Raw genomic sequence first — 144,179 nt, forward strand, 5'->3', positions numbered from 1 at the left:
ATGCTACATCCGAACCATGATGGTCATCAACCATCCATGGTCCTCTAGAGTCTCAATCACTGTGTGAGTGTAACCCTAAGTAATAAACTAAGTTCAACACGTTGAACCACATTCTCAAACTTGTATTTCACTCGTTCTCTCATGAGTGAGATCATGACCTAATCACAATAATCTCACTCTTTAATCTCATGATGATATTAGGACTCACATTATCTCTCACTAAGCACACAATGATATAGTGTCTCTACATCGTTAAATCACCGACGATCCACTCTTCGTGGTGGCTACACTCTGACCGTGAACCAGGTAGCCCTTGCCACAGGTCGCCACTTTCAGGATTTAAGGGGTTATGCATGTTGATCTCAATATATCCATTCACACACTCTGAATAAAATAAATGAGACTTGAATCTATTTAGTCTCATCACAATGCATGATAATCACATAGCCATGCTATCACAATCTAATCTCTTGCTAACATGCATGACATGCCATAAATAACAACCATATCATAATTAAACAAGTATATGAAATTAACGCAATTCAAGCATAGAAAACTTTATGCATGTCATGGTCTCACTTGAAAACAAATCATATTCATTTACAACATTACAATATCAAGCGACATAAAAATGTTTATTCATATCTAAAATTACTCATAATATCCCTTACCTCAAGTGTGAACACTGTGCTCTGGTCGCAATCAAGTCTCAAGATGCTCTAACAGTATGATCTGGTCATTACACAAATATGCTTGCATTAATGCACAAAACATCTTATAGAATTACCAAAATACCCCTCTTAAATTGACTCATGAAACCTCAATTTTTGTGTCACTGGTTTGACTGAAGCCAATATACTAGTAGATTCCTCTCTATGATATGAGTTCAATGCACCAAATCTTACTTAATTCTGAGTTTGGGGTGCAAAGTTATGATCATTTTACCAAAATAGATCTTGGGTATCCAAAAGGGTATTTTGGTTATTTTGGATTTATGTACAATTCGCTAGTAACTCACCACCTGTTCCAGATTCATTTATGATCTAGATCCAATACTGTCTAACTTGATGCAAATCCATTACTCATCTGAATCCAAAACAGTCTGACTAGATCCATACAGTCTAACTGGATCTAGACCCAGATCTGATATGGATTCAAGACTGATCCAATCAGATCCAATTTTGATTTGGATCCAGAACTGATCTAAACCAGATCCAGTTTTTTTCTGGATTCAGAGCAGTTGATCTAGATCTAGACTCAGTTCTCTTTGGATCCAGTTCAATTTGGATCTATTCAGTATGACTGGATATATCCAGTGTGACTGGATCAGACTAGATCCTGATTTGGTATGATCCAGATTCAATCAAAATGGATCTGAGACTTTGTAAAACCGAACCTGTTCGGTCTGACCTGGTTCGATCCAAATCGGTTCGGTCTGAACCGACTCAACCTGAACTGGTTCGGCCAAAACCGGTTTGGGTCTGAACCAGTTTGACCAATTTTTTTTCCTAACTTAATCTGACTCGCCCTCGGGTTTAGTCTGGGCGCGACCCAGGCCGGCTCGGTCCGATCTGGGTTGCACCCAGACCGACTCAATCTCACTACATTTTTTTGTTGGCTAGGTCTGGGTGCGACCCAGACCGACCCTGTTTGGTCTGGGTCACGCCCAGATCGTCAGACCGACTGGGTCTTAAAAACCCAGCAACAGAAACGGAAAGGGGCAAAGCCCCTTCCGTTTGCAGAGGGGTTCGGCCTTTGAGCCAACCCTCTCCCTCGGTTCTCTACGGTAGAGGGGTCGGTCGTCGGCGTCGGCCGACCGACCCCCTCTCTCTCTCTCTCGCTCTCTCTCTGTGTTTTTTTTTCCTCTGTAAATCGCCGGCAGCCATGGTTGTCGGCCCTCAACCCATCGAAAATAAGAAAGAAGAAGAAGAGGAATAAGGAGTACCTCATCGCTGGCGCTGGTAAGTCTCCGATCTCACCTCTTTTTTTTTTCCTCACTCTTTCTCTCCTTAGCTCTTTCTCTCTCTGTCGTTTGCTCATTGCGTGGTGGAGGGTGAGGGACTGTGTGAGGGCTTTTATAGCCCTCACACAGGGTGAGGGATGAAGATAACCCTCACCCCCTCCCTCAAATTTGGGGAGTGAGGTTTATCCTCACCCCTTTTGGGGAAACACGGTTTTGCTTTTGGGGAAATCGTTGTTTCCGTTTTTTGTGATTATCTCTTTCGATGGTTTCGTCGAAGGGGGGTTTACAAAACTAGTAAGTCTTCGTTTGGTAAAGAGCATGCATCTCCTCTGTCATAGTTTCAAACCAGCAAGTGTGATTGAGTGTGGCCTTGACGAACTTGGGTTCTAGAGGAACGATAAGAGTGGCCAGCATAAGATATTTGGGGTTGGGTTTGAACACACCTGCCTGTCAACGGGTGGTCATGGCATATGAGTAGCACATACAACTACAACTTGCGGGGTGACAATGATATGATCATGGCCAAGTTCAGGTTGCTGCTAGTTGGTTAGTCCATGTTTTGGTGTAAGGGTTTCAACCTCGACATTGGGGAGCCCGTCCATGCTATGAGGCTGATCTTGTTCGACAACGTCATATAATGGTTGTCGCAGGACAACGCATTGTGGCACGCTAATGGATGGTGGATCAGGATTGCCTAGAAACCAAGATGAAAGTTCTGTCAATTTATGCAGTGGTAAAGTTCTGTCAAACCAAGATGTACAGAACAGAACACGAAAGATAGCAAGAAAATTGTTGTTGTTCAAACCTAAAAGAGAAGCATCTTTTACTTTCTATTTTTTGTTATCCTTCTCTGCCTTAGTATCCAGTTTCGGATTTGTTTAATTATTTCTATCATGTTATAATAGCAGACACATTTTAAGGCTGAATTAGCACTATGGTGTCTGTTCTTGCTGACCAAGTGCACACCTCACTTTTTTAAATTGCTTTTCATTAGGATTCTTTCTCACACAATCAGCCAAGCTGTGAATGAACCTTGAATAGGGAGGCCATTGACCCAAAGTGCTTTCGGTGGCAACCATAGAACTGAGAGAAGGCAGAGTGATTTGTAGCATGAGGTCCAGCCACATAGAAATATAATCATGTCTGGCTTGTCCGAAAGCACACATAGAAATATTTTGTATAAGGTCCAACCACCAATTAAACACCTCTTGAGATGGGTTTCTGCATGTTGGGTGTTCGGCCAAGAAATGAGAAGAATTGATTGGAGCCAAGATTAATACTTGATTCATTCATCTCAAACTAAATTATAGTTGAGTACAACATTCTAGGTTCATTGAAATACACAAAGATAATTCTAGACTAGTCACAATATTCTAGGTTCATTGGAATACGCAAAGATAATTCTAGACTAGTCACAACATTTTAGGTTCATTGGAATACTCAAAGATAATTCTAGACTAGTCACAACATTCTAGGTTCATTGGAATACTTAAAGATAATTCTAGACTAGTCACTTGCCAACTAACTCATTAACATCACTTTCCAACTACCTAAGTTAGCACATTACTCAACATATTCCCCCCTTAATGTGCTGCTCTTGAACTCCAAGCATCTCACGAAAATAGTTGAACTTGTCTTTTGAAAGTGCCTTGGTAAAGATGTCTGCAACTTGATCTTCACTCCTGCAAAATTTCAGCTCAACTTCACCTTCTTCAATTGCATCTCGAATGAAATGGTGCTTGATGGCAATGTGGCGAGTTCTACTATGATAAACTGGATTTTTAGCAATGTCAATGTCAATGGCTGATTTGTTGTCACATAACATCACCGTAACTTGCTTTTGCTTCTCACCAATATCTTCAAGAATTCTCCTAAGCCAAATGACTTGAGATGTTGCCAAACTTGCTGAGACATATTCAGCTTCAGCGGATGATTGTGCCACACTTTGTTGCTTCTTTGATGCCCAAGAAAACACTCCTAAACCAAGTGAAAAACAATAGCCTGAGGTGCTCTTCATATCATCATGACATCCACCCCAATCACTATCACAATAACCATGCAAGTTTATAGGAACTCCTTTGCTGAATTTGATGCCATAGTTGAGTGTCCCTTTGATGTATCTTAACACTCTCTTGGCGGCTCCAAGATGCATTTGACTGGGATTGTGCATAAATCTTGATAATAAGCTTGAAGCAAACATAATATCCGGCCTTGTAGCTGTGAGATAAAGCAAATTTTCCACCAAACTTCTATACAAAGTAGAATCAACTTTCTTTTCTCCATCTTCTTTAACAAGTTTTTCACTTACAACAAGTGGTGTAGCCATAGGCTTGCAATCAGCCATGCCAAACTTTACAACAATATTTCTAGCATATTTCTTTTGACAAATAAAGACTTCATCATCATATTGATAAATCTCCATGCCAAGAAAATGATGTAACGGTCCCATGTCATTCATTTCATATATTTTGATCATGTCTTTCTTAAAATCAGCAATCAACTTCTCATTGTTACCGATATAAAGTAAATCATCAACATATAAAGCAACAATGAGAATGTTTGAGTTACCTTGAGTCTTCACATACAAGGTTGGTTCACTCTTGCTCTTCTTGAATCCTTGCTTCATAAAGTAAGAATCAATTTGGCTATACCAAGCCCTTGGAGCTTGCTTCAACCCATATAATGCCTTTCTTAACTTGTACACTTTGCCTTCTTCTCCTTCTTTGACAAAGCATTGAGGTTGTTGAACATACACCTCCTCCTTCAATTCTTCATTCAAAAATGAAGATTTGACATCAAGTTGGTAGAGATTCCAACCTTTTTTGGGCTGCCATGGCAATAAAGGCTCTAATTGTGTCAAATCTTGCAACTAGTGCAAAAGTTTCATTGTAGTCAATTTCGGGTTGTTGTGAATAACCCTTAGCAACAAGTCTTGCCTTCTTCTTTTGAATTGAGCCATCAGGATTCAGCTTGACTTTGTAAATCCACTTGACACCAATGATTTCCTTGTCTTGAGGCTTCTCAACTAGCTTCCAAGTTTTGTTCTTCTCAATTACGTTTATCTCTTCTTCCATTGCTTTTCTCCAATCCTTTTCTTTGTATGCTTCTTCAAAATTTCCTGGTTCAAGAATGCAAAAGTTTCATCTTGCATAGACATCACTCAAACTCCTCATTTTCTTTGAAGTTGAGCTTGAGGAATTGAGATTGAACTTGGAGATGAAGTTGGGCTGGTTGTTGGAGTTGAATGATCATCACTTCCTTCTTCATTTGCTGAATTTTCTTCTTCATCATGATGCCAAACATCCTACTTTTCAATCTTTTTTTCATCCCAATTCCAAGCAGCATTTTCATCAAATAAAACATCTCAACTAATAATGATTTTGTTAGTTTTCAAATTAAACAATCTATAACCTTTAGACTTGGAACTATAACCAACAAAAATACATTTTTCACTTACTTCATCAAGCTTGTACCTCTTTTCTTTTGGAATTTGAGCATAGCAAATGCTTCCAAAAACTTTCAAGTGTTTCACCGAAGGCTTCCTTCCACTCCATGCTTCAATTGGAGTTTGATTCCACACGGTCTTTATGGGACTTTGGTTGAGCAAATATAGAGCTGCATAAACAGCTTTGGCCCAAAATTCTTTTGGCAAACCTTTATCATGCAACATAGATTTTGCCATCTCCATCACCGTTTGATTCTTTTTTTTGGAAACTCTGTTTTGTTGTGGTGTGTAGCCAATGGTCAACTGCCTTTCCATGCCTTCATCTTCACAAAATTCTTGGAATTTGTTTGAAGTATACTTCTTGCCACGATCACTTCTTAACGTCTTAATGTAGTGGCCACTTTGCTTTTCAACAAGGCTTTTAAACTTCTTGAAAATTGAAAACACTTCGGATTTTTTTTCATGAAATAAACCTAAGTCATTCTTGAAAAATCATCAACGAAAAGGATGAAATACTTGTTACCTCCATGAGAAGTGGTTCTCATAGGTCCACAAACATCCGTGTGCACTAGCCCCAAAATTTCCTTGGCTCTCTATGCAACTCCTTTAGGAAATGGTTGCCGATGTTGTTTTCCAAGTGCACAACCTTCACACACTTCATATTTCTCATCAATCCTTGGTAAGCCATACATCATCTCATTTTGTTGAAGTACTTTGAGGCTGTGAAAATTCAAATGGCCATACCTCTTGTGCCACAACCATGAATCTTCAATGACATGTGCTTTCAATGCTTGAGTTTCACTATATTTGAAGTTGATTGGAAAACTTCGATTGGTTTGCATTTTGATTTTCATTACAAGTTGTCTACCATCCTTTTTGTCATAGATACAACACTCATAATCATCAAAGTTAAGTGCATATTTATGCTCAAGAAGCTGTCCAAGACTCAATAAATTTTGGTCTAAATCAGGAACAAATAAAACATCATGAATGAACTTCATACCTTTCTTGGATTGGACTCCAATGGTTCCCAATCTTTGTGCTTGAGCTATGACTCCATTTCCCATCTTCACTTCTGTTTTTATAGATTCATCCAAGTCCACAAAAATGGTTTTATCTCTTGTCATGTGATTGCTACAACTGCTATCAAGGTACCACACATCATTGTTGATTTCGGTGGCCATGTGACAGGCATAGAACAAGCTTTCTTCTCCTTATTTTTCTTCTGAAAATTGTGCTTGTTGGTTGGTCTTGAACCTGCAATCTTTCTCCAAATGGTCAAGTCTCTTGCAATAATAGCACTTTGGTTTGCCTTTGTGCCAACAATCTTTCTCAAGATGATTGCTCTTGCCACAATGGTTGCAATGCTGCAAATTTTCTGCATTAGAGGTTCTTTGAAAGTTGTTTCTTCCTCTTCCGCTTAAATTTCTACCTGTACCTCTTCCACGGCCATATCTTTCACCTTTTTGTGAGTCTCTTCTTCTTTGATAGCAAGTAGAGGTCTCTCTTTCATTGGTCTTGGGATTAAAATTCAGATTTGATTGAAAAGCACTTTCAATAGATTTTTCAACAAGTCTAGCCATCCTTCTCTCATGAGCCTTCAAGGATCCCAACAACTCTTGAACACTCATTGAGGAGATATCTTTTGTCTCTTCAATTATGGACACCATTGAATCAAATTTTGGGGGTAAACTAACAAGAATCTTCTCTACAATTTTGCTTTCATTAATTTCTTCACCAAAGGTTTTCATTTCATTTACAATTTTGGTGATCTTTGTGTAGTAATTTTGAATATTTTCAACATCACTCATCTTTAAATTTTCAAGCTCTCTTCTAAGAGTTTGAAGGGTGACATTCTTTACCTTGATGTTCCCTTGGAACTCCTTTTGTAGAATCTCCCATGTTTCCTTGGCTTTTTCGGCTTCCATGATTCTTGAGAAGATATCCGGAGTCACACCTTGCTGGATATATGAAAGAGCTTTTGCATCCTTCTTTCTATTCTCCTTAAGAGCTTTTTGCTCTTGATTGGTGAGACCTTCTTCACCTTTTGGTTCTTTATAGCCATTCTCTACATATTTTCACAAGTCTTGTGATCTAAAAATTATTCTCATTTTTACAAACCAATGGTCATAATGCTCACTAGAGAATATGAGAATTGGAGGACCATCACTAGTATGATTGGCCATATTGTATAGAGGAAAAATTACTCAAATTTTTTGGTTTTAGGGGATGAACAAGGCTATGGAACCGGGCTCTGATACCAATTTTGTTGGGTGTTCGGCCAAGAAATGAGAAGAATTGATTGGAGCCAAGATTAATACTTGATTCATTCATCTTAAACTAATTTATAGCTTAGTACAACATTCTAGGTTCATTGGAATATGCAGAGATAATTCTAGACTAGTTACAACATTCTAGGTTCATTGGAATACTCAAAGATAATTCTAGACTAGTCACAACATTCTAGGTTCATTGGAATACTTAGAGATAATTCTAGACTAGTCACTTGCCAACTAACTCATTAACATCACTTTCCAACTACCTAAGTTAGCACATTACTCAACACTGCATAGGACCACTTCTCACCCAATTGGCAACCAGCAATCATGTATATGATATATTCCTTATAGTGAGAAGCAAGGTATAAAGTAGGGTGAGAATCCTTTAGAGGTACATCATTAATCCAGTTGTCCTTCCAAAAAAAGTTTTACGATCATTTTCAACCTAAACTTTAATATTTTGCCATATACATGAACCCTTTCCCCATCTATAGTTTGATCCTTCTCCCCATGGAGAGAGTTCTACCCAAAGAAGCCATCAATTTTTGTCCTAACCTTGTTTTTAACTGGTGCCCAATGAACGTCCCTTGAGACTCCAATGTATAGCAGGAGTTCAAGATATTTGATTGATAGGGAACCCTTCCAAAACCAAAAATCAAAGTATCGCTTGAGAGGCTAATGCGTCTGCATTGAAAACTATCACTTGGCTTTTAAGTTCATTAATACGCAAACCTAAAATATCTGAAAAGAAGTTCAGAATTGTCCACAACATCCACATATTACTCATCATGGTCTCTCCAAATATAAGTAGGTCATCTGCAAATAGAATATGAAAGAATAAAGGTAGATCGGGGAGAGGAAGGCCCTTGAAGAGACCCATTGTCCTTGCATAACCAAGTTAAAGAGTGAAGGAGGTAGTGGGTCTCCTTGTTGGAGGCCTCATTGCAGCTTGAAAGGCTTCCCTCCCCCTGCATACCATTTACACAAACAAAGGCTAAAGAGGCTGATAGCAAGCCTCTCATCCATGATATCCACCAGTCCTCAAATCTCATTTTCTGCAGACTAGTGAGGAGGTAGTTCTAGTTCACAGAGTCAAATGCTTTCTCTAAATCAACCTTCAAGAGAAAAGAGTTCCTCTTGGAATGATGGATTGTGTGTATCGCTTCATGAGCCAGCGCACAACCCTCGCGAATAGAGCGCCCATGTATGAAACCAAATTGGGAGGGGAAGACTATGCTATGAATGCATCCTCTTAGTCTTGAGACCAGAGTTTTTTATATGATTTTATATACACTTACTGGAATTGAAATTGTCCTAAATTGCCTAATATCCTCAACCCCCCTCCTTCGATATAAATGCAATCAAAGACTTACAAAGTGTAGCAAGTAACTTAGCAATTCTACTAAGTTTAAATGCCCTCTTGAAATACTCTTTAAAAAGAAGCATGATTACAAATTTCTTCAGACTTTTGGATGTGCATGTTATCCAAACTTGAGACTTTATTGCTCAAATAAACTTGATTTTAGGTCTCAGTTACATGTCTTTCTGAGCTAACAATAATCGCCATGGATATATTTGCTTCGACCTATAGAAGATCGTCATATCTAGGGATGTAGCCTTTGATAAAATCTCTCTTCCCTTCAATAAAACTCGAGGAGCAAAAATCAGACAACATACCAACTCCTCCTATTCTCATGTTTGTGGGGACTCAATCTATATTCCCTCAGGATAGTTTCCCAGCTATTCACATCATGAGTTGTCCACTTATAGAGAAGAAGAAGAATAATTATTGTTATCTCATGTTTTCCAACAGAGTTCCCTGGCATCAACCTATTTGTTGACCTTGGAGAGCTACTTAAGATTCCTACTCAGCCACTTAATGTCATATATCTAGTTACTCAAAAGAACTCGTCACAGGGTGATCGGTTCTCAAGATGGAACTCTTAAACTCAAAATGTATTGTGTATCTAAGTACTTTCTTATCTCTCTGTTGACCGAGCTTACTCGGGATCAGGAACCATCCACCTACAAACAAGTTGTCCAAGAATCTAATCAGCGGCATGCTATGGTTGGAAAGTGTAGAGCACTTGAAAAATAATACTTGGAAACTTGTTATGCCCAATGAGGCTTATAATCTTGTAGGTTGCAAGTATGTCAACAAGATCAAAAGAAGAGTTGAGACCATTGAGCACTATAAAGCTCAGTCGGTAGCTAAGGGGTTTCAGCTAGAAGAGAGTAGATTTTTTTGAAACTTTCAATCTAGTTGTAAAGCCTACCATCATTCATATAGTTTTGTCTGTTGCCTTGAGTGTTGGATGGACAGTTAGATGTGAATAATGTGTTCATCAATGGAACCTTGGAGGAAGATGTGTATGTATGTAAGTCAGCTGCATGGATTCGAAGATCAAGGTTCCCTAGTTTTGTTTGCAAGTTAAATAAAGTGTTGTATGAGTTGAAGCAGGCTCCACAGGCCTGGTACCAGGAGTTAAGCAATGCCTTGACTAAGAGGGGCTTCACTAGCTCAAAAACCAATCCTTCTTTGTTTGTTTTTAGTAGAGATGGTTTTCATATTTTTATCCTGATTTATGTTGACGATAGTTTAGTTACTGAAAATTCACAGGCCTTTATTCATAATCTTGTTGATTTAATTGGAAACAGTTTTCTCTTAAAGATCTTGGCAGGTTGCATTATTTTCTTATAATAGAAATTCTTTTCTCTCAACAAGGTCTTTTCTTGTCACAAATGAAGTATATTTTGAACTTGCTTATGAGGTCCAACATGGTTAACGCCAAGCCTATATCAACTTCTTGCTATTAAACTTAGAGCTGATAGTGATTCAAAGTTTGACAACTTGACTCTATACAGGAGCATAGTCGGTGTGTTCCAATATGTCATTCTAGCAAGGACAAACATTGCTTTCAGTGTTAATCAAGTGTGTTAGTATATGCACCGACCCACTATTAAACATTGGGCAGCAGTTAAGCGTATTTTGCAGTACTTGAAATTTACTATTTAGTATGGCTACTATTGAGACCATTAAAATCATGTCTTGTATCTGTTTAGTCTGATGCAGACTTGGCAGATGCCCAGACGACCGTAAATCAACATCTGGATATGCAGTTTACTTGGGATTCAATTTAACATCACATTGTGTCTCGGTCTATCACCGACACGAGTTCAGAGCTATTGCAAATGCAGCAACTAATGTCACGTGGGTTCAGTTTATTATCATTTTGTTCGTGAGAAAGTTGTCAAGAAGTCTTTAAGCGTTCGTAACTTTTCTCGGGATTAGATTGTGATATTCTCAAAAAACCCTTGCCTATATTATAGTTAAATTATTTTAGAAACAAACTCAACGTCACTTATAAGATGTTTGGCTCGAGGGAAGAAAAAAAATCCAAACCATAGCAACAGATCCAGTTAGATCCTACGGACCCGGATATATGTCACACCCACTCCTGCATCATTGTGATGTCTCGTAAACTTGGTGACATTCATTAGTCGCCCCACCATTTTTATGAATTACTACAAAATGCATTAATTACGAATTACTACCTATTATACCATTCTTATCTCTCTTGAAATCCTTACTTTCCTAGTCTTTATCTCTATTGGATTCCTTGCTTATCTTAATACCATGTCCGCAATTGTTTTGTAATAGCGTTGCCATCTTTGTAATTACCAATTACTACATATTATACCATAATTTTATTCGACTCGCATTTGTTTTGACTTGCCATCTATGTTTTAGCAATCGCTCTTGATTATCATTCACTCCCCGCGTGCTCTGTCCTCCTACATTGGCATGCTTTCTTCGAGTTCTCTTGTTATTTGATGAGACCTAAGTCATTTGGAGAGTAGATCCAGTGATCAGGCCCGAGTACTTTACAAAGTACTGGGGCCACACAAAACACAGAAAATAGCTGCCTGCATAGAGATCCCGATTTTCTGTGTTTGTGTTTTACTCAGAAAATCGCTACACGACTTGGCGATTTTCTGTTTTTTGTGTGGCCCCTTGAGGAATAGAGATATGCTTATCTGATTAAGAGTACAAATTGTGCTGTTTTTTATGATTTTTGTTTGCGTGAACCAGCTATCGAAATCGAACTAATTTGAAGAAACAACAATAAAGAGATCAAAATTTTCAGAACGAAAAGCCGATAACTTTATTTAGAGAGGCTCCTAGAGGAGTCTTTTACGTACAGACTACGTTATTAGTACCTCACAGGCACTGTGAAGAAAGTCCATCCATCTGATAGCTAGCTAGATGGAGCGTAGAGTTTCTGCAGCAGAGTTAACAAGAGAGGTTTGGACCAGGGGTCACCCCAAATTGCCTACAGAATCTGAGGTAGAAATTGACTCTGCTTTTCACAGCTTCTGGCCTCCTTCCACCGCATTCTCCACCATTGATGGCTCTGATGGTGGAGGCAAAACCTCCATTAGTGGTGATCCCTCTATGACAGTTGCTGTTTCTCATCCAAAACCAAATGGAGGTCTTGAAAGCTACGGTGGGGTTCTGTGCGACAATCTCAGGATTGCTCAACAAGTCCAAACCAATCGCTCTTCCTGCCGCACCATAATTATAATTCCTATATACAAACACATGTTAGCAAACACAATCGGTTATGAGAGAGAGAGCAGCAGCAGCAGCAGGTAGCTAGCATTAATACCAGGTTAGTTGAAGAGGGCCTCGTCCAAAGTAGCTCTTGCCTGGCTTGCACGGCCACTGGCTGCTCGGGGCACAGTACCTTGATAGAGGGCGTATTTCTTGGATGTAACACAAACCTGCATGCATTTTATCACAAAAAAGTTGCTTCATTATTCTTTATAAGTTATGAATATATATATATATATATATATATATATATATATATATATATATATATATATATATATATATATATATATATATATACATGAAATTAAGGTTGGGCATTTTCAAAAGATAGTTAGTCGGGTTCAAGTTCAAACAAAGTTCTAAATGCCACCGTTCTCGTACGCTACAACCAACCAATGAGTAGTTTATAAAGAATTAGTTGAATAGAATGCTTTAGAAGCTTAATATCTGTAATGGAAACGTACTTCCAGTTTCATGCATCACATTTGCGACGAAAGCGGCTAGCTCTCTCTTTCTAACGCCGACGTTACCAGTGGTACCAAAACCAATGAAGCTCTCCGCAGCAGTGATGAAAGCATTGTAGTTGTAGAACCTCTTCCCTGCACATCTGATAGGTGTGCTAGCAAGGAGGCTGTTGAAGAATGCAGGAGTGACGATTGTCCTTGGAGTGGTCTGGGCCGACCCTACTTCGACCAACAGAGCAACCACTGCAAGCACACAGATGAGCTCCCTATAACTCCTCTCCATTTTGTATTTTGTGTATTCTCCTTTCTCTTTGATGCTTGAACTTGTGTTCCAAAGCCTGTATTTATAGGAGAGTTGAGCCACTATTTTACGCCAAGCATGATCCTCGACTTCCCTTGTTAATTACTCAATTTTATATTGTAGTACATCCCACTGCCTTTCGAAACACGCAAACTAGCCGCTGCTAGATAATGTTTTTTTTTTTTGGGCTTTGATAGGACTGTGGTAAAGTCCAATGGAATAGAATAGCTTATTGACTTCAGCAATCTCTCTAGTTTTTATATTTCCCAATTGCATTGATCATAGCTCAATATAAAAGACTTGGATCATGCACATTCCACTAGCCCACTTTACCAGAACCGACTCAGACCCCACATCGGTTCCAGTCGTCCCCATCTTCATACCTCTCTTAAATCTTATGATGGAAGTTTTGGTCAAATCTGAACCTGTATATTGATTTAGCATGGTCGATTTAATAGGAAATGACCATGATCGTATGTTTTTCAAAGAAAAAGATGTGATTTTTTAGATCATAAAATTTTGTGCTTTGTCAACCATTGATTTCTGAATCTTCAAAATATCCTGCGGACAAGTCTGATTTCAGCGATTTAAATGGACGCTGGAACCCCTCTATAATATGGGATCAGTTAAGAAGATCCTTGGAACCCCTCTTTAATATTTGTTTGGAAACCAAACCAATATATAGTAGTGCAGGGTCATGAGTCCAGGGTGTGGTTTTACCCTTCCATCCATCTAAGGTCCTCTTCAAAGTTGATCACAAGACTATGAGGAGATGTGGAATTTAAGGGTTGAAGTCAGGATATTATTAACAAATGAGTTGGACAACATGATGGGATAACGTGTGCTTTTAGTTTATTGGTTATTAACAAGTTGGTTAGTCAATTTAATTAGCATACCATGTGCTGCCTAGAGAAAGAGTCAAGCTTCTGGGCTTTTTTGCTTAGAGAATGGAGAGGAAGAAAGGAGATGAGTTTCCCCTCCCATGGGCGCGCGGTAGGGTCGCAAACGGATCAATCTGATATCCGGGCATTATTTCTGGATTCGCATCCTTTAAGATCTAACTGTTGGTTTGGATTTGCTAAGTCAGGTTCATATCAATATTTTATGTCAGGTTTAATCTGGATTGGAGTTAAAACTTGATGTGGTTTCATTCTTTTACATGCAAAGAGCTAAGCTTTTTTGTCTTTTAAATGAATCCAGTATTACATGTGTATTGGACCCGGATTCAACACTACCATATCAGATCTGCTTCAGATTAGGATCTAGTTTGTACATCTCGGATTGAGACTTGGGATTTAACAAAATCGAGACTATCCAATCTATTTGCAGCCTTAGAATTGGCCTGTGCTGCGTGTCACTGGAGGTGCTGCAAACAGCTTGATCTGAAAAAACATGGATCTACCCCCGTTACTCTGAACTGGGGTTTTGGACCCTGATGCTGCGAACCTTGTCAGGTCTCAAGGTTTTTTTATCAGTTTATCTTGGCTGCCCCAAACCCAAGTATACCAAAGCGTGGAGAGAGATATTAATGGCTTCTAGGCTGCCTTTATTTCTTTTTTTATGGGCCAAGGTAAAACCCTCATCATCGACCACACATTGGCTACGTGACACAAGCCAATGACATGATAGCATTGCACGGGGCCCACAGCTACAGAGTGTAGGTCCCACATGAAATGCTGTCATGTAATTGGCTGTGTCAAATAGCCATGGTTCATCCCCTCTCTTGGCCCCTCCCCACCTGAGAGTACACCCAGCTTTGGACTTAGTGGCGAGGATGCTTCCCGTACCTATCCAGACGAAAAAAAAAAATGTAAAAGATGCTCTCCACATATTAAAAAAAGAAAAGGAATGATCCCTGTTTTTGACAAACTAATCGTTGAAACATTACAAAATGAAGGTTGGCGTGAATATGGCATTCTGTAGCTACTCATGTACAAGAGATGGCGTTTTCTATGGCAAAGCTTTGACAATGGAGAAGTTTTATATCATTTGGTGAGGAATTTGAAGCCCGAATATGCTAGGAGACGTTCAAGTCCAACCTAAACAAAAATGTAAACGTAGTGCCTGCGTGTGTCATCCATGTAAAAGCATGTCCCTTCTTCTGCCCACCATTGGAAATCGTGGGAGAGTGGCAGGAGAGAAACTGTTCCCAATGAGGAATAGTTTTTTCCATAAATGTGAGAAGTGGTGGAGGGATGAGCCTCCACCGTCTGGCGGGTTTTATAAAGAGAGCCCACGAGCTCTCTCTTCCTCCCCCATTTCTCTAGAGAAAGAGAGCTTGCGAGAGAGAGAGAAAAAGAGATAAAGGTATTGTCTGGCTAAAAGTGTGACGACAGGTAAGGTGGACACCCTTCCCTTTTGTTTGTTTTTTTTTTTACTTAAAAAAAAAACCTGCATTGGCAAATAGGAAGGTTGCCAGTGTTGTCACAAAGAGAAAGAGGGTGTGAGAAAGGGAAGCATCGTCCCTGTCTGTAACACCCCGATCTGGGTCCTCGGGAGTCTGAGTTCGGTCGGTATTACTTATTGGAGAGAATGAGTTCAAAGTTCACACAGAGAACCATGGCTATTTTTTTTTTATTCTCATTTCAATGACTCACTTTCTTTACAATGTTCATCATTCATAACAAAAACAACTAACAAATACATTATTATTCAATGACATAAAAATAAAGCTACCAAATGCTCTGTTGAAGAAGAAGTTAGTCAAGTTCTGTTTGTGCTAGTGTAACCTATAGTTGTAATCAAACATGGGGGTAAGTCTACAACACATTAAGGAATAATTATAAGCAAACAAACACTTAACTTACAATTGTAGTGGGCTCTAAGCCCCTAGTCTTAGTTTAATTTTCGACATACCACACAAGTTTGTATATTTTAATTACCCTCATTAACTTTCTCAACACTCCCTCACAACAACTATCATTAGGTCGGCTATACCGGTCATACCCATCTATAGGCGTAGCAACCCCGTAGAATACTGCAATTCTACATGTTGGTCAGACAATGAACCATACACTCCCAATGGTCTCCGGACCACCAGGCACTATAGTGAAACCACCACGGAAATACCATTGGTAGCTAGCCAGAAGATTAGTCTCTAAATCTCGGTATGATTCATGTTATATCATAACCATGATGATTAGCAACCATCCATGGTGCTCTAGAGTCCTAAACCCTATGTGAGTGTAACCCTAAGTCATAACTAAGTTCAACACATTGAACTACATTCTCAAACTCATAATTCACTTATTCTTTCACGAGTAATATCGTAAACTGATCACGACAGGTCTCACTCTTTAATCTCATGATGACATTAGGACTCACATTATCTCTCACTAAGCATGCAATGATGTAGTGTCTTTACATCATTAAATCACTGACGGCTCACTCTCCGTAGTGGCTGCACCCTGATCGCGAACCAGGTAGCCCTTGCCACAGGTCACCATTTTCAGGATTTAAGTGGTTATGCATGTTGATTTCAAACTATCCACTCACACAACATGAATAAAATAAATATGACTTGAATCTACTTAGTCTAATCACAATGCATGATAATCACAAGGATATGCTATAAATAACAATTATACCATAATAAACAAGTATATAAAATCAACTCAATTTCAAGCATGAAAAACACTTATGCATGTCATGGTCTCACTAGAAAATTAATCATATTCATTTATAATATTACAATATCAAGCAACGTAAAAATGTCTATTCACATCTAAAATTGCTCATAATATCTCTTACATCAAATATGAATATTGTGCTTTAGATGCAATCAAGTCTCAAGGCGCTCTTAAAGTAGAATTTGGTCATTACATAAACATATTCGCATTAATGCATAAAATTTTTATAGAATTACCAAAATATTCTCTTGAATAGACTAATGAAACCTCAATTTTTGTATCACTAATTTAACCAAAACCAATAAATCAGTAGATTTTCTTCTATAATACAAGTCCAACATACCAAACCTCACTCAATTCTGAGTTTAGAGTGCAAAGTTATGCTCATTTTACCAAAATGGATCTCTCATACCTAAAAGGGTATTTTGGTTATTTTTAAAAATTTAAAAATAATCCAAACCTGATTTAGGTCAAATACTGATCTAGACCCAAAGTTGTCTGACTAGATTCAAAACAGTCTGACTGGATTCAAACCCAGTTCTGATCTAGATCCAGAACTGATCCAATCAGATTTGGATCTAGAATTGATCCAAACCAGATCCAGTTATGTTCTGGGTCCAGAGCAGTCAGTCTGGATACAGACTTATATCTCTTTGGATCCAGTTCAACTTAGATCTATCCAGATTGACTAGATCGGACTGGATCCAGAGTTGGTCGGGTCCAGATCTAATCAAAATGGATCTGAGACCATGTCAGATTGAACCAGTTCAGTCTGACCCAGTTTAATCTAAACTGGTTCGGTCTGAACCGTCTCAACCTCAACTGGTTCGGCCAGAACCAGTTTGACAAAAAAAAATTATTTTTATTTTCCTAACTTAATCTGACCTACCCTTGGGTTCGGTCTAGGTGCGACCCAGAGCGACCCTGTTCGGTTCGGGTCACACCCAGACCGACCCTGTTTGGTTCGGGTCACACCCAGACTGACTCGGTCCACCCGATAAAACCCTAACACAGAGGGATGGAAGGGCATCACCCCCATTCGTCTCCCCTTCATCTCTGTCAGAGAGGGGCCGGTTGCCGAAGTTGACCCTCTCTTTCCCTTTTTGCGAAAGAGGGGCAGCCACCGACGTCGGCTGGTCGCCCCCCCCCCCCCCCCCACCACCACCACCACCACCTCTCTCTCTCTCTCTCTCTCTCTCTCTCTCTCTCTCTCTCTCTCTCTCTCTCTCCCAAACCACTATTTTTTTCCTCTGTGAATCGCCGGCAGCCATGGTTGCCAGCCCTCAACCCACCGAAAAAAAAAGAAAGAAAAAGAAGAGGGAGGAGTACCTCTTGGTCGGTGCTGGTAAGTCTCTGATCTCACTTTTTTTTATGCTCTCTCTCTCTCTTCTGCTCTTTCTCTCTCTATCCCTCTATCGTTCGATCGCTGCGTGGTGGAGGGAGAGGGACTGTGTGAGGGATTTTATAGCCCTCACGCAGGGTGAGGGATGAAGATAACCCTCACCCCCTCCTGCGAATTTTGGTGGTGAGATTTATCCTCACCCCTTTAGGGTTTACTGAAGATGGTTTTCCCAAATGGGGAACCGCCTCTTTTTTTTATGCTTATCTCATCCGGCAAAATCGCTCGAGGGAGTTACAACTCTACCTCCCTTAAAAGAAGATTTATCCAAAATCTTACCTAGAAACAAATATGAAAATTGCTCGTGGATGTTCGATTCACGCTCCCATGTAGCCTCCTTATTATTATGATGACTCAATCTAACTAACACTAGAGATAGCTCTTTGTTTCTTAGTTTTTGAACTTTTATATTCAGAATCTCTATAGGCTTCTTACTCATGCTTAAGTCCTCTTGAATTTTCAGCACTAACTCAACAGTATCCAGTATGTGGGAGGGACCAGACACATACTTCTGCAACATAGATACGTGAAACACGTTTTAGATTCGAGACAAGAAAGGTGGAAAAGTTAGTCTGTATGATGTTTGACTAACTCTCGCGAGTTTCTCAAAGTGTTTAATATATCTTGAATTCAACTTTTGTCGTCGGCCAAAATGCATCACTTCCTTAAAAGGAGATATCTTCAAAAATACATGATCACCTTGCTCAAATTCTAACTCGCAACGTCTCTGGTCTGCATAACTTTTCTATCGACTTTGTACTGCCAAAAGATGCTATTGAATAAATCTTACCTGGTCTGCCATCCACTGCACTAAATCAGACCCTAACAATCTTCTTTCTTCAACCTCATCCCAATACAAGGGTGTTTGGCATCGTCGACCGTACAGTGCCTCAAACGGAGCTATGTCTATACTTGCTTTAAAACTATTATTGTAAGCAAACTCCATCAAAGGTAGAATATTATTCTACGAGTCACTATACTCTAAGGTACATACCCCTAGCATGTCTTCTAGGGTCTGAATGGTTCGTTCGGATTGTCTGTTAGACTGAGGGCGAAATGTCATGCTCATCTTTAATTGTGTCCCTATAACTTCTTGAAAACTCTGCCAGAATCACGACATGAACTTTGAGTCTCTATCCGAAATAATTGAATATGATACTCCATAAAGTCTAACAATATTTTTGATGAATAATTGGGCCAACTGGTGACAAGAGTGAGTTGTCTTACAGACCAAAAAGTGAGTTGACTTAGTTATCCTATCTACAATAACGCATACAGAATCCATCTCATTCTTGGTTCTTGAAAGTCCTGAAACGAAATCCATAGTGATATCTGCTCATTTTTATTCAGGTATGAGGAGTAGTTGCAGTAGTCCACCGGATCGTTGGTGCTCATTCTTCACATGCTGGCACACCAAATACTTGCTTACAAATTCAGTAATGTCTCTCTTCATACCGCTCCACCAAAATGCCTCTTTTATTTCTCGATACATTTTAGTGTTGTCAAGATGAATGGAATATCTGGAGTGGTGTATCTTATCCAATAACTGTTGTTTAAGCTGATTATCCTTTGGAATGCACACCATATTACGAAATTTGAGAAGACCTTGATTATCAACTTTGAAGTCTGACTCCTCATTTTCTGAAATCTTCTGCCTTACTTGGGCCAACTTAGGGTCTAATGGTTGCTTTTCCTTAATTTTCTCCCATAATTCTGACCTCAATGTGGTTTGCACGAATAATAATCGACCTGGTAAGCATTGGGCTTTTGCTTTCTGATGCGCGATCAAGGAAAATAAATTTCAATCTGCGAGTCTCGCTAATGCTCTTGACTTTTTGTTAAGAGCATCAACGACAATATTTGCTTTTCTTGGATGATACTTCAACTCAAAGTCATAATCTTTTAAAAATTCCAATCATCTTCTCTGCCTCAAGTTCAAGTCTCTTTGTAAAAACAAATATTTAAGGCTTTGATGGTGGGTAAAAACTTTAAATTGTTCGCCATATAAGTAGTGTCTCCATATCTTAAGAAAAAAAATGACTATTGCAAGCTCTAAGTCATGCGTCGGATAGTTGACTTCATGTGTTTTGAGTTGACAAGTTGCGTAAGCTATCATCTTACCATGCTGCATCAGAACGCAACCCAATCCTTTATGAGAGGAATCATTGTAAATAGTGAAACCTTCAGATCCATAAGGTAAGACCAGTACTAGAGCAATGGTCAAAGACTTTTTTATCTCCTAAAAATTTTGCTCACACTTGTCATTCCATTCAAACTTTACGTCTTTCTTAGTGAGCTTTGTCATTGGAGCTGCCAACAGATAAACCACTTCCATAAATCGCTGGTAGTATCTAACTAATCTCAAGAAACTATGAATCTTGGTAGAATTCTTAATTAGGTCTAGTCCAATTGGTGACTGCTTCAATCTTTATAGGGTCTACCATAATTCCATCTTTATAAACAATATGTCCAAGGAAGGACATGTGTTCCAACCAAAAGGCACACTTAAAGAATTTGGCATAGAGTTGATGTTCTCTTAGTGTCTGTAGAACTATCCTCGGATGTTCTTCGTGCTACTTTTTCATGGTGGAATAGATGAGGATGTCATCAACAAATGCCATCATGAATTTATCCAAATATGATCTAAAAACTCTATTCATCATACTCATGAAGGTTGTTGTGCATTAGTCAGACCAAAAGGCATGACCAAAAATTCATAATGGTCATATCTTGATCTGAATGTCGTCTTAGCTATATTTTCTTTCTTAATTTTTAGTTGATGATAACCAAATCTCAAATCCAACTTCGAGAAACATACAGCTCCTTGAAGTTGATCGAACAAATCATCAATCTGTGGCAATGAATATTTATTCTTGATGGTCACTACATTTAGTTGTCGATAATCTATGCACATTGCAGTGATTCATCATTCTTCTTGACGAATAGAATTGAAGCACCCCAAGGAGATACTGACGGTCGAATAAAACCTTTCTCCAGTAACTCTTGAAGTTGCTCCTTAAGTTCCTTAAGTTCTGCGAGTCTCATCTGATAAGGAGCCTTTAAAATGAGAGTTGTTTCTTGGACAAGGTTTATCTAGAATTCAATTTCTCGATCAGGAGGAAGACCTGGAAGATCTTTCAAAAAAATATCAGCATATTCTCAAATTATGTCCACGTCAGATATGGTGAGATCTCTTTCTTCGATCTTCATGTAGGTCAGAAATCTCATGCATCCTTCTTGAATGTATTTGTTGGCCTTTAGGCGATATATGATCGTTGGTTTTGATAGTTTTTTAACACCCTGATATATGAAAGTTGATGTATGGGGGTTTTAAAAATTGATATTCTTTTTTCTATAGTCAATGGTGGCATGATGGTTCGACAACCAATCCATGCCGAGAACGACGTCTATATCCTTGAAATCGAGTTACAATAAATTCAGAAGCAACTCACAATTTTTTATTTTCACTATACAATTGATATATACCGTGTCTACAACGATAGACTCGCCTACAGGTGTTTCTATCAAGTAAGAAACACTCAATCGTGAAGGTGCAACAGACAACTGTTTCTCAAAAGTTGATATAGTGAAACTAAGTGTAGCTCTTGAGTCAAACAACCCATGAGCTACATTGAAATTATCACGTAAGTAGCTTATCTTTATTTGCATCGTTCATGCCCGCACAAGATTTTATCACATGCAAACAATTATGACACTCGTATAGAAAAATATTTGTTTTATTCTTCATTTCATTACATGTAAGAAAACTATCACTAGAAAGCAAAAAGAAAAACAATGCAAGACAAAAGATAATTGAACTAGACTAATAAGCTAAGTATTTTTAAATGCTTCGCCATATCACTCTTCAATCCATCTATAACTTGGTTATTTCCATAAACTCCTATGTGTCTGCTAAAAGTGAGTCATGGGGAGAGCATTCAGGTCATATTGTGGCAAAGCAGGAGTGTAGGTCAGTGAAGTCGTAGTATAGGTAGGTAAAGCAAGATTAATAGTGGAATCTTCATCCTCGCCTCCTTTCCATAAACTTTTTGATGTTGCTCGACCATATACTAGTCTTGGGCCGCTTCTGTTTGCCTCTATAGCTTGTCATGCTGCTTTTTGCGTCCTGAATTGTCGTCCTCCTAGTTTGTTTAGAAAGAAACTCTTCGACTGGATGTAGAACTCCTCGATTTGCTACACTCAAGGCAGCCCCATAGCTAGTTGGGGACATATGTCATCCCTGTGCACTGGCCATACGCGACCCTCCTCGAGGCACAAAGTTTACACTAGGAGATGCTCTTTCCAAGACTCCTCCTCGAGCTGCCATTCAATCTCTCGTCATCTGGCAATGTACTAACCGAGCTCTTTGATGGTAGGACTGGGGAGTCCTTCGCTAATAGGATTGTGTATGTCGCCCTCGAATAGTGTTGGGGTAGCCCTGTCGGTAACTGTCTCTCTCCTCGACAATGATATAAATCGGTGGGGGTTGTGGTGTTAGATCTCTAACTATTTGAGACATTCTTGTCATGACTCCAGTCTCCATCGTCATTGTAGCAACAAACTCATCCTTTCTTACGACAGGTAGCTTTTATGGGTCTTGTGCTCTAGGATCTTCATGATTGTTGCGCTTGCTAGCCATTTCCTAATCACAAACAATCTAATTACTAACGTGTTCTTATCGAGCAGAGATTTATATCATATTCTATGTCATTGAACTGGTTATGAATGATGAACTTCTTTGTGTGAACCTAACTCTGATACCACTTTGTAACACCCCGGTCTGGGACCTCGAAAGTCTGAATTCAGTTTGTGTTACTTTTCAAAGGAAAAAGTACAAAGTTCACACAGAGAAACATGGTTAATTTTTTTTTTCTTTATTCTCATTTCAATAACTCACTTTCTTTACAATGTTCATCATTCATAACAAAAACAACTAACAAATATATTATTGTTTAATAACATAAAAATAAAACTATCAAATGCTTTGTCAAAGGAGTTGGTCAAGTTCTGTCTGTGCTAGTGTGCCTGCAACCTACAATTGTAATCAAACATGGGAGTAAGTGTATAACTCAGTAAAGAATAATTATAAGCAAACAAACACTTAACTTACAACTGTAGTGGGCTCTAAGCCCCTAGTTTTAGTTTAGTTTTCGATACACCACACAAGTTTGTATATTTTAATTACCCTCACTAACTTTTTCAACACTCTCTCACAACAACTATCACTAGGTCGGCTATACCGATCATAGTCGTCTACGAGCATAGCAACCCCATATAATACCCTAATTCTACATGTTGGCCAAATAATGAATCATACACTCCCAGTTAGAGGTGGCAATCGGGTCGGGTCGACGGGTTGGTGGATCGGGTTAACGGGTTGGCGAGTCAGAATACCTCAGCACGAGCATGACCCGTTTATTAAATGGGTCGGATATGGAAAACACGAACATGACCCATTTATTAAATGTGTAACTTGACATGACATTGTTAACCCATTTAATAAACGGGTCGGGTCGACACGACATGATTACACGACACGGCGGCCCGTTTATTAAACGAGTCAACCCGATAACTTGAAGCATAAAAACTCGAGCTTATCTTTCTTTTCCCCTTCTCAGTTCTCAGTGATCACATGAGGACACACGGGTCGACCCAGTGACGTGTAGGTAGGCTTGAGTTTGTGTTCTTTGACGGGTTCGTGTAAACGGGTTGACACGCCAGCCTAACCTATTTATTAAATGGGTCAAACGGGTTGGCGGGTTGGCATACCCCTAACACAAACATGACCCATTTAATAAACAAGTTAGGTGGGTTAACCCGTTTACAACACAAACCCATTTAAGCCAAACCCTAACCCAACTAAGAAGCGGGTTAGCAAGTCGGGTCGGATTTTGCCACCCCTACTCCCAGTAGTCCTCATACTACCAAGCACTGCAGTGAAACCACCACGGGGACCCCACCGGTAACTAACCGAGAGGTAAGGCTCTAAATTTCGATATGATTCATGCTACATCCTAACCATGGTGATTATCAATCATCCATGGTCCTCTAGAGTCTCAAACCTTGTGTGAGTGTAACTCTAAGTCATAACTAAGTTCAACATATTAAACTACATTCTCAAACTCATAATTCACTCGTTCTCTCATGAGTGATGTCGTAAACTTATCATGATAGGTCTCACTCTTTAATCTCATGATAACATTAAGACTCACATTATCTCTCACTAACTATGTAACAATGTAGTGTTTCTATATCATTAAATCACAGGTGACCCACTTTCTGTGGTGGTTGCACTCTAGCCGCGAACCAGGTAGCCCTTGCCACAGGTCACCACTTTTGGGATTTAAGGGGTTATGCATGTTGATCTCAATATATCCACTCACACAACATGAATGAAATAAATAAGACTTGAATCTATTTAGTCTCATTACAATGCATGATAATTACATAGATATGCTATCACAATCTAATCTCTTGCTAACATGTCATAAATAACAACCATACCACAATAAATAGGTATATGAAATCAACTCAATTTTAAGCATAGAAAACTTTATGCATGTCATGGTCTCACTTGAAAACTAATCATATTCATCTACAATATTACAATATCTAGCAACGTAAAAATATTTATTCACATCTAAAATTGCTCATAATATCCCTTACCTCAAATGAGAATATTGTACTCTAGATGCAATTGAGTCTTAAGGTGCTCTGATAGTAGAAAACGGTCATTACATAAACATATTCGGATTAATGCATAAAACTTCTTACAAAATTATCAAAATACCCCTTCTGAATTGACTCATAAAACCTTGACTTTTTGTATCACTAATTTAACCAAAACCAATGAACTATTGGATTTTCCTCTATGATACGAGTTTAACGTACCAAACCTCACTCAATTCTGAGTTTCGGGTGCAAAGTTATGCTCATTTTACCAAAATGGATCTCTAGTACCCAAAAAGGTATTTTGGATATTTCTAAAAATTTGAAAAAAAAATCCAAACCTGATTCAGGTCAAATACTGATCTGTATCCAAAGTTCTCTGACTGGATCCAAAACAGTCTAACTGGATTCAAACCCAGTTCTGATCTGGATTGAGAACTGATCCAATCATATCCAATTCTGATCTAGATCCAGAATTGATCCGAACCAGATCCAGTTCTATTCTGAATCCAGAGCAGTCGGTCTTGATCAAGACTCAAATCTCTTTGGATCCAGTTCAACTTGGATCTATCCAGATTGACTGGATCAGACTGGATCCAGAGTTGGTATGGTCTATATCCAATCAAAATGGATCTGAGACTATGTCAGATCAAACCGGTTCGGTCTGACCTAGTTTGATCCAAACCGGTTTGGTTCAGACTGGTTTGGTCTGAATTGACTCAACATGAACCGGTTCGGCCAGAACCGGTTTGGGTCTGAACTGATTTGACCAAACTTTTTTATTTTTTTTTCCTAACTTAATCAGACCCAGCCTCGGGTTTGGTCTAGGTGTGACCCAGACTGACTCGGTCTGGTCTGGGTCACACCCAGATCGACAAGTTCGGTTTGGGTCGTGCCTAGACCGACCCGGTTTGGTCTGGGTCGCACCGGGACTGACCCGATCCCCCGATAAAACCCTAACAAGGGGGACGAAAGGGCATCACCCCTTTTGTCTCCCGTTCATCTCTGTTAGAGAGGGGCCGACTGTCAGAGCCTACCCTCTCTCTCCCTTTTTACGACAGAGGGGGCGGTCACCGGCGTCTGCCGACTAGCCCTTTCTCTCTCTCATAACCTCTATTTTTTCTTTTCCTCTGTGAATCGTCGGCAGCCATGGTTGTCGGCCCTCGACCCACCAAAAAGAAAGAAAGAAGAAGATGATGAAGAATGAGAAGAGGAGGGAAGAGTACCTTGTCATTGGTAAGTCTCCGGTCTCACTTTTTTTCCCTCACTCTCTCTCTTCTGCTCTTTCTCTCTCTCTCCCTCTATCGTTCGCTGCATGGTGAAGGGAGAGGGACTATGTGAGAGCTTTTATAGCCCTCACGCAGAGTGAGGGATGAGGATAACCCTCACCCCCCTCCCGCGGATTTTGGGAGTGAGGTTTATCCTCACCCCTTTAGGGTTTACCGAAGACAGTTTCCCCAAATGGGGAACCGCCTCATTTTTTTATGTTTATCCCATCCAGCGAAATTGTCAGAGGGAGTTACATTGTCTCATCCATCGGCATGGAAAGAGAGCAGACATGCCTTGTCACTACCATCGGCAACCGGGTGGTTGCTGGTATTGTATGAACCAAACGGGGAGAGAGAGGCGACAAAGGGGTGCAACCTCTATCATAAGAAAAGAAGAAGAAGAAGAAACTATTGACTGACTCGGTCTGGCCAATACCAGACCAAGTCGAGTTTGGTGTGTCAAGGACAAAGAGGATTTCTCTTCCCTGTCTCGGTCGGGTGTTTGATACGGAGATTGACTCGGTCTGATAATACTAGACCGAGTCGGGTCGGCTATGTTGAAGGGACAAAGAGAATTCTTTTCCTTTCTATTTCGGTCTCTGATTACACGCAAACTGACTCGGTCTGATAAAACCAGACCGAGTTGGGTTTGATATGAGGGGGACAGAGAGGAACTTTCTTGTTTGTCACAGTTTTGTGTAAAACTTGCAGACTGACTCGGTCTGGTAATACCAGACCAGACCGAGTCTAGTACGTTGGGACAAAGGATTTTTCCTCTCTCTCTTGGTCTAACAAAAAGCACACAAATCGAGCCGAGTCTGATACGGGCATGATCAGACAATGTGAAGGAAGTTCAGGACCAACTCGGACTGACCACTTAGACCGAGTCAGTAGGAGTCTGGCCTAGATATAACCCAGGACAAGTCAGTAAGGTCCACACTCATACAAACTCAGTCTGGGTGAGATTTCAGACCCATTGCACGTTTAAGAAACAAAAGAAATGAGGTTTTTATTTATATATGTATATGTATATGTATTTATATACATAATATATATATATATATATATATATATATATATATATATATATATATATATATATATATATATATTAACTCACATAATTATGGAGTAAATCGAGATAAAGGGGTATCTCGATTTTCTACCATAACACAAATTCAATAGGACCCAAGTCATACCAGACCGAGTTAGAATTGGTTCCAGTAGGACCAAACCAGAATAGAGCAAGTTGGATCCAATTCAGACTCAAACCTAGACCGTATCAGTTTAGCTTCAATTTTCGCACCAAAGCGGAGAATCAAGGTCTGGATCTGATATATTGGATTTGGACCTAGCAAAAACTGGATCTCTATTCAGTTCAGATTCACATTAAATGGATTTGGACCTGGATCTAAGTCAAGGAATCCAGAACTAAATCAGGAAGGTTCAGGTTCAAATTAAACTTAGACCAGACTAGTTCTGGGTTAGGTTAGTGAAAAGTTTAGATTCATAAGATCCAGGTCCTTTTGAAAAATGAAAATGACCATTTTTCCCTTGTCGATAAATTGGGCATAACCTTTCACTTTGAGCTTAAAATTGGATGAATCATGGTGTGTTGGATTTGAGACAAAGAAAGTAATCTAACTATCATATTTTCATAATCAAACACACAACATAGAAAAATGTGTATTGGATGAAGGGTAATTTGGTAATTTTATAAAGTATAAAAAATGTCAGATTGAAAATTAAATATGTTTTATGTTTTTAACAAATCCTAATACATCAACGAGTGATTCAATTGCAGGTTAGAAGTTCAATATCTACATATGCAGATATTATAAACATGTTTTAGTTAATAACACAGTCTATTTGTTTCTTGTATGAGTTAGCTTACATGAATTCTTATATGTTTGAGAACATAGTTTTATCTTGTATTTGATACAATTGCATTTTATAATGTGATTCATATCATATGAGAGAGAAAATGAATGTATATGAGTTTATTGTAATGCCATGAATGATTTCATGTATTTATAAGTTCTCAATACAAGTTAGCATGTTAATGAGCTAAGACAAAAATACATACAGAGAATGTAGAATTAAATGCATGAGAACATAATTGAGTATTTAAAGAAAGTTCTAAAAGTCTCTCCTTTCAGTTAGTTTAGTGGAAGTTTAAGTCAACTTAACATGCTAGACTTAACCTCATAAATTCTCAAAAGAGAAGATGGATGAAAAGGGCTACATGATGTTCGTTAAAGTGAGAGTCATCATAAGTGTGGGTCATCAATGACGCCGATGATTTATTGATGTAGTGCTACTATATTATTTGCATACTTGGATCTTGGTGATATCAGAATCCTAGGAAGAGCTTGAGAAACTTAGCTAAGTTATAAAAAAATAGTGAAATTGATCTAGTTAATGTGAGAAACTAATTAGTTGCTTAATACATCTTAGGGATTATGTTTAACACAACATTTGAGACTCTAGGCAAACCAGGATATACGATAAACCACGAACCTTGGAGAGCATATATAACGTTTTAGTCTGATTTTCAGCTAGCTACAAGCGTGTCATCTTTCACTGCAGTGCCTCGTGACTCTCGTGGGAGTACAAAGAGTGGTTCATAGTTTGGCTTATACCGTAGAATTGTTGTATTCTATACGGGTTGCTACGCCCAAAGTAAGCTATTACCAGTAGAGTTAATTTAGTACAGTAGTTAGCATCGAGATGATGTTAACTTATAAGTTTTAAGAGGATTAATTGAGAGATTTAAAAGAAACAAACATGTGTGTTATGTGATGTGAAAAACTAAAATAAAACTAAGGGCTTAGAGCTCACTACATTTGTAAGTTAAAGTCTTCAATTGTTTATAAATATTACTTACTGAGTTGTAGACTCACCTTTTTTTTTATAATTACAATTGTAGGTCCCAAGTGATTTATCAAAGATAAACCAGAGTTGTCATGGTTCTAGTAGGTGTTCTTAGGTGGCTAATGGAGATGAGACTTTATATTATATTTTTATTTTATTGAACTTATGATATGAATGAATTATATAGCTTGAGAAGGTTTTGAGTTATGATATTATGATTGAATTTAAAAAAAAAAATTTATTTCATGTTTCTATTGTGCTCACTTTGTACTTTTTTCTCTGAAAAGTAATACCTACGAACCCGGACTCAAGAGGTCCCGAATCAGGGTGGTACATCCAGCACCCTTCGTAAATTCTTGTTGGTTGCTAGTGCTGTCAACAAGCTAGGACCCAAGTGGAAATCATATGAAGGTGCTGAATCTTGTGTATGTGGCACTGTTTATGGCTTGAGAAGAATAACAGGGTATTCAAAGGGTCTTCGACACCAATTCAAACCTTGTTCTTCAGAATCAAAACGGACTTGCGAGAATTGTCCGCAGCTGAAATGGCCTAACCAAGACATGAGTTGGATTGGTGTCCAACACTTTGGTGCCACTGCTGCTAGCCTGCTCTGTTAAAGAGTTTTTTTTTGACGTTTTTTGGCTCGCACAAGCCCAAAGTCACATTAGGGAGTTGCAGGTTTTAAGTTCACTACTGTACAACAAGAGGATTCGATACAGGCAGCTGGTCTGGTTTTAGGATAGCCAACTAAATTGAATCTGGTTTTCGGCAGTAACAGCTGAATTTCCCTGGCTTTCTGTTGCAGCTGAGAGGTATCTGGTTTTTCTGAAGCAGTTGGATGGAAGTAAAGGCATCGTGACTCTGTTTTTCTCTGTTTTTCTGTAGCATACCTGATCACTTATTGCAACAACGTAAAGCTTGACTCTTCTTACATTTTAATGAATTATTTTTTCTATATAAAAAATGTAAACGTAGTTTGTCGCTTTGTTTTGTGTAGGCTTAGGTAGCCCGTCCTTGAGATTTGTTGCAAAGTGCTGGTCAAAAGTGGGCTCACCAAACCATACATGTTCTGTTTTTTATGTGGAAAAAAACTGCCTCAGTAAAACCACAGGTCCCCTGAATCACCCTCCATCTTGAAGACAGAGCCTGTCAGGTGTAGGGGCCCAAGATAAATGGCGAGTGCTTAATGCACAATATTTGTGTAATCAAGTTGCACCCGATCCTCTCTCGATCCCCGAGGCTGGATCAGATGCAATCACACTATACAAATGCAACGTCACCTTGCATCTGAGCTTCCTCCATCCGCCCCTGCAGCCTGTCAGCTGTGGGTTCAGGTGAGAATGTGGACACATCCTAGACTTTGGTTTGATGGCTAGGATTAAATGTAGGAACCTCAAATGATGGGATCCGTACTTTTCTCGCAAAGTTAAAGGGCTCTTTTATTTTTAAGCAACAACAACAACTACTACGCCTTCATCCCAAAACAATTGGGGTCAGCGATATGAAACAAAAAAGAAATTCATTTTGGGTCTTCCACATGAATCCTTTTCCTCCAATCATTTCTATCTAATGCCATGTCCTCGGTAAGCAACCCATAAAAATTAAACATGTACAACCTAAGGGCAAAGTGAACTAGCTTAAGATGATTCGGATTCTAATACAGGAAAGCATAAAACTTGAAAAGTCAACTATACTAACTGGAACCTGGCTCAGCTTGGTTGGTAGGAGCTGTTAGTGCACGTCTCCCTGTGGTGGGATGTTGCAGGTTTAATACCCCATATGTACTTTTGTGGGGTCTGCTTAACCCCAGCTTCCTTTCAAAAAAGAAAAACTATACCAACTGAGGGTAACTGAAATATGTTTACTGGTATGAACTAAGATTTTTATATGGTTTTTTATTTTTTTTTTTAAATTTTACTGTAAGGATGTGATCTAGGAGCTTGGTATTATAGAAACAAACAGACTATTGGATCATTCAATCAATTAAGATGTATAAGAAGGATGTTTTAAGGATTGAAAATCAATGGCTTAAAATTTTTATAAATATTCAAAGCATAAAAGATCACATTTCTTAATCGGATTACAATGATCCAATAGTTGATTCCTAGTAAATGAATCACTCCTAATGCATTGACAGAGTTAGATTAGCAAAAACACCTAATCTTGGTCAGTAAACATATTTGGTTGGTACACATATTCCAGTTTTCCTAGCATTTGACACCTGTAATAAAAAAAACACGTAAAAACAAGAGAAAGAGAAAGAAAGCCACTGTCTTCCTTTGTCTTTAGCTTTTATGGAAACTACACTTAACCAGTAGAACCGGTTCTAACATTGGTTAGCAAAAGTCGGATCCCATGGGGATCTGCATGGAATTTCTCCTTTTTCCTTTCTTTTTTTTTCATTTTTGCTTTCTTTGTAGACTTTGGTGCAATTCCAAAGTTTCAAGTGGCTAGGTTATTGACTAGCGTTATTAACTGAACCGTTACTGGTGTTAATATTTGTCCCAATTGGGTTGACCATTGCTCACTATAAGGACTTGGAATATGCTCATTACGCCTGGCCTACTTTACCTGAATCAACTCGGACCAAGCTGTATGTTCGCTCATGAACCAAACTAAAACAGACTCACCCTGTTGCATCTATAGATCAACAAAGGCCACATAACAATGACTCCTGGATGCCTGGAAAAAAGAAAAGAAAAGAAAGCATGGAGTGTCTGCAAGATCTTATGGAAGATGGAAAGACTGTGAGTTGATCAGGAGAGATTTAAGGCTTGAAGTCAGAATATTATTATTAACAAATGACCGAGTTGAAAAATATAATGGAAATGGTGCTACAGTTGGGTGACTTAGCATCATTTGGCTAATTTGATTAGCATACCATGTGCTTTATAAACAAAAAAGGGGACTCCAGTTTCTTGCTTCTTCCTTCAATGGCAGATACTGCAACGCACATGAGGTGCTGTAAGCAGTACAACGTCTCTCAGGTCACCCATTACTCTATTTGGGTAGGCCCTGAGATTGAGAATTTCTACACATTATCAGGGTAATTAAAAGATTCGGGTTTCAAAAAGCCCTAAAACCATATCCAAACCATCTAACTGAATTAGATCTAGAAGGGCTTGTCCAATTCAGGTAAAAACGACAAATCTTCAGTAGGATTTTAAAACCCCACCATATCCAATGATATCCATCCAATAGTCAGGAAGGAATATGATAAGTTGGAGTTCTACTCAAGGCACCCAATACGCAGGAAGCCTCAGCATCAGGCATCTTTTTCCAAGATATTCTCCAAAACAGTTCTTGATTTCCTCAGCATCAGGCATCGGTGGCTTAAATTTTGACAATTGATGGATAAATTATAAAAAACCTAGAGCGGCGTGAATATGGTGTTCCCATTGCTCTTGATTTCAAGAAATCCCCAAGAACGTGGAATTTGAATATGATTAAATATTGATTAGCTATCATAATCCAAATGATGCTTACCTAAAAAAATGAGTAATTACATGTAAACTAATCACACTAATCCCATTTATTACGGGATTGTTGATCTATATCCCCACATCCATGATCCATCGGATCCTTTTCTACTATATATATATATATATACAGGGTTCTACCGGAGTACCTACTTCCACCTAATAGAAGCTTTAGATTGGCCAGACCCTATAGATATAATTTATAAGCATTATTTAGTAGAAAACAAGTTTGGATCATGTGATTATAACATAGGTGTATGTTTTTTAAGAACTTTAAAAATCAACATCTCACAATTTATCAAAATTTTATGACTTAAAAAATCTTATTTTTATGTCCAAAAACATTATCCAAGGCATGATTCCTGTCAAATAAACTATGTTGAGTACATCCATAAGGTTTAATTAAGAAGATGCAATACAACTATGATTTTTAGTATGTGGGAGTAGGTACTCCTGGAGCACCATAGCATTACTCATATATATATATAACAAAATGGAAAGAGCCACTAGCTTGAGATCCTTAATGCCCTAGGATTTATCCTTACAATTTTTAGGCTGATAGATGTGTTATATTTATTTTCATTTTTAGAAGTGACATGAAAGATTGTAAAGTGATTGGAGTCCCAACTCTAGATAGACAAAAATTGAGAAATAAAACTGGCAAAGCTGACCCCATGTAGCTGGGATAAGTCAAATGTGTTATTTTCATTTAAACAACCATATCTATCCTTGGGAAGGGATCTCCTCCTAGCTACTTTACCAACAGGTCTTACTGACCTTAAGTATGATGCAGGTTGTAAATTTTGTTCAACGAAGCATTTATCAAGCGCCAACATGTAAGACTATAAGTTGTGCAACCGAGATGTAAGGGCATGGCATGCTTACTGGATAGAACTACTAAATTTCACAGACATGTTCCTGTGTTTATGAGTCCAACGCATTGGCCAGTTCTCAGAATCAAATGAGATTTGCAAACTGGAATACATTTCAGTAGCTACCTATTTTATCCTTATTTGTTCATTGTTTTTAGGGTAACCTAATCCCACAAGCCACGGAACATAACATCTGCATTATTGAGTTATAACAAATCCTCACACTACATCAAAGGCAAGCAACCCATCTTCCAAAGCAACGGGGAATGTGGTATTCAAAAGAAACCCAACGCTCGATATCTTTCAGCTTGAACGCCTGAAGCCGGCTCATGTAGCCAGGCATGCAAAGCCCTGGTGGGCCACTTCTTTAAGGGCACGGTTGGAAGCTAGAAAGATGTATGAAAAGTGATGCAAAATGGAAAATTCGTACGAATCTTTTGACCCTTCTAAACCAGAGAATTTTTCGTTGAGAGAGTTTTTCTAAAAGGTACACTTTTTGATAGGAAACATTCCTCCATGTGGGGTGGTGGAGGAATGTTTCCTACCCAGAGAAAAATTATTTTTATACTCCTCACTACCCATCTCACCACCACCACAACCACCCACCATTTCCCTCATCACCACCACCCTCCTCCTCTCTCTCAGTTTTTCACATTTTCCCACTTTGTTTTTCTCATGCTACACAAACAAGCGAAAAACTTTTTTTTTGGAGAACTTCTCATATCAAAAACTCTCATAGGCAAAACTTTTTTTCCTCCGAGAGTTTCTCTCTTCGAACATGTCCTAAGGCTTGCCAATGTCATGTGGGGGGTTTCATGGAAACCCAGGGATCGCAATAAGTTGGTCCGGACCAGCTTCAGATCACGCCTTCTGGTTAGGATGGTTCAATTCAAAAATATCTTTGTTTGGAAACCTAAACTCACGTTGAACCAACTTGTTCGGATTGGATCAAGCTAACCTTTGTGATTTTGGGTTGAATAGCGAGTAAATGGTCAAGCTAACCTGTCTGGTCTTGTGCTGGATGGGAGTAATCTCTCTCTCTCTCTCTCTCTCTCTCTCTCTCTCTCTCTCTCTCTCTCTCTCTCTCTCTCTCTTGAAAACCTAGAAGGGTAATGTAGCATGGAGTTTGGGTGAGGCCTGAGTCAGGCGTGCATCAAGTTAGTTGTAAGCTCATGGTCGACACTGTAATGACTACAGTTAGATTCTCACAAATATCACAAAATGTGATATTCTAGTAAACATTAAAAATGTGGATAAAATTACGATACTTTCCGAATATCTTGACTTTATCGTTTGAATGAATATATAATGGACAAAGGTATGGTACGATTTTTCAGACATGATCTATAACATGCCAGTGAATTTGTTTACATTTTCAGGTAACCGTGAGTCCTGACGGTATCAATTATTTCTTTTCTGTTTATATTCGTCTCCAGCTCTACTTCCGGTATAGGAAATTTTACATTTATCTATCTAGTTCTCTCTTTTTCCTTCTTTTCCAAAACATAAAAAACCACCTCAATATTTGCAATTAACATAAGAAACCACCCTAAGGGCAATCGAAGGGAAACATCTGTTTTTCGATTGCCCAGTCAATAGGGTCCTGTGGGAGAGAACGACTGGATTGATTGGAGTGCAATGGCATCCTTCAGGGGATGTGAAACAGAATCTGCACTCATGGTTCCTTGTAAATTTCTAACTCCAAAATCAAAAGTTGAGTTGAGAAAGGACATTTCAGACTCTGGTTTGGTTCATTAGGAAGACTCAAAACAAGTTGACGTTTGAAGGTGTGAGGTGGTCTGCAACTCGGATTCTAAAAGAGGGTCTCATGTCCGCTAGTTCTCAGTGTAATGCATCTCCACAGAGGCGACATCAATTAGATGGCGGGGGCTAACAGGGTCGAGCCCCCTGAGTACAGACTGGATCCAAGTCTGCATCCATGGTATTTACCATGAAAGATGGCATTTTGGCTTCACGGTTCGTAATCATGCGGGCCATTTTGACTGGGCAGTGAGTTTCTCGATCAACTGTAGTATGTAACATTTGTGTTCCTTGAATTGAATCATGGTAGGGATCAGCCTAACCCCAGCTTGCCTTTCAAAAAAAAGAAACCACCCTGAGGGTTAACTCCATGTTGCCAGGCCTCCGATTGGTAAAACCCTTCTTAAGGTTCCCCTTGCCACTGGAGGGTCCACTGAGATTCGACGCACCTCATGAGCTTTGAATTCATGGCATCCCATCAACTTGGTGGCATTCACAAATTGTCCCTACCAAATAAACAACCCTTGTAGTAATAGTCTCACCATAAGTCAGCAGGAAGACGCAAAGAGCAATTGATAATCTGCCATTGTGTATCAAGAACCCAATATATGATACCGACAAACCAAAAAAAATATCCATGTTTGGAAAAGATTTTCCTAGGAAATACTATGAATCCTGTTAAAACAAACTCGATATATGCATTTTTTATATAATATACTACAATTATATTATGAAATTTTAACAATTTAAATAATGAACTCCCTTAAACGTTTCCACGTTCATGACACGCCAAAATCTCGTGTCATCAGCACCACCGTGCCCTTGTCCACTTTAACAGCTTATAGTATGGAAATTTCCCTTGAACAGGCCACCATCGCCGATTGTTGGTTACGCAACCTTCTATTGGTTAAGTAGAATGTTGTCTTCCCTTCCATTATGCTGAACGAATTATCTACTCAAAGAAAAATGCATCTACTGCCCTCTCACCATTGGATTCACTTGTCTGAATCTTGTAATTCTGTGGGAGTTTCGATTATGCTTAACGAATAATCTACTCAAGGAAAAATGCATCTACTGGCCTCTCACCATCGGATTCACTTGTCTGAATCTTGTAATTCTGTGGGAGTTACTCTTAAACGAAAGTTGGCGGGGAATACTATCTTCCTAGTCTTGAACCCATTTTTTTTCTCTTGGGAGCTGGATGATAGCCCCCATGAGATTGGAGCCCAAGATCCCTCGGTTAAGATAGTGACAAAACCAGCCAGTTATCTGGCTCGATCCCTACCAGTCTTGAACCTATCCCTTCTCGATTCTGAGAACCAAGTTTTGAAGAGAATTCCAAAGGGAGGAGTCAATATTGTAATGGCAGCAAGGATCCTTATGAAAAATGTTGTCTTGATGCCATAAAACCTGAGGGCTTCTCTCAAGCAGAAGAAACAACTAGAAAACCAACGCATTGTTTCATAAGCAAAAAAAGAAATTTCCATTGCCTCAATAAAGATAATTTTCATTACAAACAAAGAAAGGCTGAATGGATCTAGCAAAACAGACCGTTTCTACATAGCAAATAAACTAATGGGAGGGAAGACAAGTGGGTTTGTGGAGACTAATAGGGAAAAAACGATTACATCATTCTGATATAAGAAGCGAGAGCTGGAGGATTGTCAAATACAAGAGAGCAGAAATTTACAGGTACTAGGATGTACAAATGACTGGAATGAACACATCTCACCTCGGACTAGTCCATGGAGGAGATGGTTTGTAGACAGAGCCTTGCGCATTAGGCCTGTAACTCAAGTCCAGATTGTGAAGCTGTTCCATGAGTTGGGAACGCCTCTCATTGAAGAAATCTAGGCGAGCAGTCAATTCCACCAGAGTCGATGATGCCAAAGGTTGGCGCTGATGTTCGTTCCCCTGGTATAATCACAAGGTTATACATCAAATCCTTCCAAAGATTTGAGGGGTTTAAGGCCATGAGATATTACCTCCAATACCCTTGATCCATTAACCATGGCAGAGTTGAAAGCATGGATCTCATCTGAAGATGGGGTCATGGAAGCCTCAGAGATTTTGGAGATGGTTGGGCTTGTCAAGTCTCCTGGTGGCCTCAATTGGACCTGCCTGCTGATAGCAGATGCCGTGACCTGTGATTTAATAACCCTCCATGCAGATGGTGTGTCCTGTACAATGCAGATTAGAGTCAGGAGGCACAATGCTGTTTGGATGGGCCCAGGGCCAAAGGTTCAATTATCAAGTGCTGTGATAGCATCTATAGAAGCAAGCACACTGAACACAAATCATGATAAACAATAAATAACATAAAGCAAGACAAGTATATAAATGCAAAATGCTTCATGAACAAAAGCCTTGTGAAAGACAAACCAGTGGACGGAAAAGTTCGTGCACACAACTCACGATACACAAGTAGCAGCTTCAATAATATTTTGCATCAAAAGAAACAAGCCTACAAAATATTTTTATCACTCAGATATCAAGAACCAAATTTGTCCTGTTAACTGAACATCGATTTGTCCACTAGTCATTGATGAATAGCAAGCTTAATCTAAGCAGTGGACAGAATAGATCTTGCATCAACTGCATACATGATATGATCCATGGTATAGCTACTAGAAGCATTCAAGGGAGAGGAGAAACTTCTGAGAGACAAAATTGTAACAAGCACTGGAAGGTTATTGCAGGTACCATCTGTATAGTTAAGGTCAATTTGTCTACTAGGCATTGATGAATAGCAAGCTTATTCTAAGCAGTGCACAGGGCAGATCTTGCATCAACTGCACACATGATATGGCCCATGGTATAATTACTAGAAGCATTAAAGGAACAGGAGGAACTTCTCAGAGAGAAAACCGTAATAAGCACTGGAAAGTTATCGCAAGTAGCATCTATAGTTACACATGAATTTCAAACTTTATAGTGAACCAAAATATTTTCAAACCCTTTTTTATAGGTTAACAGGCCCAACAAATGTCTACTCTTGAAGCTAAAGACTAGATCTGAATTCTAACATCAAGCACAGGAACAGATTATAAATCTAGAAATTTCAAAGAGGAAGCAACTATGAAATACATATTGAAAATCACAAATGCAACACCCTGATGACTGAAGATGAGAAAATATGAGTGAACAATACAAGTATAATGACCTTTAAATCGTCGTCGTTTGAGATAAGAACACAGTTTTGTAAGCAGTAACCATTCTAATTCATCTCTTTATTCAGCAGGCTAATAGACTAGGGTGCCTAGATCAAGGTTGTCAGTCGAGGAAGCGGGAGCGGGAAGCGAGTGACTTTCAAAATTTTAGGAAGCAGGAAGCGTGGGATGACTTAAATGTGAATCAGGAATGGTCTCGGAAGCGAACCGGAAGCGACCTAGCAAGTGAGGAGGAAGTGAAAGAGAAGCGAAAAAAGAGAAAAATAAAATCAAAATAAAAATCAAAATACAAAAAAATTGAAAAAAAGAGGGAAGTGTGGGGAAGTGAGAGGGAAGCGCGCTTCCCATAAATGGGAAGCACGTTTCCTATAAATGGGAAGCGTGTTTCCCATAAAGCGCGCTTCCCAAAAAAAAATTGGCGCTTCCCAGCGTGTTTTGGAAGCGCAACATTCCGCGCTTCCCCAATAGGCTAGGTGCTTCTGGTAACTCTGGCCTAGATACATCTGCGGATACACAGACATGGCCATTTTTATGATCCAATATGATTAATATGTGTCAAAATGGAGTATCCATGTGACAGCTAATAGACATCTGCCTACAATAACCTCAAGAAAAAGGGAAAACAGCATACAAAGACTGTCATGCACAAGTTAGACCAATATGAAACTATCCAATTCTACCTTTCAAGTTCAGATGATGATACCTGTCATGAAAGTAATTACACTCAATCTCCCTCTCATAATTTCTTTTACAATGTATTGGCTAATTGGCCATCAGATCCAACATGTAGTTTAACATTTTTGAGATCTCTTCTCCAATTAAAAGAAAACCGACTCTTTTGTCTTCATTTGCAGGAATGCAATTGCCATATTGTTATCATCATACAATTTCTACACAGTCAAAGCTCCACTTCTTGCAGAATATCGTATGCCATGTGCCTTTGCATACCCAGAAGTGGTATAACCCTGTCCAGTCCATACCAGGAGCTTCTTACGGTGCAAGTTCGCTCTCAGGAAGCTTACTTTTGCAACACATGGTTTTACAATGTGTGAACAACCATACATGCAAAAGCTTCCTAGGAGAATGGAAAAGTTGTTTTCCTCGACAAGAAAATTGGTCTTGACATCAAAAATATCTTTCTTTCTAGAGGAAATGTATTTCGCATTTAGATAATTGTGTTTCCTTATAAAAGATGCATATATGACTTTTTTTGGCAAACAACAGAAAAAAACATATTTAAGAAAAACATGTAACTATTTTTCTCGCGTTGTTTCCTACTTTCCATTGTTTGTTCTCCCTAATGCTTCCTAAAAACTTCATGAACCAGATCGTCCCTTAAATATTCATTTCTCGCTTCTCACTTTGCACATCTCTTCTTCCACCCTTTTCTTACCCTTTCTTACTCTGGTAACACAGTCTAGCGATGATCATTGGCATCTCACTCTTCTATGATACAAGTACTCCCAGTATGTATGCTACAACCCATATTTATCAACATAGCATCAATTCTTCCCCTCCCACATCTAGTCATATGATGCATCTGACGTTCTGTGGCATATACTGATCTACCCTCATAAAAACCAAGCATTTTAACACCCAAAAGATTACAAAGCTTTAGAGTTAAGATAGGTACAAAGAAGTTGCAGCTGACAGCTGACTTTAGCAGGCAATCTTTGTGTGTGTGTGTGTGTGTGTGTGGTTGTGGTGTGCATGCCTGTTTAAGTGCATGCGTATGAGCACATTTGTTTCTGTGCATGTGTGTGCACATTTCATCTAAACACTATGAGCTAAATATGAAACAGAATTGGCTCTAGATACTATTAAACTTATAACTGATCACAAAATGATTTGATTATTTCAACAAGAATGTGGCAGAAATGGATGCATATCACTTAAAGTTTTGATAAACTACTGGCACTCCATTTCATTGTTACAACCAACTCATAATCAGGGAAAACCTACAAACAAAATCATCTGAGAGATATCTGCAAAAGTTACTATATTACATGTTGCAGCCGTTCAGGAAGACTCTATGAACACAGAACAGATGGAAAAGTTAGAAATAATGCTGCAGATACAAAATGGTATACAGTTTTATGTATTAGACTAAAAGTTCACTAGAAACCATTGAAGTACAAGCTATAAAAGATTTCCCAAAAAATTATCATGCAATATTTTTTAACCATGGAATGCCATAGCAAAGGTGATAACAGATTATTTAAATCTGTTACTAAAATAAACTTTAGAGAACTCAAACATAGATCAACAACCTCACTTCTCTGTGCCCTTTCATAATTACAGAAAGCAAGAGTTGAATCAAAATCCTGTTGAAAGATCTTCCTGCAACACAACATATTTAATGTCAAAAAAGGCCAAACAAAATGTAAACTGTTTTTTGTAGTTGGTGGATATCATGATAAAAAGGAAATACTGTGCACAAAATAGTAGCTTTATAATTCCATGAACCTTTTTGAATCGGTAACCACGCATTCCTTTGGCATGTTATCCTAGTTCACAAATTTCATTCACTAAATTATACAAAAAAACATAAGAAAAGAAAGTCCATCTTATGGCATAAAAACATGGTTTAAAAATTTTAGTCAAATAAGCATTTAATGAGTAGATAAAGTTGAACAAGGAAACACTTTAATTTGAAGAGAGAAGTTGAAATGAGAAACATAGAGCCTAGATCAATGAATATTTTTCATAAAGAACCAATAAGGCCAACAAGTAAGAAAATAAATAGAGATTCAAGAGACCCACGGTTGTGATTGAAAATTATGTAGGAGCTGGTACTGATCACAGGAATCAGAAACATGCCCAAAATGATGTTGATGCTGCTGATCAAGTTGCAAATGAAGTTCGGCAACCTTTTGTTTCAATCTTGCAACATCAGCTTCTGCAAAAGCAATCTCCTCAAGCTCTGCCCTTGTCTTCAGCAAAGAAAACATCATCAAGTTGTCTTTTATGCATCAACAAAATTCAGCAATAAAAAACTAACAAACATGAGCATACCTTTGAATCCATACTACATGCACTGGAGAACTGTCCAGAAGACATGATCAGGCCAACCTCCAATGCTGCCCGAAGATCTCTTTCAGCTTGCAGCTGCTCTTGCAGTCTTGAAACCTATCAGAATGACCATACATCTGTAAACAGAACAATCCACTAGAAGCAAATGTTCATTACTTAGTTTTTAACAAAGGATGGTTTGAGGTTTGAACCATCCTATTCTGTCAACAGATTAAATGGAAGCCTCAGGAGAGGAATAAGCAAAGGTGCTTAAAATCTTCAATACCACCTAACAGGGCTCTGGATCCAGCAACTGCAAGAATGCACATTAACCTCACCTGGTTCCAGTTTCATAGATTCACAAGCTCTTAGACATTCCTTATGACATTAAGAATAGATGGAACCTCAAGGGATCGGTTTCATGTGCTCTTAGACATTCCTTATAACAGCAGTTAAGGTAGGGGATCGGGTTCAAATCTGATAGTCAAATAGTTGCAATCAGCAGACTTTCTATTACTTGGATGAGGTGCTACATTCATGACATATGGAGATGAGTGAAATTATGAAAAAGCATGCTACAATGAGTCTGATTAAATTTAACTCCTCGAAATTATGTTTTGCGCAAAAAATCATCACGACCGAGAGCGGTTGTGGGTTCATACTAATGTGCCAATTTCTGAACATCAGTTCAAGGTCATTGCTTTAGCAAAATGGAAGTATAAAGAGATGTTGAAGGAAAGGGAGAAAGTGAATAACATGAAAAGAATCTAACGGCATGTTTGACTCCCTGTCCAGTTTAGGACAGAACATCCTGCCCAGGACAATTGTCCTGTCCAGGACACACTGTCCAGTTAGTCATGGACAGGGTTTTTTTTGTTTTTTAAAAACTGTCCTGTCCCCACCATTCCAGGGGGGTCAGTACAAAAAAATTCCATCCTGCATGTCCCACGGACACACGTCCGCTGTTTGATTGCAGGTGTGTCGTGCACATCCACGGCATCCCGTGGGATGTGTAATCAAAAGTGCCCTAAGAGAATGGAAAAAAGGAAATGCCAAAGTCTTCGCCTGGTTGACGAACAGTTTGAAATATCAATTCGCTCTAGTACAAAACCAGAAAGGCATAGGATGCACACAATCATTTTAATAGGGAAATAAATAGTCAGAATGATCTTTACCCATAAATTTCATACTTGAGAAGTTTAGAGCAACCAACCAAACTTGGGGATGGGGATGGGGATGGAAGTGTTAGTGACTATGGGCCCATGCTGTCAACCACGGGGGATGAATTGACATCAATTGATCCTAAATGGGTCGTGGAGAATCACCTTGGATCAAAAAGGCAAGAATGATTCTTCCAGTTTCAGATCAGTCTGGTGCCCATGTTTAGGCTTGTTAAAGAATACCTTCTACATAGACCATGTCCATGAGTATCATCCATTCATGAAGCATTACCAGATATTATCCTAGAGAAGTTACAACTTTCTTTTTTTTAATGGAAATTCAATGCATAGAAAGTGGGTCACAAAGGAGTTACACTGAAAAGAATATAAATAAATAGGAACAGAAAACTTATAAAAAAACTTTGAAAAAGAATAAAATATTATGATATGGGAAATGGTCCAATTCTGGATGTTCCAAATTCCAATTTACTCTAAGCTTGTATTACCACAAGCATTGCAAGCATATAGATGAACCCAGTGTTGAATTTGCAAGCGAATTGTGAAGAATCGCAATTCCTTCCAATAATAGTCTTTTATTCCTTTTTGTCCACATGCACCAGAACACCACAGTTATCCACCATCTCCAAATGTTGGCCCAGCTTTTTCCTCTGACCCTAATCCAGCTGGTGAATTTTCATACAAGCTATCTATATTCTATGTCACATAGGTACAGGTGCAGATACACGATATGATAGGCATGCTTTGTAGTACATGAAAATCTCCAAAAAGATAGGTATGGAGTCATGAATATATATAAGCACACTTACAAATTTGCACAATTGTATCACATTTTACAGAATGTTGTAAATATGAAGTTATAGACTGTCAATCATGAACTAAGTGTGTTCAAATCTCTCGGATCTCAATATCCAAAGGATCTGGTCAGACAAGAGATCTGAGGATTTCTCCTTTGTTTCAAGGATTTAAGATCCTCAGATCTGAGATCCAGTGATTCAAAGTGCCCTAAAAGTCTAAAATATGTTAAGGATATGGTTAGATACAATCAATAATCAACAAACATATAAGCTCAATAATAAAACAATTTTGATCCTGCATGTTGGCCACATGTTGATCAGACTGAAAATAAAATGACTTGGAATAGGTCTGAAACCCACTTGGCCAGCATCTGTCGTATCATGTCAACTACAGGTGGGCACCAGCCCACTAGGCAGTTGGGCCGGCCACAGCCAACCCGCCATGGGCTAGGCCTGGGCCTTCATTTTAAACCCTACCCCAGCCCAAACCGAGCTCCTGGCCCAGTCTGAAGCTGGACGACGGCCCAGCCCAAATATATAGAAATATAAATATATATATATAGAGAGAGAGAGAGAAGGGGGACCGTCCAACCAAAGGTCCAAAATCTAAAACCAATGACCATCGGACAACTCCCCTTCCCCAATATTTGAGCCTTTCATCGATCAGACTTTATATATTTATTCTTTATAATTTATTTATTGAGAAATATGCTTTACACTAAGACTTTACGACATCTGGACATGTTTTTGGAAACATGAGAAATCGACAGCTCACAATGCATTTAAAACTTTACAATATAAAGTATTGTGAGCCGCTGATTTTTAGTGCTTTTAAAAACACATCTAAATATCAAAAATTCATTATCTAAGACATTGTTTACTAAATAAATGATAAAAATCCAATATGTAAAGTACTATCAATTAAAAACTCAATTGTTAGAGAAGGAATGTCCCTGATTGTCATTGGTTGTAGATTTTGGACCTTTCTTTGCTTGGAGTTGGACAGTCCCCTACGACATCGAGATTTTTGGGAATGTATGCATTTAAAACTTTACAATACAAAGTATTGTGAGACGTTGATTTTTAGCGCTTTGAAAAATGCATCTACATATCAAAAATTCATTATCTAAAACATGTCGTTTATTAAATAAATGATAAAAATCCAATATGTAAAATATGATCAATTAAAAGCTCTATCGTTAAATAAGGAACCTCATCGGTTGTATTTTGGACCTTTCTATGGTTGGACAGTCCCCCTTCCCTATATATATATATATATATATATATATATATATATATATATATATATATATATATATATATATATATGTGAACATTAGGTACTTGACATGTACTTCAACATGTTGGTCGTCCATCACGCGCTTGATGAACGGCCAGCATCAAAAATGAGTTTTTCCGCTAAACAAGCAATAGTGGTGACAAAAGTCGCCACTAAAGGTCAATAGCAGCGACAAAAATCACCGCTAAAGGTAAATAGCGGCGACTTTTGTCCGTGCTTTTGCTAGTTTGGGTGGAAAAAGTCGATTTTGACAAAAAAAATTACGCTGGCACTCCATCAAGCGTGCAATGGACAGCCAGCATGTTCAAGTATGTGTCAAGTACCTAATGTTCAAGCACCTACCACTTTTCCTATATATATATATATATATATATATATATATATATATATATATATATATATATATATATATATATATATATATATATATATATATATATATATATATATATATATATATATGGTTAATCTAACATTAAACTAGTTGTGTTAAACATTAGATAGATTTAACTTTATAAAAATAACTAAAATGCCCTTAAAATAAAGGCATTTTTTAAAATGCAACGTTACTTTTTGAGATAAAAAAGGAAACTTTTTTAACGTTCTTGCCCTTTTGTAAATCTATAAATAGATAAACTCTGTATAGTTTATTTTTAATTAAGTTTATTCAAAGATTTCTCTAAGCTTCGTCCTTAGTCTGTGCACTTATTCTCTGAGGGAACGTATTTTTCCTTCGCCTCTCTTCCACGCCTGTCATCGAACCGAAGGGAACACCTTTTCTCTCTCTCTTGTCATTGACCCCTCATCCACCTCACACTTCCATGTGTAACCAACCAGGAGAGACGAATCTCTCTCACCCCGTGGTGCATATCTCTCTTTGGAGTCTGTCTCACGTCCAACTTGCCAGAATACGTAGAATTGTTCTCCGTGTGAGTGTGGGTTCTAACAATGATATCAAAGCACCATTCATGGGAACCACATCAATTAGCCAACTGGAAGGACCTTTGGCAACAAGGGTCTAAGCCAGAGTTACCGGAAGCGCCTAGGCAAAAGGGGAAGCGCGCTTCCCCGAAGCGCGCTTCGGAAGCGCGAAACGTCGCGCTTCCGAAGCGTGAGGGGAAGGGTCCCCCTTTTTTGGGAAGCGTGCTTCCCTTTTATGGGAAGCGCTTCCCCCACGCTTCCCCCACGTTTCCCCCACGCTTCCCCCACGCTTCCCCCTCGCTTCCCCCTCGCTTCCCCCATTTTTTCATTTTTTCGCTTCCCCTCGCTTCCGGTTCGCTTCCTAGGTCGCTTCCGGTTCGCTTCCTAGGTCGTTTCCGAGACGGTTCGGAATTTTCTTCTAAGTGGTCCCACGCTTCCCCGCTTCCTAAATTTTTTAAAGTGCCTCGCTTCCCGCTCCCGCTTCCCGTATCGCTTCCCGCTCCCGCTTCCTCGACTGGTAACTCTGGTCTAAGCCCTTCACAGTTCTACACGACAGATTCAGCCGCAACCAACAGTGATCTGAATCAACCGCGGTGATCTGCAGCCCAGGATCTCTCCTCTGATCGTGCCAAGGAGATCACATCGACATCAGGTTCTTCGATTCGCGTACGTCCAAATTATTTTTTGAATCGTTAGAATCCAACCACTGTTGACCCCGATCCGACTTCCAAAAGTCAAGTCAAGTCAAATTTCTGTTTGTTCTTAAGAATAATCGATATTGGCCTGTATCCCAATTGGATTTTCCAAAATTCATTTTGGCCCTCTAACCGTCACAAACAAATTACAAAAAATCATTGTAGTTAGCCCTACCTATTATAAATCTAACCCAATTTACAGATCGAAAAAATCATATTTTGATATATAGATATTGTTGTTTTACTGAAACCTATTAGATTCAGCGTTTGGATCATGATGACCTAACGTTTTTAAACTTCAAAAAAATCCCTATGTCATATCATAAGCCATATAATCCTTAAATTTTTACCCTAGGTAAGCACATTTGTTAGCTTTCAAACTCAATCTGCATATCTCAAAAATTTGTCTGCATCGCTGAGATCTGGTTTGATCTTTAAACCCTGTCTGAACCTAGAAAATCGAATTGAACCTGTAACGCACTAACCCATCCCAGAAATAAATTATTTTCAAACATTCAAAAACCTTGAAAATCCAGAAAAATTATGTTTTGCATACCTGAGACCTTGGGCCAGACAACCAAACCCAAAGCCTCCCTTAAACCCTATCCTACTCCTCTGCACCACCCGAACGTCGGACCGACAATAATTTATCTTGCAGGCAGCCAACACAACACAAGCAAAGAATGCATGAAGATTTGATGATGAAGATATGATGCCTCTTCCTTTTTCAAGGCTCCAAGTCTGTACAAAGATACATAGAGATGTTTCATTGTGCAGTATGGGGAACCCAAAATCAAGAAACCACATAGAAGTGAATTATCAGGTATATTGAACGACTTAATTTTCGTATATACGAGAAAATGAAAAGCTTCACAAACACTTCTCTTGAGCAAGTTATTTAGCATGCCTTAGATATTAAAAATGAACTCAATAGGAAAAAGGAAAAGCTTTCGAACACCCCACAGCCTACCCAAATCGAGTATATGAAATTCAATCGAGACCCAATCCAGACATCCCTCCCTTAGAACTCATCCAAGACCTTTCTCAAGACCCAAATCCAATTCAAGAAGATTTGAATCAAACTCATGTCTTGAATCCAAGTCTCCTATATTGAGCCCTCCTAAACCCATCGTGGATACTCATATCCCCATCCCTGCAAAACTTAGAATGGACCTAAACTTGAGTTGTCCAATATTATCCCAAACCCTCATCATGTCCAATTTCTTAATCAAATTCAAACACTTCCCAAACCCATATTATCCAACTCAAATATGCTCCATATCTTCGATTTATCTAGACCAAATCAAGTTCCTTCAAAATGAATATATATTTTGTCTCAACCAATCGCTCCCGATCTATTTGACCCGTTCCACTTTGGAGGTCTCTCACATGACATTGGTTGAATCATAAAGAATGTTCCTGGTTTCAATACACATGATGGGGTAGATCCGGCTTGGTTCATTCAGTTTATAGAGCAGTTCCAAGATTCGGTTTCATATTGTAGACCCACAAGGTGGAACGAGATTGGAAAAAGAATATAAGGACGGGCTAACACCTCAGTGCCCGGAGTTCTCGCCTTGAGGGCAAGGCGAGTTTGAGACGGATGGTTTTTTACAGACCTTTTCCTGCTCTGGGTTCGACCATCCAGATCTGCCCCAACCAGGACCTGCCCAGCTGGAGTCTCGCCCAGTTGAGACTGTGCAGAGGAAGTTTCGCTTCCTCCCAAGACTCATAGATAAACCTGCCCAGCCTAGAGTCCCACCCAGGCTGGGACTCTAGTGAGACCCCCCCCCCCTTCTATAATCTCATCTAGGGTAGGATTGTGCTTGTACTTTTACTGTCTTGCCCTCTTGTAAATCTATAAATAGATATACTCTGCTTAGTTTATTTTTAATGAACTTCATTCTTGGTTCATGTTCTTGGTCTCCAAGGAAACGTGTTTCTCCCTCACCTCTCTTCAACGTTCGTCATCGACTTGAAGGGAACGTCTTTTTTCCCTCCCTTGCTATCGACCTCCCATCTATCTCACGCTTTCTTGTATAGCCGACCAAGAGAGACGACACTCCCTCTCCCCCCAACATTGCACACCCCTCCTGCTCCTGTCGTGCACCTCTCCCTGGAGTCGTGCTTCATGCCCAGCTTTCTAGAATATGTAGAACCGTTCTCGATGGGAGTTCAAGTTCTAACATTTTCATAAGGTTGAATCCATCTAATGTTAAACACGGCTAGTTTAATGTTAGATTAATTAACCCATATATATATAGTTATATGCACAATATATAACTATATATATAATATATATTTATCTATTTTCACGAGCTAGCCCAGCCCAATTAGGCCCATGAGCCTAATGGGCGAGATGCAGTCCTGATTCAGCAATGTGCTGGCCCTAGGCCTGGCCCATCAAATAACGGGCTGAACTTCACCGGGCTCAGCCCAGTCAGCAGCCCAGTTCATTAGTGGGCTGGGCTGTGCCATGCCTGCTTGTTGCCCACCCCTAATGTCAACATGGTACCAAGGCCAAGTAGAAATACCAATGCTACATAAATTACCAACGAATACAACTTAAAGAACAGTCAAGATTCTCAGATACAGCAAACCAAATGGCAGCATGCCAATGAAGACACAACAAAAATAGGCTAATGCCCTCAAATAAATTCATAGTTTAATAAACATAAACACACATGCACGTCTGCGGGCACACACACGAGGGATCACTAAACAAACATGAATGCTAAAGGGATGCTTTGGTTGAAGGCAAAGATAAATACATCTTGTTCAAGAGCTAAACGACGTTCGTGCAAGGCCTGCTTTCTTCTTTCCAAACTTGCTTGTAAAATGGCATTCCCTTTGGCCTGCATATAAGAAGAATGCATTTTTCAAGGTATTCATGAATCCAGTCTTCAATAACATCAAAAATTCATTGAAACAAGACAAAAAAACATCATCAGAATACCTCCTTTGCAATCCTATTACGCAGTTCATTCTTTGTGTTCTCAAGCCTCCTAATAGTAATTCTATGGAAGTTAAAAAATGTGTTAATTTAAGGAATGGAAAAGAAGAAAAACAATATTCAAGCTGAAAATAAGGACATTGGACATGGAGATACAGCTAGCCCTTATTTCTGAACTTTTACTGTTTCTACAACATAAATATGTATTTTCTTCTTTTTTGATATTTCGCAACTTTTGACTTTTCTATATATTTTAAGAATATTAACTTGGACCTAGTCCTTATTTCTAAATTTTTAACAGATGCCCAGTGTTTCTCAAGAATTAACATAAAATCTCCTGAGAAATTGCTTCTTTGGGACATTGGCAAGATTGATGATGGTTAAAACGCGCACACGCATGAGACCGAGCCAGAACACACACACACACATATATATAATATATATAGAAAAAGAGCACTTACTCTTCATCAGAAGGTGAATCAATGGATTCCATAGAAAGATTTTTTCTTTCCTACAAAATAATAGAAAGATTTCAGAAAAAAAAGATTGTATTCTCCTTCATACAAGGCTCCCTTATAGGAGGAAAATGTCGAGCTACATTCTAAGATTTCAATAGTACTTCCTATAAGTTATTGGAAGTTGAAACCTTATAATCATGTTGATCAAAATTGAAATTTCCAATAGAGACTACAGACCAAAAGGATAAACAGAAAAGATGCTCGGTTACTCACACCACTACGTCGCAAAAAGCTTGAGCGTTTAATGCTGCGCAGAGATCCATTTGTTTTGCTTATTGGCTTGTCTGTGCAAGATTCATGCCCAGAAGAAGGTGTAAGAGCCCGATTTACTGAAGAAAAATCTTCAATTGGTACATGAGATTCAGATTTAGGTCTTGCTATTGGAAGTTCTTTGTCAATCTGGAAATATACATTGCATTTACTTGGTGGATCTTGCTGTTTATTATCACCATCAAAGTCTATTGATGTTTTTTTGCTCCTTTCAGATGTATGAGTTTCTCTATGATATTCAACATCAGAATCAGCGCCTTCAAAAACCTGCATCTTAACATGGATAAGAATGTGTTCACCAATTGATTAAAACTATAATGCAATGTTTGATTACAAAAATAAAAGAAAAAAACCATCTAATTTCCATTCACAATGAAGATGGACATGGTATATAGTATTAACCAACAAAGCATGGATGGTTATCATTATAACAAAGCCCATGCAATTCTTATATGGAGCACCAAATAATAATTAAGACGGAAAACATGATATCAAGACATCTTACGTGTTTGCACAATGCACAAGTACACAGAGACATAACATACAGGACTTTCAGCTGCCCGCTTCATCCTTGCAGGAACAAACACAAACCAAAGGCATGAAACAACATTTACATGTTATCATTAACATTTCAGGCTTCCCTCTATCCTCCATTAAAATCCGATTTTTTATGGCTTAGATATGTTGGTCAATCATTATAAAAGTTAATATCCTTCATCACATTATATATACATACATATATATAATCACTATTCAGATGAATGCTTCAAGATCTAACAGTACACAAAAGAATCCTACTCCCATGTGCCTAGTGAAAAGTATATGGACTGATCCCGAGGCGATGACAGAAGATGACAAGACTAATAAAGAAAACTTTAACAATGTGAATTTGCTCAAGTACAAAATCTGCTGTGTAATTTAGTCTACCATATTCAACTTATGTTGAAATACATGATTCTTAAGAAAAGAATTCATAGAATTCCATATCAAAAAAGACATGTGCACAAACAGAGACTTGTATGAAACAAATACAAACCTTATAATTATATAGATCACCGACAACATTTCCATTACTTCCACTCGATTTGCCACTCTCCATGCGTTCTGCTTGTCCTGATACGCCTTGATCCACATAATCTTGAGAATCAGGGTACACATCATGTACCTTCAAATGTTCATCTATTGAATCCTCACTGCCACTATCATCCATTTGATGATTAGCAGAAGGAAAGCACAAACTTCGTTGCTCCTCCTATGAAAAATGATGAGAAAAAAATAAGACAGCAGACAGATGGGGAAAAAAAACAGCACGAGGGTAAGAGGAAAAAACTGAGAGACCGGTAACAAGAAAGGAAATGAAAGAAAGTGACTTAGTTAAAAGGTCACCAAAAAGAATACAATAAAACATAGCTAAGAGCGAAATAGAAGTCATTGTTGTGTGCATCCTGCTATGATCTGCACAAAGCAATCAAAGTTACTGAAAGCTTTTACATATCCTTGAAAACTCACTTAACCATAAGCATCAATCATTATTTTTTATTGCTCAAATACAAATAACCATCAATCACTTTTTTGGCAAAATTGCACACTCAAAGCATAATGACTTCGTTTGAATGGGTTCCACAAGGACATTAAAAATCCCCAAGAAAAAACTTGTTCTTTAACACTCAGTTCCATGCTCCCATTGCAACACATAACATCAGCATATTGACAAGACGAGATATTGCTTCACATCATCTCCACTCATCAGTGTCTATAGTCATGACCCCTAAGACTACATCCTTCACAATGCAGGGATAGCAACGGGAAAGAATATGTACTGCAAGTTCAAGCACAAATACCACATCAAGCACATTGAAGTTTCATGATAGGAAGTATTTGAAAATTGAAATGACATCTTTGGCATCCAAAACACCATAACATGCAGCATGTATTTCCTATAAATCACCAGCTCACAGCTGAACATATCTGCTGATAAATTGCAGAAGCATGAAAGGGATAGAAGAAGCCATGTTTGCAGACACGTCCATTCAAAACAGATCAGTTCAAAAAAGATTTCTAGTTGGATGAGATTCCCAATTAGATTGAAAGATCACACTACTCCCCAAAACTATAAGGGTAACAAAAAAATGGAATTCAGACACGATAAGTTAAAGAGAATTGTTGATTACATCAAACACGTGCTCGTACTCTTCCAGAAGAGTTGTGATAATGCCCTGAGCATTATTGGCTGCATTTGCAGCAGCAAGGAACTCAGCAGAACAATCACCACTCATACCAAAATCATCTTCAAGCTCACATTCACCAGCTAAAAGTGGGCGCAGAAGCAATGGAGCCATACAAGCAGCAACGGCTGATGAGGTCATCCGATTCACAGATGTGTGATAAGTAATAGAGCGCATCATTTTCAGAACCCTGCCATCAGTATACGCCACAAATCTTAGAGAATGACATATATGCTAGTTTTCTAAGAGAACAATGTAAAAGTATTATCATCATCATCATTATCACCACCACCACCATAATTATCTTAAGCAAACTTAGAAAGTTAGAATGGAATAATAATGAAATAACCTAGATCTTGTAAGCACTTAGCAGATACAATCAGAGAAACATTTGAGTTTGGTCTAGGTTTTCAAATCTGAAATCCAACTAGGATTATATGTGAATTTAGGTCCAACAATGGTGAAAAGTTAGAAGGATTCGTCCAATATGGGACATCTTATCCAATTCCAAGTCTGAAACAATATACTATAGTGTCACTATAGCAACTAATCAATACTGGCAAACATGTTAAAAAAAACGAAAGCAAAAAGATTAATTAGCAAACTTGATGGATTCAATACATTTGTCTTCAAGAAAAAAAAAATCAAAGATTTAGTGATGGTTAGAACTATCTGTTAAAATGTAATCTGTAATATATATATATATATATATATATATATATTATTTAATATTATTATATTTTCTTTTATTATTTTTCTTTATTTTCTTTTTTAGCATCTAGTTCAATAGAAACTAGATATTTGATCCAGTCAAGTTCCTGTTGTGCAAATAGCTGTTGGACTGTAGTCCAACAGCTATAATAAATGCTGTTGGACTACAGTCCAACAGCTATAATAATAAATGCTGTTGGACTGTAGTCCAACAGCTATATTAAGAGACGTTGGAATCCAACGTCTCTTTTGGAGAGCTCAAAATGAGCTCTCCTCTCTCCCACTTTTTTGTATATATAGGGGTGAACCCCTTCAATGTAAATAACCATGCTTCTTAAGCATTTTGTTCATGAATAAAGTATTATTTATTTTTCAAGTGTTCTTCCTTTTATACCCTTTCAAGGGCCATGCTTGTAGTGTCTCCAATAGACACTTGTTTGTGAGTTATTTGTGCATTTGTTGAAGACCACCATTTCATTACACTATCAATAATAGACCATAGATCCATGTTCACCAAAATTTGCTATATTTCCAAATAAAAAACAGACATCGTGTGTATATCAAATACTCATGCATATGTTTCAGGATAAACTTAAACATGCTTCTTCAAACGCTGATGATGTCATTGACAAAACAATGTTGTTGTTGAGCTAAAGGAGAAACTGGTTCAGAAAGAATAATATGATTGAGAGCAACCAGATACAGTCATAAGCAAGAAACAGAGGAAGAGAACATATAGGCAACACCAAAATTCAAAATTGTAACCTCAAATATCATTCTTTCTTTTCAAAACACAAACATCGAGCACATTACTACACAAGTCAACTGAAATCTTTGCCAAGGATGGATGCCCTTCCACATAATACCTCTGTAAAAGTCGCCGATTTGGCTCTGGGAAAGTCTCAGATATTGCAGCGTGCATTGCAGCAACATGAGCTTCCTTCTGATTAATTCCTTTAAAATGTTCATAATAAGGTAGCAAATATAAAAGGGTAAGAACCAGGAAATCAATACAAAAAGATTAGAAAGCAAAAACTAAAACATTTGCAAATAAAATGGTATGTCCTTATATTTATATTTATATTTATATTTATATTTATATAAAGCGAGTCACCATATCTGCTCAATCTAAACCATGGTTTTTAGTGAATAAACAATGAATAATGCATATACAGGTTAGGATTAAGCAAAAAACATGTGTAGTTATGCTTTCAAAAACGTTTAGGACAGTTTAGGGCATAAACTATTTAGGAGCTACACACACGCCTATGCCCATGCCACGCCCACGCCCACGCCCATGCGGACACACACACACACGACACCCATGCACGCACATGCGCCCACACAGAAGCATGCACACATGCAAAAGGTTACCTGGGGAAAAGAACTAGCTGAAAACCTTAATAATTAAGTGTTCCTATCCTAGGTGCTCACTCTACGTAATATAGATTGAAATTCAGTGAGCTTTTAGCTGTTACAGGTTTTCCAGTTTCTGATTTCTTATAAACTTTAAAAATGAACTTTTTCTGGATTTTTAGGACTAGTGAAGCCAGCAAGAATGAAAATGTACTAAAACTGAATATGACTCCAGAATAAGGTAAACTTTTGATATATCTCTTTCCATTATTCAGCTGAGTTAGTTTTTTTGTTTTTAGAACATGATTCATTGTAATAACTAGACCCTAATGGGCCAGGTAAGGATATTGGAGCGGGTTTCCAAGAATGGAGGTCCAACCCTAGTATATTTAGGGTTAATAGGATATGTTGTAATCGGGGGCAGACTACGTAAGGTGAAGAGTTCCTAATGGAGGTTTTCTTCTCCCTCATATAGAGAAGAGTGCTCTCTCTCTCTCTCTCTCTCTCTCTCTCTCTCTCTCTCTCTCTCTCTCTCTCTCTCTCTCTCTCTCTCTCTCTCTCTCTCTCCTGATTTTCCATCCACCATCAGAGGGTGGTAACAGCTGTAGTATCAGAGCTATGGCTGGGCCATTGTGATAGGAGATCATCCGATGATAACTGGAGTGCAGATAGGACTAGAGGAGTTGTGCCAGGAGGTGGGCGACAAGCTTCAAGACAGAGTAAGGGCCCTTGAAAATGGGCAAAATGAGATCAGAGTTTCCCAAGGGCGCATTCAGCATCCTTGAGATAATGCAAGAAGAGATACGAGCCCCCCAAATGAGGATGGAAGCCCTATTGTAACAATGAGTGGGTCATGGAGCGGCAGATACGGCTCCTCTGGGTTAGCAAGGAACCCGAATTCCATCCCCAACCTCGAGCAGGAATGCACCAACCAACGCTTGGCCAGAAAATTCATCCTCGCCACATAAACCCAAGATCGAGTTCCCAAAATTTGGGAGTGATGATCCCTTCATTTGGCTCTTAAGGGCAGAGCACTAAGCGAAATGGGTGGAGCATGCCACCATCCACTTAGAAGGGAACGCAATTCGTTGGTTCAGGTAGTTAGACACTCAATCCAGCACCCCTACATGGGAGGAATTCACAAAGTCCATCACGACCAAGTTTGGACCCTCTGTGTATTATACCTTTCATATCGCTCTCACAAAAATTAAGCAAGTGGGGTTGGTGACAGAATATCCAACAGAGTTTGAAAACCTCTGTAACATGGTTAGTGGTTAGCCATCAGAAGCTCTAATTGGAGCATTTGCAAGTAGGTTACGAGAGGAAATCATGATAGCAATGCAGGCGGCTTAGCCACAATCCCTTATAGAATGCCTTGATTTGGAAGGAGTGGTCGAAAAGAAGCATTTCTGCAGCTATAGATGGGGGAAGGAAAATCGATGGGCATGGACGCCGCCATTTCATAATGCAGGTGATACAAAGGGGGTGACTCTGCAAAAGGACAGGCTTCGACCAATTCTAGTTAGACTGCACACCAAGTGTTTGTTACAAATATTACTCGAGAACATATGGATGAAGGGCGAAGGAAAGGACCGTTATTATTGTGATGAACAATGGCAAAAAGGACATAAATATAAAAGGCTGCATTAGTATCTAGTTGACGAAGGCGAGAGGAGGTAGTTAGTGAGGAGGAAGGATTGGGTGACAAACAACTAGATGAGGTCTCGAAAATATTACTGCATTGCTTGGTCGACTGGGAAATTCCACAGTCCATGAGAGTAACTAGAATGCTGAAAAATGCTTGCATGTCTATCTTAGTAGACACGGGGTCTAAGCATAATTTTATAAGTGAAGAAACTGTGAAGAGGCAGAATTGTGAAGTGCATCCTCAACCGGTGTTTGATGTCATGGTGGGCAACGGGAGCAAGTTTCATTGTGAGGGACGTTGTCAACATGCAGAACTTGAGATACAAGGAAAGAAATTCATGGTTGAACTATTTGTATTACTAATTAAGGGGGCATAGATAGTGCCGGGGCGACAATGGTTGAAGGAATCGGGTCAAGTAATTTGGAATTTTGCAGACACGAGTATGAAATTTGTGCATGAGGGCCAGAACATGGAGTTGAGGGCAACAACCGAGAAGTAACTCAAAGAGGGGAAGACCCAACCCATGGTGCAATTAATTCGAGCTAGCTCACAGGCCTTCCTACTTCACTTGGCAGTCATGCGAAAAGGCAGTTGAACGACAACAGTGGAACCAGCAATTCAAGAATTGTTGGACCGATATCATGATGTTTTTGAAGAGCTGAAAGGAGGACTTCCCCCACACCAGAGCCAGGATCACATGATTCCTTTATGGTCGGGAGTATCTCCAGCCAATGTTAGGTCGTATAGATATGACCCAATCCAAAAGACTAAGATGGAAAAATTGGTGGCACAAATGCTCAAGGAATCATTTGTTCAAGACATAGTCCATTCTCATCACTGGTAATCTTGGTTAAGGACGGCAAGTGGCAGGTTTGTGTGGATTATTGTGCACTCAACACAATCACAATGAAGAACAAATACCCCTTTCCAGCGATCGATGAATTGTTAGATTAGTTACAAGGAGCGACCTACTTCTCCAAACTAGACCTTCAATCAGGGTATCACCAAATTTGTATGGCCCTTCAAAATGCACATAAAACGGCTTTTCGAACTCATAATAGATACTACGCGTTTTTAGTGATACCATTTGGACTTACAAACGCCCTTGCCATGTTCCAAAGTCTTATGAACGATGTCTTCCGTCCATATTTGAAGCGTTTCATTTTGTTGTCTTTGATGATATTCTTGTATACAGCCGTTTATGGGAAGAGCATTAGCAACATTTAGAGGAGATATTACGAATCTTACGCCACCTCCAACTGTTTGCAAAAGAAATGAAGTGTCAATTTCGGGTGCAGCAAGTTAGTTATTTGGGACACGTAGTCACGGTGAAGGGAGTAGCAGTTGACCGCAACAAAGTACGAGCAATGACAGATTGGCCTACTCCTCCGTAGGTGAAGGCATTATGAGGCTTCCATGGCCTCACGAGATACTACAGAAGATTCATTAAGAACTATCTGTAGATCGCCCAACCACTCACCAGACAGATCAAGAAAGGGGGTTTCAATGGGATGAAATCGCCACAACTGCTTTGCAAGAGCTCAAGCAATCCATGAGCTCAACGCCTGTCCTAGCTTTACCGGATTCCGATCAGCCCTTTGTAATAGAAGTAGATGCTTCCAGCAAGGGGATCGGTGCAGTATTAGTGCATGGGGGACACCCAATAGCCTATTTCAACAAGGACACCGCGAACAATCCACCTACGAAAAAAAGATGCTAGTTGTGGTCATGGTTGTGGGGCATTGGTGACACTATCTGCTCGGTGGAAAATTCTTGATTCTTACAGACCACCAAAGTCGGACCACAGAATTTCAATGCCTAGCCAACATCGTTGGATCACCAAACTGCTTAGATACAATTTTGAAATCCAATATCACAAAGGAATTCAAAGAGGGTGAGTTCTTAGCAGTCATCAGGCCGGTGTTTGAATTTCTCACTGAATTAGAGCAGGAATACCGTGACAGGGCAGACCTGCAGGCCCAATTGAACGTGGCAACCCATGCAATTTGGCCAAGTTCTCTACCTAGGCTTCGACTAATAACTGAGCGGTAAAAGGGTGCCTTAACACAACGAAGTGGGTATATTTTGTCAAACAATATACGACCACTAAGATGACAGGCCTTTGGAATGATGGGGGTAGTCCTATAAAGTTTATGGAGAAATCTTCCCACTTGGTTGGGAACCGATAAAGGTTGTACTAATCCCACTGCTTGACTGGTTTCATACTTCACCCATTGGCACACATCGCACTCACGCACAGTGTTGCACATCCTTTTTCATCCTGCTCCGATAAATTTTTTTCTTGAGTTTGCAATACATCCTCACATATCCCTCGTCCGACAGTGGGTAGATCGTGGAAATGATGGAGGATGTGTGATTTAAGGGCTGAATCAATGGGCACCACTATGCAGTCTTGAAGGTAGGCGAACCACTCCCTCCACACATAACAAGGACTTGTCCCTGGTTTCTCAAATATTTCATGTCGTCCGATCGGGAAAGTGTTTTCATGAGTACTTTTTGGCAAGAATTCTTCAAACAGAAAGGCACCCAACTGAAAATGAGGACCGCTCACCTGCAAACCAATGGGCAAACGAAGGTCCTCAATCGATGCTTGGAGACATACATACGGGCTTACACGTTTGATCGACCAAAGAGGTGGGTGCAGTTTCTAGCCTGGGCTGAATGGGCTTTGTTGAGATTAAGAGGTTTTAAGTTTTAAGTTTATTTGATATTGTTGAGAATAGGTGGTTTCAAGTTAAGTCTTTTTATATTAGAGGCTATTTGAAATTATGTTTTCATAATGGGCTTAGATGTAATTATCCTTTTTAGCCTCTCTCTCTATTTAACATAGAGAGAAGCCCTAATAAAGTTAAGTTAACGTGTTTTCTCTATGCAGCCATCTCTCCCTCTCACTCTCTCTCTCTCTCTTCTATCTTTCCCTCTATCTCTCTTTCTCTACCTAGGGTTTGGTGCTTCTATCAACATGGTATCAGAGCCAGCGATCGTGGGAGCTTGATTGATCGTGATCAATCTATCTTGGGAGCATGATCGAAAGGCATCTGTAAATAAGGTCAGCTGGTTAGGTTTATGTGTAAGATCTGATGACAGATCTGGAGATCTGTCATCAGATCTAAGGAAGCAAGATGCGTGTCCCCCCCTGCAGTTCTAGTAGCTTCTCTCTTCTTTTTGAGATTCCCTGTTGCCGAGTTTTATTTCTGTCGAGATTTCCTGCCGCTGGATGAAGTTCTCCCATCCAGTGGTTGATCAATCTAGTTGTTGGTTGTTGGTTGTTGGTTGTTGGTTGTTGGTTGTTGGTTGTTGGTTGTTGGTTGTTGGTTGTTGGTTGTTGGTTGTTGGTCCTTGTTCGCTATTGATGGTGTGTCGTTGTTTGGGTTTCGTTTTCTGCCGAGATTTCCTGCTGTGATGTTGTGATTCATTGCTGAGTATATCTCTGTCGTGATGCCTTGATTACCTGCATTGTATCGTGATTTGGTGAGCAGGTGTCGTGATTTGGTTGGCTGGAAATCACGTGTCGTGATTTGGTTGGCTGAATATTAGCAGCCCAGGTTCCCTGCTGTGTCGTGATCTGGTTGGCTGGAAAGTGTGTGTTGTATCTCAGATTCTATTTAGTGAGCAGGTGTCGTGATTTGGTTGGCTGAATATTAGCAGCCCAGGTTCCCTGCTGTGTCGTGATCTGGTTGGCTGGAAAGTGTGTGCTGTGAAAGCAGCATGTTACCTTTTTTTTAAGCAGCAGGCGTGATTCCCTGCAGTGTGGGAAAATATTTTGTTTGTGGGAATTTTTTTTTGTCGAAGGATTCTGTGTTGAGTACTGCTACTGGTTGTCTTAGTGGCTGATGCGTGATGATAACACACGCTATTCCCTGTGTCGCTTGAAGCCTGTCCAGATTTTATCTCTGGTGTGGAAAATTGTGTAGTCGCGGAAAACTTATGTGTGATAGTCTGAACAATAGACACATCTTTATCGTGTTGGATGTGTGATCTTGATTTGCAACCTATAGCCATCTGCGGTGAGGTGGAAGGTGCTGGTCAAGTTTCTTTAAAAAAAAATTTAAGTTTGGATCTGAATAGTCGCAGGTCGTGTTTCTCAGATTTCATTGGTGAAGTCAAAACTTGATATAGTCGGGTTCGTAGTTGATTGTGGGTGTGCGCGTGTGGTTGCTCCTTCTTTTGTGAATCTAGCCCATTAGTTTATATTATGGCTCAAGTGGTTAAATCAGATGCAGATTCCTCCAATGATTATGTAACTCTTAACAGGGCTGAATATGACGAGCTCCTTGCTTTACGATCATCCACTTCAAAGTCTTCTGTTGTGGAGGTTGTGTGCTCGGCAGGTGATGGCCTATCTGGTCAAGGTGATAGGTGGATCATTGATTCTGGAGCCTTTGGTCACTTGTGCGGAAATTCGAGTAATTTTTTTAGTATAAAACCTATGACTGGTCAAAAAGGGGTACGTCTTGCTGATGGTAGTTCTTCCCCAATTGTAGGGCAAGGAAGCATGTCTATTACCCCTACTCTTCAATTGTCGCATGTTCTTCATGCTCCTTCGTTTCCACAGAATTTACTATCCGTCAGTCGAATGACAAAAGATTTGAATTGTAGAGTGATTTTTTATCTTATGGGGTGCACCTTTCAGGACTTGCTGACGGGAAGAAAGATTGGTGGCGGCTATGAGGAAGGTGGTATGTATTACCTACACCAACCAGAAGTTTCGGCCTATTCTGCCAGTACATCATCCTCAAGTCCTCTATTGTGGCATCATCGTTTGGGTCACCTTCCAGTGACCAAACTTCGTCGTGTCATTCCTCATATGCCTCCCTCAGTTTCTTTTCAGTGTGAAACATGTCAATTGGGAAAACATTGTCGAAGCTCTTTCCCCTCTAGTCAGAGTCCGTCAAGTCAAGGATTGTTTGATCTTCTTCATGTCGATGTGTGGGGTCCGAGTAAGATTCCGAATAGGTCTCAGTGTCGTTATTATCTAGTTATTGTTGATGACTTCTCAAGGTTATCGTGGGTGTTCCTATTAAAAGATCGGTCTCAAGGTCCTGTCATTCTTAAATCTTTAATTGCCGAGATAAAAACTCAATTTGATGTATGTGTTAAAATTGTTCGCATTGATAATGCTTTTGAGTTCAAATCCAAAGACTTACTTTAATTCTATTCTGGTAATGGGATTCAACCTCAATTTACATGCCCCCATACCTCCCAGCAAAATGGGGTGGCTGAGAGGAAACATAGACAAATCCTTAATGTTGCTCGATGCCTTATGATTCAATCCAATATGTCTGCTTCATACTAGGGCGATGCGGTTCTGACAGCCGGTTTTCTGATAAATCCCTTGTCGTCAAGCTCTGTAGAAGACCAGATCCCTATTCAAATTCTTCATCCAGAGGCTCCTCTCTTTCCTATCCCCCCTAAAGTTTTTGGATGTGTGTGTTTTGTGCATAAGCTGGGTCCGGATCGAGATAAACTTGTTGCGCAGTCTATTAAATGTGTTTTCCTTGGGTATCCTAAGAACCAAAAAGGATATCGTTGCTACGACCCTATATCTCATAAAGAGTATGTTAGTGTGGACGTTACCTTCTTTGAGTCTATTCCTTATTTTTCAAGTACTACTCCCAGACTACAGGAGAGCCTTGGTGATATCCTTCCTCGGCCGATTCCTCCCTTTCCGTTAGAGTCGCTTCCTCCTCAGTCCTTGGTTCCAGTGTCGGGTGTGTCTCACTTCCGAAACCCTCCCATAGTATACACGCACAAAGTGCCTCCTACCTCCATGCCGCCATCACCTCCTTCTCCTCAGATAAGTATTTTTGAGCAAATTGTTGCCCCTACATCTGATGCTAATCTTCCCATTGCTCTGCGCAAGGGAAAGAGACGGTGCACTCTTTACCCCATCATGCAATTTGTATCAGAAGCTAATCTTGGGGCATCTATGAAGAATTTTATTTCTGCTCTGTCTGCTTCTTCTGTTCCGCTTCATCACAGTCAAGCTCTAGTCGACTCCAACTGGATACAGGCTATGCGTGATGAGATGGATGCCCTATGGTCTCGAGGCACTTGGGACTTGGTTGATCCTCCCACAGATGCAGATATTGTAGGCTGCAAATGGGTATATAGCATTAAATATAACTCGGATGGGTCGATTGAACGGTACAAAGCCCGATTGGTTGCAAAAGGCTACACTCAGACTTATGGGTTGACTTTTTTGAAACTTTCTCCCCAGTTGCTCGTCTTGGCACTATTTGTGTCGTTCTTTCTGTTGTTGTGCACCATGAATGGCCCTTGTTTCAGTTGGATGTCAAGAATGCCTTTTTGTATGGGGATTTGCATAAAACTGTCTACATGCAACAACCCCCAGGCTTCGAGGTTCAGGGGGAGTGTCAGAGGGTGTGCAAGTTGAAGAAGGCTATTTATGGCTTGAAGCAGAGTCCGCGGGCATGGTTTCACAAATTATTTGAGGTAATGTCGAGCTTTGGATTTGTCAGGTCAGCTTCAGATCATTCCTTGTTTATCAAAAAAACTAGTACTGGAATTGTTGTTATGGTGGTATATGTCGATGACATCATATTAACAGGGGGCAGTGCCAAAGATATTTCTGCAACAAAAGATCATCTTCAGAAGCACTTTGTTACTAAAGATCTTGGTCACCTTCGATATTTTCTGGGTATCGAGGTTGCAAGAAATAGAGAGGGCTTAGTGTTGTCTCAAAGAAAGTATGTGTTGGACTTATTAAAAGAGACTAGAATGCTAGGAGCTAAGCCAGCTAATATTCCAATGGATCCCAAAACTCACATATTCGATGAGAGGTCTGACTATGTGGATAGTGCCAGCTTTAGATCCTTGGTGGGTAAGTTGCTATATGTGACTATTACTAGACATGACATTTCATTAGTCGTGAGTAAAATCAGTCAGTTCATGGACAAACCTACAAAAGTTCACTGGGATGCAGCTATGATGGTTCTTCGGTATTTAAAGTCATCTCCTGGTAAAGGTCTGTTGTTTAAACGAAATTCATCTTTGGATGTGGTTGCTTACACTAACGCAGATTACGCAGGATCTGTCGAAGATAGGAAGTCAACATCTGGATTTTGTGTGTTTGTGGGAGGAAATCTTGTTACCTGGAGGAGTAAGAAACAAACTGTTGTAGCCAGGTCGAGTGTTGAATCTGAATACCGAGCAATGGCCCAGACTGCAGCTGAGATTATGTGGGTAAAATCAGTCTTGACCGAGCTTCAAGAGAAAGTATCCCTACCTATGTTGATGATGTGTGACAATAGGGTTGCTGCATATATTGCCAACAACCCAGTGTTTCATGAAAGGACTAAACATATTGAAGTTGAATGTCACTATGTTCGTGACCTGGTTCAAGCTGGGTTTATCTGCACCAATCATGTATCTTCCGAAGATCAAGTAGCGGATGTTTTTATCAAAGCCCTGGCGAGACCAAATTTCTCAAAATGTTGTGACAAGCTGAGCATGATTGATATCTATGCTCCAGCTTGAGGGGGAGTGTTGAGATTAAGAGGTTTTAAGTTTTAAGTTTATTTGATATTGTTGAGAATAGGTGGTTTTAAGTTAAGTCTTTTTATATTAGAGGCTATTTGAAATTATGTTTTCATAATGGGCTTAGATGTAATTATCCTTTTTAGCCTCTCTCTCTATTTAACATAGAGAGAAGCCCTAATAAAGTTAAGTTAATGTGTTTTCTCTGTGCAGCCATCTCTCCCTCTCACTCTCTCTTTCTCTTCTATCTTTCCCTCTATCTCTCTTTCTCTACCTAGGGTTTGGTGCTTCTATCAACAGGCTTACAATACCACCTATCACACAGCCATCAAGATGACACTGTTTGAAGCCCTACACAGCCGAGCACCTCCCACCATACCTTCTTATTTACCTGGGTCAACTAGGACGAGTGATGTGGACGTAGTCTTAAGGGACCGTGATGAACTATTGAGGAGGCTTAAGAAGCACTTGCAAGGTGCGCAAAATAGGATGGAACAGGTTTATGATAAGGGGCATCACGAGCACCAGTTCAAAATTGGGGATTGGGTATTCCTCAAGTAACCCCCATACTGGCAAAACACGGCGAGATCTGCAGCTTATAGCAAGCTGTCGCCGAAGCTCCATGGTCCATTTTGCATCATTGCTAAGGTCGGGACCGTAGCGTATCAGCTGGAACTCCCACCAGACGCAGCCCTGCACCCTGTGTTTCATGTATCACGGCTCAAGATGTACCATGGAGACACCACTGGTGTTGAGTTCCCACCTGTTCCTCAGCTTGAAGATGCTCCAGCTCCTAACCCGGTTAAGAGTTAGGCACCCGTAAGAGGCACGTCGATGGACTGCTCGCAACTAAAGTTCTCATCCAATGGATGCACCAAGAACTTGAAGAGGCCACCTGGGAGCTGGAAACTGAAATTTTGAAGAAGTACCCTGATTTCCAGCCTTGAGGACAAGGCCCACTTCGAAGGAAGGGGGAACTGATATATCTCTTTCCATTATTCAGCTGAGTTAGTGTTTTTTTTTTCTAGAACATGAGTCATTGTAATAACTATAAGTGTAATAACCTCGATTTTTGGCATTTATTTGTTTAAATTTATTTGAAAATAATAGGTATTTTTCTAAAGTTGGGCATGGGATCCAAATTTTTGGATCCAAGATCCATAAAGGATCCATATTTATATACGTATAATAACTTATATATATATATATATATATATTTGAAAGAAAAATAACTAAGGATAATACAAATAATATTAAACATAATATATACATGTATATAACATGTTAATACGCGGACCCGCAAGTGGATCCAACTGGCAGATCCACACCGCGAGACCTACGGATCCAAACTACGGGCAAACCACGGATCCATGCTACAACTGGGACCCGGACCCAGGCCACGCCCCGTTACTGTTAAGTGGTTAAAAAAATCCTTTCGGACCCCGGTCGGATCTGAATCCGACCCGGATCTGTAACCCGCTAGGGATAAAGGGGTCGCGGGAAGAGGGTTTCGTTAAGCCCCTCTTTCCCCCTTTTTGCGCCGCCCTCCCATGGTTTCCCGAATTGCACCTTGAGCCCTTTAAAAGCAACGCAGAGGGGAGGGAGGACTGACATCGCCTCTCTCTCTCTCTCTCTCTCTCTCTCTCTCTCTCTCTCTCTCTCTCTCTCTCTCTCTCTCTGCGCGATGAGCCAGTCGCCGCTGAAGCTTCGCCTGTTGCTAGCCTTGGAGAGTGCACTCGACCATCGCCGAGGGGAGCAGTCTCTCTCTCCTCTTGCTGCAAACGCGCTCGAGAGTCTCGGGTTATTGCAAGAGGAGGTTGTGATCGGCATCATCTCTGAGGTTGCCATCGAAAAGGGCAGCAGCATCTTCGCTTGCCTTATCTACGCGGCGAAGAGTCGGCAGATCGCGCAGAGATTCAACCTGCCTGGTCCATCTGCCACGCCTTCGGAGCTGGCGACCTTGCCTAACACCACGTCTCCTCCTGCGGCTCCCTTTTCCACTGCCTAGCTTCCCGGTAACCGTCGATCGTCGGCGACCTCGGAGCGCCGACGACACCACCCTCAAACCCTCCAGTTAGCAGCCGACAACTTTCATGCATTTCCCGATCGCCCCTTCACAGCAGAGGATAGGTAGCCGGAAAAATCTCTTTCTCGCAACAACTGCAACCCCACGTGGATTCTGAGGTACGGGTTTCCTCTTTTGAAAATAGATGAGAAATCGAACACCAGTTCGATTTTATGCTTCTTTTTTTATGGAATCCATGGAACACCGGTTCGACAACCTAGAGGTCAGATTTGAAGATTTTGACTATGTAGAGCTTATCGATGTGCATTGATGTTTGGGTTTGGCATATCTGGTGTCGTTTTTGTCTAAGAAGCATGCTCTTGGGGTTGTCATTAATTTTGGTGAAGTTTTATCAAGAATTGCGATAAATGGTAAGGGGCGGTAACCTAATTCCTTGTGGTCCTTGACTTCTTGTATCTTGTTAAATTAGTTGTGGGTATTTGACTGTTGCATCTGTGTGACGGCATAGCAATAGTGTTGTTAGGCTCTTTTGAGTATGTGGAGTGTTGATTCGAGGCACTCGCTTAAACCTTTTGTGCTGATTGCTTGTATTGGCTGGGTGGGTTTGGTGGTATGCCAGGCCCAGCGGATTGGGTCGGCTGGGTTACATCTCTATAAAAGAAAAAGAGAAAAAGAATTCTCTGATCGTCTGATGATACATTGAAAGATTTCTTGATTTGATATACATGTGCACACTGGATTATACTGTTATCTTAATTGATAGTTTTCTGCAGGTAGATTTTAGCTTGAACAGAACTTACAATCTCTATGTTCTTGATCATGTCCATATTTGTGAGACTTGATGGTAGTGTTTGGGATTGTTTTGTTTCCACACCAGTGATATGAAAAGCGTTGAGGCGTAGCGAGGAGCTCCACCAAAATCTAAGGCGAGGCGTAAGCCTCGAGGCGCAAGGCGTAAGCCTCGAGGCGCAAAGCGTAAGCCTCAAATTTTTTATTAAAACTTTAAAAAAACTATAAAAATTATCTAAAATTATAAATAAATAAGAAATGCTTTATTGATGAAGCAACAACCAACAAAAAATAAAAAATCTCAAATAAATATGGAAAAAATATGATTTATGTAAGTATCTAAGAAATAAAATCTGAGCATTCATTCAATAAAAAATTAACATTAACAACAAAATGCATATTAGCAATAACAACATGTGTGGCTCGAAGCAGAAGAAGTAGAGGGTGGAGCCAAGGCTGATCCAATTGAATACCTAGGTACCTTTTATGCTCACAATTACAATATCCTAGGAAATAATGAGATCATATATGGGTCAGGAGACTGGGGACAAGGCTGATCCACATCCAAAATAAATTTTAAATGGTAATTTTAAATCCAAATCCGAACTAGATCTGCTGTAAGAAACTTTTAGTTAGAATTAAATTTTATAAGGCAATACTTGATTTGGTGAAAGAACAGGTTGATACATGTCTACGTGTAAAAGTCACAAACTAATTAAAATTGATCCGCATTTGAATACAGATCATATAGAATTTGTGTTCTATCAGGAAAGATTATGTTTTATATTGCAACAGATAGGATTGCGTTGGATGGACTAGCAACGAGCTGATATGATTTCCAGCTAGCGATGCAAATGGATCTATTAAATTGGATTATTTTTTTATCCAGATAAATATCGTAAGATGGATCAAAATCCAATCCATTTGCATTTTCTACATGCAAATAACATGCTTTTCACTTTATTTTTTTATGGGATCCAGTATTACCACATATAGTTTCGATTCAGATCCAACTTAACCGCATTAAATCTGATTCGGGTCTAAATGATCAGAACTGAATCCCAGTCGGACCTGATAAATCATTTTTGCATTCATTTCTAAAAGCAATAAAATTAGACTCAATAGAATAGAAATCCATCATAATCCTACTTTTAACAGCATCTATGTATTACAAAAATATATGAATGAACATGGAAAAATTGGTTGCATCATGCTGTCCCCATTAATTTATGCACAAAGCTACCTTGAGGAAGACGTGTAAATGGGCTGAGAATGAGAAGAGATAAGAAGAAGAAGAGGAGAACGAGAGAGAGAAAAAACTAGAAACGAGAGAGAGAGAACCTGTTTTGGGGCTTCACCACAAGAGAGCGAGAGAATGATGTGAGAGCCGAGAGAGAGGAAAAACTAGAAACGAGAGAGATAACCTGTTTTGGGGCTTCACCACAAGGGAGCGAGAGAATGCTGTGAGAGCCGAGAGAGAGACTACTGTGAGATTTTCTGTGAGAGACTGCTGTGAAAAAAAAAGAGGGGCTTAAACATAAAGGCCCCCGACCCCTTTATGTTTAAGCCCTAAATTTTGGTCAAATGAGGGTTTTGACCCTCATTTGACCAAAATTATTGAGGCATATGCGCCTCATCCTGAGGCGCGCCTCGCCTCGAGGCGTGCGCCTCAAGGCGTATGAGGCGCACGCCTCAGGCCTTTTACGCTTTACCCATACGCCTCAAGGCATAAAGCCCCTCGCCTTGAGGCGAGGCGTGCTTTTTGCGCCTTGAGGGGCGTTTTTAATAACACTGTTCCACACGGACTTATGAAGTTCATTTATTTTTTAATTTATTCCTTCTTTTCTTATTTCTCTTTTCCCTATTCGTGGTGAGGCAACTATCAATTACAGAATGTGTCACAACATGCTCTCACATGCACAAAGACACATGGTTTATAAAGTTATTCAGTCATATTTTCCTAATACTACCATAGAAAGGTTGCCTTTAAACCCACAAACAAGGAGCATCATGGGTCCGATGGGTCTAACGGTCTGGTATACCAAAGTGGCTCTAAGAGCCTAGTATACCAAATTGCTTCTAAACAATATCCAGTCAAACTTACCTGAAACTTAATTAGTCCTAAATAAGTCGCTAACTCGCTAGCTGACTGGGGCAAAGAATGTCTTGATCTTTCGAAGGGCCCAACCTTAGTTGGAGAAACTGCTTTCTGAACAGTCTGTTGGCCAAGTTGAGAACAAAAAGCCTCCAGCCTCTGTTGCTGGCCATTACCAACACAATGTTGCATGCTGGAAACTGGAATAAGTTAATTGAACCTATGTCCTCTGTTGCTAAGCCTATACACTTTTCTAATCCAGGAAATATTCTAGTCCATTCCCATCTGAGGTAAGGCACAATTATCCCTATTGTGGTTGTGACCCTTAAAAGAGATTCATGAACAGGGGCTGCTGTTTCTGCTTTGTCTGCTGGCTGATCATGTATACTAAGTTGGTTGCTTTGGATTTTATTTGGATACTTGAGCATTTTCATTACTTCCTCACACCACCAATGCTACTTAGACTATGTGCTTAATATTCATGTTATTGTCAACCTTCATAATTCTTGGAAGATGTTTTGGTGCTTGAGAAGATTTCCATTTTGTTCTTCATGAGCAGCATTTTAACCATCATGCCAATACATCTTTGAAACAAGCAATAGATCTGCATGTAGGTTTTGAAATGAACGGAACTTGAACCAGCTGTGTGGACTCTCATAGCATTACCAAGAATATCCTTGTAGCATTCTGTTTTGAAAAGATGGTTTAGACTTTGTTGCGCAGTAGCCTGAAATCTGGAAATGAACTGATTATTCTTTAGATTGTCTCCATTAGTGGAGACAATTTATGCCACCAGGCCATATATGGTTATCTCAAAATTCTAACACACAGCATAAATCTAGATCTATCAGTAAATTGTGATCCACTTCTAATGCTATCTAGTTAGTGCAAGTGCTGTGCATTTTTATCATAATAAGAAGCAATCTTAGGACACTAAATCTATCTTGATTTATGTTTATGTATTTTGTTCATGCCTATTTATATTGTGATCAAGATACATAGGTTATGTGAATATTGTTAGGCATGCATCAGTGAAATTAATGTAAATGGATAGCTTATGCTGAGTTACAAATGGTAACACTTGGCTGTTTTCTTATACATGAGTCTACATGGAATTGAAATATGTTTGTCTACATGCGAGTGGTTGCATGAGTGTTCACATAGCTGTTGTAAGTGTGTATTGCAGGGAAAGCATGCATACAAATACTAAATGAAATCATGCATTTGACATGAATATGCGAATCCGAGGGAAATATGTGATGGATATGAGATTGCGAACTCATACGCATGCATATGCTTATCATTGTTTTGTGCACATTTTTAATTGGCATACATGAATGTACATTGTGAAGTATTCAAAAGTAATGCATTGTGTTATGTTATTCATGGTTTTTGCATATGGTGCATCGATGATCGAAAGGAATCATCGTGGGCCTGGTGGGCCTCGAGCTTTGGTTTGCTCTTTCTTTATGTATTTTAAATGCATCGCAAAAACCACATTTATTTTTATTGCATTGTTCTATGTGTTCCCACGAGCGGGAGTCCCGTGATGGTTCTCGCAGGGGTAGATGCGAGTGTTTTTGCCTTGTTTTTGCACGGTGAATTGCAAAATTCAATAATTGGCTCTTAAATAAAAAGATAATAATTAAGAACAATGTAATATACATTCTAAGATCTCCCATCTAGATAATGAGGATCTTAAAGTTCCGGTCTTAGGGAGACTGTGAAGATACAAAAACTTTGTAGGCTTTATTTTTTACCCCTGAACCCGATATTGAGGTTCCTTCTCCTGACCACGGTTTTAGGGAGAGTCTGCCACTTGACCTGGGGGTGGTGTGTTTGACACAACTGTTGTTGTTTTTTGTACCAAGGAAGTGGCACTTGTGGGCGTGAGGTGTCCCTATTGTCCCTGACATTAAATGTCTAATGTTCCAAAGGTGATTCGATCGAGGGCTAAGTTTGGAACCCAATAATAAAATACAAATTGTGTGTTAAGCTACCCTGAGAACCTAACTTGATCTCGGAGGATTTTACATGTTTGGTGTATCCGCGGGCAACGATAATTAAAAAGAGGAACTTAAATTATATGCATTTAATAGGGCATGCATATGAAAAAGAAAACTTTAATGAAAGACAATAAGGTGTTCATACATTGCACATAAATCATGCATAATTTTGCTATGCATTAGGACATCATATTTTACTTATTCTCTTAATTGTTACATGTTGGATGTGTGATGGTTAATTTATAATGCATGTTGAATGCTTTGCTTACTTAAATTGAAATACCTGTTGATGATTAAAGTTTTTGTATGCTTAATAAATGTTGCATGAATGCTTAAATTGAATTATGTAATTGTCATAACGGCATTCCTCTGAAAAATTGCATGAAATCGTATTTGTGTTTCGTTATGCTCACTTATTTTCATTAGAGGGATCTGTATGCAGAATTCTTTGGATTTCTGACCTCCTCTTTCTATGGTTTTTCGCAAAAACAGGGAATTAGTGAAGCGACTGCCGTCTAGGAAAGTCACGAATGTTACGCACTTGCTAGACAGATCACAAAAGGACAACGTGGCTCTACTTGTGTTTTCTCTTTATTTCATTTAGTTGTTATTACACTCTGAATAGTTCATTTATGCAATTGTCTTTAGACTTATTATCAGTATTTCAATAAAGGTTTGGTGGTTTGGACGATAAGTGTAAGCTCTATTGTGGTGTGCGATTATCCAGCTGAAATTGGAACTGTAAGGACCCCGGGTCTCTAGGATTGTTTCTGCACTTGTTTTAAAAAAAAATCCGCACATTTTTAAGGAGTATGAGTTGGGGTCGTTACAATAAGTTTATACCCTAACAGGCCAGGTGAGGATATTAGAGCGGGTTGTTCAGATCCAAGAATGGATGCACAATTCTAGTATAGTTAGGGCTAATAGGCTATGTTGTAATTGGGGGCAGACTACGTAAGGTGAAGGGTCCTTAATGGACGTTTTCTTCTCCCTTATATAGACAAGAATGTGCTCTCTTTCTCTTTCTCTTTCTCTTTCTCTTAATTTTCCATCCACCATCAGAGGGTAACCATGGTTGTCAGTCGAAGGAGCGGGAAGTGATACGGGAAGCAAGAGCAGGAAGCGAGGCACTTTCAAAAATTTTAAAAGCGGGAAGTGTGGGACGACTTAGAAGCGAATCACGAACCGTCACGGAAGCGACCTAGGAAGTGAGGGGGAAGCGAAAAAAGGCGAAAAAATTAAAAAATTTAAAATAAAAAATAAAATGGAAAAAAGAGAGAAGCGAGGGGGAAACGTGCTTCCCATTCATGGGAAGCGCACTTCCCAAAAAAAGGGATGCTTCCCCACGCAATTCAAAAGTGCGACGTTTCGCGCTTCCGAAACGCGTAACGGGGAAGCGCGCTTCCGGTAACTCTAGTCATAATAGCTTTCTACCTAATTGAAGCAATTCTATGACAACTAAAACAGTTCCAGTATTCCAAGTTAAGTGGCAAAATAACAAATTCCCTATGTTTACTAGTGCCTCCCCAAACCCACTAGGAACACCAGCTAGTATGCAGAAACAGAAATACGAGACATACACAAGAGTGTGCTCACAAAGAAAACAAACAATTCCAACACATAAAAATGATGATGAAGTTACAAAAGAAATCATCAATTGAGAGAACGACAACAATAGCCTTAAAGATAAAAAGGATAAAGGATAAATTATAGTCAAACATTGATTTACTGCAGAAAAGAAGCAAAAGAATGCATGAAAAAGACTTACTATATGCTTCTAGAAGTGTAGTGCAGCATGATGCAGGAATCGGGGAGGAAGGTAGCTCCCGCAGCACAAGCTTCAACAACAATGCAAAAGATTTAGGGATGCAAAAACAGTGGATCAACCAAACCACTTTATAATATATAAAGCATAGAACCTAAAGGGGACATCATCACATAGGAATACCTTGACACAATCACCCACAACATGGGCATCCTCTTCAGGTGCAAATTCAGTCTTCCCTGATGAACATGAGATTAGCAAAGCTAATAAACCCCAAGGAAAACAAACGCAGCATCCTCATGCTTGACATGAGTATTAAGATAGAACACATTAATGAAACATCAGGCAAGTTAAAAGACCAACCCTCCTCGTATTCATGAACCCTACGCTCAACTTCCTCAACATCAGCAGACTGGCGCAAAATTCCTTCAACTTTTGATCCTAAACCAAAACAAACAGTCATAAGTTAGTTGATCAAACAAAAACTACATCAATATTCAACACTTAAAAAACAGGTTAAGCAACCTAAACTAGTGAAAAGCATAGACTTCACAGATATCTTCTGAGACAAGGAAAGGACAAGGAAATCAATTCCAGAAACCTAGGACATAACAACCTCATGCATTTTTCAAATCCTATAAGGTCTTATACACATATAAATATATACAAACACATTGATAAGCATGTGTGAGTACACCCATGCTATTGTACAAAGGCAAAAGGGTATTGAACTCAATAGTCATTAACATAATGAGATTGTGATACCACAGACAAACTTGGATTGAATTATTCCAATCACCAGTGATGAAGATATCTTCCCCCCCACACAATTCCTGGCAACTGAAAATGTGAAATGGGTTTTAAAAAGGATCAAAGCATCTGATATGGCAACTTAGCAGAATCAAAGTGACAAGATAATTAATTATTTCCAACTTTCCTACCTCCACTGAAGTCTCGCTTTCTCCAAATCCTTTTCCCCTATGAACTTTCTTAAAGAACTACTACCAAGTTACAGTGAAAACCTAAAAGACCTATAGTCTTCATAGCTTGTAACTAACGGACAGCCTAATGGGTTCCAGCCTAACACCATCAGAAGCTTATATCATTATGAAAATAAGGCAAAAGATTCTTAACAAAAATCCCAAGTAATACATTACTAGGGTTAAAAATGATCAAACTATACAGTGGGAGCAAAATAAAGTCATATAGACGGGCACTCAAGGACAAAAGAGATTGGTATAATGTCGTGCTATGTCACACGGACTCTTCTAACAAGGCACCGCACCCGCGCACCCAAGTTTTTTGAAAGTGCCGCATCACCGCATCTGCACCCGCAACCGCAACCGCGCCTATGTGACATAGATGTCGTGTATGCATCTCTGTGTTACTGTTTTGGTTTTGCATAAGTGAGTTGATCCACTACAGAATCAATATATCATATTGACACCTTAACATGCACTTGGCATGATTTTGGAGAGATACAATCATCAAATGCAAGATCTTCCCAGTGTGTTCAACAAAATCTAACTATTCCATCTTGGTATATAGCATGGTTGTCAGTCGGGGAAGCGGAAGCAGGAAGCGAGGGACTTTCAAAATTTTAGGAAGCGGGAAGTGTGGGATGACTTAAATGTGAATCAGGAATCGTCTTGGAAGCGACCTAGGAAGCGAACCGAAAGCGACCTAGAAAGCGAGGAGGATGCAAGGGAGAAGCGAAAAAAGAGAAAAAAAAGTACAAAAAAAATGAAAAAAGGGGGGAAGCGTGTTTCCTCGTGCTTCCCAAAAAACTTGGCGCTTCCCAGCGCGTTTCGAAAGCGTGATGTTTCGCGCTTCCGAAACACGCTTCAGGGAAGCGCACTTCCCCAATAGGTTAGGCGCTTTCGGTAACTCTGGTATATAGATCGAAGACAAGAGGCTGTAAATTGTAAATTCAAAAAGAAGCCAAAATAACAGACCAAATTACATAGAATGATCTTGCTTACAAATAGCACCTAACCATATATTTTATTCAATCTTAGAGTATGCAATGGCAAATAGACGTTGTCAAGCACAGTCTAAATTCAAGAGAAGTGCAGAAGAGGATATCCTCCATTAATACCATAATGGATTATCCACACATGCACGCATGCATGAACATACACACAAATGAAAAGGTTCTAGCTTCTAGGCATCTGAACCCACTCTTTGCTACTAATACTTATGTTTCCCAATTTAATTAAATTATTAAAATATCTATACAACCTCATTTACGGCCCTTTCATTTATATAATTTAAAATATTTATACAACCTAATTTATGGCCTTTCATTTTCTTTCCAACCTCAATTCTCTCTTATCCCTTTTACTTTACCTCCATAAATTGCATGAATTCCAACCTCTACATGGACTGTGTCTCCTAATGCATCTGCATGAAGATTGGTAAATAATTTTCAAAATAGATGAAGTTAGGGAAATTCGGTACTAAATTATTGTACAAGGATTTCAAAAGAAGCATATATATATATATATATATATATATATATATATATATATATATATATAAAATTTATTTATATAGGGTAATGATTGCTACCCTCATTGGTAAGCAACCCCAACTGAAAAAAATGTAATATTTTTATTTTTTCCATTTTTTTTGCTCATCTGACCCTGCAGATGTGATTTACATATTTAGTAGAATCTGACCTTTGGATTTCTGACATATACGTTAGATTTAATGAGGGTTGAAAAATCAACAGCCTACAATGTACCAATTTTTCAATCCCCAAAAACACATATCTTTACATCAAAAAACTATGATCCAAGGGTTCATTCCTATTATTTTGACCATATTGAACGCATCCATGAGGTCAGATTTGGTAAAAACAACCTCACCCTATGAGTTCCAACTAAAGAGTCCCTTACCCACGAGGGTAGAAAATGCTATATATATAACTTCCTTAATATTTGTTGTAGTTTTTTATGCATGAGTGCTTGCACAAGTGGTTTCCAAAATTTTTAACCCCTCCTAGTCCATCAGTTGAAGGCCAGATTTGTAAAAGCTATATATATATATATATATATATATATATATATATATATATATAACTTCCTTAATATTTGTTGCAGTCTTGTCTGCATGAGTGCTTTCACAAGCGGTTTCTAAAATTTTTAACCCCTTCTAGTCCATCATTTGAAGGCCAGATTTGTAAAAGCTCAATACGGCCACTTAACATGTTTCAAACAGTTTAATAAGCTACATATGAATAAACCTTGCTTCATATGGAAGTCTTGTATTTGAGCATTACAAGTTCATGCAAGCTCTTTGACGATTCAGACTAGAGCGAGTCTTTTGTTATTGTTACTAGTCTGAGATCCTAACGGACTTTTCTTTCACAATTTTCCAAAAGTTGGTTGCAAATGTAACACAATGAATTCATTTGTACCAATACATTGAATTTTTCTATAATTTGCAATTATTTCCATTTTTGAAGAAAATTACATTGACGGTGAAGCACACACAGTACAGGCACATCAAGGTGCATAGAATTATGAAATGATTTGAAAGAAAATGGATGCACGCTTAACATGTTTCAAGAAAAAGGAACATGACCCTAGAAAATATAAAGACTCTTGATAATATGGAATTTTCCCACATAAAGGCGTGACTTACCAAACTGCTCAAGGAAGCACAGAGCCTTTTCTAGAAAAGATGGGCTTCCATCAATGTCTTCAAGTGCAAGCAAAATTGGTCGCCCAAGAACTAAAGACTTGACAGGATGATTATCCTTCCCTTCAAAGACATAAAAATCACTTAGCACATTAAATCATAAATGTAAAATGCTCCACTTTGAAGTGTTACCTATTATTCATGAAATAAATCCTATAAGCAGTTATTATTAATCAACTGTGGGCCATAGCATGGTTGCCAGTCGACGAAGTGGGAGCGGGAAGTGATACGGGAAGCGAGGGACTTTCAAAATTTTAGGAAGCGGGAAGCGTGGAATGACTTAAATGTGAATCAAGAATCATCTCGGAAGCAACCTAGGAAGCAAACCGAAAGCGACCTAGGAAGTGAGGGAGAAGCGAAAAAAGAGAAAAATAAAAATAAAAATGCAAAAAAACTAAAAAAAAAGGGGGAAGAGCGAGGGAAGCATGGGGGAAACGTGTTTCCTATAAATGGGAAGTGTGTTTCCCATAAATGGGAAGCGCGCTTCCCAAAAAAACTTGGCGCTTCGGGGAAGCGTGCTTCCCCAATAGGTTAGGCGCTTCTGGTAACTCTGGGCCATAGTGAAATCTGAAAAGTCCACTTTTTTGCCTTCATGCTATTGTCTGAAAGGCAAGGATAACTATAATCCCTTATAAAAATACTTACGCTCTTGGAAAGACCCTTCGAATGTGTCTGAGACATCACTCCTGAAAATTCCATTATGTCCCATCACAAGAGATGCATCGGGTGCTTCCGTCAAGGCATGCTCAAGTGCTGTTTTCCATTCAAACAAATCCAATGATGACTCCGCCTACCAGAAAAGATAGCATCAATAATGGAAGAGATAAGGAATATATGATAAGTATATTATATTTGACATGCACAGGAAAGCCTAAACATGAAATAGGCAATCAAGTACCTTAAGTGTGAAAGCACGCCCATCAGGGAATAAGACTGTTAAAAGCTTCTTATCTTCCCTAATAACTACACTGCAAAACCACCATTGACAGAAGAACATTAACTTTTTATTATAAATGATATGATAACCTTGACCATACAACATTCAAATGAAAGATACCTTCCAGAATTGTTCAAGTCAATCCCACCAAGAGTCAGGTTCATCTCACCACCTCGATTAGGAAGTTCATTCTGAAATTTAGCATGCAGCATTCAATTAAGTGCTTGAAATATCATAAGGAAACACAAACAATCACTAACCAATTAAACCGATACGACTTCTATCTTAAGTACCACTAAAAGAACTACCAGCTGATATTATCCACAATGAGAAAAAGCATGTCCCTCCACCAAAGAGTGTCTACATGCACCCTTACTGGCACATAATTCCACCATCAGTATAACATCATATTCATGTTTACCCAATTTTCTCATTTGTTACATAACCACTAAAAACAACTATCACAGAAATGCACTTTTATTAACACATTTAAGATGAATTTTGAATGCTTAAAGTTTGAAATTTTCTGCATTCAATGGTTGGAACATAAGCACTTCTCAGCCATGTTTGATAACATGAGTGAGATCTTTTCATTTATTAAGCTGTAATTGGATAACCAAAATATTTCTTTTTGATGTTGTTGGTTTAAGTTTGAATAAATCATAAATGATACAGGAATTGCAACTAAAATGTCGAATTTGAACAATAAAGTCAAATCAATGAACTTAAACCAAAGTATGATAATGGTCTAGGTGGTTGCTTAGAAATGAGAACATTGAAATTGTTTGGATGTTAATCAATTATCTTAGAAGTATTTAGAGGATTATGATAATGTTCTAGGTGATCGCTTATAAATGAGAACATTGAAATTGTTCTAATTAACATTTGATGTTAATCAATTATCTTAGAAGCATTTAGGGCATCCCACTTCATGGGCACTCCTTATGGATTGGGCAAAATCTCAAGGTTTGATTTTGTTTTCTTTTCTTTTCCCCCATCAGCAGAAGAATTGCATCTTATGGAGCTAATAGACAGGTTATTCCATTTTGGATCGTTTGTGACCAAACAACTGATTGAGCAATAATGTAAATGTTATGTAAATAACATGAACCTAGTAGCTTCTATATTTGTGAAAATTAAAAGGTTACTTCAATTTTCCTTGCTAACTTTATACAAAAATTGCCTATTCCACAACCCCTATCAAGGAAAAACAACCCAACATTTCCACAATGGTAAACTTTTATGAAATCGATCAAGTAAACAACATAATGTTTTGGTTCTTGGAGCTCTTAAGATGGTCAATTTACTGCAGAAATCATTGGAAGAATTGGTGTCGTCTGGATGGCATGGACACAGGTAGTGGTGCTTATGCGATAATGGTGCATCACCCAAGTCAAGAAGAGTTCTCATCAGACCATGGTGAGGCCAACACTAGTGGATTGTACCAAATGTTAACCAGACAAAGTGAACTCACATAGCTCAAAAATGTTTGCCAAACAGACCCTTGGAGCAACAGAAAAAGACAAACCAAGATGGAGTATGTTAGAGGAAGTGTACAATTAGCGCCAACAATAGAGAAATTTAACCAATACCGTCCAAGATGTTTTAGGCAGTTTACGCAAAAACCTGAAACGCCATCTAATACAAGTCACAAGTTGGAGAAATCAGAAAAAGGAGGCAACTATTAATTAAAGGGACACAAATAGAGGCATGAAATATTGTAGATAAACTCATGTTTTAGCCTTAGATAGGAATGATGGCAATAACTCAACCAATCATAAAACTCAATATTTGCAATTTGTGCGACTTTTCCTGTACTCAAACATACAAAATCATTTTCAAATATTTGTGGTTTCTCTGTTTCTTAATCTACCAGTTGCAATTATTTCCAACATTAAAGAGTACCAAGACAATTACATGTTTTAGTCTCAATAGTAACCCAAGTTGACAATACAAATGCAAATAGCATATAAGGAAAAAGATGCCACTGCTCACAGGGTCACTTTTGAAGAAGACCAATGATGTCCGTGTGAGGATGAACCAACGCTTCTTCCATGACTTCCAACCAATGCCTGTAAGATACCAAACAATACAAATACCAGAAAGTGAAAGGAATTACATCAGTGCAAGGCAAAACGAAGTAATTATATGTAATAGAGATACATAATTAGTTAGCAAAGCAAGACAATCAAATAAAAGTAAAAGAAATCAACTCACAGCTCCACAAATTTTCTTTCCTATGCAAGAAATAAAAATCAGTTACTAGCCACATAGCCATAACAGCATTAGCAATAATATGACCTTGGAAATGACAAAGCCCCATCATATGACAGGCTTAAAATTCAACTTAGGCAACATGAACTACACATGCTAGAGAAGTAGACTACCTAAATTCCACATAGAAGTGACATTATTCCACCATACAAGTGATGCTCAAAACATGAATGTGAAAGCCTATATATGCAAAGCCACACCAAAATTTGACCTTAGATTTTGATTAAACCTTTTCTGAAACAGAAATTCAGTTCAAACTGTTAGAGATAGTAGTTCTCAGTTCAAATTGTATGAGGGGTATTTCAGTCCATTAAGTTAAAAGGACATTTGTAATCTTATGTAATTGTTTGTAAGGTATTCCTGTAATTGGCACATCACATACATATATATCCAAAGGGCATCCCAAAGAGGGCACGACCTCCTCTCTTTTCACATATCTCTTTCTTCCTTTCTCTCTCATTCTACCTTGTGTTGCAGGGCACAACCTTCAGAGGAATCTTTGTTAAAATAGAACATGCATATGGGTATGGATCAAGATCTATACGCACGACGTTGTTAACGTGCGTAGGGTTTTCATTAATGGCATTTATGAAATATAGCCATTGTAATTTGTTTATATGAAATGTTTAGGGCTCGGTGGTTGTGCGTTGAAATATTCAGAGCAGCCCTAGCTCTCTCTCTCTCTCTCTGTCTCTTCTCGTCTCCCTCTCCCTTTTTTCTGTTTTTCGTGCAGGATATCAATTACGGCAGCAGCCCCTCAGCCCATTTAACATGGTATCAGAGCAGATTCGTGACTGGGTGTGATCAGACGTGCATCTACAGTCTGGTTCCTGTGTCGTTCTTTCTTATATTGGGTCGTCTTTTCCTGCATCTAAAATCTTTTATCTGTGTCGTTCTTTCTTGCATCTAAAATATGTTGTGTCGTTCTTTCTTGTATTGGGTCGTTTTTTTTTCCTGCATCTAAAATCTTTTATCTGTGTCATTCTTTCTTGCATCTAAAATCTGATTTTGCGAATCTAGACAGCAGGTTCGTGTTCCTATCCACCGTGTGGTATCACGACCCTAAACAGGTAGTTCTCTCTTTTGTCTGCCTTAATCCTTCTTACTATTCTTCTTCTTCATTTATTATTGCCTTTTTTTCTGCCGTGAATTTGTCTTCATCTTTCTTTATTTCCTGTGACGCAAATCTGGTTTGTTTCTTACAATCTTGAATATCTTGAGTATGCTATTCTCTGTATCACAGATTTTATTCTGATTTTTGTAGTGAATCAGGTTGTGAATCTACCTTCTTCTTTCTTTATTTTCTGTGTCATAATTTGGTTTCTTTCTTAAACTTCTTAAATTTGTTTACTCCTTGCTCCATTGATATGGATTCTTACTCGACTTTTTCTAGCCCCTCTGCAAACTTTTTAAATCAGCTTGTTACAAAAAAACTTACACATAATAATTTCTTGACATGGAAGAGAGAGATACTTCTGTTCATACAGAGTCAGGATCTTGATGAACATTTGGATGGTTCTATTCCTGTGCCACCACAACTTATTTTGCAGGAAACCAAGGATGAGCAGGGTGACACAATTATTAAGTCTGTTAAAAATCCAGATTATACAGCCTGAAGAAAGAGAGATCAATCTTTGGTTACTTATATGACGTCAACACTCTCTCAAGAAGTGTTGGTTACTCTTTCAGATGATTGCACTACGGCAGATCTATGGAGTAAGTTGTCTCAGACATACTCTCAAATATCAGAAGCTCGACTTATGTATTTAAAAAATGAGTTTCAAAATTTGAGAAAAGGCTCAATGACAGTTATGGAATACATAGGCCGCATGAAGAGTATTACTATGAAGAGTATTATTGACCAATTGGCCATTATTGAAAGTGTTATTTCAGAAAAAGATAAAGTACAACAACTTCTTAATGGATTGGGCCCTGAATTTGACATGTTTACTACAACATTGTCCCGTCTTCCCTGCTTGCCCAACTTTGATAACCTTCAGGTGAAGCTTCTTCAACATGCGATGAGTATGAGACAACGGGCGGAAGGAAATGAATCAGCTCGTTCTCACTCAGTTTTGGATATGGACACTTCTGTAGGTCTTGGACGAGAAAATGGAGGACATCAAGGAGGCCGAGGACGTTTTGGGCAAGGAGGTCATGGTATCTTGCCTACACCTAATATTTCGGGTGTTTTTAATGCAGGGAATCAAAGGAGAGTACCCACTTGCTTCCTATGTAACAAAAGAGGACATGTGAAAGATGATTGTTGGTTTAATCTGCAGAATAGAGGAAAGACAAATAAAATTGAAAATAAGTCAGGCACTGCGGTGGACACGAAAGCGCCATCTGCAGATGTGCAACAACTTTTACTATCAGCATTGTCACAGATGACGATCAAACAAAATGAACAAGGAGAATGGTATGTTGACTCTGGTGCTGCCACTCATGTCACGGGTAATGCAGGTAAGTTATCTCACTTATTGCCTTATCTTGAAAGAGGTAGTATAGTTACGGGAGATGGAACTTCTCACTCCATTAGTCATACTGGCAGTGCACATATTCTTATGTCGAAATCCTCACTTCACTTGTCTAATGTCCTTTTTGCTCCTAATATTAAAAAGAACATTGTCGTTGTGGCTTAACTTGTTGACGATTTGAATTCTTAAGTCGAATTTACTCCCTCCTTTGTTTATGTTAAGGATCTACAAACGAAGTAGACGTTCGCTGAGGGGGAGCAACAATGAAGCATGTACGTCTTCAAGGAGATTCCCTCAGTCCCAGTTCTCCAGTTAGAGCCATCTAAGCATTCTTCAGTCTCTTCGTCTTCAGAGTCTTTGTCCTTCAGTCCATTGAAATGTTTTGATTCATCTTATTGTAATAAGCCAGATATCTGGCACAGTCGCATGAGACATTGTAGTCGAGGTTTCATTGAAAATCTCGTATCTAATGGTCTTCTTCCAAAGTCTAGTTTATGTTCCCTTTCAGAGAATAAAAAATGGTCATCTTGTGAACTCTGCAAAAGTCATGTTCTTCCTTTTCATAATATTAATAAAAGAGCTTCAAAGACATTTGAGATTATTTGTTCTGATGTTTGGGGACCCGGCCCTATTCCTTATCTCTCTGGTAGTTGTTACTATATTATATTTGTTGATTCTTATTCCCATTATACTTGAATATATTTCATGAAACATAAACATGAAGTCTTCCAAGTATTTCGAGAATTCCATTCTATGGTCAAAACAAAGTTTTCTAGTGATATTGTGCATTTACAATGTGATGGTGGAGGAGAGTATTCATCAAACGAGTTTATTACTTTTATTCAAGATAAAGGAATAAGTCGACAGGTTTCTTGTCCTCATACTTGTAACGACCCCAATCCATACCCTTTAAAAATGCGGAATATTTTTTTTTTCTAAGAGTTGCGGAAAACTTCCCAGAGATCTGGGGTCCTCACAGTTCCACTTTCCATTGGATAGCCCATCCACCACAAACGAAGTTGCAATTATCATCCATATCAACCAACTAAAACTCTTTTATTAATGAGTAAGAAAATTTCAAAGACAAGGTTTTCTTCAACTGAAATAAAGTAACAATTGCAGAATTTAAAAGAACTGAAAGACAAAAGAAAGAGCCATTATGTCCTCTACTGAAACTGACAAGCCCAAGTATAACTCATCCATCCCCAGATGCATGTCCAACTTCACTGTCCACCAATTCCTGTGAAAAACCAACAAAGTAGGGTGTCAGAACCGAAATTCTGAGCACAGCTACTTCTAAAGAAACCAGGTGAGAGAAAGAACATGGATAAGATTTCATACAGTGATTTGAGTGAGTACATATATAAAATTTGCAACATTTAAATATCCATAACTACCAATAATTGCATATACTCATCAACCAAGAACAGTAAAGCAGTGTCATGTATCAATAACTAAAATAATCAAACCTTTCAGCATGATTTCACCAAACAAATCATATGCTACCACCAAATGATGTCATGATATCAAGAATGATCCAACCATGCATGATCTAATGCATAACAGAAAAATGCATGATTATGTGCAATGCATGATTTCTTCTGTTATCTTTCATTTAAGTTACATCTTTCCATATGCATGCCCTATTAAATGCACACATCTTTAAGTTCCTCTTTTTTAATTACCGTGGCCCGCGGATACACCAAACGGGTACAAACCCCGAGGTCAAGTAGGTTCCCAGGATAGCTTAACACTCAATTTGTATTTTATTACTAGGTTCCAACTTAGCCCTCGACCGATATCAGGAAACAACATCATCCATCGGAACATTAGACCTCCACATCAAATGTCGGGGACACAAGGGACACCCCACGCCCACAAGTGTCACTTCCTTGGTACCATAAACTCACAGCTGTGACTAACACACCACTCCCGGGTAAAGTGGCGGGTTCTCCCTAAAACCGTGGCCAGGAGAAGAACCTCAATATCGAGTTCAGGGGCAACAACGCACACGGAGTTTTTTGTATCCTCACAGTCTCCCCAAGATCGGATATCTAAGATTCTCATACTCCAGATGAGATATCCCAGAATGTATATTACACTGTTCTTATTCATTATTTTTATTTAAAGTTCATTCTCTAAGTTTGCAACACCATATGCAAAAGAAAAGTGAAAACCCGCATCCTCCCTTGCGGGGACCCATTCGGAACTCCAGCCCGTATAAACCACTAGAACAGTGTAGTATAGTGCCAAACCATCTTATGTGGTTCAAGTAATGTATTTAAAACCTATGTGAAAGCAAACCAAACCCACGGCTCTCCAGGCCGATGATGGTCCAACCAGGCCATCAATGCATCACATCACAAAACAAAAGTAGTGTTTTATTTATAACACTAAGCCAAAGTGCCAAAAGCATATGCACATATGAAATAATAAACCCAAACATATGCATGTCATAATTCATTCATATGCAATTTCAATATGTGTGTGTTACATACATCACATATGGGTGTTCACCAATGCACACCTCTTTTGAGTGTGTCAGTATGCACATACATTACACATTCTTATCAAGCATACGTGCTCACAAAAATATCAATAACCAATCTATGATCCAATTCATGATTGCACAAACAGTACAATGAGATGCTAATATAACATTTTACATATTCACCGGGCAAAATATGTAAATTTCTGCACATGCTAGGGAAGGTGGTCGGGCTTACTAATCCCGGACCCCTATTCTCCTAACTAAATAGTCAATTCAGTCCAATCGACTGAGCCTGTCAACCATCTCAGCCGACTGGATCAGCTGGAGTGGGTCGTCCAACCAAATCCACTGATTATGCTGACACAACATAAGCTTTCATCAAAATTTTGTTCGCATACCACTGAGGATCTATACCAAAAGGAAAGCATGGGGGAAACACATAAGAACCGACTATCATGAGCAATTTGATTTTTTTCAGAATCCATGATTACAGGTACATTCATAGGGACTCACTCATAATTTAAATGATAAATCTGATTAACCAAACCAGCTATGTACATATGCTGCAGGAACATAGGAAAAATCTCAAGCATAAGCAATGTCTTCAGCTATTATGCATGAATGAAATCAGTATTATGGATAACGCTAACTTTAACCACCATATTTAGCTTAATGCCTGTATACCAACACGTATTCAAGCTGATTACCCTCACCAATTCTGCGTCAAAACAACCCACGCACACACATACAGTTTTATAACAGGGATTTTATTTTTTGTTCAGCACTGGAATAGCCCATGGAAGGTGGGCACCTAACAGGTATTTTTCCCGGTCAGAGTTCCAGTTATACTAAAGGATATCTGGTTCAGGATATACTGGTGTCAAAACCCAAGAAGGCAACCTAAGTTGGACTTCTTCAGGACAGTCTACCATAATAAGTAAATTATTACAATAAAGTTAATCATGCTAAGTTTTAAAAAGCACAGAGAACTATTTAAAACACAACGACTTCATACAGTCAAACGCAAACTTCATTTGCATAGTAGGTTCAGCCTTTAAAATGAATGTAATAGCCAAAAAGTAATTGTTCTAGGACACCACTAGGGAACAGTTACTTAAACTACGCAATATAAGAAAAAGAATAAGCTTGTGAAATACCGAAAACACACTTTGATCTAATCAATAGGATGCATAAACCATGTACTACTGTTGAAACTCCCTCATGTTCGTAAAACAACATGCACAATGCACCCCTAACAAATCTTGCATAAGAGCTCGTGATGCCCAAATTTTTTTTTTTATGCAGCAACTTAATCTAAGCCTTCAACCTAAATTAAAAATAAACTCAGCCCCTATGGATTTAACGTACACAGCATACATATTATTTTTTTTTTTTGAATCATACGAGTCACAGGCCAGCACCCAGCCGACTGGGTCGGCTGGGCCTGCTGTGGCCCGGTCCAAAAGAAGTAGAGCACCCAGCCGGCTGGGTCGGCTGGGGCCCTGCTAACACAGCACCCAGCCGACTGGGTCGGCAGGGCCTGTCGCCTCCTACCAATGCACTGGTGGCCAGCAACATGAAACAACATTCCCTTTTTTTTTCATAAGCATATACGATTACTGTTCTCCAGATAATGACTTAATTAAGGGAAGGAAAGACCCCCAAACTGTTCCGATTTCAAGATTTAGGGCATATTAAGAAAACCCCCAAATCATCTTGATTTGGGTATTTAGGGTTTATCAGGAAAAAACCCAAATCAACGTATGGAATCGAACCCCTGTTCGATTCCTCACCCAGGTTCGAAGAAGAACCGTACCTTAATGAAGATTTCTGGCGATCGGAGGCTATCGTAGCTGGAAGAGAAGGGCCGGCTGGGGGTTACACCTTGCTGCAGTCGTGACAGGGAGCTCGCTGGAGGGCTTTTGATGGTTGTTGGCTGTCGCAGCTCTCCGGCGACCTTCTTTCCTCCGGCGTGTGCGCACCGAGCGAGCGAGAGAGAGACGGGGAGAGATGGGGGAGAGACGAGGCTGAGTGAAGAGGGTCCCCTCTCCACTCCCTCTTATCGGGCAAGACCCCTCCCCCCCTTCACGCCGAGATGGGGGGAGGTCGGTTACGCCCTGCGTAACCCCCCCTTCCCCCGTTTTCTTTTTTGTTACGGGAGTTTCGGGCAACCCTTATCGGGTTGCCCTTTTCTCTTAAAAGGGTTGACATGGGGTGGGGCTCGGGTCCGAACCCGGGACCCGTAACCCGACCCCCAAAAAAATATGGATCCACAAGTGGATCCACTGTGGATCCTCGGACAAATTTTAAAACTTAAAAATTTTATTTATTTAGTGTTATTATTATTATTAATTCAAGATTTAAACCAAATAACCCTAATTACCCCCTTTATGGGTCCTCGATCCGAAATATGGATCTAGGCCCACTTGAATAATTTTATAAAATTTTTGGGTTTTACATCCCTACCCCCTTAAAAGAATTTCGTCCGCGAAATTAGAACGTACTAAATGTGAGTAGTACCAAAATTAAATATCACACGAGTACTAATGATTGTCAACTAAGAAGATACCTTAGACCAGATCAGTCTGATCGTCCTGAGTAGAAGTCGTAACGGCATAAACTCTCCCATTAGTCTTCCGCTGACCCTGTTGCGGTTGAGGTATCTGTTGTTGTTGCAGTGGTTGTTGTCCTACTTGAGTTGCTGGCTTGTCCGGACAAAAAGGAGTAATGTGGCCTGGTTGTTGACAGTGATAGCAATTTCCCTTGAACAACGGGCAAAAACCTAGTGGATGGCTCTTGCCGCACCTACGACATGTTGGCGGGGCCTTCTCTTGCGGTTGCCCATTATAAGTCCGCTGCTTCTTGCCACCCTGAGTTTTTCCGCTTGTAGGTGGATCCTTCCTCTTTCCGCCCGAAGCATCACCTCCATTTGTGCCTCGCTTTGGTGATACGTTCCTAGACCTCTCCCAGTCCTTGGTCAGAACAGTGGCTGACTCAATCGCATCGGCCAAGGTAGGAGGCCGACCGGACAGTACGCGAGCTCGTAATCCATCCTTTAGTTCGTGCACGAACTTCGACGCTCTTGCCTTCTCATTTCTGAAGAGGTTCGGACAGTACCTCTCGAGGTTTCGGAACTTGGTAGTGTAATCTACCAGACTCATGGTTCCCTGAGTCAGATCAAGGAACTCCCGTTGCATCTGTTCCTCGGCGTAAACGGGGAAATACGTGTCTAGAAACTCTTCCCTGAACGTCTCCCAGGGGATCTCGTCCCAATCGGCGAACTTAACTCTCCGCAGGGTGTCCCACCACTTCTTGGCATCGCCCTTCAGACGGTACGTGCCAAAAGATGTCTTCCTGTCCTCAAGAACAGACAGGACGTCGAACACCCGTTCCAATTCCTCAACCCAGTGCTCCGCTGCCTCTGGGTTTGCCTCTCCTGAAAAGGAAGGCGGGTCCAACTTCAGGAACTTTTCGAAGGAAACGCCACCCGCGTTTGGAGCAATATTGACAGGAGGATCCCGAGCTGCTGCTTGTGCAGCTGCCTGGGCAGCCTGTGCCGCTTGCGCCGTTTGTGCAGCTTGTGCCGCCTGAAGGTTCTGGGCCGCTTGCAGCGCCTGCGCTGTCTGTGTCGCCTGAGCCGTCATAGTCTCCGTCAAGGTGTGGATGGCTTCCATCATGAAATCCCTTTGCTCCTGCCAGTCTACGGGAGCAGCAGTAGAGGACGAAGCACCTCTGCGTGTATAATGCGACATCTACAACGTACATCCTTTCTACAAATTAGACTCTTACTTATCCGACCCCCTTAGGGTTGATTACGAACCATAATCGTTCACGTAATCATACCAATAGAATATTAAACTATAATTTCAATCAATCACACAAAATTCACATACTTAAAGTAAAAGTATTAAATAATCTTACCAGTGAAGAGGACTGCTCTGGAGGACGAGTCACACTTGTCGACGCTTTAGGACAGGACTCATATACCAAAATAAAAATTTAATACTCCAAAGATGATAAAATTGCAAGTCTTTGTGGTGGCTCTGATACCAAACCTGTAACGACCCCAATCCATACCCTTTAAAAATGCGGAATATTTTTTTTTCTAAGAGTTGCGGAAAACTTCCCAGAGATCTGGGGTCCTCACAGTTCCACTTTCCATTGGATAGCCCATCCACCACAAACGAAGTTGCAATTATCATCCATATCAACCAACTAAAACTCTTTTATTAATGAGTAAGAAAATTTCAAAGACAAGGTTTTCTTCAACTGAAATAAAGTAACAATTGCAGAATTTAAAAGAACTGAAAGACAAAAGAAAGAGCCATTATGTCCTCTACTGAAACTGACAAGCCCAAGTATAACTCATCCATCCCCAGATGCATGTCCAACTTCACTGTCCACCAATTCCTGTGAAAAACCAACAAAGTAGGGTGTCAGAACCGAAATTCTGAGCACAGTTACTTCTAAAGAAACCAGGTGAGAGAAAGAACATGGATAAGATTTCATACAGTGATTTGAGTGAGTACATATATAAAATTTGCAACATTTAAATATCCATAACTACCAATAATTGCATATACTCATCAATCAAGAACAGTAAAGCAGTGTCATGTATCAATAACTAAAATAATCAAACCTTTCAGCATGATTTCACCAAACAAATCATATGCTACCACCAAATGATGTCATGATATCAAGAATGATCCAACCATGCATGATCTAATGCATAACAGAAAAATGCATGATTATGTGCAATGCATGATTTCTTCTGTTATCTTTCATTTAAGTTACATCTTTCCATATGCATGCCCTATTAAATGCACACATCTTTAAGTTCCTCTTTTTTAATTACCGTGGCCCGCGGATACACCAAACGGGTACCAACCCCGAGGTCAAGTAGGTTCCCAGGATAGCTTAACACTCAATTTGTATTTTATTACTAGGTTTCAACTTAGCCCTCGACCGATATCAAGAAACAACATCATCCATCGGAACATTAGACCTCCACATCAAATGTCGGGGACACAAGGGACACCCCACGCCCACAAGTGTCACTTCCTTGGTACCATAAACTCACAGCTGTGACTAACACACCACTCCCGGGTAAAGTGGCGGGTTCTCCCTAAAACCGTGGCCAGGAGAAGAACCTCAATATCGAGTTCAGGGGCAACAACGCACACGGAGTTTTTTGTATCCTCACAGTCTCCCCAAGATCGGATATCTAAGATTCTCATACTCCAGATGAGATATCCCATAATGTATATTACACTGTTCTTATTCATTATTTTTATTTAAAGTTCATTCTCTAAGTTTGCAACACCATATGCAAAAGAAAAGTGAAAACCCGCATCCTCCCTTGCGGGGACCCATTCGGAACTCCAGCCCGTATAAACCACTAGAACAGTGTAGTATAGTGCCAAACCATCTTATGTGGTTCAAGTAATGTATTTAAAACCTATGTGAAAGCAAACCAAACCCACGGCTCTCCAGGCCGATGATGGTCCAACCAGGCCATCAATGCATCACATCACAAAACAAAAGTAGTGTTTTATTTATAACACTAAGCCAAAGTGCCAAAAGCATATGCACATATGAAATAATAAACCCAAACATATGCATGTCATAATTCATTCATATGCAATTTCAATATGTGTGTGTTCACCAATGCACACCTCTTTTGAGTGTGTCAGTATGCACATACATTACACATTCTCATCAAGCATACGTGCTCACAAAAATATCAATAACCAATCTATGATCCCATTCATGATTGCACAAACAGTACAATGAGATGCTAATATAACATTTTACATATTCACCGGGCAAAATATGTAAATTTCTGCACATGCTAGGGAAGGTGGTCGGGCTTACTAATCCCGGACCCCTATCCTCCTAACTAAATAGTCAATTTAGTCCAATCGACTGAGCCTTTCAACCATCCCAGCCGACTGGATCAGCTGGAGTGGGTCGTCCAACCAAATCCACTGATTATGCTGACACAACATAAGCTTTCATCAAAATTTTGTTCACATACCGCTGAGGATCTATACCAAAAGGAAAGCATGGGGGAAACACATAAGAACCGACTATCATGAGCAATTTGATTTTTTTCAGAATCCATGATTACAGGTACATTCATAGGGACTCACTCATAATTTAAATGATAAATCTGATTAACCAAACCACCTATGTACATATGTTGCAGGAACATAGGAAAAATCTCAAGCATAAGCAATGTCTTCAGCTATTATGCATGAATGAAATCAGTATTATGGATAACGCTAACTTTAACCACCATATTTAGCTTAATGCCTGTATACCAACACGTATTCAAGTTGATTACCCTCACCAATTCTGCGTCAAAACAACCCACGCACACACATACAGTTTTATAACAGGGATTTTATTTTCTGTTCAGCACTAGAATAGCCCATGGAAGGTGGGCACCTAACAGGTATTTTTCCCGGTCAGAGTTCCAGTTATACTAAAGGATATCTGGTTCAGGATATACTGGTGTCAAAACCCAAGAAGGCAACCTAAGTTGGACTTCTTCAGGACAGTCTACCATACAACAACAACAACAACTACGCCTTCATCCCAAAACAATTGGGGTCAGCAATATGAACCAAAAAAGAAATTCATTTTGGGTCTTCCACATGAATCCTTTTCCTCCAATCATTTCTATCCAACGCCATGTCCTCGGTGAGGTTCAAAGCATTCATATCCTTTCCTATCATCTCCATCCAAGTCTTCCTAGGCCTACCCCGACCTCTTTTAACTAATATATTTTCCCATTTCTCCAACCTTCTAACTGGAGCATCATTAGGCCTTCGCCGAATATGTCCAAACCACCGTAAACGATTCTCTCGCATCTTATTTTCAATGGGTGCAACACCTACCTTCTTACGTATCTCTTCGTTCCGAATCTTATCTTTTATTGTATTTCCACACATCCATCTAAGCATCCGCATCTCAGTCTACCATAATAAGTAAATTATTACAATAAAGTTAATCCTGCTAAGTTTTAAAAAGCACAGAGAACTATTTAAAACACATCGACTTCATACAGTCAAACGCAAACTTCATTTGCATAGTAGGTTCAGCCTTTAAAATGAATGTAATAGCCAAAAAGTAATTGTTCCAGGACACCACTAGAGAACAGTTACTTAAACTACGCAATATAAGAAAAAGAATAAGCTTGTGAAATACTGAAAACACACTTTGATCTAATCAATAGGATGCATAAACCATGTACAATTGTTGAAACTCCCTCATGTTCGTAGAACAACATGCACAATGCACCCCTAACAAATCTTGCATAAGAGCTCGTGATGCCCAAATTTTTTTTTTTTTATGCAGCAACTTAATCTAAGCCTTCAACCTAAATTAAAAATAAACTCAGCCCCTATGGATTTAACGTACACAGCATACATATTATTTTTTTTTTTGAATCATACGAGTCACAGGCCAGCACCCAGCCGACTGGGTCGGCTGGGCCTGCTATGGCCCGGTCCAAAAGAAGTAGAGCACCCAGCCGGCTGGGTCGGCTGGGGCCCTGCTAACACAGCACCCAGCCGACTGGGTCGGCTGGGCCTGTCGCCTCCTACCAATACACTGGTGGCCAGCAACATGAAACAACATTCCCTTTTTTTTTCATAAGCATATACGATTACTGTTCTCCAGATAATGACTTAATTAAGGGAAGGAAAGACCCCCAAACTGTTCCGATTTCAAGATTTAGGGCATATTAAGAAAACCCCCAAATCAATTTGATTTGGGTATTTAGGGTTTATCAGGAAAACCCCCAAATCAACGTATGGAATCGAACCCCTGTTCGATTCCTCACCCAGGTTCGAAGAAGAACCGTACCTTAATGAAGATTTCCGGAGATCGGAGGCTATCGTAGCTGCAAGAGAAGGGTCGGCTGGGGGTTGCACCTTGCTGCAGTCGTGACAGGGAGCTCGCTGGAGGGCTTTGATGGATGTTGGTTGTCGCAGCTCTCCGGCGACCTTCTTTCCTCCGGCGTGTGCGCACCGAGCGAGCGAGAGAGAGACGGGGAGAGATAGGGGAGAGACGAGGCTGAGTGAAGAGGGTCCCCTCTCCACTCCCTCTTATCGGGCAAGACCCATCCCCCCCTTCACGCCGAGATGGGGGGAGGTCGGTTACGCCCTGCGTAACCCCCCCTTCCCCCCTTTCCTTTTTTGTTACGGGAGTTTCAGGCAACCCTTATCGGGTTGCCCTTTTCTCTTCAAAGGGTTGACATGGGGTGGGGCTCGGGTCCAAACCCGGGACCTGTAACCCGGCCCCCAAAATAATATGGATCCACTGTGGATCCTTGGACAAATTTTAAAACTTAAAAATTTTATTTATTTAGTGTTATTATTATTATTAATTCAAGATTTAAACCAAATAACCCTAATTACCCCCTTTATGGGTCCTAGATCCGAAATATGGATCTAGGCCCACTTGAATAATTTTATAAAATTTTTGGGTTTTACAATACTCCTCAACAAAATGGGGTTGCGGAGAGAAAACACTGACATATTGTTGAAAGTGCGATGAGTATGCTACATGACAGCAAGGTGCCCATCAGTCTTTGAACAGAAGCCTTTCACACATCTGTTCATATCATAAACGGTCTCCCTATGACATTTCTGGATCGAAAATCTTCGTATTATACTTTATTTGGAAAATTGTCTCCCTAAGCCCGAAGGAAGTATTGACAGATATAAGGCACGGCTTGTTGCTCGGGGATTCACGCAACAGTATGGTGAAGATTACGATGAAACTTTTAGTCTGGTAGTCAAAATGGGCACAATTCGTGTCATCATATCTTTGGCAGTCGACCGAGGATGGAAGCTTAGTCAGATGGATGTTAAAAATGCATTCTTGCATGGGGTTTTGAAGGAGAAATTATATATGGAACAGCCTCCTGGGTATGCCGAGAAAGATCCTACTACCTGGGTGTGCAAGTTAAGGAAGTCTCTATATGGGTTGAAACAGGTGTCTCGCTCTTGGTTTGAAAGTTTCTCCATGCAAATTCAAGGCTATGGTTTTAGAAGATGCTCTATGGATCACTCGCTTTTTATTTACCAGAAGTCGGGCACCGTCATACTTCTTCTTATATATGTTGATGATATTGTGATCACTGAGAATTCAGATAATCATGTGCAAGAAGTAAAGCGGTTTTTGATGAAAGCTTTCAAGATGAAAGATTTGGGGGAGTTGAGATACTTCCTTAGTGTAGAGGTTGACAGACAAAGAGACACATTGACACTCATGCAACAAAAGTATACACTTGACCTTCTGGAAAAGGTCGGGATGACCAATTGCAAACCAGTCGCCACTCCGAGTGTATTACATCAAAGGCTGAGCTCTGAAGATGGCCACCTTTGTGTCAATCCTACAACGTATAGAAGTATTGTAGGGATGCTGCAATATTTGACCTTTACTAGACCTGATATAGTTTATGTCGTCAATCAGGTATTGCAATTTATGCATGCTCCAACGGAAGGTCATATGGAAGCCGTGAAGCGCATTCAACGTTATTTAAAGAGAACTATAGGAGACGGACTTGTTTATCGCAAGAATAATAACCTACATCAAGGCCATGAACTCATCACTTACACAGATGCAGATTGGGCAGGAGATCCAGATGAGAGACGGTCCGTCTCTGGATATTGTGTGTACATTGGACATAATTTAGTGTCTTCGAGCAGTAGAAAGCAAAAAGCAGTGGCACGATCGAGTACAGAAGCAGAATACAGGTCGATAACTACAGGCACAGCAGAAGTTACATGGATTAGGCACTTATTAAGTGATCTTGGGGAGACAATTATTCGATCATCTCTTCTATGCGACAATCAAAGCGCAATAAATATTGCATGTAACCCCATTCAGCATAGCAGAACAAAACATATTGAGATTGATCAACACTTTATACGGCAGAAAGTCGAGATGAAAGAGATAGAACTACGTCATGTTCGAACAGAAGACCAAGTACCAGACTTGTTTACCAAAGGGTTAACAGGACATCAATTTTGGTTGTTAAAAGGCAAGTTGTACATGCTCCAAGACCACGTACAACTTGAGGGAGGGTGTTAAAATAGAACATGCGTATGGGTCTGGATCCAGATCCATACGCACGATGCTGTTAACGTGCGTAGGGTTTTCATTAATGGCATTTATGTTATATAGCCATTGTAATTTGTTTATATGAAATGTTTAGGGCTTGGTGGCTGTGCGTTGAAATATTCAGAGCAGCCCTAGCCTTTGCGCAGCTCTCTCTCTCTCTCTCTCTCTCTCTCTCTCTCTCTCTCTCTCTCCCTCTCCCTTTTTCTGTTTTTTGTGCAGGATATCAATTACGGCAGCGACCCCTCAGCCCATTTAAGAATCTTCACATGGTATCAGAGCAGGTCGCAGGTAATTCCTTGGCGAATCTTGGCTATCAATTCTTATCTCTTCCTATTTCTTTCTTATCTCTTTTTATTTATTGTCTTCCTCTTTCTTATCTCTACCTCTTATTTTTCTTCTTCTTTCTCCTTTCAATATATTCTGATAGTTGATATTGTGTTTAAGGTTGTTTTTGTTCAAACTGTTTTATCAATTCATAAATTCAGATCTGATCCCTTTCATGCCCTAACAAAGTGTTCTTTATAGATCTGAACTACAGAATCAAATCTAATTTCCTTAATATCTGATCTACAGAGTCAGATTTGATCTCTTTCATGCACAAGAAAATACTGTTTTCATCACCTATAAAAAAAAGGAAACAAAGGGGATTGATTTTGCTTCTACATTGTCTATTCGAAAAAAAAGAAGTGATATATAGGTTTCTGATTATTTTCCTGCAACACAAAAAAAAATGGTTGTTTCTTGCTGATGTCAGCATCTCTGCAGACTGTTGGGTCGACCTGAATCTACTTTTCTCCTTGTTTTCCTCAGATTAGTATTCTTTTTATTTGTGTTTTGTTTCTTCTTTTCATCTATTCTGTTATGGCTTTGCCCAATCCCATCAACTATTCTTTCCTGAGTCAGTTGGCCACTGAAAAATTGGATGAGACCAATTTCGTTACCTGAAAAAAACAGATTATCCCATTTATCAATAGCCATGATTTGATGGGGCACTTCGATGGATCTGAGTCTGTCCCTTCGAAATTTGTGTCCAAAACCAAGGAAGTCGCTAAGGGGAAAAAGAGGCAGTTGAAGATAAATTTGATGGATGTCATTCTGGTCAAAAACCTAGAATACATAGCTTGGCGCAAGAACGATCAAGCAGTCGTTGCGTTCATCACAGCAACCCTTTCCCAACAGGTTCTACTTCACATTCCTTATGGAGTTGCAACCAAAGAGTTATGGGATATTCTTCACAGTTGGTTTGACCATATTTCCACACCCAAGGTATATCATCCCAAATCAGAATTTGGTGCCCTGAAGAGAGTTAATCTAAGTGAGCTTGAGTATCTAAATAAGATTGTAGTCATTGTGGACCAACTTGTAGCCATAGGGAGCCTATATCTGATGAAGTCATTTGTTCTCAAACCCTGAGAGGATTATCGGATGAGTACAATATGTTCATTGCTATGTATATGGGTTGTGATCCAAAACCGAACTTTGATAATCTATGATCGATGCTTCTGGAGTTCAAGGCTATGTTCAATATGGCCCCTAAGAGAGAGGATCCACGTAATAACTCACATGAATGGTTGCCAACACTCCATGTGGAAGAGGACATGAGTGTGAGAACTATGATAATAGGAATGCTGGTTTGCTCCCTACTCCTAGTCAGAATAATGATGGTCAACAAAACATAATGTCATATGTGTGGAAAGAAAAGACATACATGTTCAAACCGTTATTGGCGGTATGTTCCTACTTATAGGCCACCTACCATGCAATATCTGGTTCGGTCTCGCCAATTTGTTCCCCATTCTCTTTAACCTGGCAGCGTTAGAGGACCTAGACCAGCAACTTACAGTGATGGTTTTAATCAATGACAGCCTCCTTTATGCAGTTTTCTTGGAAGATCACCTCATTTTGTGGTCTAACAGAAAGCAAAAGACCATCGCTTGTTCTAGCATGGAGGCGGAATATAGAACTATGGCGTCTGTTAAGGCTGAAGTGTTATGGATAAGATACTTGTTTATGACTCTCTCAGAAAATTTCAAAATCTTTATTATTTTGCGATAACCGAAGCGTGATTGCCATAAGGACTAATCCCATTCAACATGGAAAAATGAAACACGTTGAAATAGATCAGCACTTTGTTCGTGAAAAGGTTGAGAATAAGGAATTTTATCTGTTATTTGTTCGAGGGGAAGGCCAGGTGGCCGATCTATTCAAGAAACCTTTGGTTTCCATGAGACATTGGTTCTTGAAAAGAAAATTGTTCATGGTCATCGATAATCCATGTAAGGGCTGTTAGAGATAGTAGTTCTCGGTTTGTATTGTATATGAAGGGTATTTCAGTCCATTAAGTTAAAAGTCCATGTGTAGTCTTATTTAATTGTTTGTAAGGGTATTCTTGTAATTGGCACATCACATGCATATATATACTAAGGGGCATCCCAAAGAGGGCATGATCCCTTCTCTTTTCACATCTCTCTTTCATCCTTTTTTTCTTTCTCTCTTTCTTCCATGTGTTGCAGGGCACGATCTTCAAGGGAATCTTTACACAAACATGAGAATTTCTTATTTGCTTTTCTCCTAGATGAACAAGAAGCAAATAAATGTATACTTCAGCCACTGCAATAAATTTTAGGTCAAAAAGCAATAGAGGACTTTAATCATAGACCAATTTTGCCGATAGTTCAAAAATATTGGAACATTAATATGTTTTTTCATAATAGCATATAAAAACGTCAAAATGACATGATATTTTCCAACATATCGCCAATACATAGGTATAATGTTAATATTGTGATAGACTTATAGTATCACAAAATAAGATGATATTTTTGAAAATTTTCTCTTATATATTAAGTACATATTTTTTCTGATTCATTATTTTTTAAGAACCTTTTAAATTGTTTCTTTAAATTTTTGTAGGAAAACACTATTAAAACCTTTTATTTTTATCTTTTTTATTATTCTTTACACTGCTGAGAAATAACTGAGACCGATACTGGTTATTATGATGTTAAAGAGACAATCATTTTCAATTTTTTTTTATCTAAGGGAAACAAAATCAACAATTGTATAGTAACAGAACTTCCAATATCCCAATTATTATTGTTCATTTCTAGTGTCATGGGCATAGAATTTTTCACAAACCCGCGACGTGCCAGACTGCCCAGTCTGGCCAACCTAACGGTCAAAGGCCGTGCATCAATACGTTTTCATGTGTCGAATCATTTCATTGGCCCTGCACACCACCTCGTGCGCAACTACCTAACAGAAACTGATCAAGAGCATCTCCAAATGTGTATTTTATCTGATCCATGTCACTTCGTACATAATCGTCCCATACCGGCTATCACTTATGAAAAGAGCACAGCCTTGCCTTAGTCTTGCGTGCCATAGAGCGTATTGTGATTCCATGCGCACACTACAGCAAAACCTTCCCACTGAAGGAACAAGACGTTGTGGCCCCCAGTCCGAAGACAAGTTGATGATTGAACACCATAACGAAGAACATCACCCAGACTCATTCGTCGGCACCAAGGCATTCACTTGCCTAACACCGAATCACCATACTCGGCTGGAATCACCTAAGGTGATCCCTGGGATAATTAGCCCTAACCCACATGCACCCCCATGTGTCCAAACGCTACGTGTGGAAAACTTCTCCAAGTCGAGAAGTCCTTAACCAAATCTCCAAAGGCAATATTCTCTGATCCGCTGGCACTACTTAACCAAACAACACTCCAAGTCTATACCGCCACACACTGATGCACTAACAACGATAGTACTGCCTATCATGTGTCATGCTATCACCGCACATCACCAATCAAGCCAATGCATACTGCACATTTCTACACTCGATGCATTTTTCACTTAGTAGAGTTTTGTACTACACATGCCCCATTCTGAAGGCTCGATCCGAGACATTCTCCACCACCCACCATTATCGTCCTCGATAATGCCGGTGCAAGTAAGAACGCAACCTTAACTGATATATTAGTTTTCCTTTTCACTTATTTTTGGTCTACTTCTTTTCTTTACTCTACTCAACTTGTTCTGGTTTCCATCCACTATCGTCACAACCTTTAACACACCAAATCTCATTCCTTAACGTGCCTCCAATCACTTAGACAAACTTATCATCTTCATGCTCATGGTTGGAGTGCCTTTCGACCACAACAAAGGCAATTCCAAGCCCTTCGTGGTCCTCACAGAGAAGGACGACCACCAACGCATGTCGTAGGGATACCAAATTCCTTGAGGCATCAACTTGCAGTTTTGCAATGGTCAAAACTAGTCCTCAAGTAAAGGACACCTACTTGCGTATCACCCCAAAGTGGTCCTTCAAAGCATCTTCCTGGACACTCATCCACACAAGGGGTAATACGGCCCAACGTTGCAACTCTCATCCGGAACCAACAAAATATTCCCGCCAGAACCAAACCGATGAGCCACAAACAACAATTTTTTTTGTGCAGACAATCAACAGAGAAACTGCCAACTCAAGAGACCAAAACAACGAGCATTATGCTCAAGATGAGTGCTCCGCTAACCCACAATCTTGAGAGAGAATATTGATAAAACTATTGATTAGTTGATGTGCTCTATTGAAGAAATCAAGAAAGAGCAAGGAGAAATAATAGAGCCTTCTTGGGAATCAGCAGCCTCTATTTTCTTTTCTTAATGGGTAATCCATCATTAGACTTAATAGGGTTACAATTATTTTTACATGGACGAAAGTGCCCTATATTAGTAATACATATTACATTAGAATATAAAACATATAAAACACGTGAATGGTTGTGGATGATATGGATCCTCTATTGGATCCATATCTGAACCATATTCTAATACCCTCCCTCAAGTTGTGCATGGGAGCGAACCATGTGCAACTTGTTCTTCAGATACCAAAAACGGTTACTTGTGAGACCTTTTGTGAACATATCAGCAACTTGGTCTTCTAAAGACACATAAACTATTCAATTTCTTCGTCTGCTATCTTTTGTCTGATAAAGTGTTGGTCAATCTCAATGTGCTTAGTCCGACTGTGATGAATAGGATTGGACGCAATTCGTATAGCACTTTTATTATCACATATAAGTATCAAACTTGAGATATTCTCTCCCATCACTGTGGTAGCTGCCATAGATCTATACTATGCCTCTGTGCTAGATTTTGCCACTGCCTTCTGTTTTCTGCGACTCCATGAGACAAGATTTCTCCCAATAAAAACACATTATCCTGAAACAGACCTCCTCTCATCTGGATCCCCTGCTCAGTCTACATCTGTATAGGGCAATATGTCATGTTTTGGTGTCCCCCATGAAGATTGTATATATGTGAGTCCATCACCCACCGTGCCTTTTAGATAACGAATAATACGTTTGACGGCATCCATGTGACCAGTCTTCGTTTGGGGCCTTGGGCAGGGCAGGGCTGGACTGACCTGCTAAACATTGGCCCATTGGACCAATGGGTCGGGTCATGGGCTGCTCTTCAAAACCGAGCTCATTAAGAACCACGCTGAGCCACACTTAAAACCCGATGGGCCGAGCTCTAAATGGGCCTGGGTTCGACCTGCCCGATGCCCACCCCTACCCATAATAATGTTCATCTGCATAACCTACAAATTGACATATAGAGGCTTTGTCCTGAAATTTAGTTCTCATGGATTTATCGATGTGTACATAACATGTGCATCCAAAAACTCGTAACTCATCATAATCAGGATGTACACCAAAGATAACATAATAGGGAGACTAATTTTCAAGAATAGGCATAGGAAGACGATTTATCACATGAGTAGCAGTATGAAAAGCTTTTGTCCAAAGATTAAAAGGCAAGTTACAACCATGCATAATACTCATTGCACTTTCCACAATATGTCTATGTTTACGTTCAGCAAATCCATTTTGTTGTAAGGTGTACGGGCAAGAAACTCTACGATGTAGCCCATTATCTTGGAGGAAATCTAAAAATTCTTAGGAGGAATACTCACCACCTCCATCACACTGGAGAATTTGAATATTTTGAGAGAATTAAGTTTTAACGTAGACATAAAAGTGACGAAAAATAAGAAAAACTTTTGATTTATGTTTCATAAAGAATATCCAAGTAAAGCGAGAGAAACTGTCAATAAAAGATACATAGTATTTACTTCCAGAAGAGGAAGGATTGGGGGTTGGGCTCCAAACATCAAAACATATTATTTCAAAAGGCATGGAAGCTCTTTTATTTATTTGATGAAAAGTACATGATTTTTGCAGACCTGACAACTGGGACACATTTTGTCCTTCAGTAATGAAGGTGAAACAGACTTTGAAAGAAAACCATTGGACACTAATTTTTCAATAAAGACTTGACTACAATGACCAAGACGGGAATGCCAAAGATCTGGCTTATTACATTTGTATATACTTAGAACGCTTTTAGAGACATGATTGGACTTTGGCTTCAGGACATTGAAGGTTGGATCTTCATTGAAGATATACATGTTTCCACATCGCTCTTCTTTAGCGAACGTCTCCTTCGTTTGAAGATCCTAGACAAAGATAGAAGTAGAAGTAAATTCCACAGATGAATTGGTAGAGTCAACAAGCTTAGAAACAGAGACAATGTTTTTCTTTATATTTGGTGCATGGACAACATTAGATAAAGGAATGGATGAAAACTCAGACAAAAAGATGAGAACGTTGCTTACGTTCAAAATAGGGTGGTGAGTCTCATCTCTAGTTACAATATTAGATTTACCAAAATATGGGGTCAAAATAGAGAACTTACCTGCATTGCTAGTGACATGAGCTGCTTCCCCAGAGTCTACATACCATATTCCATCATCATTCTGTTTCAAGTTCAAGTTGGCCACTGTAAACAAGAGAAGATCCTTAGCATCATCACTGACCCGAAAGGTACCTGCAGTTCCTGATGTAGCAACATTTCTATGGTTTTGCATTCTATTACGATTTTGGGGGTTGAACCAACAGTTGTTACCTTTGATGTGACCACGTTTGTTGCACCGGTAGCATGTGGGAACACTCTTTGAAAGGCCGACAGTGAAATTTGGTATAGGCAGCAACCCACGCCCACCCTGGATTTGTGCTTCTCTGCCTCTGCCATGCCCCTCTATAGGAGGGATCTCCTCGTGCACGATCAGCAGTCATGCCTGTGACAAGAACATTATGCGTAGATGATTGCCCTGTTGAAGCATCTGACATACTTTTTCAAAGACATCTCGTACTGGAACAGTTTAGCACGTAAATCCTCAAAATTGGGCAACATAGGCAAGCACAATAAAGAAGTGATAAGAACATGAAACTCTGATCCTAGGGCACTCAGCGTCTGCTGCACTTTTTCTTTATCTGACACTGGATAACCGACAATTGTTAATTGATCTGTGATGCTTTTGACTTGATTTAAAAATTCAATAATGGTCATCGACCCCTTTTTTAAAAGTTGAAATTCACGCTTGAGAAATAACACCTTAGCCTCTGATATTTGAGAGTAGGTCTGAGCTAGAGTCTCCTACAATACTTTAGTTGTGCAATCATCAGGAATAGAGACTAATACTTCTTGTGATAATATGGAAGTGATGTACGCGACGAGGGCTTGATCGTGCTTCATCCAAGCAACAAATGCAGGGTTGTGAACGATGTTTGGCAATCCTCCTTCCTCTTTTGCTTCTTGTGTGATAAACTCTGGAGGCGCTAGAGTTGAGCCATCCAAGTGACCTGAAAGATCTTGACTTCGAATGAAAGGAGTAATCTGTCTTTTCCAAGTTAGATAGTTGTTTGTATTTAGTTTTTCAGAAACTAGTTGCCCCAAGAAATTGGAAGAAAGACTAGAGTTGGTAGAAGTATCCATTTACAGACCTTGGAAACTTTATATTTGAAGTTAAGAGGAATTAAGAACAAGAACAATGACTTTGAAGAAAAATCTGAAATTGAATCAATGAAGCAAGATCGACATGACCGATTTTAGATTGACAATAGGACCAGAATAAAGAAGAAAACGTGAGATAACCTACACATCATAGTCAGCGGGTGAAGGAGAACAGAGATTCAGTTGTTGATTGTAGGGCTTAGTCAGAAGAAAAATAGAAGATTTAAAAGACGCAGAGACATAAAACTTATTTTAGTGTTAAAAGGAAAGACAGAGAATGACAGATATTTTTTTATAGCTGCAGCAGATCTGAAGAAAGGAGAACGACAGCTAACGACAGCTTATCTGAATTTTATTTCAGATCTGTTGAAGACACACAGCAGATCTGAATGCGATTTAGATCTGCGATATGAATGGTAAACTTTTAGTAGACGAAGATAGAAGAAGAAGGAGAAGTTGTCAGGAGACAGATCGTGACCTATCGAAAAGAAACAGGAAGAAGAAGAGAGAAATGTGACCTGTTGACGGCAAGGAGAAGATGACTTTTCACGTCACTGAGGAAGACTTTTTTTTTATGCCCAAAAGTTCCACTGCTCTGATACCATGATAAAACTGCTAATTAGTTGACGTGCTCTATTAAAGAAATCAAGAAAGAGTAAGGAGAAAGAATAGAGCCTTCTTGGGAATCGACAGCCTCTATTTTCTTTTCTTAATGGTTGCGATAATCCATCATTAGACTTAATAGGGTTACAATTCTTTTTACATGGATGAAAGCACCCTGTATTAGTAATAAATATTACATTAGAATATAAAACACATGAATGGTTGTGGATGATATGGATCCTCTATTGGATCCATATTCTAATAAATATAGAAGTTCAATTGAGTCTTCCATACCCAAATGTGTAAATCCATCCAGCTGAATCAAACGTGTATTATCTGCGTACACAAGGCAAACGTCACGCTCCACCTGCGAGCCTAACACACAACTGGTAGGAATCTTTGGCTTATCCACGTTCACTTAGCTAACTGAACAATAACCTTACACTTCTGCTTACCATCGACAAGATAACACATACCACCTTACCAACATCTTGATTTTGTACTCGGTCAACAACACTTCAGCTGTGTAAATTTGCGTAACCAGGATAAACCATCGTTGTCCTATTCAGTGTTCCACTCACTGAACAACAAGGTCACCGTGAATTTTTCTGCTATAATGCCAATTTGTCACGAGCATAGAATTTTTCGCAAAACCGCGATGCACCAGACTGCCTAGTCAAGCCAGCCTAACGGCTAAAAGCTGCACACCAACACTTTTCCATGTACCGAATCATTTTATTGGCCCTGCGGACCACCTCGTGCGCAGTTGCCTAACGAAAGTTGATCAAGCACATCTCCAAATGCGTATTTTATATGGTTCATGTCACTTCGTGCATAGTCGTCCCATACCAACTATCACTTCCGAAAATGGCACAAGCTTGCTTTAGCATTGTGTGCCATGGAGTGTATTGCAACTCCATGTGCACGCTACAACAAAACCTCCCCACTGAAGAAACAAGATCTTGTGGCCCCCAGTCTGAAGACCAATTGATGATTGAACACCATAACGAAGAGCACCACCCAGACTCATTCGTCGGCGCCTAGGCATTCACTCGCCTAGCCTCGAGTCACCATACTCGGTTGGAATCACCTAAGGTGATCCCTGGGAGAATTAGCCCTAATCCACGTGCACCCCCGTGCGTCCAAACGCTACGCATAAAAAATTCCTCCAAGTCGAGAGGTCCTTAACCAAATCTCCAAAGGCAACATCCTTTGATTCGCAGGTACTGCTTAACCAAACAATGCTCCACGTCCGTGCCGCCACACACTGATGCACTAACGACAATATTGTTGCCTAGCGTGTGTCATGCTATCACCGCACGTCACCGATCAAGCCAACGCATACTGCACGTTCCTACGCTCGATACATTTTCCACTCAGTAGAGTTCCGCACTGCACATGCCCCATTCTCAAGGCTCGGTCTGGAACATCTATAATATATCTGCAAAATATTTGCTCATCCTACCATGGTAGTTATGAAAAATTTGAAAAGAAGGTTGAACTTGTGGTATAAAGCATTGAAGCAAAAGTCAAGGAGCAATTAAGGTGAATATAAATTCAGCAAGTGCCTGGAAAATTCATAGGCTAGGAGTAGCATATACACCAGAGACATTCAACCTATAGATCAGTCCAACTAAATCTGAAAAACAACAAAATATGCAAGATATCTGGAAATATAAACCAGCAATGGAAGACATTCCCAGGCAGGTAGATGAACATAAATAATCTCTGGTAGGTAGTTAGTCTCTAAAATAGTAGAAAACAAGCAAGTGCTTGTTTCTCATCAATAATAATTGGAATTATCTTAAAAGTAATTTGGATTAAAAAATTATATACATGTTAAGAAATGGTTGCAGGAATCACATTCACATGTTTATGAAAATTTTCAAGCTAAATGCAGTATCACTTGCTTACCTTTTGACGATATGAAAAGTGGACCGCTCTTAAAAACCTGCACAGGAACAAAAAGAAGGCAATCATAAAGAGAGAATTGCCCTCATCTAATCTCAACAATAAACAGCTATATGTTGCTAACAAGATAAGTTGGTAGACATGTAACACAGAAACAATGAGTAGAATAGAAGAACTGATATGCATAGCAACCATGGAATTTTGACAATTCAACAACTGAAAGATGATAGCTTAAAACATGTGCCACAAATGGCATGACAATAATAACAAATATACATAAGCACTAAGGGCGCACTTGGGTCAAGCAGTTACCCTGTGCAGTTCATCTCTTTCTGTATGTTTTTGAAAAAATGACATAGAGATCTAAAATTTTTAGTGGTGCTTATTGTCCTCAACTGCCAATATGAGTTGTGTATGGGTATGTTTCTCGTGAATAGGAATTATTCCACACAGGCATGCATGCATGTGCACAAACACACACACACGCACATCTTCTACAGAATTGTACAATACTATCTAGTTAGAAATCACTGCAAGCTTTGTCATGTCAATCTGACTCCATAGATGGATTCACCACAGTGTGTTAGGAATTGCATTTTGGATTATGTCATTCCAATCAACAAGTTTCCTCAATCATAAAATTTGTGTGTGTTTGTGTGTGTGTGTGTGTAAAAGCTTCAATGGATAGGAAAGGATCTGATGTAGCCTCTTTGACCAGAGAACATGATGAAAGGCTCTTTCCTCTCCTAGAACCTAATGGTCAAGCATTGATGGTTGTCTCTTGTTGGTTGTGAATGCAGTGAAAAGATCCAAAGATAATGAATAATGAGAAAATTCATTTATTAGTAGTTTGTGCTGCATAACCAGAAAAATACGGGAAGTGAAAGGAAGGACAACCAATTGACCTTGGAACAAGAAAAAACTCATATCAGGAAAGTCCCTGCCTACATCCCACTGCCCTAGTGGATTGGTTACCCAATTTCTATCCTCACCAGTTCATCATTCATTTTGGTCTATAGACAGGAAAGAAGATGTATTTGTTTCAAGTACATTTTTAGTATTCCTTGTTATTTTGGTAAAATGTGATGGACCATGAACACATCCTTGTTTTTTTTCATTTTTGTTATTGTTATTTAATATGTAACCCCTTTGTTCTTCCTTGTTCTTTTGAGAATTAAGAATGTGTCGTTTTCCCTTCTTTCTGCTCTTCGCAGCAGTTCCAATTCATTCTGAGGTGCACGCAACCTACAGTAGCCTCGGCTGCCACCGGCTCGTATTCTTGGCTCGAACTTATCATGTTATAAAAATCTTAATGTCCCAAATTGTATATTTTTACACTTTGGTGAATCAAGATGATTAGCCTGGTGCTAGGCTTTTGAGTCAGCTCGAGTGCACAACCTAATCGTCTATGCTCCCAAAAGATAAAACAAAGTGCAAGAATTTGAATATGACATTTTAGCAAGTTGAGGCTTTGTGCCTACTGCTTGAGATGTCAAAGATTGGTAGGATGTAAGACAGAGCAAGGGAAATAGGAACAAGAGGGTGGGGACAAGCGAAACAGTGGGAGAAATGGGACAAGGAAGCGAGGTGAGGAAGGGAGGGGGTGAGAGAGAGAGAGAGCATGTGCCCCTTAGGGGGGTTCAATCTCTGGATCCAATTCCAAATTTAGCATGGTTTACATAGGAGATGTAAGCTCCTTCAATATAGACTTACTTAAATTGGATTCCAAGCAACCCTCTAGCATAAACATAGATCCCCTAAATATAAGCTTAAGTTGCTTAACTAAACATGGCTGTAGCCAGATAAGGCTGCACAAACTTCCAACAGCTATTTGGGGTCTCCTAGGTGCTTGTATAATGCACACATGTCCAACCCCCTAGCACCAAATATAATACATGCCCCTTGAGGCTCCCAAAGTGTATGGACTTGGCAACTAAGAGAGCAACATTCTGCCATCATACCTTTCTGTAGGTTGGATCTTTATCCAGACTAAATCCAATCACAAGCTACTTGACCAATCCAATTACAAACATATACCAGATCAAATACAACACCCAAACATGATTACAAATTGGATCCTGTATCCAAATCGATTGCAAAATGGATCTCAAATACGATCCAAATCCCACTTGAAATCCTTTTTTTCCAAATTGCCCCTAAACCTATCTTGAACTCTAATGACTTTGCCTTAACTAGATCTTGGTTGTCACTCCACATTGCTTTAGATGGATCCTAGTCGTCGCTGCACATCACCTTGTTGCTGTTGTCCTCTTCTCAAGTAGATCCTCATAGACTTGCTGCTTTGAGGGGCACCGAAGACTCAATCCCAACCCGCATTCTGCTGATCCATGCCCCACTGAATCCAACAACGACAAGATTCCTCACTTTTACATAAAGAATCCCCATATTCAATTCAACCCCCTAAGGTCAAGATCGTGCTTTTACAAAATGAATCCCTTCAATCCTGCATTACAAAAAGGATCCTATTATCTGATTCAAGTCCTAGTTACACCCCCTAAATCCAAGCTGAGTTCTAGATCCTCCACAATCCTCCTAGCTCGATCTGCTTCTGTTATGACTAGGGTGTAGCAGATTGATTGATTTATAGATTGACAGATAGAGGAACTAAAGTCTAGATTTTGAGGTGACGATTAGACTAATTTTCACAGACGAACACACACACACACACACACACACACACACACACACACACACACACACACACAATGGTCATATCAGATAGTTGTTTAGAATCATAAATCAATATCTTTGCATGGGTCCATATCAAACTTCCCAATTCAAATAGCGTAGACCATTTCAATGCGCATAACAAGTTTAACATGGTAGGCGCTTTTATATACAGTTTTTCTAATGGAATGATTGCAAAAGATTGAAGGAAGATTTTCAAAGCTTATTGTGAATGTTGATTTGTAAATATGTTACACGAGGGCCCGCATTCACAGCCGCATGGCAGGAATTTGATTACCATTTCATGGATGAGTCATCATATCACCCATTCCAAGTACACGCAGTGAGATTATCAACCTAACTTCTAGCTTGCTAAATGTAAGGCATCAATCTTTTTAGAATCTAAGCCAAAATAGAGGCCAAAAAATGCCATAAATTGAAATTTTTCTAGTTTTTATGTTGTAAATTGAACACCCTGAATGAAGAGGCGAAACTTCTAAGAACTGTATTTTGCAGTCAAGGGTTGTTCAACATTATGAACCAACTTCCAAGCCACATGAAGTCTCGAAATTTTGACGGATACTTGAAGGCCTCTTTAGCCGTGCAGGTGCTTTCTCGGTGCAAACTAACGGAAAAATAAGGTAAAATGAGAATAAAGAGAATGCATCCGATAGAAAAGGGAATCCCTGTCCTTTCATCTAGAGAATAGATATGATTGCCTCTTCGAATGGGTAAAATCACTATAAAGTATGAATCTCCCGCACTATCTGCGCAAGTCTATCAACCATTATTGACAAAACAAGCAAAACAAAATCAAAAAGACTTCATATACCAAAAACGTAGACAAAGAAAGCCTACATGAAACCAGAAATCGTCATTCCACGACCGACATTTCAAAGTTACGCAGTAGTCTCACAGATTCCCAAAGAAAAGAGTGAAGTAAACATTAAAAAAAAAAATCAAACACAAAGGACCCAAAACAATCTATCACATAACGCAAACGGAAACACAAATTGCCGTCCGAATAAAACTCACTCAATAACATAAAGGGAAAAGAAAGGAATTAGGGATACGAACGAGCTGTACCGTGTTCGTCCTTCTAGCTCGAGGGCGCTCAAGTGCGGCCAAGGAACCAGACATTTCCTCCGAGACATACGTCGCCGGCTAAACCCTACTGCTCCCTCCTCTGCGCGATCATCCACACCCGAAAAAAGAGCAGCCAGAGACCGAGCGGTCTCTCCGGCGACTAATCCGGCCCATTTCGCCGGAAATTTCCCCTGGCGAACCGATCCGGCGACGCTACGTTCTCTAGGCAGAAGAATCGAAAACAGGAAAAGAAGAAGAACCGATCGGAGGAGAGAGAGTGGGCGCTGCCCCTCTTACTAATAATGGCAACCCCTCACCTCACTTTCAAATGGGTGCTAGGAACGTGAAATTTTTTTCTTGTTTTCTTTTCTTTTTAAAGTCTATAATAAAGCTCTCTTCTGCTGCAGAACCAATTGACGTCACATTTTGAGTCCAACCTTGCTTAAGGTCTTGAACCACCTAACATTAAGCTTTAATTAGTTATAGGATTTTCCCAATTCCCAACCGCCTCTTTCACCTTTTTCTCATATCCAACATCCGAAGCAGCAATATGAGACCAATCTATTCTCTCAACTGGTTAACGAGCTGGTGTTCAAGCTTGGCTCATTATTGAGGTAAGCCAAGCTGAGTTCAAGCTCACTATGATCTCGAAATAAATGAGTTCTGGCTGGCTTCTTACAGTAAAAAAAATACATTGGTTTAGAGGAGAGGCAGAGCTTGAAATTTTTGCTCGGGGTGGGCACAAGTGCACACTAAAAAGGAAAAATAATTTATACGACGATAAATTATACTAACAAGTGCGAAAATATATGAGAAACTGCATAGTGTCATATTCACAATTATGAAACTTGGTTGAAACTAAACAATATATTTTTAGTAATAAAAATTTTATTTAAGAATTGCATAGTATCGTAATAACATGCTTGTATACTTTAATTTTCAACTTTGTTTTTATTTAGAGACTAAAAAAAGTACCTTCTACTAAACTTAACTTTCGATCTTCAAATACATTCAGCGAAACCTAACAAAACAACACAAACATTCTACAAATAAATAGTCAATTAATTAGTTAATTTCTAAAAAAATTACAAGAATATCATAAATATTTTATAAATAATTTAAAAAAATACAAGTCACTTAGAACAAAAGGCAAATAATTTTAATAAATTATATTTTCTTCACCAATTTATCTTTATTATAAGGTCAACAAATGAAAACACCAATCTAATAAACAAAGAAAATAAAATTAATAAAAAATTCAAATATAATGATATGTTAAAAAAATCAAACAGTTACTCTAATAAATAGTTGTTACAATTAGTCTTGATGATTTTTTATATTTTAAAAACTATTTATAATTGACTCATTTTTAATGATGTCAAATATGTCATTCTCGATGTAGGTAACCAAAACATTACTTACCTATTCATCTCTCATTCGTGTACCCAATAGAGACTTTAACACCTTAAAATTATAATTTTAACTAAAGTCAACTATTAAAAAAGAAAAACACATGACATCATAAAAGTATAAACCAAAATTCATGTCATTTAAACAAATACAAAATTAAAACCCTAATTCTTACATCATCAATTATGCATTTATGTTATTTAAGCATAAAAATATAAAAATACCTAAATTAAATACACATGGCTTTGGTTTAGGGTTGTCAAAATATATGATAGAGAGGGTTTTCTAAAGAAAACCCCTTTTAGAATTCGATTTTCCCAAAATTGGGTTTAAGGCCCGATTTAAACTTTTGTTAAAGAAATAAAAAAAGAATTTATGCAAAAAAATTATGTTGAACTTAATAACAATGGGCTGATTTTGATTTCTCCTACAAGAAATTGATTCGCCCTCAAAAGCAGCTGAATTCTTGAATGAAAAATGAAAAAAAAACTATGTATACATGCTATCGTTTTTGTCAAAAATAAAATTGATAATTTTTAAAAAATACATGTAATGTCTATTTATTTTTCTGCAAATTTTAGTTATGAATCGACTCTTGGATCACATTTTTTTGATGAAAAAACATGATTTTGTGAGCCAGAAAAAACTAGTACCTTAGTTGCCATTGATTTTGGGTCACCGAAAAGACCTGTATACAGGTTAGATTACATCTACGGTGTTATATGTGAGAAAAAAACCCCAAAAAGATATTTTTGAGAGGTCAGAACCAAAAGGTAAGAAGGAAGAGCACATTACTCATATATATATATATATATATATAGAGAGAGAGAGAGAGATTTTGTTGAGTTGGTGGTAATGCATTCCTTTGCATTCACGATAATTAATGCGTGAGAATGCAGCAGTATATTTCGCGCTGGTTCTTTATATGGTGGCATTTTGTTGACGCTCATATTATTGTTTCTGTGGACCACAAAAGGCCTCCCTTTACTCCGATGAAAGCCTGTCCTGCTTGTTTCGTTCCTATCACTCACTCTTTATCTGGTCTGTCAAATTTACGGATATTCCTCATGAGTGTGACTCTACCAATACAAGTATTCCAACCAAACTCAGTGATCGGACGAGTACTGTTAATTCAGATCGGATAAATCCAAGTTCCAACAGCAATACTGTAAAAAGACCCAATTCAAACGGGTTTGCTAATATTCTTTCAAGGGGTTTGAAAATTAATATTTTTTAAAAAATTTAAATGACGCATGCCATCTGATGGTAAAAAGTTGCCAGTTCAATAAATGAGTCTTTTTTTGTTTTTTATATTTACACGAAGAAACCAAATCATAGACCTAGCAGGGCTGGCTCTGCCGGACGTACTTACGATCACTGTCCTGGCAAGTGAGCTTACCCCTTGCTCCCATGAGCCGCCTGCCCAAGGAGTGACATCCATGATATTTGAACCTAGACCGACTGCCTAACAGCCTAAGCCCCAACCCCACTGGGGCAAATGAGTGTGTGTTTAGGCACAGCATCCCGAGGGTGCACTACTCTCCCTGTGCCTTTAGACATACTTTATTAATTACAAGTCTAGTAGTTAGCGTTTGGCATTTAATGATGGTGTCATTTATGTACAATATTATTTTGAATACTTGTTAGTTGGCACCCAACTTTGTCCCATCATAACATAATAATGTAAAAACTTGCGTTGCAAGTAGCACCTAACAAAATGTCTCAAATCTCTTCCCCCAATACCGGATCGGGCCATGTCCAAGAACATATGGACTCCATGGCTCATGGACAAGCTGCCTTAGTTTTAAGTGTCAGTGTCGTTGGAAATTGTCGAAAACCGATACGAGACTGATATGAATTGGCTTATTTTCAGATAAATCTTGAAAATGGTCAATTTTAGTTATTTTAATAGCCTTAAATATTTTATGACAAGTGTTATTTTGTGGTTAAATGTTGACCGAATCAGTTTGATTCAGCACCGAATCGGAATTGCCCGATTCTCTGAACAGATTTGATTCAGGGTCCGAGACAATTCTATCCAGGGGTTAGTAGAAGCCTAGCAACGCATTTGGAACAACTATATTCGGTCCTAACTTTTTATGGATCCAGGACCCTGTCTAATTGAATCCTGCCTGTCCATATATCCAGACTGTCTTACCACTTTATTTTGCTTTTTTTCACATTGCACCGAGCAATTTGAGATTGAATAATAGGAAAAATTAATGGTCTCTTGATAAAATAAGTTTGTTTTTTGCCAAAAAAAAATTCTTATATTTATATGCTAAAATGAGTTTGTTTTTGCCAATATTTTTTTTTCAAGTGAAATTAACGATTTAAAAGGCTTGCCACCACGATTGATAAAACCATAATAGGCTTGTTTCCTCAGCGAGATTTGTAATGAAAAGGTGATGGGATATCCTCATAAAAGCGTGTGGATCTTACACTGCATTGAGGAGTAAGAAACCTGGCCAGGTTGGTAGGGCTGTGCATACGTACGTGCCGAACTCAAGCCGAGCCTATGCTTGATGAGCTTCTCATGTTTAAACAGATGGTTGTTTGAGCTTGGTTCGAGCTCAACCCAAGGTTGAACAAGGCTGTTCAAGCTCGCACGGCCCAGGTCGACCTCGAGGCATGCTCGGCTAGGCTCGAGCTACATAATTAAAAAAAAATGTGTATCCTCAGCCTGGCACACCCCTTGTGCAAGAAAACAGCATCCTATACTTTGGGGTAGGACATATTTTTTCTTTATATGTATAACAAAACAATGTATATGTATTATGTGGTATGTTTACGAGCTTAATTGGGTTAGTTGGCCTTAATCAAGCTCGTTAATATCCCTATTAAGCTCAGCTCATTACATTATCGGACCAGCCCGGATCAAGCCCGAGATGATTTCGGGTTTACCCGATCCGTTGTGCACCCCTACACGTTGGTACTTGAGTCTATATATACTTCTATTCAATACGTCTAGTGCTTCGAGAGTATAGTGACCACCTAAAACCAAAATATGGAAAAGAGTAAAGAAGCTTCCATTGTTTCAATTTTCGAGCTTGCACGGGGGTTGGCAAAACCAAAGTCCTACCAATTGGCACAATTTTATTATGCCTTACACTACAATTTCAGGCACTACGAGAAATGTGCCTTCAAGTCACACAGACACGGATTCGATACGACCAGGTCACTTAACTCATGGCTTGCCTGGTAGGCCCTACGAGGGCTAGAGCACACTCACCCAAAGGTTTACTATCAGGGAGGAAAGCCTATTAGTGATTTTTTTTTCAGTTTTGTTTTTTGATATTTACACGGAGAAACCCCTCAGGATCAGAGACCTAGCCGTGCTGGCTTTGCCTGCGTACTTATGATCACTGTCCCGACAACATAAAACTTGTGATCTCTTTCCTAAGCAGATTCTCGGTATCCCATGTGGTAAGCGAGGTCCTGTGCCAAGCTGAAGGCCCAGGTTCGAATCCCTCTGCCATATGGGCCTTAAGAGATATCTGGTAGGGCTATGCCTAACCCCCAGCTTGACTATCAAAAAAAAAATCTCGGTTATTGAAAAATAAATTAAAATTAACAAAAACACATAAAAATTAATAAAATATGACGAACATTGTAAAAGAGAATAACACATAAACAAAGCCATAGGCATTATGGCTGCACTCATCCTCGTGTGTTATATCGTGCATCTAGACATGTCACTTTTTTAATACCTTCTTGTGACAGTTTTTCTATTAAAATTGCCCTCGAATGCATGGGGCCTACACTATCTTATCAGGTAGTTTAATTTCTAATGGATCTAATCAGGTAGATTTTGGTCACCTGAGGAAGCGCCGGGGGAATTTATCATGTGAAAGAAGTGAGAAATTTACTCAGGAAAACCTTTTCTAATTGGGCGATCAAAAGGGCCCTAAGAGATTGAAAAAGAAAAACTCTTTTGAAGGGAAATTGATGAAAAAAGCAAATTAAAAGGAAAATAATTTTTCGAGCTTCTGCACCACCTTGAGAAAATATCGCAACGATGGTTCAGTCTAAAACCAAAATTATCAATATTGGTTCAAATCGGCCGATTCAAATTGAACTGGCACCTCACCAATTTAATGGAAATTTGACCTGAAATTGAACTTTTTTTCATATCTTGTGATAATTACATTGGTATTTCTTTATTATTCTATTTTTTAAAGTATTAAATGGGGTTTTGACATTTTATTGAACAGATCAAGCCATCATTTAATTACTTCATTTCTTTATTTTCCTTTCTCAAATAACTTTCCTGATTTTTTATTTTCAGATTCTTCATGATTTTTTATTTTTTTTAAATAAGCATTTTAAATTGACTAATCGTTCAGAACGATTCGATTCGATTCGATTCGATCTGATTTAAACAGTTTTTCTGGATATTTTTGAAAAAATGATCTGATTTAGAAACCGCTTCAGAGAGAGGAGACATAGGGCTGAAGAGAGAACCGAAAATGGATCTTTCGAGTATAATCCTACATAATCCCAAATGTTAGCAGTTTCAATTCCAATACTTAGACCAAATAATACAATTCAAGCAAAAGTTCCTGGATTCATGGAGATATTGAGCAACATATAAGTTATGATGCTTGCATATCCATCATTTAAGTCTCCAACAATTATTCTAATAATTACAGGTCCCATTTTATGGATGAATATGCAAGCAACAGTCTAAACCTATTGAATCGTCTATAGGTTTGTGGTGTGTCGTGCAAGAAGTCATTGTCCTAGCGTGCCAAACCGATACCAAAGGGTAAGTTTCTTTTGTAGTAATCTTGAAACCATTTGCTAACAAACAATAAAACTAAGGGTTTTAGCACACATATGCCAAACAGTGGAGTTTGGCAACAAAAATTTTTTAATAGCACAAAAGAAAGAAAGGGTTCCTTGCCTAACAAAAAGCAAATGGTTGATGAAGTTGCCCATAATAACTATGTGGAAAACAACCAATTAAAGGATATGAACACTACAAGAAAATAGGTTATTAGCGATGAAATAATTATGTCGCTAGTTAGCGACGGATTAACGAGCGAAACACATCCATCGCTATAATAAATGAAATTTACGAAAATAGCGATGGAATATATCCCGTCGCTAATTAGCGACGTATTTTGCGAGGGAATATTTTGTCCTCACGGACGCACCATTTAGCGATGTCGTTTGCGACGGAAAATCTTTTGTCGCTAATTAGCGACAAAATTGACGACGAAATATATTTTGTCGCCATTTACGTGTTTTGATTTACGGCGGCTTAGCGACGAAATTAATCTGTCGCTAATTGTCGCATAACCCTAATCCCAACCCTCTTTTTCTTTTCTTCTTTCGCTGCTCCCTCTCCCTCCCACCGCGCTCTCCCTCCCGCCGCCCTATCCATCCCGTTGGCCTCTCTCTGGCCCCCACCGTTCGCCGACTGTCGATCTCCGTCGGCTTTTCGCCATCGCCCGGAGACAGGTAATTTCTAAAATTCCGGCAGGGGGTCGACCCCCTGCTGTTCCGGCAGGGGTCGACCCCCTACGTTTCGGTAGGTCATTGGGTATTGGGCTTCTTAAGGCCTATACAAGATGTTTTCATTTGCCTCATTTTTTTTTCTTTGTGGTGACTTCATTTTAAAACAATGTTTTTTGCAGATTTCTCAACGGAACCTGTTTGTGCTCAGCCACCTGTTGTAAGTAAGTGACAAAAACAATGCAAATCGGGTAAATACCCGTGGTGAGTAAGTGATGCAATCGCATCACATGTTATTTAATTTATTAGATGTAACACTTTATTATTCACACACTCACTTAGTTGTTGATATCTAGGGTTGCTTTATTGGAGTTCGTAGATCATGCTGAGCATGATTTTAATGTATGAATATAGAAGTGTTCTTATTTTTGGAGTACGAATTTCATGCTAGGCATGGTAGTAGTTAGTGGAATATTGAAGTGTGTTTGCTGCAGGTACATGTTTGACATTTATTTGATATGAATGATTACAATGTATTGCAATGTTTGATGTAATTGTATCCATGCTTGCATGTAGTTACTTTCAATTTGATTATGTCTTCCATGTGAAATTGTATAATGAAAGCATGCTTCAAATGAATATATTGTGTCATTAATAGTTTGCACATGAAAATATTAAGTTATCAATGCATGCATCATAATTCTTGTTATTGTATGACATCATATATTGCATGATAAATTTGATATTTTCTTCATCATACATTCTGATGGTTCTCTTTTAACTGGTTAGGTTATTATTCGTAACATCATACAAAAATGACTACAAACCGTAAATGGATGTACCGTAGGATAGTGGATAATGAGTTATCGCATGAATATATGGATGATGTTGAAAATTTTATAGAATTTGCAACGACAAGTGTCAGTACAGTGGATCCCATAAGTCGGATTAGGTGTCCCTGCAAGATTTGTAAGAATAATCGATTTGTAGAATCTCATGGCGTTAGACATCACCTATACAGGAAGGGTTTTGTGAGTGATTATCAGAATTGGACGTTTCATGAAGAAGAATTTAGAAACAATTTTGATGCACGGATGAATATGGTGCACGATAATCCATATATGGATTTGATATTTGATGTCGCAGAAACATAACTGGGTTCTGCTATGAGTTCTAGTGGTGTAAGAACTGTCGTAGATGAAGAATCACCAAACGATGCAGCTAGTAGATTTTATGATTTACTTAGAGATGCTTATGAGCCACTTTGAAACGGTTGCGAGAGTCACACTATCTTGTTTGTAGTTCTTCAACTAATGAATTTAAAGTCAGAGTATAATTTGAGTCAATCATGTTTTGACCATTTGTGCATGATTGTGAAGAGTATGTTGCCCCAAGATGAGAAATTGTCGCAAAATTTCTATCGTGCGAAAGTTATGGTCAACGCTCTAGGTATGGGGTATAAAATGATTGATGCTTGTCCAAATCACTGCATGTTGTATTTTAAGGATCAGAAAAACAAAATATCATGCCCGTCATGTGGGCATCCTCGGTTCAAGCCAAAGACAAGAGACAATGGTAGCACGAGAACAAATGAAGTTTCATATAAGTCGCTCTGCTACTTTTCTATCACTCCTAGATTACAACGATTGTATATGTCTTCAAGGACAACTAAACACATAAGATGGCATGCAAATAAAGTTTGACACGTTGAAAACAAGATCAGGCACCTTGTTGACGCTGAAGCTTGGAAGCACTTTGATCGTACTCATCAGAACTTTGCGATGGAAGTGCGAAATGTTAGACTCAGTCTATATACAGATGAATTTAATCCATTTGGGGGTAAATCAACTTCATACTCATGTTGGCCAGTATTTGTAACTCCATACAACCTTCCACCAAGCTTGTGTATGAAACATCCAAATCTTTTCTTGTCTCTGTTGATCCTTGGTCCGACCTCACCTGGCCAAAATCTTGATGTATATTTAAGGTCATTGATTGATGAACTAAAAGTACTGTGGGATGACAGTGTTACCACATATGATGCCCACAAAAAACAAAATTTCAATGTGAAGGTCGTTGTTCTATGGACAATCAGTGACTTCCCTGCATATGGTATGCTATCTGGTTGGAGCACACATGGGAGGTTGGCATGTCCGTACTGCATGGAGGATTCCAAAGCTTTTAGATTGACGCATCGAAAAAAGCCTTGCTGGTTTGAGTGCCATCGTCGATTTCTACCCAGCGATCATCCGTTCTGACGACAAAAGAATGTGTTTAGAGCAAACACAACAGAAATGGAAGGTTCATCCACAAGATTGTCTGTCATAGATATTCTAAGAAAATTGTGATACTTTTCAGATGTATTAACAGATGCCAGCAGTCCAACACCCTTCCGTGGATTTGGGAAGGATCATAATTGGACAAAAAAATCTATTTTTGGGGAACTACCATATTGGCCGACCCTATTGATACGACATAATTTGGATGTGATACATATGGACAAAAATGTGTTTGATAATGTGTTCAATATAGTAATGAATGTTAAAGGGAAAACGAAGGATAATCCGAAAGCCCGTATGGATTTAAAAGTAATATGTAAAAGACCAGAATTGAAACTCAAAGAGTATAATGGTAAAATACTAAAACCTAAGGCAAAGTACGTGCTTAGACCTGATCAAATAAAGCATGTATGTCAATGGTTGAGACAATTGAGATTTTCAGATGGATATGTCTCTAACATTGCTCGGGCTGTGAAGATTGACGATGGACAGTTATATGGGTTGAAGAGTCATGATTGTCATGTCATTATGCAATGATTGATACCCCTAACATTTCATGATATGTTAAACAAACCTATATGGGGGGTATTGTTTGAGTTGAGTGGATTTTTTAGAACATTGTGTGCATCGAAAGTCGTAGTATTTGATGTAAATAATCTCGATGACTTTGTCATCACCACTGTTTGTCTGCTAGAAAAGATTTTTCCGCCATCATTTTTCGATGTTATGGAACATTTGATTATACATTTGCCATATAAACTAAGGGTTGGTGTCCCTGTGCAATATCGATGGATGTACCCATTTGAAAGGTATATGTTTTTTTATATTTGTCTCTTTAATGACAGATATTTTAAATTTGAAATGTATATTTTTGCCAGATGCATGTTTGACCTCAAAAAAAGGTTCGTAATAAAGAAAGAGTAGAAGGCTCTATTTGTGAGGCATACACTTTAGAAGAGATTTCAAATTTCTCATCTATGTACTTTGAACCTCACGTTACATATGCCCTCCTCGTAACGATGATAGAGAACAAGTAACTGTAGCTGATAAGCTGTCGATATTTCAACCACTTGGGCATGCATTTGGTAGTTGCCGATCAAGGCTCTTGACAGATCGGGAGCCGGACACAACACGCATCTATATTCTTTTTAATTGCTCAGCGATCGACCCATACATCGAGTAAGTATATGTAGATGCAACACAAATATAAATCCTTTTATGTTCTATACGTGCATACATGGTTCAGTAATATAAGTATTTGTGGTTTGCAGACGATTTGATTTGGACTTGCGAAGAGAAGTTTCATATCTCACTAATGCAAAAGTACAAAAAGAACATGAAACTAAGTTTGTGGAGTAGTTGAAACAGTTGGTAAGGACGCTAACATAAATTTTGTACTTGTAAACAACACTAAGTTACTTAATTGGTCGTGATCACAATCATTGTTTATGTCTGTGCGTAGGTCCGCCATGGTGTGCTAAAGATCAAAGAATATGTGATTTAGAAAATGGTTTGACCAAAGTTGTGCAATGCTACAACGAATACATTGTAAATGGTTATTGATTTCATACAAAAGATTACGGTATAAACAAATCAACGATGAATAGTGGCGTGTGTGTCAAGGGTAGCAGCTACGGTGAAAATGAACATGATTACTATGGTGTTATAGAGGAAATAATGAAGTTGACTTACTTAGGCATAAATAATAGGGTAACTTTATTCAAGTGTCATTGGTTTGATCCAACTACAATAAGACTTGACAAAGCTTCAGGCATTGTGGAGGTGAATCATAAATCAAGGTTTGGAACATATGAACCATTCATATTAGCCTCGCAAGCTCAACAAGTTTATTATACTTCATATTTGAGTATAAAAAAGTCAGATAGAAATGAATGGTGGGCAGTTTGCAAGGTGAAGTCTTAACTATACCCTGAATATGATCAGTTATAGGAAGACAAGTTAGTTGAAGACAGTGATTACTATCAATCAGATGATATCTATGACTTTTCTTATGGTCACGATGTTGCGCATGATATGCATGTCATATCTCAATTATTCGATGACACATGCATGAAAGAATGTGATCCAAATGATATACCAAGTGGATGGGTAAACAATGAAGAAGAAGAAGAATATGAAAGTCAAACAAGTGACGAGAAAGAATTCTCAAGCTAGTGAACAAAATCTTGTAATACAAACCTTTATTTGAATGCATTGCAATACTTGATGTGAATGATTTGAAGGTATTGTAATACTTGATGCGAATAAATGAGTTGTATTGCAATACTTGATGTGAATGATTTGAATTATTTGAATGTATTGTAATACTTGATACAAATGATTTGAATGCATTGCAATACTTGATGTGAATGATTTGAATGTATTATAATACTTGATGTGAATGAATAAGTTGTATTGTAATACTTCATGTGAATGATTTGAATTATTTGAATGTATTGTAATACTTGATGTGAATGATTTGAATGCATTGCAATACTTGATGTGAATGATTTGAATGCATTGCAATACTTCATGTGAATGACTTGAATGTATTGTAATACTTGATGTGAATGACTTGAATGTATTGTAATACTTGATGTGAATGACTTGAACGTATTGTAATACTTGATGTGAATGATTTGAATTATTTGAATGTATTGTAATACTTGATGCAAATGATTTGAATGCATTGTAATACTTGATGTGAATGATTTGAATGCATTACAATACTTGATGTGAATGACTTGAATGTATTGTAATACTTGATGTGAATGACTTGAATGTATTGTAATACTTGATGTGAATGATTTAAATGTATTGTAATACTTGATGTGAATGACTTGAATGTATTGTAATACTTGATGTGAATGATTTAAATTATTTGAATGTATTGTAATACTTGATGCAAATGATTTGAATGCATTGCAATACTTGATGTGAATGATTTGAATGCATTGCAATACTTGATGTGAATGACTTGAATGTTTTGTAATACTTGATGTGAATGACTTGAATGTATTGTAATACTTGATGTGAATGACTTGAATGTATTGTAATACTTGATGCGAATGAATGAGTTGTATTGTACTTGATGTGAATGATTTGAATATATTGTAATACTTGATGCAAATTATTTGAATGTATTCTATGACATTTGTTATTTGTTAGAATATGGTTCGTGGATGTTACAATGGTCGTTCATCCAGTAGTAGCCCAGGCCCAACCTTCATCTTCACGGGCTCCTGTGATAGGTATATCATTTAACTAATTGAATGCTTGATTAGTTGAAATGCACATTCTGAGAATTTCTAACGTATTTTTTTACAGATGATGTTTCGCCTGTACACGACCCACCTACACCAGTTGATCACACAAGTCAGGAGCCAACACAGGATACAATGTCTTCTCAGTCTGGCACAAGAAGACTAATTCGAATAGTGTATATCGATAATCGACCGTAAGTATTTCATTTTCAACTATTACATATCTTATAAATATTTTATATTGATATTTACTGTGTACCAATTCATATACAACATGGGGTTTGAGCCTCAAGAAGTAGTATGCGAGATTAGGAATTCACTTCTTCAACATCTACCAGGACCAGTCGCTCAATGGAAAGAGTATTCACAAGAGGTGATAGACAGATTGTGGTCCTCATTCACGGTATATAGTTGTTTATCATAGTTGATGTGTTTCATATTTAATTTTTTTTTATAATCATGTCTACTAACTTTTTGAAAATATATATAGGCTTTGAATCGCTTTGCGACTACGGTGGAGGAACATAATGCAAGGAAGGCGTGGCAGAGGGTTGATGCCAATCGATTTGCAGACATGCTGCACAATATGAAGACTACAACAAAAAAAGCATCTGGCGGAATAGATGATTCACTACAGTGGAAGGGCCATGGCCCTATTACTATCAGGAGAGATTATTGGGATGGAATGTGCGACAAGTGGGCGGGGGATGCATTTTAAAATCGCTCTGCGAAGGCTGCACAAAATCGAGCGAAAATGCCCGAAGCCCATCTACACACAGGAGGATCTAAGACTTTTGGGAGCCACCTGAATTAAATGGTAACTCATAAATATATAATATTAATTTTATAAGTATTGTTGCAAACTTGTTTACTAAATCTTTTATCATTTAACTTCATAGGAAGCAGAAAAAGGAGGCATTGTACTATATAAGGATGTGTTTATTGAAACACATAAACAGAAGACCACGGGAGACTTCGTATCAGAGAAGGCGAGAACGACAACGATATGTATTTATTCTATTAATAATCATTGCAATATGCAAGTTATCATAATGTTATTATTAATTATTAATGCATACTTTAAACATTATTTTGTAAGAGGTATATAAGCAACATATGATAGAGCGATATGACGATGACGCTACTCAGCATCCATCATTTGATCTTGCAGCATGAGTGACTGCAGCAGGTAAACCCAAAAAGGGTCGTGTATTCGGGTTTGAGAGTAATATGAACACTTCACCTGTTATTGCTTCTTCCAGTTACGACTCACAGACTTCTTCCGTCGACATAAGCTCCAAGCAGCATCCTATTCTTTTCGGTGATGATGTACGCCAGATCGTTAAGGACATAATGCGTGACTACTTTCATGAAACCGTCGCTGACGTTCTCCGAGCTGAGTTCAACATTTTTTTGCTGAACAGGGAAACTTCGATTGCAGGTCCCTCTCAGGTATGAAAGTTTCATACAATATATTGCATTTCGTTAGATTTCATGTAACTTTGATTGCCTTAACATATTCAGTTTTTTTTACTGCCTTAGAGCACATATGAGCATGGTAGAATCACATATAAAGTTTTTCTGACTTTCTTAGAACACATATGAGCATGCTAGAATCACATATACAACTTTTTGCCTGCCTTAAATCATATATGAGCATGGTAGAATCACATATAGAGTTTTTCTGACTGCCTTAGAACACATATAAGCATGCTATAATCACATATTCAGTTTTTTGATTGCCTTAGAACACATATGAGCATGATCGAATCACATATATAACTTTTTGCCTGCCTTAGAGCACATATGAACATAGTAGAATCACATATAGAGTTTTTTGTCTGCCTTAGAGCACATATGAGCATGCTATAATCACATATAAAGTTTTTTGCCTGCCTTAGAGCACATATGAGCATGATAGAATCACATATAAAGTTTTTTTTACTGACACATATGAGCATGCTATAATCACATATTCAGTTTTTTGACTGCCTTAAAACACATATGAGCATGCTAGAATCACATATAGAGTTTTTCTACTGCCTTAGAACACATATCATTCATGATAGAATCACATATAAAGTTTTTTGTTTTACCTGCCTTAGAGTACATATGAGCATGATAGAATCACATATAGAGTTTTTATGACTGCCTTAGAACACATATGAGCATGTTATAATCACATATTCAATTTTTTGACTGCCTTAGAACACATATGAGCATGATCGAATCACATATATAGTTTTTTGCCTACCTTAGAGCACATATGAGCATGGTAGAATCACATATAGAGTTTTTCTGGCTGCTTTAGAACACATATGAGCATGATATAATCACATATAGAGTTTTTTTACTGCCTTAGAACACATATCATTCATGATAGAATCACATATAGAGTTTTTTGCCTGCTTTAGAGCACATATGAGCATGATATAATCACATATAGAGTTTTTTTACTGCCTTAGAACAAATATGAGCACATGGTAGAATTACATATAGTGTATAATTTATTTCAATATATTTTGTTTATCAATACTGATTATTCTTTTCTTGTGTAGGTTGCTAGCGATAATCAACGTAGCGGAGCTGAAGGGACAAATCAAGGCAATGAACAAGAAGACACACAAAATCTTGGTGATGATTAGATTAATGTGTTGAATTTGTTCTATTTTTTTTTGTTTCGAAAATGTAATTATTGAATTGTAAATAATTAAACTTGTTAATTTTAAAGTGGAACGATTAATTGTTTTAGTTTCCTTTTATATGAAATTTTATGTGTACTTTATTTTTTATTTACAGGAAATATAAATTATACAGGAAATATAAATTGTAGCGTTTTCGATATTTAATTTTCAAATAAATTTTTTTTATTTTTTTTCTTGTTTGCGACGGATATATCCGTCGCTATACATATAATTTAGAGACGACTGTAAATTTGTTGCCAAGCCGAGGTCGCCATTTAGTACTGACGGATTTGCGACAAAATCCATCATTCGTTATTCCGTCGCAATTAGCGACGGAACTGACGACAGATTTATTCCGGCGCCAGTTAGCGTCAAAAAATTTACGACGTAAGCTATCCATCACTAATCCGTCGCTAAGCTGGTTAGTGACAGATTAACGACAGAATGAGATCATCGCTAATCCACTGCTTTGTTGTAGTGGAAATTGTCCCCAAATGGTAAAAGCTTGGTATATTCCATGTTTCTAAGACAAGTTATATCTTGTTGTTTTATTTTTACTAAAAACTAGATAAGTCAAAATACAAAAACAAAATCTCATGGGACCTACCAAAAATTTATTGCACAACTTGACCTTACACGGGGAAAAGATTTGAAGAAAGAAACTTGGATGGTATCGTGAAGAAGACCTCTTTTAATGGGAAGGGACCAGAGAAGGAATAAACACAAGAATACAGTAGAGTTGGAAAGGATAATTCTTACAAAAATCAACTAACCAATGAATAATAAATGCAACACCTGGGATATCTATTTGCTGCCTTAAAAAGTTGAAAGAAGAGAAGTTTAATATAAAAGGGATAGCATTGGCAAACTCGAGATTACCATACTTTCTAGTAGAAATTTCCCTTTTTTCATATTTTCCTTTTTTTTTTTGGTCGGTTAAAGCCCTATGGATATGATATATATGGTTTGTATAGTCAAAAACATATTTTAGATCTCCCAATTTTGTTGTATAAGCCATTTTTTTAAGAGCTTCAAAAATCAACAGTTCACAATTGAAAAAAAAGGGTTTTGAATCACAATCTCCAATTCAAAGTGGGTTTCCTAATAAATGAACCATGCTGCGCAAATCTGAGGGGTCAAGTTTATCAAATGAAGCTTGCAGTTGTGAATTTCAGAGAGAGAGAGAGGTACTCTATAGAACAGCCAATATTTTCCCTACAAGAAATAAACTCTTGTTGATGGCTAGCATATGAATGACCCCACTAAGCTATGATTCACCTACATAAGCAAGGATTCATTCTTAGTGCAGTACTGCTGCAGACATCAGCAGCAACTGTAATAGGGCCACCGATCTTCACATGGTAGTGCAGGTAAGCAAATGGCTGTACTAGCATGTCCATGCATCTCTAGCATAGGGATGCAAACAGTTCGGATCTGGAACAGCTAGATGTACTGACTGACTTGGGGATGGAGTCAAAGTAATAGCTAATGCTACTGCAAACACATCAGTTCATATCATATGAAACCAATTTACCGGTTATATTCAATCCCGGTTATATTCAATCCCCACCGCACATCTCACTTGATGGAGATGTGTATGGGTCCCACTCTTATAGTTTCCAAGTATGATGCACAGTTCCGAAGTACGATATGATATGCGGGGGGGATTGAATCTACGTGATGATCGTGCGACATGGCTTACTTTCAATGCTATCGCCGTAGTTGTACAAATTTCAGACAACTTGCTCATGGGGTCTCTGCTCAACTGGTAGGCGCGACTTGTTTACCTCACCATGTTTAAAGGACATCGCGAGTTCAAAACCCACAGACGTGCATCCTTTGCCCATGAGCTTGAATCTGGGTGCATTCATGGGTAGGCAACGTCAGATCAGGTGCAATCGTATTGCACACTTTAGTGAACCGCAGTTTACGTACCCTTCATCCTCTGTTGGGCCTGTACTTTAAAGATGGAGGGCAGTCAGGTGAAGCTGCACACTCAAAGCGTGCAATGTGATTGCACGCAAGGGGGACCAGCAGTTTTTAGGCTAATGAGCTTGCGAGTGACGTGATTTTCCTCGATTATCTTTAAAAAAAAATCCAGCAAGTGGGTATTTTGGTAAATCTGATAGCAGTTTGTAAGAGTGACGCAACAAATTAACTTGTTCTTGTGCTGAATAATTGAAAAGGAATGAGCCCAACACAAAGTGGAAGACAAGATAGTTAAGTAAAGGAGAGTGGTTAGTTTGAGGTGGGTGGTCACAAAGTGATCGATCACGGTGGCTTCCACTCCACGCTAGCAAGCACATAGCAGAGATCATTTTCGTATCGCCACCTTGATATGATTGCGTGGTTTGACGACGAGAACCACCCTTGGTGGTGGCCATTACATGCTAGTGGTTCCTTTTTCCTTTCCCCGTTCCTTCCCTTTTCTCAACAGTCATCACCCCCACCAACCAAATGCTTTCCTATCTGCAGACCTAAGTCATGGAGAGAGATCGATCTAAGAGAGACGAATGGAGCGGGGGAGCCGTCTCGAGCCTACTCGACGCCTACGAAGCCAAGTGGGTCTTGCGCAACCGTGCCAAGTTCAAGGGTGAGGACTGGGAGGACGTCGCCCAGCAAGTCTCGGCACGAGCCAACTCAACCAAGACGCCGAAGACGCTAACTCAGTGTAAGAACAAGATCGAGTCCATGAAGAAACGTTATCGTTACGAATGCAGCAATAACAACAACAATGGTGGTAGTAGCAACGTTTCTTGGCATCTCTTTGATCGACTGGACTCGCTGTTAGGTTGCCGGTCGCCGGCTAGACCGCCCCTGCCTTCAACGCTGTTGCTGCTCGAGCGGGGACCTAGTAGAGAGCAGGACGCTGCAGAGGATAATTGGGAAGAGGGGAGGAAGAAGAAGAGTAAGGGATGGGAGGTTGCGAAGAGCATTCGGTGCTTGGCGGAGGCGATGGTGAGATCGGAGGAGGTGAAGATGGAGATGATGAGGGAGGTGGAGCGGACGCGGGCGGAGGTGGAAGCACAACGCAGGGAGATGGAGCTCAGGAGGACTCAGATCATGGCCAGGACGCACTTGAAGATTGCGAGGATGTTCGTAGGAAGGAAGCGCAAGGAGAGCAGGGGATCAGTTGATGGCACGACTGCCGTTGTTTCTGTTGCTGCTACTGCAGCTGTGCATTGCTTGCTTCAGTAGTAACAATACATATGGAGTTTTTCTTGCTTTTATTTCCTCCTCCTAAGTTTTCTCTTTCCTTGTCTTGATTGTGATAAAGGATGGAAATGCTAACTCTTTTATGTTCTCGGTCACGACAGTATATACATACGATAACTGAATATATTAGGCCTCATTTCTCTTCTGCCCCATGGTTTTGAAGTGTTTTATGATAATTCTAAACCGTTAACTGTGTTTAGCATTCTCGATTTAGTGGAAAACTACTCTTGGATCATGTTTTTTTTTTATGAAAAACATATTTTTATGAGCCAAAAAAAATTTGATAGCTTCATTTCCATTGATTTTATCTATTGTGTTAGATGTGAGAAAAAATACCAAAAAAAATATGATTTTTAGAGGGTAGAATGGGCCGAACGAGAAAGTGGACAGCACCAACGCATTACTTTGTATGAGAACTGAACATATTAGGCCTCATTTCTGGTTCCCACTAAACAAAACCTATAGATCACACCTATGGTGTTAGATGTGAGAAAAAATACAAAAAAAAATATGATTTTGATAGGGTAGAACGAGAAAGTGGGCAACACCAACACATTGCTCTATATGAAAACTGAACGTATTCAGCCTCATTTCTCGTTCTGCCGCATGGTTTTAAAGTGTTTTATGATAGATCTGAACCGATAGATGTGTTTAGCATGCTTTATTTAGTGGAAAACTACTCTTGGATCATGTTTTTTCCTGAAAAAATATGCTTTTGTGAGCTGGAAAAAAACTGCTACCTTCATAGCCATTGATTTTGGATCATCAGAAAAACCTGTACCTGTATACAGGTTAGATACCCGTGATTCAAAAGCCAATTCTCACTAAACAAAACCTATAGATCACATCTATATGGTGTTAGATGTGAAAAAAATGTCAAAAACAATGATTTTTTTAGAGGGGCGAAGGTGGGCAAAAAGAATGTGCATATATATACCTTGCTTTTCTGCTAGGCCAAGCTAAAACTCTTCTTATTACCAACCGCACGTTATACATTGACAGGATTCTGGTTGGTAAAAACCTTTGAGGTCCCCCTGCCCAATGGGGAGTACACCCAAATTCTAATGAAAGAAGGAAAGGCTGGAGTTTGGCAGCATAACTGCAATAGACGGCAGATCAGGTGCAATCAGATTGCACACTTAAGTGTGCCACTGCACCTGATCTGCCTCCATCTTCTGTTTGGGTCCCACAGCTGACAGGCTATGTCTCACAGATGGAGGGTGGTCAGGTGCAGTGGCATACTCCAAGTGTACAATGTGATTGCACATGATCTGCCCTCACTGGCAATATATGTTATTAGGGAATGGGTTTCCCAATGGAATCCATAGGTATGAAACCTGATTATTTGGAAGCACATTTCAAATTGACATTGTTTGGAAACATAAAGCACTTAATGGATGAAGAGAGAATGTGTATGTGGGGACAGCGGTACACACGTCTATGTGTGTTCATGAGAATACATTTGCTGCAAATCATTTGTATGTGCAATCTAGTTGGGATCTTAGGATGCTGGTCATTTTACCTTTGTCTAGTATTTTCTAGATGAAAAAGTATAATTCTATGAGTTGAGAAATTTTGAAGCATTTATGACCATCAACTTTTAGATCAAGTAAAAACCCACAAACATCAGAATCCAGTGATCATGTAGATCATATTTACAGGTTCAAATTTTCATGTTCCAAGCCGGATCAGAATCAGTGTAGTTGTAACATGATAGAATCTCCATCCAATTCATTAAATCATTATGTTGTCTATAGAAAAAAAAAAGCATATCTAACTATGCACGTCTCGGTGTAAGAGGATTTAGGGTTTTGAGAGTATTAAGTGTAAGAGGATTTAGGGTTTTGAGAGCTTTGTATCTTGTCATTGTGTTTATTCACGTCTCGGTGGATTTTTGCTTTCCTTTGGAATGTGAAAAGAGGGTCAAACCATGTAAATTTTGTGTGTTGTTTTCTTCTCTATTGGTTTTGTCACTTTTGTGTAATCATGATCCAAACACATACCACTGAACAAGAAAGAAAGGGGCGTGATTTTTTTCCACCAACTTTTGTTTGCAGAATTTTATCAATTTGTGCATCAAAAGCATCCTTAAAAATAAAAGGGGTCTAAAGGACATGCTTACAAAACTTGAGGGCGCAGCTGACTGAGCTACACCCATGTGGTTTGCAATCTAAAATTCACATGCACTGCATTGATAGCCCCAATGAAGCATCACCATTTTGCTTAAAAGGAGTGCACACCATGTCATGATATATATAGGTGGTAGCTGCCCAATCATTAGAAGCACAACAAAAAGCGGGATGACCCTAAGTATCCATCACGCGGCACAATGGATGTTCAGCATTTTTTTTCTGCCAAAACACTTTTAGTGGCGACAAAAGTCACTGCTAAAGGTATGGGACCTTTATCAGCGACTTCTTGTGGCCGCTAAAAGTCCTCCCAAGATCTTTAGTGGCAACTTTTGTCACTGCTAAAAGTTCTACAGAGACCTTTGGCGGTGGCAAAAGTTGCCGCTAAAGATCATAGACCTTTAGCAACGACTTTTGTCACAGCTAAAGGTCTTCGTTGCTAAAGGTCTAAAAGTCTCGCTAAGACCTTTAGCAGTGACAAAAGTCGCTGCTAAAGGTCCTAGTTTTGGTGGCAAAATGATGCTAAGCGTCCATCGCACCGCTGGTAGTTGCACACCTAAAGGTTGTGCAGCTACCACTTTATTTATATATATATATATATATATATATATAGAGACAGAGAATAGTGGGTATGTGCTAAATGATACATGCTAAATGTGTTTTTCTGTTTTTTTTTTAAATTCTATCCTTAAAGATGTGATCTATGAATTTGATTTTATAGGGATCATCTCTTTAAGTGTTCGATTCCGACACATGGGTGGGTTTTTATAAGGTTTGAAAAATTAATGGTCCAAAATCTTTGTAAAATTTAAAGGCTCCAAACGTCATTTTTTTTCATCTAAAATACATGATCCAGGTATGGATTTCTCGTAAACCGACCATGACCAACACATTTATGGGGTCGAAAGTGCGAAAAAAATACCTAAGACCAGAAAAACCCATTTAGCACGTATCACTTAGTATATTTCATTTAGCACCTACCCATTACTCTCTCTCTCTCTCTCTCTCTCTCTCTCTCTCTCTCTCTATATATATATATATATATATATATATATATATATATATATATATATATATATAACCGTCATCAGTTGACTGGCGAATTTATAACACAGCAGAGAAATGCCATGAATATATATCTCCATTTCCCGAACCTTCTTGGCTGTCCTGAATATAATAGATCCAGATAACATCAAGGGAAAGTGGTTAAAGGGGTAGACCTTGTAGTCAAGGAGGGTCTCATTTTAACAATTTGGTTGTCGTCCACACCCATCTTCCTTGCTGCTAATTAAACTGGCGTCTAGGAATCGTTTCACAGCATCATCCATATACTTCTTCCCTTCCCTCACGCTCATCTTCTCGCCTATCTTGTCTGGGAAGCTTGTCAGCTCGTGGTCACACACCAAGACCGCCGCTAGTTGGACCAGCTCCTGCTGGAACTCGCTCAATTTTGCACCTTCGTCGGCTTCATTCCTCCTTATTCTGGTTGGACTAAGGAGTTGCACTGAACCAACAAAAAAGTGTGTTAAGTGCTAATTATATGGATAGGGATTTGGATTTCAATTTGGATGAGAGGCCAATATCATATTCGACTAATTGGATGTTGGCTAAAAAGCTCATATCAGATTCACTTTTTTATATATAAACGGATTTGGATATCAGTCAAATTCGGATATTTCTGGGATTCGTAGCAAAAAAAATTAAAATCAGCAACTAATGATTATAACCAAATATGGTTTTGGCTTACCAAATGCAACTAAAGGGAATCGACTTTGGTCGGATATTAGATAGACCTTGGTAAATCTGTTTCATTGACATCTCTAGTTATGGATCTCCAAACCATCTTGGTAGCCATGCCACAGGGACACACTGTTTGGGGGACACCATGAACGACACTTTAATAATTTATTAAAAATTTCTATGCTCTTATATTGTTAGTATATACAGTGGGAGTAATGGGCTCGTGCTAAAGCCATGTGGTGATAAACTGCGTGCTAAATGGTAGTTTACTAAAAATCCACAGCTGGGTCATGTGTTTTTGATGAAAAAAATGATGTTGAGGGCCTAAAAAATTTACAAAGATTTTGGACCATTGATTTCTTGAACTTTTATAAAAACCCACCCATGTATTGTAATCAAACACTTCAAGAGCTGATCCCTATAAAATCAAGTATATAAGTACATAGATCACATCTGTAGAGTCAGAATTTAAAAACAAAATAAAAAAGCTCAAAAAACATATTTAGCACGCGGTTTAGCACCAAATGGGTTTAGCACCGACCCATTACTCTATACGGTGGTACATATTTTTAAAATTATATATGGGGTAATTTACATATAGGTGCTTGATGTATGAAAAGTTTGAGTTTAGCTGCCTCAGTGTTCGAGTATTAAAGATCAATTAACTTTGTAAGGAGTTGCTCAAATGGCCACCTGAATTAATTTTACTAGCTGGAATTTACTTATTTCCCTAAAAAAAAAGTGAATTTTTGTAGAGCTACAAAAATGACATTCAAAACAATTTCTTGGAAAGAACCACTTGACTTAAATATTAGAAAACTGAGGCAGCGAAACGTAAATTTAACATAATATTGGTGCGTATTTATATAAAATCAGCCTTCTACATTAAAATATTAATAAAACATGCAACATCCTGGTGTCCAACTTTTCATAAAAAAAACAAAACAGTAACGAAGTATCCAATCCGATTTGTACTCGTGTCCGTATCCATGGCACGTGAATCTTACTTCCATATTACGGATTCACAGATGAAGATCTCATCCTATTACGAAAACCTCAAAATCAAAGATTTTGGACCGTTGATTTTTCAAACCTTATAAATTCTGACCCATGTGTCAAAATAGTATACTTCAAAATGAAGTGCACAGAGCACATTTGTACGGTCAAAATTTAAAAACAAAACAAAAAAATTATAAAAAAATCCATCTAACATGTTTTATTTAGCATATTTGATTAAGCACGATATGTATATAAGAAACGGTGTAACCTCTGATGTGTTGTGCCTCGGTCGCAGTCGGGTGTGCCCAACTCGTCTGCATATTTTTTTTTGCTGTGTTTTACACATTTAGCAGCGGCCCAGGACCGCCACTAAAGGGTCTGGAAATACAAAAAAAGTGCACCGTTGATTGCACGCACGGTCAACGATGCACTTTGGTGTGATTATCATTAGACACTTTATGTGTCTGATGATACACCCTGCTAGCTGTTAACCTCCCAGCTAATGAATTTTTGAATGTCTATTTTCATGTTTTCCATAAATCCGATCATATACATATATATGTTGGACATAGTCAATTTGCTAGTGAATGACACACATATAGAGAAATTGGTAGCTGCTCACAAGTTAGACGCAAAATGGGTTTTTTTGCCCTTTCGGTATTTGTTTCGCAGTTCTGACCTTATAAATGTGTCGGGCATAGTCAATTTATAAGGAATTCACTCCAGGATCATGTGTTTTGGATGCAAAAAATGATATTTGGAGCCGAAAATTTACAAAGATTTTGGAAAGTTGTTTTTTTAACCTTATAAAAAAAACTCACCCATGTGTCAGGATAGAATGCTTCAAGAGCTGATCCCTATAAAATCAAGTACATAGATCACATCTGTATAGTCAAAAATTTAAAATAAAAAGGCAGAAAAACCCATTTAACACATTCATTTAGTAGGAGCAACTACCAATCAGTTCACACACACACACACACACATATATATATATATATAGCTCCTAACCTCCCAGCAAATAAGGTTTTTGAAAGTTTATTTTCATGTTTTTCTTAAATATGATCATACATATATGTTCAAAATCAATTTACTAGTGAATGCCACTTAGATAATGTTTCTTGGATAAAAAAATTACCTTTAAAGCTAGAAACATTTATGAAAATCTTAAACCGTTGATTTTCAACCTTATAAAAACCTACATGCCTATCAAAATCGGATGATTTAAGAGTTGACTTCTATAAAATCAAGCATGTACTGACAGATTTAAGTAAAACATGAAAGAAACCTTTCATAGATCCGGTTAGCAACTACCACCTTATATATATATATATATATATATATATATATATATATATATATATATATATATATATCCATGCTAAATATGACACGGTGCTAAATGAAACATTTTATCAAATTTCCTGTGTTTTTTTGAAATTCTTACAATATAGATATAATCTATATGTTTGTTTTTAAGAGAATTAGTTCTCCAAGGATTTGATTCCGATGCATGAGTAGTTTTTTATAAGGTTTCAAAAATCAATGGTTTATAATTTTTACATATGTTCTATGCTCCAAATACCATTTTGTCATCCAAAATACATGTTTTTTAGTAAATCAATCATGCTGAACACATTTGTATAGTTAAAATTTTGAAAAAACAACAAAAATCTGATCAAATGTTTTATTTAACACCGTGCTGTATTTTGCACGGATCCTGTATCATCTCTCTCTCTATATATATATATATATACATATATCGTCAGGCACTCAAAAATCTGACGTTAAATCGGATTAATTTGCACTGCTGATCGTAAGCACAATCAGCGGCACAAATTTTTTTGTGCTTTAACAGTCTTTAGCGGTGGTCTTGACCGCAGCTAGCTGTCAGGAAGCACAGCTAAAGCCTAAATCCAAAAAAGCAAATTTTTTTTATGGGGTCACAGGATACCTTTGGTGTGTGTATATAGCGCGCGCGCGCGCGCGAGAGAGAGAGAGAGAGAGAGAGAGAGAGAGAGAGAGAGAGAGAGAAATGCGTTCAACCGGTCCAAAACAACCTGTCTCCTGTGAGCCGTTCGTTGCACTTGATCCAACGGTCTACATTAAATTTATTTCAAAATGAGGGGAAGGTCGCTAAACAAAAAAATCCCGCCATTTCCAAGGGCATCTCTTTCTCTCTCTCTCTCTCCTCTCTCTTACCTCCGTCTATCTCCCTGCTGAGGAAAACTCAGTTGACCCCTCTCCCCTTCCCTGTGCTCAACCACCAGCAGGAGCAAGGAATCACTGATCCTTTGATGGCTAAGGAATGCGCTAAACACTTCACAATTACACATGTTCTAATATTTGAAATCACAGAACCAGGCTTAAATAATGCCGTTAGAATATCTATTCAGTTTGAGCGAACTGAGGAGGCAACGTGAGCATTTGTTGAACTTGAGAGGGTCGGTATTTTGGTGTTAAACTGGTTCGAGCTTTCTTATATGGTGAGGATCGATTCAGCCTTATTGAGTTGTCTCCCACGCGGGAGGATATCGTTCAGACTTATTTCGTGGATGGGTGTGGTGGTTTGAGATGACAAGCTTTTAGAGTGGTATACATTATAGCCGATAGTGGTAAACTTAACAGTATATGGAAAATTTTCATGACACCTAAACAATTTTAATAGTATGTAGGTTTGTTTCATAGAGGAATCTGGACATTAATCTCTAAAATGTGTGTGCGTCCCTCTTCTCATTTCACATATTATATTTTTAAACTAGGGTGATGAGATATCGAACCCAAGTTTAGCAAAGAGAACAGGCATATTATTAAATAATGGGTGAAGCAGCATCCACTGACCATGCACCACCCGTGCCTGCATAAGTTGTCGTGGGTTGGCACCTTATATTGGCTTGAGTCCTTTGGGATTTTCCTTTGCCTAAGCTCCACGGCTTAACCTGCAAGTAACAGAAATAATTAATACCAAATGGCAGAATTATGGTACTTTGATATTAGCTAAATTCACCTTCCAAGTGTCAAGCAAGACCCTACCACAAAGAATCACCCACTCACTCAATATGACGGTCTGATTTCCCAGTACTTGGCTAGTTCACTTATCATAACACAGTCAAAACAACACAAAGTAAGATTCAGGTCAATCACAAAAATCGCATATCTTACATGAACAACTAAAGGCACAAAAGAGTGTTCCTCACAAGATTAAACGTAGCACTATCATCATTAACCTAAGTACATAAAAAACAAAAAAGAATTTTTTCATGTGCATGTGCTCTTCTAGAGTTGTAACTTTTCCATGTTGTTTGAATCGTCCTAAAAGATAAAATGGCTTCTTCTGTTGTGTAAAAATGATTTATAGCATGCCTTTCTAAACCCAAAATTGTTTGTTGCATTCATTTCATTCACTATATATGTCTGACTTTGATCTTCTAATGCTTTTTCACCAGTCATAATATGCAAACAGTGAATGATAATACAAATTTTAATAAGAAACACAAAGGCAAAGGATATAGAATATGCACCTCCCTTGCACAACAAGAGCAGAGGCTCCATTGGCCGTGTCTCTAAGGCATATTTAGAGCTATATCAGTCAAAAACTATGCAAGGTGCAACATCAAAAAAGCCCTAAAACTTGCAAAAATAAGGCATCATATGATAAACCAAAAGAAAAAAGAAATTGCCATAAAGAAGCAAAAGTAAAGACCACAACTATCAAGAATAATACCAAAGAAAACAGAAATGGCGGGATTTTTTTTTTGTTCCGTGAGCTTCTCATTTTCAAATAAATTGACTGTGGACCGTTGAATCAAGTGCAACTAATGGCTCACACGAGACTGGTTCAACCAGTCCAAAACAAGGGACTGGTTAGGGATGGCAGTGGATCGGGGCAGGGGTAGGGGACAAGGACTTCACCCCCGCCCGGTCTCAAAATCCCACCCTCCATTCCCGCACAAGCTTTGATTTTAACCTCTATCCCCGCCTTCATCCCCTGTCAAAAGGATTGGATCCTGGCCATCGGCTTGACACATGACCCCCTCACAAGATTGTTTTTTTGGGGTTGTTTAAGCTTGGTCATGATTTATATCTTTCATTTAAGTACATGAATTTCAGTGATTAGTTTTCAGTTCTTTATGATTCACATTCTATGTTTTTTAGGTTGTCGCTTGTCCGCTAGTCATCATGATACTTTTTTTGTAACACCTTGATTTGGGACCTTGGGAGTTTGAGTTTGAGTTTGAGTTTGGTTGGTATAAATTTACAGACGAAAAACATACAAATTTTACACAGAGAAAACATGGCTAAAATTATTTTCATTATTTTTCAATAAGTCACTTTCTTTCACAATGTTCATCATTCACAACATAAAAAATAACAAATACAAGAATGTTCAATGACAATAAAGACAAAACTATCAAGTATTCTATCGAAGAAGAAGTCGATCATGTCTTACTTATGCTAGTGTGCCTGAAACCTACTACAAGAAAAATGTTATTTAGCGACGAAAATTTGCAACAGAAATAATTCATCGCAAAGTTACGATGGATTAGAGAGAGAAAACTATCTGTTCCTATAATTGGAATTAGTTGCAGAATTAGCGATGAAAAAATTCTGTCGCAAACGCCATCACAAATTTGTGATGGATTAGCGACGAAAAAATTTTGTCTCAAACTCCGTCGCAATTTTGCGATAGATGAGCGACAATATTTTTTCGTTGTTAATCCATCGCTAAATTTCTCGTAAAACCCTAATGTCATCCTTTTTTTTTCCTTTCTGTTTCATCCCATCGCCCGCCATCTGTCGCCCGTCATCCGCCGCCCATCGCTTATAGCTCGTTGCCCTCTCCTTCACCTCCTCCTTCTTCCCTCACTCCATCTCTCTCGCCGACGTGTGTCATCGCAGCCGACCCCCGAGCACTCTCCCTCTCATTGTCTTTCTCGACCCACCGTCGTCAGCAAGCATCGCCGCCAGGCGACAGTGCCACCATCACTGCTTTCCGCTCCTTCATTTTTTTCTTCTGTTTACTAGGATCGACGCAGGCAACCCTCTCGGCCGCCTCCTTGCCTCCCTCGTGTGCTCTCACCAGCGACCCTTGCTAGGTAACCCACAATGCCAACCGCCTCCACAGGTAACCTCTTTTCCCTTTGCGTGTCTTCTTCTTCTTGTCCTTTTTCTTTCCTATCGACCGGTAGTGGTTAAAGCCCTGCATGTCTGTCTTTTTCGGCAACTATGGTCGTTCGGCAGGGGCTGAAGCCCCTACCAGTATTCCATCAGGTCGGTAGCCATGGCAGTTTAGCAGGGACTAAAGCCCCTACCAGTATTCCCTGTCTCCTTGTTGTGGCAGGGGAGGGCGAGACCCTCCCTGCGCCTTGCCCTCCCCCTCTCTCGCGTTCAGCGTGCTTGTGCCCTTGGCTTGCTTGCTCACTCGTTCGGCGGTTGTGCCAGCTAGTGGGAGGAGCTTTAGACCTACTGTGTATGCTTTGGGCATGAGTAGGGTTGGCTTTGGTACCCAACACCGTCATGGCTATGCATTGTGCTTTTGCCACAAGGTGCTTGGCCCCTTTCCTGTCTCCAAACAAAGTCCCTATTCCCCTTTGATTTGTGAGATCGATTTTCGTTTGATTTGGAGAAACCGAGTTCCTGTTTATATATTTGTTCTTTGTAGGTGCGTAGCTGAGCTAATTACGCAATGCGTAGTGCTAAGCATCATATGTGTCTAAAAATGTCATGCAAAAAGAAATAAGAAAAATACAAAGGCAAAAGCATACAAATCGGGTAAATACCCATGGTGAGTAAGTGATGCAAGCACATCATAGGTTATTTACTTTCTTTGATGCAATACTTTTCTGCTCACACACTCACTTAGTTGTGGATATCTAGGACTGTTTTGCTGGAGTTCAGAGATCATGCTGAGCATGATTTGAATGTATGAAAATAGAAGTGCACTTATTTTTGGAGTTTGGATTCCATGCTAGTCATGATAGTAGTTAGCGGGATATTGGAGTGTATTTGATGCAGGTATATATTTGACATTGTTGTGGTATGAATGAATAATTGTATTGTCATGTTTGATGTGACTGTATTCATGCTTGCATGAAGTTATTTTCAATTTGATTATGCCTTTCATGTGAATTTGTATCATAAAAACATGCTTCAAATGAATGTATCGTGTTGATGAATGTGGTTTCATCATTCTAAATATCCTTATGATGAGTGTAAATATGATGTGATAGTTTTGTACATGAAACTATTAAGTTATCAATGCATGCATCTTAGTTCTTGTGATTGAATGACATCATATATATATATATATATGTGTATGTGTGTGTGTGTGTGATATCAAATCATTACATCCACCATCAATGCATGATAAATTAGATATTTTTTTCATCATAGCATTATTATGATTCTCTTTTAACTGGTGAAGATAATATCTGTAACATTATAGGATAAAATAGCTGCAAACCATGAATGGATGTACTGTATGATAGTTGATAATAAGGTGTTACTCGAATATATGGATAATGTTGACAGTTTTATTGAATTTGCAACGACAAGTGTTAGTAGAGTGGATCCCATCGGCCGGATCAGGTGCCCCTGCATGATATATAAGAACAATCACTTTGTAGGACCTCATGGCGTTAGACATCACCTATATAGGAAGGGTTTTGTGAGTGGTTATCAGAATTGAATGCTTCATGGTGAAGAATTTTGAAACAATTTTGACGTACAAGTGGATGTGGTACACGATAATCTATATGTGGATTTGATATTTGATGCTGCAGGACCAGAATTAGGTTCTGCTATGGGTCCTAGTGATGTACTAACTGGGGTAGAGTGCAATGTTGGTTATCGATTTCATACAAAAGTCTACAATGTAAACAAGTCAACGATGAATAGTGACATGTGTGTCAAGGATAGCAATTATGGTGAAAATGAATTTGACTACTACGATGTTATTGAAGAAATAATGGAGTTGACTTACTTAGGCATAAATAACAGAGTAACTTTAATCAAGTGACATTGATTTGATCCCACAACAACAAGAGTCGACAAAGCCTCAAGCATCGTAGAGGTGAATCATAAATCAAGGTTTGGAACATATGAACCATTCATATTAGCCTCACAAGTTCAACAAGTTTACTATACTTCATATCTGAATACATGGAAGTCAGATAGAAATAAATGATGGACGGTTTATAAGGTGAAGTCTAAACTGTATCCCGAGTATGATCAGTTACAGGAAGACAAAATTGCTGAAAATGGTGATTACTATTAATCAGACGATATGTATGTATTCTCTTATGGTCACGATGTCAGAGGAGAAGGATAAGAAAGAAGAAAAATATGAAAGTCAAACAAATGATAAGAAAGCATACTCGAGCTAGTAAAATACATATTATAATACATACCAAGTGATGAAGATTCATGTAGGACCTTTAAATATTTACATTTCATGCATATGTCATGTCTATGCTAAGATCAAGAGTTATCTAACTGATCCAAATAATATTTTTATTTGTTAGAATTTTGTTCGTGGAGGTCACAATGGTCGAACACCCAATGGTCGAGGACCAAATAGAGGTCGTGGGACATCATTAGGTAGATGTCTTTGTGTTATAATTAAATATAAGAATTTACTATATTTTTGCTTATATGTTGATATAAAATTTGTTACTTGTTAATCATCTTTATAAGATCCCAGCTCAATGATAGCCAGTCTCAACCGTCATCTTCACGTAATGCTTCAATAGGTATATCATTTAAATAAATGAACAATTGATTAGTTTATATGTGCATTGTGTGAATTTCTAACTCATTATTCTGTAGAGGATGTTTTGCCTGCACATGACCCACTTACACCAGCTACTCATACACATCACGAGACGACACTGGATGCAGAGTCTTCTCTACTTGACACATGATGACTCATTCAAATAGTGTATATCGATAGTCGACCGTAAGTATTATATTGTCACTTGTCCAATACTTATCTTATAAATAGTGTATATCGATAGTCGATTGTTAATGTGTATCAATTCATATGCAACACGAGGTTTGAGCCACAAGAAGTAATACGAGAAATTAAGAAGTCATTACTTCAACATCTATCAAGATTGGTCACTCAATGAAAAGAATACCCGAAGGAGGTGTTGAAAAGATTATGGTCCTCATTCATGGTATACAACCATTTATCATAGGTAATGTGTTTCATATTTAAATTTTTTTTATAGTCATGTGCACTAACTTTCTAAAATTATTTGTAGGCTTCAAATCGCTTCGCGACGACAAAGGAGGAGCAGAACGCGAGGATAGTATGGCAGAAGGTGACTGTAGGTCACAATATGAAGACTACAACAATAAAAGCAGCTGGTGGGACAGATGATCCACTGCATTGAAAGGGTCATGGCCCTTCTGCTATCCAGATAGATTATTGGGATGCAATGTGTGATAAGAGGATGAGCTATGAATTTTGAAACCACTCAGCAAATGCTGAACAAAACCGAGCAAAGATACCCAATGGCCATCTATACACAGGTGGTTCTAGGACTTTTGGGAGCCACCAGAAGAAAATGGTAACTCATCAATATATGTATATATATATATATACATTATCAAATTTATAAGTATTTCTGTGATACTTTCTAATTGATTTTTTTATCATTTAATCGTGCAAGAAGCCAAAAAAAGAGGCATTGTGCCCTACAAGGATGTGTTTGTTGAAACACATAAACGTAAGACTACGAAAAAGTTCGTATCAGAGAAGGCGAGAGCAACAACAATAGGTATTTATTGTACTAATAAATATTATAATATACAAGTTACCATAAATTATATTATCATAAACACTGTAATTCTTAATTCATATTGTAATCATTACTTTATAAGAGTCATACGAGCAACAAATGATAGAGCGATATGGTGATGACTCCACTCAGTATCCGCCTTTTGATCCTACAGCATGAGTGACTGCAACCGGTGAACCCAAAAAGGGTCATGTGTTCGAGTTTGAGAGTAATATGAATACCACACTAGTCATTGCCTCTTCCAGCCATGACTCTCAAAGTTCTCCCGCCAGCATCAACTTTCAGCGTCCGATTGACCCTGCTAATTCTTGGGATGGTATCTGCCAGCTTATTAAGGACACAATGCATGACTTTTTACATAAAGCCATTTCCAACGTTGTGCGTAATGAGTTGTGCAACTTTTTTTTGAGATAGGAAAACTTTGTCTGCATTCAACATAAGTTCTGGTGCCCGTCATGTATGAATGATTGAAACACTATGAATTTTTATTGCTAGCATTAAAACACATGTATGCATGATTGAATCACTATAAAAAAAATTTGACTGCCTTAAAACACATATATGCATTATTGAATCACTATGAATTTTTATTGCTAGTATTAGAACATATATATGCATGATTTCATCACTATGAAAGTTTTTTGACTGCCTTATAACATATATATGCATGATTGAATCACTATAAAAGTTTTTTTGATAACCTTAGAGCACATATATGCATGCTTGAATCACTATGACATTCTTTTGACAACCTTAAAACACATAACTGCATGGTTGAATCACTATGATTTTTTTTGTCAGCCTTCATTAGAACAAATATATAAATGATTGAATCAATATGATTTTTTTGACTGCTTTATAACACATATATGCATGATTGAATCACTATGGAAGTTTTTTGACAACCTTAGAACACATATAAGCTTGATTTAATCACTATGAATTTTTTTTGACAACCTCTGAATTCTGTTATTGTCATTCACTTTATATGTATAGAGTTATGATTTGAATGTATTATAACGTGTTTGAATGATTTGAATGTATTGCAATATTTGATATGAATGATTTGAATTATTTGAATATATTGAAATGTATTGTAATGGTTTGAATGATTTGAAGGTATTGCAATGTTTGAATGTATTACATGACATTTTTTATTCTTTGATTATGTATCTTCGATACATATAGAGTTATGATTTGAATGTATTGTAACATGTTTGAATGATTTGAATGTATTGCAATATTTGATGTGAATGATTTGAATTATTTGAATGTATTGAAATGTATTGCAATGATTTGAAGGTATTACAATGTTTGAATATATTGCATGACATTTTTTATTTGTTAGAATATGGTTCGTGGAGATTACAGTGGTCAATCACCGAATGGTAATCAGTCTCATCCTTCATCTTCATGGGCTGCTTAGATAGATATATCATTTAACTAATTGTATACTTGATTAGTTTAAATGCACATTGTGTAAACTTCTAACTCATTTTTCTATAGATGATGTTTCGCCTGCACATGACCCGCCTACACCAACTGTTCATACAAGTCATGAGACAACGCTGGATGTAGGGTCTTCTCAGTCTCACACAAGAAGACTCATTCAAATAGTATATATCGATAATCGATCATAAGTATTTCATTTTCACTTATCTTAACTTATTTTATAAATATTGTATATTGATAGTTATTGTATACCAATTCATGTGCAGTGTGAGGTTCGAGCCACAAGAAGTAATACGAGAGATTAGGCGTTCACTAGTTCAACATCTACCAGGACCGGTCGCTCAATGGAAATAGTACCCGAATGAGGTGTTGGATAGATTGTGGTCCTCATTCATGGTATACAATAGTTTCTTATAGTTAATGTGTTTCATATTTATTTTTTTGTTATACTCATGTCTACTAACTTTCTGAAAGTATTTATAGGCTTTGAATTGCTTCGCGACTACGATGGAGGAGCATGACGCGAAGAAGGTGTGGCAGAAGTTAACTACCAATCGATTTACAGACATGCTGCACAATATGAAGACTGTAACAAGAAAATCATCTGGCGGGATAGATGATCCACTGCAGTGGAAGGGCCATGAACCTCCTACTATCAGGCCAGATGATTGGGATGCAATGTGCGACAAGTGGGCAGGGCATGAATTTTGAAACCGCTCAGTGAAGGCTACACAAAATCGAGCGAAGATGCCTGATGCCAATCTACACACAGGTGGATCTAGGACTTTTGGGCGCCATCTGAAGAAAATGGTAACTCATCAATATATATATATATATATATATTATCAATTTTATAAGTATTGTTGTATACCTGTTAAATACTTTTTTTATCATTTAGCTTCGTAGGAAGCAAAAAAAAAAGGCATTGTGTCATACAAGAATGTATTTGTTGAAACACATAAACGTAAGACCACGGGAGAGTTCAAACAAGAGAAGGCAAGAATGACAACGATATGCATTTATTGTATTAATAAACATTGTAATATACAAGTTATCATAAACATTGTAATTCTTAATTATTAATTCATACTGTAATCATTAATTTGTAGGAGTCATATGAGCAACAGATGAAAGAATGATATGGCGATGACTCCACTCAGCATCCACCATTTGATCCTGCAGCATGGGTGACTGTAACAGGTGAACCCAAAAATGGTTGTTTGTTCGGGTTTGGGAGTAATATGAACACCTCACCAGTTGTTGCATCCGCCAGTTACGACTCACAGAGTTCTCCCGCCAACATCAGTTCCAAGCATCCGACTGACCCGCTTAATTCTTTGGATGGTATCCGCCAGCTTGTTAAGGACACAATGCGTGACTATTTACATGAAGCAATTTTCGACGTTGTCCATAATGAGTTGTGCAGATTATTTCGAGACAGGGGAACTTCGTCTGTAGGTGCCTCTCAGGTATGAAAGTTTCATGTGATTTGTTTCATATTGTTAGATTTCAAGCTAGTATATGCATAATTAGAACACATATTTGCATGATTGAATCATTATGATTTTTTTATGTCAGCCTTAGAATACATCTGAATTCTGTTAATATCCTTCACTTTATTGCTAGCTAGATTACGTGTAATTCACTCATGTTTCTTTGATTACCTTAACTTAGGTGCATTGCATATAATTTATTTCATTATATTTTTTTTATCAATACTAACATTTTTTTTCTCTTGTAGGATGCTAGAGATAATCAACGTAGAGGAGTTGAAGGGGCAGATCGAGACAATGAAGAAGATGCCACACATAATCTTGGCGATGATTAGATTCATGTATTGAATTTGTTATACCTTTTTGTTGTTTCAAAAGAAAATCTTTGTAAATGTTTACTTGTAAATAATTAGAACTTGGCAAGAATTATAGTGGATCGATAAATTGTTGTAGTTATAAATTGTTGTAGTTGCTTTTTATATATATTTTTATGTGTACTTTATTTTTTATACACAAGAAATATAAATTGTACAGGAAATATAAATTATATCACGAGAAAATTTTCTCGATATTTATGTTTTATATAAATTGTTTAAATTTTTTTATTGTTTATGATGGATTAGCGATGGGTATTATCTATCACTATTTACTATCGGCGTCCACTTTAGCGATGGATTAGAGACAAATATTTATCCATTGCAAAAGTGAATCGGCCAATGTTTCTGCGACGGATTTTAATTCGTCACTAATTCCGTCGCTACAATAGCGACATATTAAAATCCATCACCAAACCAAATCTTCGCATATTAACGACGGCCTTGTGATGAATCATGACATTTGCTAATTCATCGCAAATTAGCGACGAAACTTGCGACAGATAATTTCTGTCACTAATTAGCGACTAGAATTTTGCAATGAAAGTTATTCGTCGCTAAGCCGACACTAATTCGTCGCTAAACTGTTTAGCGATGGATTAACAACAGATTGAGGTCATCGCTAATCCACAGTTTTTTTGTAGTGGATCTCTACATCGTTAAATCATCGGTGGCCCACTCTCTATAGTGGTTGCACTTTGTCCGTAAACCAGATAGCCACTTT

At 38.7% G+C, this 144,179-nt stretch overlaps 3 protein-coding genes across 5 annotated transcripts; 1 reads left to right on the forward strand and 2 right to left on the reverse strand.

Annotated features, from left to right (window-relative positions):
- Positions 1 to 11,873: 11,873 nt before the first annotated feature.
- LOC149843694 (endochitinase 4-like) lies at positions 11,874 to 13,067 on the reverse strand. The gene is made up of 3 exons (XM_090001895.1): positions 12,770 to 13,067; positions 12,358 to 12,472; positions 11,874 to 12,276 (listed from the first exon to the last, which is right to left on the reverse strand). The coding sequence occupies exons 1-3, from the start codon at positions 13,050 to 13,052 to the stop codon at positions 11,982 to 11,984; spliced, it is 693 nt and encodes a 230-aa protein (XP_089858021.1). The 5' UTR covers positions 13,053 to 13,067; the 3' UTR covers positions 11,874 to 11,981.
- A 23,413-nt stretch (positions 13,068 to 36,480) lies between these two features.
- LOC149843695 (rho GTPase-activating protein 7-like) lies at positions 36,481 to 108,479 on the reverse strand. 3 transcript variants are annotated; one of them, XM_090000025.1, is made up of 23 exons: positions 108,153 to 108,479; positions 104,382 to 104,418; positions 78,615 to 78,691; positions 76,740 to 76,810; positions 76,581 to 76,650; positions 76,328 to 76,472; positions 75,626 to 75,745; positions 72,341 to 72,418; positions 72,161 to 72,216; positions 71,981 to 72,050; positions 53,638 to 53,725; positions 52,007 to 52,250; positions 50,872 to 51,087; positions 49,988 to 50,102; positions 49,779 to 49,849; positions 49,509 to 49,558; positions 49,051 to 49,111; positions 48,866 to 48,949; positions 41,207 to 41,320; positions 40,955 to 41,124; positions 40,462 to 40,531; positions 37,007 to 37,201; positions 36,481 to 36,935 (listed from the first exon to the last, which is right to left on the reverse strand). In XM_090000025.1, the coding sequence occupies exons 1-23, from the start codon at positions 108,204 to 108,206 to the stop codon at positions 36,750 to 36,752; spliced, it is 2,442 nt and encodes an 813-aa protein (XP_089856151.1). In that variant the 5' UTR covers positions 108,207 to 108,479; the 3' UTR covers positions 36,481 to 36,749. The 3 variants fall into 3 exon arrangements, with proteins under 3 accessions (XP_089856151.1, XP_089856150.1, XP_089856149.1); XM_090000024.1 differs by having other exon boundaries at positions 49,779 to 49,906; XM_090000023.1 differs by having other exon boundaries at positions 49,779 to 50,102.
- A 17,253-nt stretch (positions 108,480 to 125,732) lies between these two features.
- On the forward strand, positions 125,733 to 126,446 carry LOC149843696 (uncharacterized). Its single transcript, XM_090000954.1, has one exon. The coding sequence runs from the start codon at positions 125,733 to 125,735 to the stop codon at positions 126,444 to 126,446; it is 714 nt and encodes a 237-aa protein (XP_089857080.1).
- The last annotated feature ends 17,733 nt before the right edge of the window (positions 126,447 to 144,179 follow it).

Source organism: Nuphar pumila, chromosome 3 (genome assembly GCF_984573655.1).
Source record: "Nuphar pumila chromosome 3, dmNupPumi1.hap1.1, whole genome shotgun sequence".
Taxonomy (NCBI): Eukaryota; Viridiplantae; Streptophyta; class Magnoliopsida; order Nymphaeales; family Nymphaeaceae; genus Nuphar; species Nuphar pumila.

What these genes read in the sequence shown, in the direction of transcription:
- LOC149843694 (XM_090001895.1), bottom strand. Translation starts at nt 13,052, where the DNA reads ATGGAGAGGAGTTATAGGGAGCTCATCTGTGTGCTTGCAGTGGTTGCT. An exon ending in TGTGATGCATGAAACTGGAA is followed by an intron (nt 12,473 to 12,769) that starts GTACGTTTCCAT and finishes AAATGCATGCAG; the next exon opens with GTTTGTGTTACATCCAAGAA. An exon ending in GGCCCTCTTCAACTAACCTG is followed by an intron (nt 12,277 to 12,357) that starts GTATTAATGCTA and finishes GTTTGTATATAG; the next exon opens with GAATTATAATTATGGTGCGG.
- LOC149843695 (XM_090000023.1), bottom strand. Translation starts at nt 108,206, where the DNA reads ATGTCTGGTTCCTTGGCCGCACTTGAGCGCCCTCGAGCTAGAAGGACG. An exon ending in AGTACGAGCACGTGTTTGAT is followed by an intron (nt 51,088 to 52,006) that starts GTAATCAACAAT and finishes CATTTTTCATAG; the next exon opens with GAGGAGCAACGAAGTTTGTG. An exon ending in GTAATAGGATTGCAAAGGAG is followed by an intron (nt 48,950 to 49,050) that starts GTATTCTGATGA and finishes TCTTATATGCAG; the next exon opens with GCCAAAGGGAATGCCATTTT.
- LOC149843696 (XM_090000954.1), top strand. Translation starts at nt 125,733, where the DNA reads ATGGAGAGAGATCGATCTAAGAGAGACGAATGGAGCGGGGGAGCCGTC.